The 142,934-nt window shown below is 47.8% G+C and overlaps 1 protein-coding gene across 13 annotated transcripts; it reads left to right on the forward strand.

Annotated features, from left to right (window-relative positions):
* Positions 1-45,690: 45,690 nt before the first annotated feature.
* On the forward strand, positions 45,691-90,760 carry AKAP1 (A-kinase anchoring protein 1). Of its 13 annotated transcripts, none has more exons than XM_049636485.1 (14): positions 58,362-58,549; positions 59,936-60,005; positions 60,335-60,457; positions 65,638-65,760; positions 66,287-67,925; positions 70,438-70,613; positions 72,200-72,326; positions 72,871-72,998; positions 75,090-75,267; positions 76,687-76,837; positions 77,292-77,359; positions 78,790-78,863; positions 79,079-79,141; positions 90,293-90,760. In XM_049636485.1, exons 5-14 carry the CDS (start codon positions 66,311-66,313, stop codon positions 90,743-90,745), a joined length of 3,033 nt encoding a protein of 1,010 aa, XP_049492442.1. In that variant the 5' UTR covers positions 58,362-58,549; positions 59,936-60,005; positions 60,335-60,457; positions 65,638-65,760; positions 66,287-66,310; the 3' UTR covers positions 90,746-90,760. The 13 variants fall into 13 exon arrangements, with proteins under 13 accessions (XP_049492447.1, XP_049492442.1, XP_049492444.1 ...); XM_049636487.1 differs by having other exon boundaries at positions 59,939-60,005; XM_049636488.1 differs by lacking the exon at positions 65,638-65,760.
* Positions 90,761-142,934: the final 52,174 nt, after the last annotated feature.

Here is a 142,934-nt window from a genome sequence, read left to right on the forward strand (position 1 = left end):
AGCCAGGCGCCCCCTGATGCTATCCTTTTATCTTTCTGATCCACAGAAAGAATTCAGGTTCTGGAGTCAAACAGATTTGGTTCGAATCCCAGCTCTGCCCCTCCAGCCGGGTCACTCTGGTCACCTGACTTAACCTTCCGGCAAAAGAGGTGAAAAACACCTCCCCTGCCCTGCAGGGTTTTTGGGAGAATGAACTACCGTGGAAAGTGCCTGGCCGCGTCCTGTGCACATCTGGTCCGATGGCGGAATGGTCCAGCGGTTCCCCGGCCCCACGCTGCTTTACTACACACATATTCTGAACAGCTCCGGGGTCCCCTGGACTTTTCCGACTTTTCCCACGTTTGGTTAAGTTTGGCTGGAGTTACGCTCGCTTGGTGGTAATTGTTCCCTCTTCGTTGTCTGGGCACGCAGTTAGCCTCGGCTTGGCTCTCGCTGGGCAGGCCGGCTGAAACAGGACGGGGTGGGTTCAGCCACACGGGCTGTCTGTCTCGAGAACTGCCGGGAAACCACACGGACACAGATGGAAGACGCGGAGGCAAACACGTCTGTTGTGAGCCCTACGTTTCTCTCGTTGCTCCAGCTTTACCTTCGTGCCCATGTTGGCTGCTCCTGCCCTGCTTCCGGGGACCTCCCTGGGGGCTTCTGTCACTGTATGCTGCCGTCTGTAATGTTTACTCCTCACGGGGTGCCCAGCCCCATAACAGCCCCTCTAGAAGGCTTGATCTCCCTCGGGGTGTTCATGGGGACCATGACGTTCTGCTTGGCTGTGGGGAGAGGGAACCACAGAAAGCTGGAGGGCTTGGGCCCATATGTATCTCTCTATACATGGTCAGAGATGCATTAACGTTGCCCTAGAAGAATGTATCTAAAGGCTAATGGTGGCTTTCTCTCAATGTGGGATAACATGGTTTTATCCTTGTTAAAATCTGTACTTTATAATCTTTCTTACAATGAAAAGGTATGGCTTTTGCAAGAGGAGGAAAATGACTGCTCAAGGTGAGATTGATATCCTTAGCTAGAAAATTCATCTGGCAGATATTTACAACGTCTGGGTCATGGCCAGCACCAGGCGTGGCACTGGATGACCAAAGGGGACAAGAAAGACTCGTGTTCTCAAAGAAACTGCAACAGACTGGGGAAAGCCTTCAAGAAACAAATAAATATGTCATGACAAATTGAGATGCACGTGACAAAAGAAATGACCTGGCTGGGGCGCCTGGGTGGCTCAGTCAGTTAAGTGTCAGACTTTGTTTGGCGCAGGTCATGATCTCGTGGTTTGTGGGTTCGAGCTCCGCATCGAGCTCTGTGCTGACAGCTCAGAGCCTGGAACCTGCTTCGGATTCTGTGTCTCCCTCTCTCTCTGCCCCTCCCCCGCTCTCTCTCTGTCTCTGTCTCTCTCTCTCAAAAATAAAAAAAACATTAAAAAAAATTTTTTTTTAAATTAAAATAAAGAGATGACCTGGCTGCTATGGTTAACCTTAAAGGGAAGAGGCTATGTGCGATGGAACCTACTTTAGAAGGCGGCTAACAGGCGGCGTGTAGGCCCAGACTTGAAGGAGGAAAAGGAACTCGTGATACAAAGACCAGGTGGCAGGCAGTTCCAGATGCAGGAAGTGCCTGCGGGATGGGCCTGCGGCAAGAGCGAGCTTGGCACTCGAGGGCGTTTGGGGAGTGGGGGTGGTATCGTGGAGGGCCAGGGTCCGGCAGGCTCATTCCAGACGCTGAGTCTCAGCGAGGATTTTGGTCTTTATTCTAAGGGCAAGAGGAAGCCAGTTAGGAGGTTCTTGAAAGAGAAGAGGCCAGAGTGGCACCAATGGAGTTCAAGAGGTGTGTGGGTTTAGGGCATTTTGAAGGGAAAACAAGTAGACAAAACAGGCTGTTGGATCAGAGGTGGGACTAGCGGGAGGGAGGTGCCATGGGTGGCTTCCCATTTTCTGGCTTGGAATCATCTACCGGAGTGAGGCAGACCGTGGGAGGAACGGGTTTGGGCATGTGAATTTCAGACGCCTGGGTTTATTAAAAGGGTGGCATTCAGAGGTGACTCAGCCCTGTGATGTGATGAAGTCCAATGCAAACAAGAGAAACAATTCACCAAATTGCTTTGGCATAGCTTAACAGCTTTATAAAGGTTTCGTTCCCTATTTATAGAATGGTTAGGGATCTTAAAGAGTCATGTATAATTTTCAATTGTACTTTATTTCATTTTATGGGCGACAGTATGTGCTATGGGGGCATTTGGTAGTTTGGGGTTTCATAAGGATAATGGGTATAATCCTTGGTAGTTTGGGGTTTCATAAGGATAATGGGTATAATCCTCATGAATGCCAAAGGTCTTCTTAGCTCTACTAGACAATATACTGGACTGATTTCCAGGACAACTTTATAGACAAGGTGAAGTGGCTGATTAATGTGTAGTCTGTGGATAGACCAGAGTTCTCCTTTATCTAGCACTCGGTAGGTGCTACACATTCTGTTACACACTCTATAAATCTCCTGTGAGCCTTTCATTATTTATCATCCGTTTTACATACATGTGAGAAGAAAAAGCTCAGGTGAAGTAACTTGCCCAGGGTCACAGAGCAAGTAAGGGGCGGAGTCTGTATTGTACCCAGATCTGAACTGACCAGAAGGGTTGGCCTTCTCTGAAGCAGGTATCGTCCTTGGTTCCAGAATGGGTGGAAGTAGAGGCTGAGATGTGGTCGAGAATGAGAGAGGTTTACCGGGGAGGGAAGCCCAGAGATGGACGAGACCCAGGGCAGACCGGCGAAAGTCTCTGCCAGCCCAACGTGGAGTTCTGAAGGAGAGACAGTCCGTTCAGGAGGTCCTGCCTTGGGCAGAGGTGGGTGGGCCCTTGTACCACTACTTCAGCTCACCTGTTGCCTGGAAAAGAGCACTCCAGGAAGAGCATGATCCCAGCTTGAACACTGGGCTGGCCCCTCAAGGCTGTCGGTTAACTGCTCTCCTTGCCTCTGGGCGTTTAAGATCATGTAAGATGTCTGTCACCTGCTCTAAAAATTGCCAGCGCTCCTTTCATCCAAGAGAAGGCTGTGTGTTATCTATTGCCGTGTAACCAACCGTGTATGTGTGTTATCTACTGCTGTGTAACAAATTGCCCCCAAATGGAGCCACTTAAAACTGCAAGCATTTGTTATTTTATAGCTTCTCTGGGTCAGGAGTCCACACATGGCTCGGCTGGGAGCCTCTGGCTGACGGTCTTTTGTGAGGTTGCAGTTAAGCTGTGGCTGGGGTCACAGTCTCATCTGAAGGCTCAACTGGAAGGGGAATATGCTTCTGAGCTCACTTGCATGGTTGTTGGCAGGCCTTGGGTCCTCGTCGCCTGTTCCTAGGCCTTTCCACAGGACTACCTCATGACATGATGGCTGACTTCCCTCAAGGTAAGCAACCTACGAGGCAGTGAGAAATAGGAACCAAGGCAGATCTACTTTTTATGATCTACTCTTGGAAGTGACATCCCATCACCTCTACCACATTCTGTTTGTTAGAACTGAGTTAGTAAACCCAGGCCATACTCAAAGGACGTATCAGAAGGCAGGGATCACTAGTGACCATTTCAGAGGCTGCCTACCATAGGCAGGCGCATATTCAAATAAACAACACTAATGAAGGGTGTCTGGCTGGCTTAGCTGGTAGAGCATATGACTCTTGAGCTCAGGGTCATGAGTTCTAAGCCCCACATTGGGCACAGAGCTTACTTAAACAACAACAACAGGGGCGCCTGGGTGGCTCAGTCGGTTAAGCGTCCGACTTCGGCTCAGGTCATGATCTCGCGGTCCGTGAGTTCGAGCCCCGCGTCGGGCTCTGTGCTGACAGCTCAGAGCCTGGAGCCTGTTTCAGATTCTGTGTCTCCCTCTCTCTCTGACCCTCCCTCATTCATGCTCTGTCTCTCTCTGTCTCAAAAATAAATAAATGTTAAAAAAAGTTAAAAAACAACAACAACAACAACAACAACAACAATACACTAGGGGCACCTGGGTGGCTCAGTTAGTTAAGTGTCTAACTCAGTTTCTGCCCAGGTCATGGTCTCACAGTTTGTGGGATCGAAACCCGCATTGGGCTCCGTGCCAACAGCAGGAGGCCTGCGTGGGATTCTCTATTCTTTCTCTCCCTCTCTCTCTGCCCCTCCCCCATTTCCTCTGTGTCTCTCAAAATAAATAACCATTTTTAAAAAACCACCGATGACAATATAATGATTTCACCCGCCATGTGTTGAACATTTGCTATGAATCAGAGGTGGAATGAAGGCTTCACGCATATCACCTCATCCTTACTCCTTCATTCACTCTGGGTCCATCAGCTAGCAGGCACTGAGCTGCTGAGAACAGAAAGACAAATGAAGTATACTTCCTGCTGTTAAGGTGCTCATGTCCAGAGGTACAATTTGATTCAATTTTACAAAGGAGGAAAAGAGGGGTCACACAGTAAGTGGCTGAGCTAGGAGGCCAATGCTGGTCAGCGTGACATCAAGGCCATTAACTTCTGTGAAGGTGCCACACCCCTGAATCCACAATCTTGGAAACATGGCTAGTCTCGGAACAATCGTGAGGAAGAAATAAGCCCCCAGAATACATACAGTATTATTCCACTTGTATGAAGTTCAAAAACAGGAACTTGCTTCAGGGAGTGCAATAGCAGCCACACTGAATAGAATAGCAAACACTGATTTCCACAAATCAGGACAGTGGCCATCCCTGAAGGGAGGAGGGGAATGTGATGAGGGCTGGGTACCCAAGGGGTTTCTGGGGCACTGAGTACTCTTCTGGACCTGGTGGTGGTAACCTGGCTCTCCAATTTATGACACGTGAAACTATACATGTGTTCTGTCTACTCCTCTGTGTGTATGACGTGTGTCACAATAAGTAAAATTACAGTGAAAACATTTGCGTCCCGAGGGATGTTATCGGCCAGGAGGGGGCACCTGTGAGGGCAGGTAAAGAGCTCTCTCTTTCAGAGGCGCAAGCTCTTTTTTGCTTTCCACAAATGTCCCGCACAGGTGCACCTGCAGGCTGGCGCACCGTTATGGTAACGTGCATGATACCCGGAATAAATTCTGAGGAGGACAGCGCTTGGTGAGATCATCCAGCCATTTGATGGAACGTGCCTGAGCATTCCTAGAAGAACGAGACCCCGTTCACGTTGTAACAATGGCCACTTGGAGCTTTCCACAGCAAAGAGCAACTCTGTACAAAGTGTGAGGGAAAACTCACTCCCAGAGTACCTCAGAATAATTAGGCTTTAGTTTATTCTCTGTCTCAGCCAGTCAGAAAAGCAGAGGGGGTTGCCTGGCCAGCTAAGTCAGAAGAGCATACAACTCTTGATCTCGGGGTTGTGAGTTCAAGTCGCATGTTGGGTGTAGAGATGGGTAAGTAGATAGATAGATGATAGATAGATAGACAGATAGATACTTAAAAAAACAGAGGGGACTTTTGGGTCGGGTTTTGCTTGAGACTCTGGAGCCAGACCAGTTGGAAATACGTGAGAGGAATTTGGAGGTCAGTCTGTGTCCACAAGGAGGATGGAGGGGAGGGGAAGGGGAGGGAGACTAGGAGAAGATGTCCTAGCTCCTTTGAGGACTTTGAGTTGATTCTCTCCGGTCCCACTTTGGTCAAGACAGAGCTTTGCTTTCTGAATTACCAGCCTTCCGGGTGCCCCTGGGCTCATGACAGTGCTATCCCTGTAGAATCGGAAGTGGTTACCGGTAAGGGAGGCAGGGTCCCACGGGGCCGAGGTGCGTTTAGAGCCTAGAAGAGCAACTTTTCGGTGTCCGTGTGTGCGCGTGTGGTGAGGGGAGGCGTACGATTGCCAGAGAAAGTACTGGACACCTGTTAAATTTAAATTTCAGATAAACAATAAGATAACTTTTTAGTATAAGTATGCCCCAAGTGGTACACGGGACATACTTAAAAAATGATGCGTGACTTACCTGAAATTCAAATTCAACTCAGGATCCTGTGTTTCTATTTCCTAAGTTGGGCGACCTAGGGGGAGGGCGCTCAGCACCGACACCTGGGAACAGGCGGGCTTCTCCCGAGCTCCGTGCGGCTCGCAGTGGACACTGCCGCGATCTCCACCTGAACCGCCCCTGACTCCACTTCTGTCCCCTTCCCCAGCCTTTGCAGTTCACCTGTGTGCAGGCTGTGCACCTGCTCCGCATTGGGTGTTTCCTAATGTTTTTTTAAAATTTTTTAATGTTTTTATTTATATTTCAGAGAGACAGAGAGACAGAGTGCGAGCGGGGGAGGGGCAGAGAGGGAGGGAGACACAGAATCTGAAGCAGGCTCCAGGCGCTGAGCTGTCAGCTCAGAGCTCAATGCAGGACTTGAACTCACGGACTGGGAGATCATGGCCTGAGCTGAAATGGGATGCTTTAACTGATTGAGCCTCCCAGATGCCCCAGATGTTTAATAATATTAAGGAGTTATTTCTAATTATGTTGTGTGATAATGGTACTGTTGTTGTATTGTATTTTTTCAATTAACTAATTAATTTGAGAGAGAGAGAGAGAGAGAGAGAGAGAACATGAAGGGGGAGGGGCAGAGGGAGAGAGAATCCTAAGCAAACTCCATACCAGAACGGAGCCTGACATGGGGCTTGATCTCGTAACCATGAGATCGTGACCTGAGCCAAAGTCAAGAGTCGGATGCTTAGCTGACTGAGCCACCCAGGCGCCCCTGGTTTTTTTTTGTTCAATTTTTTTTTAATGTTTATTTTTGAGAGAGAGAGAGAGAAAGAGAGAATGTGCAGGCAGGGGAGGAGCAGAGAGAGGGAGACACAGGATCTGAAGCAGGCTCCAGTCTCTGAGCTGTCAGCACAGAGCCTGATGTGGGGCTCAAACCCACGAACCATGAGATCATGACCTGAGCTGAAGTCGCATGCTTAACTGACTGAGTCACCCAGGTGCCCCCTTTCCCTGTGGTTTTTTTTAAAGGGCACCTTACCTCTTAGAGTTATATACTAAAATATTTCTAAGCAAAGTGATAAGATTTCTGACATTCGCTTCAAAATAATATGAGGGGGGATATGCATACTGAATAAAGGCAGGTCAGGGTGGTCTGGGACTAGCAGCAGAAGGAAGGAAGAGACTGCAAAGAGGGCCTGGGGAATTTGGGGGATGTTAGAAATGTTCTGTATTTTCATGATGACAGTGGTTTCAAGAGTGTGTGTGTGTATATATATATATATATATATATATAAGATCTTATCCAATTGTACACTGAAATGGGTGTAATTTATGGTCAGTGAATTGTATCTCCATAAAGAAATAACCTCAATAAAGGGATACCTCAATAAAAGTACTAGTTGGAAAACTGAAATATGGGAGGGGAAGTGGACTGGGTTACGGATGACACAGGGTCGGCCACAGGTTCCTAGTTGGTGGGACAGAGTGGTGCTTACACGTGGGATTGGTTACACTGATTATGGGCTCTTTGAACTGTCTACGTACAAAATTTTCCATAATAAAAAGGTTTTCAAAAGGTAATAAGGAAAAAAGCAGAACATTCTAAATTAGATGTTTCAGAATTTCGCCGTAAGGTCAAAAAAAAATCATTGGAATTAGATTCGGTTGATTGAATCTAATTTGCTGAGATTGATAACTGTGAATGCCTGATATAAAATTTTTATTATCTGGAAGGAGCTTTTGTTCAGATTTCCTCTAAGTGACTTTTACTTCTCACTGCATATTAAGAAAAAAAAAAGAGAATCCAAAAAAGCTAGAATGCATGGCGGCACAGCCACTTTGGAAGACAGTTTGGCAGTTTCTTAGAAGCTAAACATAGTCTTACCATACGATCCAGCAATCACACTTCTTGGTATTAACCCAAATGAGTTGGAAACTTATGTCCACACACAAACCTTCATGTGAATGTTTATAGCAGCTTTATTTATAATTGCCAAAACTTAGAACCAACCAAGATGTCCTTCAGTAGGTGAATGGATAAATAAACTGTGGTCCATGCAGACAGTGGAATAGTATTTGATGGTTTAAAAAAACAAAAAAACAAAAAAACGAGTCACTAGAGGTTTGGGGTGGGGGGAAATGAGGAGTCATTGGTCAAAGGGCACAAACTTCCTTTTATAAGATTAACAAGTTTGATGGTCTAATGTACAGTATGGCGACTAGAGCTAATAATACTGTGTCATATGAAGAGGGATAGAAGCAGAAAAATGTTCACCTTTAGCCCAGAAGGTTGACCTATGGCCTGCAGAGTTTTGATAAGGATCACATACCTGCTGGTTGCTGCGTTTTTTTTTTTTTTAATGTTTATTTGTTTATTTTGAGAGACAGAGAGTGCAAGTTGTGAGGGATGCAGAGAGAGAAGGAACGAGAGAATCCCAAGCAGGCTCCGTGCTGTCAGTGCAGAGCCTGACGCGGGGCTTGATCTCACGAACTGGGAGATCATGACCTGAGCCAAGATCAAGAGTCAGATGCTCAACCAGCTGAGCCACCCAGGCGCCCCCGGTTGCTGCATTCTTAAAGGGTCTAATGACTGCCCGTACGTCTTACTGATAGTTGATATCAAACTAAATAATAAGCACCGAAGAAATCTTGTGAAAGTAATTTTACACATAGACATCTGAAGAAACGTATATGATATGATACTTGGCACATTCCCTCCCCCTTGAGCACTAAGCATATAACCACCAGCTTCGTACAGCAAAAGTGCAGCTCCTTCTCCCCATGGGTCCTGTCTCTGTGCTACTTAAATAAACTTACTAAATTGCACCGTAAAATATCTCAAGAATCCGAAACATTTTGGGTGGCCCATATGGGGACAATGGAACGAGTCCAACAGCCTGGAGAGACTTGATGAGTCTTCTTTACCCCCAGTCTTTGTTTGTTTGTTACCTGAAAGGGACCGGTTGGAGCTGTTCTCCAGTTGAGGCACTCACCCAACAGGGGCTTCTCCCTCGGGACTAGATCATGGCTAAAGCTCATGAGAAAGTCGCTCAGATTAGATAGGAGTTCCATACTTTTTTCATGATTCTCATTTGTCCTTACCCACGGGCTGTAGAGCATTCTCTATCCTGCTCTCAGATTGAAAGTATTTTTTTAAAATATTTATTTATTTTTGAGAGACAGAGTGCCAGTGGGGAAGGGGCAGAGAGAGAAGGAGACACAGAATCCGAAGCAGGCTCCAGGCTCCGAGGTGTCAGCACAGAGCCCAATGCGGGGTTCGAACTCACAGGCCGTGAGATCATGACCTGAGGTGAAGTCGACGCTCAACCAATTGAGCCACACAAGCTCCCCAATAACTGCCCCTTCTTAACAAAGGCCAGGGCCTCTTTCTCATCCATTAATACTAGATCCAGAGGCTTACAAAGGGTATTATTGGTTGCCAAATATATCAGCTCCCCCGAAATGGAAAGAGGCAGCCCCAATCTCTGGCATTTCAGTCCACTCACCAGCACCTACTGTAACCCGGACATGGTAGGGAAGTGAAGGGAGGTTGACAACCCTTCTCAAGTAGGTGTCAGAGCAGTTGAGGATAAGGGGCACCTCCCTCCACTCTGAACCCCAGGAACTTTCAGCAATATTCCTGATGGGATATTCGGATGATGGGATCGTTGGGAAGCTGAGGGTGATTTTGGTAATAGACTCCTAGTTAGTTAATGTACGATTTTTGTTTTATAGGAATTAACTATGGGATCTTCCGTGATCCCAGGGGATTCCACATTGGACTCTCTCCTAGCACGCTGGAGTCAATTTGGACAACAAGACTTAAAGAAGAAGCACCTCAGCGTGCCTCGGGGGCTCAGTCGGTTGAGCATCTGGCTCTTGATTTCAGTTCAGGTCATGATCTCATGGTCGTGAGATCAAGTCCCACAGCCTGCTTCAGATTCTCTCTCTCTCTGTCTCTGCCCCTCCCCACTCTCTTTCGCTCTCTCAAAATAAACATTAAAAAAAAAAAAGAAGAAGAAGAAGTGCCTCGTCTTCTTCTGTAATAATGCCTGGCCCCAGTATTTTCTGCAGGATGATGAAAAATGGCCCATTAACAGGTCCTTAACACTTCAGTACTATTTATCGATTAGAACGTTTCTGCAGGCATCAGGGAAAATGGACCAAAGTGCCCTAACAACCCAGGCCTTTATGCCACTAAGTCAGGATCCTAATCCAAGAGAGACTTGTAGGGTGTAACTGGTAAGATTCCAGGCCCCTCTACCTTTAGATATATATTTTTAAATTTTGTTTATTTATTTGAGAGAAAGAGAGAGAGAGAGAGCACATGCATGCATGAGCAGGGCAGAGGGACAGAGGGAGAGAGAATCCCAAGCAGGCTCCACGCTCAGCACAGAGCCTGATGTGGGACTCGATCCCACAATCCTAGGATCATGACCTGAGCCCAAATCAAGAGCTGGATGCTCAACCCACGGAGCCACCCAGGCGCCCCTACCTTTAGATATTTCAGTTGATGATTGTTTAAGTAGACCACCCCCATCAAAGAAACCAATTGAGTCAAACAAGAAAATCAATGAGCCTAAGAAAAAAATTGAAATAAACCTGCAAGCAAGCCCAGGTCCCTTTTTAACTCCACTGCTATATAAACCTATGGAGTCTTCCCCTCCTAGCCCAGCAGGACTAGAAGCTCCTAGAAGCTCCTAGAAGTGACACATCATACCTACCAAATACTCAGACTAAGGCAAGGCTGTTTCCACTTTGGAAAGTGGCAAACGAGGTCCACAATTAAGGTCCGTGTCCCATTTTCCAGGTCAGATCTGGCTCGAATAAAACAATTAGGACGATACTCAGAGGGTCCATCCAAGTTTATAGATGAATTTCACTAGGTGTCTCTAATGTTGGATTTAACCTGGCAGGATCCCTATATTATTCTAATGCATTGTTGTACCCCAGAAGAAAAGGCCCCAATTTGGGCTGGGGCACAAGAATTTGCACACGAGCAGGGAACTAGGGCTAGAAATCACTATCCAGAAGGAGGAGACTCTCTTCCTAATGCCAAGCCTCACTGGAACTGCTAAGAGCACGAACCTGGCAGGGAAAGACAAGACCATATGGTCACCTGTTTATTGGAGGGAATGAAAAGAGGAATTTCTAAACCTGTCAATTAAAAAAACATTTTTAATGTTTATATTTTGAGAGAAAGAGAGAGAGACAGAGCACGAGTGGGGGTGGGGCAGAGAGAGAGGAGATACAGAATCCGAAGCAGGCTCCAGGCTCTGAGCTGTCAGCACAGAGCCTGATGTGGGGCTCGAACTCACGAGCCATGAGAAGATGACCTGAGCCAACGTTGGACACTTAACCAGTCGGCTGAGCCACCCAGGCGCCCCTAAACTTGTCAATTTTAATAAAACTGGGGCAGTAACCCAGGCAAATGATGAAAATCCAGCCTTATCCCAGGGGCGTTTAATAGAAGCAATTCATAAATACGCAGATTTAGACCCAACCACACCAGAAGGGGTGGCTATCTTAAATATGCATTTTATGAGCCAGTCAGCAGCAGACAATGGCCACAACTTGGCGGAAAAAAATGGCCCTAGGCCCTCAAATTCCAACCCAGTGGCTGCTGGAAGCGGCCACTGGAATCTTTCATAACAGAGATACGGCTCAAAGAAAGGAAAAGGACCGCGGGGCTAAAGTACACGGCAGAATGCAGCCTCGAGTGTTGTCTGCCATTATTGCGGGACCCCCACAACCCCAGGCTAACCAGGAGCAACAGAACAAGCCGGTGTCGGCCGGAAGTCCAGGCAAGACCCCATGCTACAGGCGTGGCCAAACTGGACATTGAGGTAAAGGATGTCCCGATAAACGCTCTCCACCAGGGCCATGTCTTACTTGCAGGGCAGAGGGTGACTGGAAAAGAGACTGTCCTTGTCACCTGAGACAGAGGAAGACAGAAACTCATTTCCTACCCTGAGAACAACAACCTGAGGAGATGGCACGATGGGGCCCTGAGGCTGGTCTGGCTCCCCTGAGCATCTAGGTGGCTGAGCCCTGGGGTACCCTGGATGTGGGAGGTAAGTTCATTGTTTTTCTTTCCTTCTTTTTAAAAAAATTTTTAATGTTAATTTATTTTTGAGAGAGATACAGAAAATGAGCAGCGGGGAGGCAGAGAGAGAGAGGGAGACACAGAATCCAAAGCAGGCTCCAGGCTCTGAGCTGTCAGCACAGAGCCTGATGTGGGGCTTGAACTCACGAACTGTGAGAAAATGACCTGGGTCAAAGTCAGGCTGTGACCGACTGAGCCACCCAGGCGCCCATGTTCTTACTGATACAAAAGCAACTGACTCTGTCTTTGCTCAACATTCTGGGCCAACCTGTCTTTCTATATATGGAATTACTGGAATAGAAGGAGAAGCTAAATCATGCTTACAAACTTTTCCTTTAACCTGTAAATATATAGACCAATTAATTACCCGCTCTTTCCTGGTTCTCCCTTCCTGTTCCACTCCCCTACTGGGAAGGGACCTCATGTTAAGTTGGGGTGCCTGGGTGGCTCAGTCAGTTAAGGGTCCGACTCATGGTTTCGGGTCAGGTCATGATCCCACGGTTCATGAGTTTGAGCCCCACATTGAGCTCTGTGCTGACAGCTCAGAGCCTGGAGCCTGCTTCCGATTCTGTGTCTCCCCCTCTCTCTGCCCTTCCCCTGCTCGCACTCTGTCTGTCTCTATCTCTCAAAAATAAATAAACATTAAGTTGGGAAGCTAGTTCAAGCTAACTAAACAGGAGGATGGTCTCTTCTCCCTGATGGTTGAAGAAAAACTAGACATTCACCCCAGAATTGCCCCTAACGTTCGGGAACAAGTAGACGCACAAGTTTGGAATTGTGATATCCCAGGGAAGGCAATACAGGCCCATCCCATTAAAATAGCTCCAGGGGCACCTCGGTGGCTCAGTCGGTTGAACATCTGACTTCGGTTCTGGTCATGATCTCACGGTTTGTGGGTTCGAGCCCTGTGTGGGGCTCTGCACTGGCAGTGTGGACTGGGATTCTCTCTCGCTCCCTCTCTCTCTGCCTCTCCCCTGCTCGTGCTCTCTCTGTCTCTCGAAGTAAATAAATGAACTTTAAGACAACACAAGACAACATAGCTCTAAAAGATCTTCCCACTATTCCACATAATAAACAATATCCTCTTAAGACAGAAGCCAGGGCTGGCCTGCAACCACTCCGAGATAAATTTCTTAAATATGGAAGTCTTCCATGGTGCCAATTCCCTAGTAATATGCCAGTTTTGCCTGTGAAGAAGCCTAATGGAGAGTACAGAATGGTGTACAACCTCGGAGCAACAAGGCTGTAACCCCTACTCACCCTGCACCGCACTGACTCAGATTCTGGGCCACACAGAATGGTTGGCAGTGCTTAATGTGAAGGATGCTTTCTTTTGTAATCCCTTAAGGGAAGCGGCCCAGCCTCCGTCCACCTTTGAATGGACTCCATTAGGAGAACATCAAGCCTGCCAGCTTCCATGGACAGTCCCACCACTGGAGTGTAGACACAGTCCCCCGTTTGTTTGGTAATGTCCTCAGTAGGAAACCGAGAGACCTTACATTGCCTCAGGGAACAATGGCACAATATGTCGATATTTTTTTTAAGTTTATTTATTTATTTTGAGAGAGAGAGAGAGTGTGGGGGAGGGCAGAGAGAGAAGGGGAGAGAGAGAGAGAGAGAGAGAGAGAGAGAGAATCCAAAGCAGAGCGGGCTCCGTACTGTCCGTGCAGAGTCCCATGTGGGCCTCGAACTCGAGACCACCAGGAGATCATGACCTGAGCCAAAATCAAGAATCAGATGCTTAACCTGAGCCACCCAGGCACCTCTATGGAATATATATATATATATTTTTTTTTTTTTACATTTATTTTTTTTTTGAGAGAGAGAAAGAGAGAGAGAGAGAGAGAGACAATGAAAGTGGGAGAGTGGCAGAAACAGAAGGGGAGAATCCCAAGCAGGCTCTGCACTACCAGCACGGAGCCCCACATGGGGCTCAATCCACGAACCATGAGATCATGAGCTGAGCCAAAGTCGGACACTTAACCTATTATTCTGTTGTACTAAACTTTCTTGGGCAGAAAGGACACCGACGATCACCTACAAAAGCTCAAATTTCTAAACAGAAGGTACAATACTTAGGATACGGATTAACTCCTGGACATCACTTCCTGTCAACTGAGAGCAAAAGAACTAAAATAGAACTTGGATCTCCTACCGCAGAAAAACAACTCTGAACCATTTTAGGAATGGCGGGGTTTTGCAGCCTATGGATCCCAGGGTTTGGAGCCTTAGCCAAAACTCTGTATGAGTCCACTAGGGGGCGGATGAAGAGTCTTTAACGTGGGATAAAGAACAACTAAAAACTGAACTATCGTTGGCCCCAGCTCTAGCTCTACCAGACCTAGAAAAGCCATTTACCTCCTTCTTGCTGAAAAACAGGGCCAAGCCCTACAAGTACTAACACAAAAACTAGGGCATGAATTGAGACCCGTAGGATATTTTCCGAAGCCGTTGACCAGGCAGCTCCAGGATGGCCAGCATGCCTCCGAGCAGTAGCAGCTATTGGTGGAAGCATCTAAACTTTCAGTGGGACAGCCTTTGACAGGTTCAAGGAGTTTTAGAAACTGGAGGACATCAGGGGCGCCTGGGTGGCTCAGTCGACTGAGCATCTGACTCATGGTTTCGGCCCAGGTCCTGATCTCACAGTTTGTGGGTTTGAGCCCCATGTTGGGCTCTGCGCTGGCTTGGGATTCTCTCTCTCCCTCTCTCTCTGCCCCTTCCTTGCATTCTCTTTCCCTCTTGAAATAAATAAATAAACATTAAAAAAAAATGAGGGCAAAGATGTTACTTTAACGAAAACTATTGAGGCCAACCCATTACCGATCAATATTTCAGCTCAAAAGGCAGAACTGCTAACTTTCACTCAAGCTCTTTGGGTAGCTAAGAGCCTGAGAGTCGAGACATATACAGATTGAAAATATGCCTTCCTTGTACCTCATGCACATGGTGCCATCTAGAAAGGAAGGGGGTTGTCAACTTGTTATGATTCCCCTATTAGATCCAGACCGGAAATTGTGACTCTGCTAAAGGCCGTTCATCTCCCTAGAGAAGTTGCTGCAATATATTCTTAGAGGCCATCAAAAGGGAGAACATTTAGAACCTAAAGGAAATAGGGGCATCTGGGTGGCTCAGTCGGTTAAGCGACTGCCTTTGGCTCAGGTCATGATCTCGCAGTTCGTGGGTTCAAGCCCTGCGTCGGGCTCTGTGCTGACAAGCATGGAGCCTGGAGCCTGCTTCGGAGTCTGTGTCTCCCTCTCTCTCTGCCCCTCCCCCGCTCATGTCTGTCTTTCAAAAATGAATAAACATTAAACACACACACACACACACACACACACAAGAACCTAAAGGAAATAATTTAGCCAATCGGGCAGGCAAACTGGCAGCTCAAAGTCAACTAGTGATGAGTCTTCCATCAGACTCTAATCCCTGTTGTTCCCACTTCTGCTATAGAAAAGAACAACGTCTATAGAAGTTGTTGGGGAAAGATATACTAAACTGCCAGCAATGGTATAGGAAGGATTGTTGTGCCCTAAAGAAAAACAATGGAAATTAGCACCAGGCCTGCACCAGGCTCCTCATATGGGAAGAAAAACTTTATGGGATTTCACCAAATCCTTATTTGATGGAACAGGATCAGGAGCCCTTTCATAAAAGTCATGTAAATCTTTTCTTTTTTTTTTTTTTAAAGTAGGCGCCACACCCAATGTGGGGGTTGAACTCATGACCCTGACATCAAGAGTCACATGCTCTACTGACTGAGCTGGCCAGGTGCCCCTCTTTTTTTTTTTTTCCCAGTAGGCTTCATGCCCAGTATGGAGCCCAATGCAGGGCTTGAACTCACAACCTTGAGATCAAGACCCGAGCTGAGATCAAGAGTCAGACACTTAACTGACTGAGCCTCCCAGGTGCCCTTGACCACTCCCTCTTTTAACACTTGTACAAAGATGTGGAATGTATCCTGGGGGAGACTGGCAAATTGATTTCACACAAATGACACCTTGTAAGGGATGCAAATATTTATTAGTCTATAAATATACCTTTACCGGATGGATGGAAGCTTTCCCATGGAAGACAGACAAGGCTAGTGAAGTAACAAAGACTTTATTAAGGGAAATTATCCCCCGTTTGGGCTTCTTTGGTCTCTTCAAAGTGTCAAAGGCCCATCCTTTACAGCCCTAGTAACTCAACAGGTAGCCCAAGCCTTTAAAATTTAATATTTTCTTGCATACAATCTGGCATCCTCAGTCATCAGGCAAAGCTGAAAAGGCTAACCATAATGTAAAAAGATACCTCACTAAGATGAGCCTAGAAACACAAGAAAACTGGATAACTCTTTTACCAATAGTTCTCTTGAGAATAAAGCCCACTCCACAGGAAAGATTGGGGTTATGCCCTTTTGAATTAATGTATGGTAGACCTTTCCTTACCATTGACTTATCCGTGGACCTGGATTATATCATAATCGGTTACATTTTTCATTACAAACTGGGTTAATAAAAAAATAAAAAGGAGAAGCTGGATTAATCCATAAAACTCTTAATGAATATGCTAATAAGGTACTGCCAAAACCAGATCTGATGAGACCCAAAATTCTCTGCAAGTAAACCCCAGAAGACTAGTCTGTTTAAATGCTCGGAGGAGCACACGGATGGCTCAGTCGGTAGAGCATCCGACTTAGGTTCAGGTCACGATCTCGAGGTTCGTGAGTTTGAGCCCCACATCAGGCTCGCTGTTGTCAGCACAGAACCTGCTTTGGATCCTCTGTCTCCCTCTCTCTCTGCCCCTCCCCTGCTCATTCTCTCTCTCTCTGTCTCAAAAATAAATAAACATTAAAAATAAATAAATAAAAGATTGGAAGGCAAACAATTCTGGAGAACCAAGTCCTAAATGGAAAGGGCCTTACAGGGTCATGTTAAGCACTCCCTCTGTGGCAAAACCAGAAGGCCACTCAACATGGACTCATGTTTCCAGAATGAAACTTATACTCCCTTCAACACAGGATGACAAGGAACGGGACCACGTGCTCTCATATTCCTGTGAACCAGTGGCAGATCTCAAACTCCTCTTCAAACAATGAGATTAAAAAAAAAAAAGGTCTTTGTTTTTATGCCTGCCATCTGCACATCATACCTGATAACTCTTTTCTACAATGACCACAGCATTATGCCGAGCTACAAAATCAGTTGTTGTGCTGGATTTGTGGCTTACTGCCCATATCAAGCACTTCAGGCTTCCCTTGGTGGGTTTCTCCATTACAAGGTACAGATTGGCATTATTTGCATCAATATATAGCCGATATAATACATTACCCGAAGACCAGCACATTTAGGGATATTTCTTTTTTTATCTTAAAAAAATTTTTTTAATGTTTATTTATTTTTGACAGAGAGAGAGACAGAGCATGAGCGGGGGAGGGGCAGAGAGAGAGGGGGACACAATCTGAAGCAGGCTCCAGGCTCTGAGCTGTCAGCACAGAGCCCGACGTGGGGCTTGAACTCACGGACCGCGAGATCATGACCTGAGCCAAAGTCGGACACTCAACCGACTGAGCCACCCAGGTGCCCCTTTTTTATCTTTTTTTTTTTTTTAACTTTTATTTATTTTTGAGAGACAGAGAGAGACAGAGCACAAGTGGGGGAGGGTCAGAGAGAGAGGCAGATACAGAATCCAAAGCAGGCTCCAGGCTCTGAGCTGTCAGCACAGAGCCCAATGCAGGGCTGGAACTCATGAACCCTGAGATCATGACCTGAGCCGAAGTCAGACGCTCAACCGACTGAGCCAGGGATATTTCTATTACTAAAAAGAATGTTTCTTGCTGGCCTATGGTAAATGTTACATGGGACTCTCCAGGCCATGATAGGCCTTTCTCTTATCTTCAAATGATCAACATTTTAACTGAATATACCAACCCACAGGTAGACCCATGACAACAGACTCCCTGCCTACGTAGTCCTTCCTATCGATACACCCAGGAAGGATTATATCGAATATAGGATGGATAAGTACGACTTACTCCCACAATAGGACAACTAAGCCAAAAGGCTCTTTTCTGCTGGGAACAGAAAAACCATACCCTTGATTCATGGCCCAATAGTACTCATCAAATGGGATGGTTCGCCCTAGAAGCCTGTGACCATACCATTATTTTACAGGCAACCGACTGGTTTGCTACTGACTAGACAAGGGGGCAAGACATCAGATGGCCAGCACCTCATGGAACACAATGGTTATGTGGGCCAAATTTATGGCCACGGCTTCTACCAAGCTGGATTGGAAGATGTACTATAGGTTATGCCTGGACGCACGGCCATAGCAGTAAGATGATCACAAGCCCAGCGAATCTTCCATACCTAACACAATGATGGGTGAGGTCCATGTTCCATTGGCATGACCTTCTGACATCTATTTTTCTTTCATCATTAGGTCTAGAAGATGTTATCTGGCACACGGAGGCCCTTGATAAATATGCAGTTAAGGCCTTAAATAACTCTCAAAATAGCATTACATTATTGAACACGAAAATGACCTAAGTGGGCAAAGCAGTTCTACAAAACACAACGGCATTACATGTCTTAACAGCACAAGAAGGGGCTGGTGCCATTATTAGAGCAGAATGCTGTGTCTACATTCCAGATTAAGATGAAAATATAACAGGGTTATTTACTGATAGGAATAATCAAGTTGGTGTTCTCACTGCTTTTCTTATTTTCATTATAATAATCCTAATATGTTGTTTCTTTGGCTGTGTTCTCTCCTATTGTCTAGATACACGCAAGAAGTTCTTGACTCCTTTGCCCAGACAACAGATGGTCCTAACTACTCGAAGCAAATTCACCCCGATGTCCACTCTGGACTCCACAGCAATGGCTTTCCATTATAGTTACTTGTAAGGACAGATAGTGACCAATTGCCATCCATAAGTAGAGACATCTCTCCCACCTCTGTCAGCTTGAAGAAATTCTAGAAGATGAACCCTTTGCCCTTCAACAATCTTAAAGATTTAAGGACTGAAAATTGGTCAGAGGGGAAATGATGAGTAATAGGAGCAGAAAAGTGTTCACCTTTAGCCCAGAAGGCTGACCTAAAGCCTGCATAGTTTTGATAAAGATCACATACGTGCCGGTTGCTGCATTCTTAAAGGGTCTCATGACTGCCTGTACTTCTTACTGATAGTTAATATCGAACTGAATAATAAGCACCAGAGAAATCTTGCAAAAGTATTTTAATGTGTAGAAATTTGAAGACATTTATGATCTAATACTCCCTGCATGTCCTTGGAACTAAGCATATAACCATGAGCTTCATACAGCAAAAGTGTAGCTCTTTCTGCCCACGGATCCGGTCCCCGGGCTACATAAACCAAGCGGCACTTTCTTGACAGTCACTCTCAACAATATCGCAACACATATTCTTGAATGTTGCTAAGAAAGTGGATCTTAAATGTTCTCACTACAAAAAAAAAAAAAAGGTAATTAAGTGATAGGATCGAGGTGGTTGTTAACACTACCGTGTAATCATTTTGCAATTTATAAATGCACACAATCAATACATTGTATACCTTAAATTTACACAATGTTATGTGTCGATTATTTCTTTTTTTTTTTCATTTTTTAAAATGTTTATTTTTGAGACAGAGAGAGAGACAGAAGAAGACAGAGACAGAGCACTAGTGGGGGAGGGGCAGAGCGAAAGGTAGACAGAATCCGAAGCAGGCTCCAGGCTCTGAGCTGACAGTATAGAGCCCGATGCGGGGCTCGAACTCACTGGCCACGAGATCATGCCCTGAGCCAAAGCTGGACGCTTAACCAACTGAACCGCCCAGGTGCACCATATGTGTCGATTGTTTCTTAATAAAGCTGGGTGGGTAATGGGGGTGAGAAATGAGCCACCAAGCCAGGAAAAGACATGCAGGAAATTTAAATGCATATTACTACTTAAATGAAAGAAGCCAGTCTGAAAAGGCTACACCCTCTATGATTTTAACTGTATCACATTCTGGAAAAGGCAAAACTACACAGACAGTGAAAATATCAGTGGTTGCCAGTAGTTAAAGAGGAGGAATGGAAGACAGGAATGAATAGTTGAAACAGAGGATTTTAGAGCAATGAAACTGTTCTGATACTATACGTGACATTATGCATTTGTCAGAACCTATAGAACTATAGAACACAAAGAAGGAGGCTTGATGTAAACTAGTTCATAACAATGTATCGATATTGATTCCTTAATTGTAACAAATGTACCATACCCATGCAAGATGTTAATAACAGGGAAACGTGTAATTGGGAGAAGGGGGGGTATATGGGAACTCTCTGTACATTCTGCCCAAGTTTTCTATAAACCTAAAACTGCTCTAAAAAAGTCAAGTCTGCTAATTTTTTTTTCTTTTTTCTTTTTTTTTCTTTTTTTAAAGCATTTTTTTTTAACGTTTTATTTATTTTTGAGACAGAGCATGAACGGGGGAGGGGCAGAGAGAGAGGGAGACACAGAATCAGAAGCAGGCTCCAGGCTCCGAGCCATCAGCCCAGAGCCCGACGCGGGGCTCGAACTCACGGACCTCGAGATAGTGACCTGAGCCGAAGTCGGCCGCTCAACCGACTGAGCCACCCAGGCGCCCCTGCTAATTTTTTTTTTTAATTGAGAGAGAGAGAGATCATGAGCGGGGGAGAGGGGCACGGGGAGAGGGGCAGAGGGAGAGACGGAGAGAGAGAGAGCATGAATCTTAAGCAGGCTCCACGCTCAGCACAGAGCCCAATGTGGGGCTCAATCCTGCACCCCTGGGATCGTGACCTGAGCTGAAATACCAACCAACTGAGGCACCCAGATACCTGAGTCTGCTAATTTTTAACAAAATAAGTGAAGTAGAAGTAAAAATCCAAAGTATATGTTTTAGAATTTCTCAAGGGAGGGTTGCTTAAAAAAAAATCTTTTGGGGCACCTGGGTGGCTCAGTCAGTTGAGCGTCTGACTTCGGCTCAGGTCATGATCTCACGGTCTGTGAGTTCGAGCCCCACGTCGGGCTCTGTGCTGACAGCTCAGAGCCTGGAGCCTGCTACAGATTCTGTGTCTCCCTCTCTCTCTGACCCTCCCCCATTCATGCTCTGTCTCTTTCTGTCTCAAAAATAAATAAACGTTAAAAAAAAATCTTTGAACTTAGATTTGGTTGAGATAACTAAGAATGATGGGAAGAAAATTATTACCACCTAGAAGGACTTTACATTCAGGTTTCCTCTAAGTGACTCCAAGTTCTTGTTGTACATTAATAAGAAAAATGGAAATCCTAAAAAAAATTAAAAGACCAAAATATGCACTCTTTTTTTAAATTTCTTTTTTTTAAAAATTTTTTTAAACATTTACTTATTTTTGAGACAGAGAGAGACAGAGCATGAACGGGGGAAGGTCAGAGAGAGGGAGACACAGAATCTGAAACAGGATCCAGGCTCTGAGTTGTCAGCACAGAGCCCGACGCAGGGCTCGAACTCACGGACCGCGAGATCGTGACCTGAGCCGAAGTCGGACGTTTAACCGACTGAGCCACCCAGGTGCCCCTAAATTTCTTTTTTTTTTTAATGTTTATTTATTTTTGAGAGACAGAGATAGAGCATGGGGGGGGGGAGAGAGAGAGAGAGAGAGAGAGAGAGAGAATCTGAAGCAGGCTCCAGGCTCTGAGCTGTCACCACAGAGACCGGCATGGGGCTCGAACCCATGAGCCATGAGATCAGGACCCCACAAGCCACAAGATCATGACCTGAGCCAAAGTCGGATCCTTAACCAATTGAGCCACCCAGGTGCCCCCAGAAATATGCATTCTTCTCTCTGCAAATGTATCCTCCAATCTCTCTCTTTGTTTTAGCCCAGCAGTGTTATTTCATGTAACCATCCTGTATTTGCTGCCTTTGTTTTCTGGTCCCGGGGGAGGGTGACTCATATTCACAAAGGGTGAGGTGTGCAGGGAGGCCTTCCAGAAATTTGAGGAGAGTGAGGGAGAACTTTGAAATATTAATTCCAGCCAGTTTTGCAAACACTGCTGAGATGGCTGGGAATTGCCTCCAGAGGTTGGGATACTGTGCTGTTAAAAGCCTTCCCCAGCAGAAGTGGCCTTGGTTTTAAGCCTTTTTTTTTTTTTTTAAAGTAGGCTCCATGCCCAACATGGGGCTTGAACTCATGACCCTGAGATCAAGCATCGCAGGCTCTACCCACTGAGCCAGCCAGACGCCCCCGGTTTCATTGCTTCTTAACTGTCGGAAGCCAGCTTCCCGCCAGGTGTCTGGGAGGGCACACCCAGTTCCCCAGCTCCGGCTAGAGGTGAAAGTGAAAGGTTTACACTGAACTCGGTGGCTGGGAACTGAGCCACCTGTCAGGAGGGAAACCGGGTTGCACTTAACTCGAGGGTGCTCCCAAGTGGTTGTGGACCAGCAACAATCGCCTGCAGAGAGAGGCAAGATGTGGGAGCCAACCTATAAGCATAAAAGTACGAGTAGATGGGGAACCGGAGAAGCCCGGGGTGCAGAATCCCTGACTGTGACTCCCAATAGTGGGCTGGATATGCCAGCACCACAGGGTAAACCAGGAGCCTAGAACAACTAATCAATAACCAGTACTTATTCAGCACTTCATCTGGACCAGGCACTGGGCTAAATGCTTCTGTGAAACATCTCACGTAATCTTCACAACAGTCGTATGAGGCAGGCACTACTCGTAACTCCGCCTGATAGAGGAAGGGATGACGCACAGAGAAATTCAGTCCCTTGCCCAGGTCACCAAACTATGACGTGGTACGGCTGGGAATTGAGTCCAGTTCGCTGGCCCTGAGACCTCGTCCTTTTACACACGCTAGTGGAGAAGAGAGCAGAGAGATTAGGGAGAGAAAATGTTCCTTAAGTGGCTACTGAGGCCTTTAGCCGTTACTGCTCGATATCAGGTACAGTTGGGCCTACTGAGAAAGCAAGAACCTAAGAGGGGGTGGGGGTGGGGGCGGGCTACAGCTGTGATGGTGATGAGGGCTCTGTTCCAGGCAGAAAGCTTTTCAAGGTCAGAAGTACAGTCTCAGTACCCCCAGTGCCTGGCATAGTGATGGGCACATCGTAGGTGCTCAGTCAAAATTTGCCAGCTGAGTGCGGGAAAGATCTGGTGTTTTTTTGGCCACCACAGCCATTTACATGGATGGCATCACCCCCAGGGCCCAGTTAATACCCAACTGCCTGCTGATGACACCTTTTTTCTTTATTATTGTGGTAAAATGTAGATAGCATGAAATTGACCATTTTACTAATCAAACATTTTTAGTGTTTATTTATTTTTGAGAGAGAGAAAGAGAGAGAGCCCAAGTCGGGGAGGGGCAGAGAGAGAGACACACAGAATCCGAAGCAGGCTCCAAGCTCTGAGCTGTCAGAGCCCAGTGTGGGGCTCAAACTCATGAACCACAAGATCATGACCTGAACCAAAGTCAGATGCTTAACTGAATGAGCCACCCAGGCACCCCTATCGTGGATACATAGGGGAACAGTTCGGATAAGGATACAGTTCAGTGGCATTAAGGACGTATGCATGCTGATAATTTTTAAATGATACACAAGTTAAGAAAGCAGCAATGCCTTTCCTCCTTAAACTAGCCAGCATTCGTATTGGTTCAGGATGTCCCAGTTATGCTGTGGTAGCAAAAAACTCCAAAATCTCAGTAGCTTGAAAAAGTAAAGGTTTAGGGGATGCCTGGCTGACTCAGTTGGTAGAGCATGTGACTTTTTTTTTTTTTAATCATGGACCCAAGTCAACAATGGATCCAGATATCTACCACCTGTAAAAAAAAAAAAAATAAATGTTTATTTTTGAGGGGGGTGAGGGGCAGAGAGAGAGGGAGAGAGAGAATCCTAAGCAGGCTCAGCACTGAGTACAGAGCCCAACGTGGGGCTCTATCTCACCAACCTGGGCCAAAACCAAGAGTCAGACACTTAACCGTCTGAGCCATCCAAGTTCCCCGAGCATGTGACTCTTGCTATCAGGGTTATGAGGTCAAGCCCCACATTGAGCATATAGCTTACTTAAAAAAATAAAAAGTAAAGGCTTGTTTCCTTTTTAAAAGATATATATTTTTAATGTTTATTCATTTCTGAGGGGGAGGGGCAGAGAGAGGGAGACCCAGAATCCGAAGCAGGCTCCAGGTTCCAGCTGTCGGCACAGAGCCTGACATGGGGCTTGAACCCACCAACTGTGAGATCATGACCTGAGCTGACATCGGACACTTAACCGACTGAGCCACCCAGGCACCCCATGAAGGTATGTTTCTTGCTCATGCTACGTGTCCATTGTGGGTCGCTGGGGGCTCCGTCTCACATTATCCTCGTTTTGGGAGCCAGGCTGATGGGAGAAATATCATCCGCGGTGTGGCCGGTTGCTATGGCAGAAAGAAAGCAGCGGCACATCTCGCGCTGGCTCTTAAAATGTCTGCACACGTGCAATTGGTCAAAGCAGGTGCCATAAGCACACCGAACTTCAAAGAGGCTGGGACGTGTACTCCCATCACGTGTCTGGAAAGAGGGAAACAGAAAATTTGTGGAGAGCCCTGGGAATGAGCACTACAAGTCTCTTTCGGTTGCAAATGACGGAAATTAAATTTGGGAGTGCATGGGTGGCTCGGTCGGTTAAGCGTCTGACCTTGGCTCAGGTCATGATCTCATGGTTTGTGAGTTCCGACCCCACGTCCAGCGCTCTGCTCTGAGCACAGGGACCGCTTCGGGTCCTCTGTCCCCCCACCTCTCTGCCTCTCTCCCTCTCTCTCTCTCTCTCTCTCAAAAATAAATAAATATTTAAAAAAAGAAGTTAAATTCAAACTGACTAATGCACTTGATCCCGACACCTGTTGGTATGTCCCCAACTGGCTACGCAGGTTGAGGAAGAAAGTGGGAATTGGAGTGACCATGACTTGGCAACTGAAACGGCTTCCGAGTGGGCTCCTGGAGACTCCGGGGCCCCTTATCTGAGAAAGTCAGGTTGGTGGGTAACAACTGGGCCTCCTCCCAGCGTTTGGTGGGCCTAGGTAAGAATGCAAAGAGAGACACTGTTCGCATGTCTTAAATATGTAAAATTTCAAAATCAAACAAACACATGGTTAAATAAAACATATCCTAACTTTCCACTTTAACAAGTACAGCTTCCTCAAAACAAAACATACTTTCATGGCAAGAGAATCAAAAAGCATCCGTAAGGGGCACCTGGCTTCCTTTGAGCCTGCAACTCTTGATCTTGGGGTTGGAAGTTCGAGGCCCATGTTGGGTGTAGGGATTACTTAAAAGTAAATCTTAACAAGAAAAAATCCAGGGCTCCTGGGTGTCGCAGTCTTGATTTTGGCTCAGGTCATGATCTCACAGTTGTGAGAATGATCCCCACATGGGGCTTGGCGGTAGGTGTGGAGTCTAAGATTCTCTCTCCCTCTCCCCTTTGTCCCTCCCCAAAGTGCTCTCTCTCTCTGTCTCTCTCTAAAAAAAAAAAAAAAAAGTGTTTATGTGACTGAAACTTGGCAAAATAAAACCACTGAATATTAATTTCCTTGGTTTTTTTTTCCTTTTGGTGATTCAGCAATATATATGACATACATAAATTGTTTCCCATGGCTTTTGAAATATATTACTTTTATAATAATAAAGAAAAAGAAATATAATAGTTTTAATCTATTTCGTCATATAATCTAGGTAAATTGAGTAACAAATATCTACCTCTTAAAAAAGTTTTTCTTTATTTTGAGAGCGAGAGAGCATGAGCACAAGAGCAGGGAGGGGCAGAGAGAGAATCCCAAGCAGGCTCTGCACTGTCAGCATAGAGCTCGAACCCATGAACCGAAATATCATGACCTGAGCCAAAACCAGGAGTCAGAGGCTTAACCGACTGAGCCACCCAGGTGCACCTTAATAATCTCATTTCTAGTTCTCCATGCACGTAATTTTATAAGAACATCATACATCACATTAGAACACCATCTATGTTGAATGCTTTTGTTTTGCTGTTTATTCAGTCTCTTAAAAATTAATTCTAGTAGTTGCAATATGTATTTTGTGTGTTTACATTATGTTTCACTTAAAAAATTTGTTTTAACATATATTTATTTTTGAGAGACAGAGTAAGTAGGGGAGGGTCAGAAAGAGAAGGAGACACAGAATCCAAAGCAGGCTCTGTACTCTGGGCTGCAAGCTGTCAGCCCAGAGCCCACCACAGGGCTGGAACTCATGGACCACCCGGCAAGATCATGACCCGAGCTGAAGTCAGACGCTTAACCGACTGAGCCACCCAGGTGCCCCTGTTTCACATTAGCCAAGAACCTGTGTGTTTCCAGACAGAAACACCTGAACTGATGGCGGTCAGGCCAGCTGGGAGGAAGGGTTTGACAAGTTAACTGATTTGTCTTTTTTTTTTCTTTTTCTTTTTCCTTAAGTGCTTTCCCCTCCTTGTGATCTTCAGGATCAGTGGTAAAACTGTCACAGCAGTAGAAAACCATTTTGGGACCTAGGATATAGAAACATATAAAGCTACTTCTACAATTTCTTTCTCCATCTACAATAACTCCGGTGTAAAGTTAAATACTAACATTTCTGCCATGCTCATGCAATAAAAAATTGTAATCATTAATTTGAATTGCATTGCACTTTGCTAGGGACGCATTTGCACCGTCAGAAGGATGTGACAGGCATTTTTTGGGATCGCTATCCAAAAAGCATAGTAAAGCTCCAGAGATTTCTGGTTTTCCCGTTCAATTGCAGATTTGCAAATGTGGTTCTCTTCACGTGCAAACGGGTGCCCAGAACTGCATTTGGCTTTCTGAATCATCACTTTGTTACAAATAATTTTTTTTCCTCACTGTTTTAATCGATAATTAAGTCTTCTGTTTAGGGCAGAATGAGAAGTTGAGGGATTTCATCTGATCTTTTCAGATTGTGGGTTGGGAGATTTTTTTGTTTGTTTTCATTTGGTTAGTAAGGAAATCCTTATTAAATAAAAGATTTGTGGGGCACCTGGATGGCTCAGTCGGTTAAGCGTCCGACTTCGGCTCAGGGCACGATCTCGCGGTTGGTTCATGAGTTCAAGCCCTGAGTCAGGCTCCCTGCTCTAGGCAGAGCCTGCTTCAGATCCTTTGTCTTCCTCTCAGTTCTTTGTCTCTCTCTCTCTCTCTCTCTCTCTCTCTGCCCCTCCCCTGCTCGCTCTCTGTCTTGCAAAAATAAGCAAACACCATAGGGATCTCTTAATCTCGATGACATTAAAATGGACTAAAAAAAAGAGGTATAAAGTCCTGTCTGCAATTCTTATATGGGTCATGCTTGGCAGAGGTCTGTTTTACTTTCATTGTGTCCAGTTTTTAAAAATTTAAACAGACGCCTTTCTAGTTCCACTTCCTTCAGCCTTTTTCTTCTCTGAGCTCCACGTCTGAGCTTTCTGTGTTTAAGATGGTCTTCATGTGAAGTCACTTTCAAAATTATTTCCATAAAGCTGAAATTCATATCCAAATTTTTGAAAATTTTACATTCTTGTTAAATTTTTTAAATAAAAACTCATAGTTCCAGCATTCAGTGTGCATTTAGTTGCCACCGTATTTGTCTATCTAGTTGCCAGTTCATATAGCGTTTCATGAATGTTGCATCTAGACCTGCCTAGACACAAATTCAAGAGTAATAGGGAGGATTTAATGTTACAAAATATTCCTTAGCTGTCACTGGCAACTGTTGCAAATGGCAGAATCACACGCCCCTGGGAAATGATACCTTGTTATGTAAGAACTGATGGCGGTCAGGCCAGCTGGGAGGAAGGGTTTGACAAGTTCATCGATTTGTCTTTTTTTTTCTTTTTCTTTTTCCTTAAGTGCTTTCCCCTCCTTGTACTCTGGAGCCCTGTCTAGCTCCATGTTACCAGCAGCACGACTGACAAATCTTCGTGGCATTTGGTCTTAGTCCCTTCTTGTTTCGGGGGCTGGAAATGTAATGAAGCAATTTCTGGGGACCCGAATAGCGTTAGTCATGAGAACAAATGTTTAGGGTTTATGGATTGTGCTGTGCCAGCACTGAGTGCCAAATCCCAACAGGTAGGCACCCTTATGTTCCTTAACACGCGCATCTGTTGTGTTCCTGGTATATGGGGTCCTCCAAAGCTCAAGGCCTGGGTTAAAGGCAGCAGTGGCCACTTTGGATGTTGTCTTAGGAACAAGTGAGAGATCTATGGAAAATGGGATCCCTGGCAGACTAGAAGCTAGGAGAGGGGCACTGGCTGGCTCAGTCAGAGGAGCATGTGACTCTTTGATCTCGGGGGCATGAGTTCGACCCCCCTGTTGGGCATAGAGATTAGGGATTACCAAAAAAAATAAATAAACTTTAAAAAAAGGAAACTGGGGCGCCTGGGTGGCTCAGTCGGTTAAGCGTCCGACTTCGGCTCAGGTCACGATCTCGCGGTATGTGAGTTCGAGCCCCGCGTCGGGCTCTGTGCTGACTGCTCAGAGCCTGGAGCCTGTTTCAGATTCTGTGTCTCCCTCTCTCTCTGACCCTCCCCCGTTCGTGCTCTGTCTCTCTCTGTCTCAAAAATAAATAAACATTAAAAAAAAAAAAATTTTAAAAAAAGGAAACTAGGAGGGGTACCTGGGTGGCTCAGTCGGATGAGCGTCCGACTTCAGCTCAGGTCATGATCTCACAGCTCACGGGTTCGAGCCCCGCGTCAGGCTCTGTGCTGACAGCTCAGAGCCTGGAGCCTGCTTCGGATTCTGGGTCTCCTTCTCTCTCTGCCCCTCCCCCACTCGTGTGTGTGTGTGCGTGCGCACGTGCATGCACACACTCTCTCTCAAAAATAAACATTAAAAAAACAAGTGAAAATATTTCTTTTTTTTATTTTTTTCAATGTTTATTTATTTATATTTTTTGAGACAGGGAGAGACAGCATGAACGGGGGAGGGTCAGAGAGAGAGGGAGACACAGAATCCGAAGCAGGCTCCAGGCTCTGAGTGGTCAGCACAGAGCCCTACGCGGGGCTCGAACTCACGGACCGTGAGATCATGACCTGAGCCAAAGTTGGACGCTTAACCGACTGAGCCACCCAGGCGCCCCAAGTGAAAATATTTCTAATGATACGTTTGATTTAACCTGATGGATTCAAAATATTAATGAAGTCCTTAAGATATGGTATATTATCTTGCAGTCCTTTTCAATTCAGACCTGCCATGTTTAGTGACATATGGCTAGGGGCTGCCACACCGAGTAGTAGGAAAGCTCTCAATAACCCCTCCGTGTCTGCCTTCCAGTCCATGCTGGCTGGGACACTGTATTAGTTTCCTGCTGATGCTGTAGCACATCACCCCAAATTTCACGGAATAAGACAATACAGGTTTATTTTCTTACAGTTCTGGAGGTCAGAAGTCCAAAATGGGTCTTACTGGGCCAAGATAGTTGTCAGGCCGCCTGCTCTCTGGAGAAACTGTTACCTTGCCTTTTTGAGCTTCTGGAAGGCTGTCTATATTCCTTGACTCATGGCCCCATCACTCCGACCTCTGCTTCCATAGCCGCATCTTCTCTGACTCTAACCCTCCCACATTCCTCTCATAAGGACCCTTGTGATTGTGCCGAGCCCACACAGATTATCCAGGATAATCTCCCTATCTCAAGATCTGTAACTTAATGACATCTGTGAAGTCTCCTTTACCATGTAAGGTAGCGTATTCACACGTTCTGGAGATTAAGATAGGACATCTTCTTGAGGCAGTCTCTGCCTACCACAGGTGCTTGAGAGGCTGAGGCTTCAGGGGAAAGGTGCCAGGGTCTTCAGTCAAAGTAGGGTCAGGGAAAGAAATAATGGCTCCATTTTGTCCAGAGCAAGAGCAAGAATAGGCTGAAATTCCATAGGAGAAAAATAGAGGAAGATGATGATGTTGAGTCTTTGGGGTAAAACCTGGCTCAGGTTGTCCTAACCAGCAAGCTCATTTTCTTTTCTCCCTTCCCTCCTTCCTTCCACTCTTTCTTCCTTCTTTCCTTCCTTTCATCCTTCCTTCCTTCCATCCTCCCTCTCTTCCTTCCTTCCTTCCTTCCTTCCTTCCTTCCTTGTCTTCTCTATTTCTTTCTTCCTTCCTTTTCTTTCCTTTCCTTTCCTTTCCTTTCCTTCCTCTCTTCCTTCCTTCCCTTTTCTCCTCCTTCCTTCCTTCCTTCCATCCTCCCTTTCTCCCTTCCTTCCTTGCCTTCTCTATTTCTTCCTTCCTTCCTTCCTTCCCTCCTTCCCTTCTCTATTTCTTTCTCTTTCTTCCTTCCTTTTCCTTCCTTCCTTCCTTCCTTCCTTCCTTCCTTCCCTTTCCTATTTCTTCCTTCCTTCCTTCCTTCCTTCCTTCCTTCCCTTCTCTATTTCTTCCTCCCTTCCTTTCCTATTTAGAAATTTGCCACAGTTATCAGTACTAGAACAGAGCTTGTCCTTCAAGGATCATATCTATTACACACTGCTCCTTTCCTCCTTGTCTGCTATACACACACACACACACACACACACACACACACACTCAGTGCACAAATCAGGCAAAACTCTCATCATATGCTCAGTGGCAGAATGGATCATTCAAAAATTAAAATATTTGGTGCGCTTGGCTGGCTCAGTTGCTGGAGCATGTGACTCCTGGTCTCAGGGTTGTGAGTTCAAGCCCCACATTAGGCAAGGAATCTACTTTAAAAAAATTAAAATATCCATTGAGTATAAAAATGAATATATGTATTTCATGTTCTCGTAGGAATACTATTACAATGGGACAGTGGGTTTCACCAAGGACCTGGCACTGAACGAGTCAGAGATATGGCCAAAAATACACCTGAAGAGAACAGATTATAAAATGTGTAATCACCTAGAACAATAAAAGTGTGTGACTTCACTATTTCCATAAAACGGACTTAAATGTACTCTATGCAATGATTATACGGGAGTCCAATGAGCTGTGAAGTGCATAAAAGTCACATTGGATCATATATTTGAACTGGAGCCTAATTTGAAGGCCATAATATGATCAGTGAAAATCTTGCTCAACTTGTTAGAGTTTAGGATGGCTCATATGAGATGATTTAATGATCCAGAATATCTCATAGATGCCTTTATTTTTTCTTGGTATGTTTCCCTGGAGCCAGCAGAGATATTTTAAACTATTCCCAGGAGTCAGTACATCCAGTGCTCAAGTGCCCAATGCATTATGGGTAATGGTGGTCATCCTAGCCAACCTGCACCAGAGCACTGAAGAAGGAAGGCACACGGGAAGGGGTGGGGGCCTGGCACTTCATGTACCTGCTCAGCGGTGCCTGGCTCAGTCAGTAGAGCATGTGACTCTTGGCCTCAAGGTCACAAGTTTGACCTATACCCACAATGGGTATAGAGATTACTTTATTTTTTTTTTAATTTATTTATTTTTTTTTTATTTTTATTTTTTAGAGATTACTTTAAACACACACACACACACACACACACACACACACACACGGGGTACCTGGATGGCTCAGTTGGTTAAGCATCTGACTCTTGATTTCAGCTCAGGTCATGATCTCACAGTTGTGAGATCGAACCCCGTGTTGGGCTACACACTGGGTGTGGAACCTGCTTGGGATTCTCTCTCTCCCTCTGCTTCTCCCCTGTGCTCTCTCTCTCTCTCTCTCTCTCTCTCTCTCAGAAACAAACAAACAAACAAACAAACAGACAAACAAAAACCAACCACTCAGGATATACCCAGGGAAGGCAGTCCACAGGTGTGGGTTCTGGGAAGCTGTCCAGTTTGCAGGCAGAACATGGAATCTGGAGACCAGGACAATCGATGATAAGCAATTGTTTAATAAGGCAGAAGGTGTCTGGGTCATCTGACAGGAAAAGAGGTTGGTAGAAGGTAGTGACAGAACAGGTAATAAATTAACACCCTTGGCTTGGTACTCTTGGATGCCACAGTCGCCCCATAAAATGCTTTTGAGTGACCCCAAAGGTCTGTGGCATGCAGCCATTTGTCACTTTGCCAGGACAAACATCGTAAACACATGACACCTGGAAACTAGTTGAATGAATGACCGGTGTCCCACCTCACCATAACTCTGGTTCTTTGCTCGTGATTTGGCACGCGGAAACTTTCCTTAGGTGATAACAATAACCCCAATTTTTTTCCTTTGGGAAAGAAAGTCAGCTGCTGATGCCGGTACGGAAGTAAAGAGAAATTTGGTCAGAAAATGAAATATACGTGAACGTCGAACTCAGTTGCGCTAGGCTTGAAGGGATGAACAGTCCAATTGGATGCGATGCAAAACAAAACAAAACAAAACAAAACAAAACAAAACCAACAACGAAGAAGTTGTTCGAATATGCCACGAAAGCTGGTCATCAAGGGAAAGTTACATTCTAGAGAAAGTTGGAAAGGAGATGGAAAGGTAAACCAGGCTCTGTACAACAAGCAGGTGGCTCTTTGCATCTGGAGAACACGAGACCAGTGTACAAACAATGTAACGGTTCGAAATGGCTGGGAGGAGCATCGCTCGAGCATGTCATGGGTTCGCTGCGATCAGAAATCAAACTCGAAGGAGCTGCTACCAGGAAAGCACGTTTGCCGGCAGTGACCTCTGCTCCCGCTGGCGTTCAGAGAGGACTGGGGTGGGGTTGGTGGGGCAAAAGCGACTCAGGGACTTAGTCCTGGGAGGCCTGGAGAGAACGCTCAGCAGATCATCAAAAGGGCATTTTTGGCTCCGGGAGCCAGGCAGAAGCCAGCCGACAGAGATCAGGACAGGAGCAGGAAGCCAGAGGTGCTCTCAGAGCAAATTTAACTTTGTGTTGTGTCCCCGGGCAGCGGACGTCACAACCATCATCTTCCTCTTCCCAAGTTAGGATGGGTCCTAAAAATTGTGACGGGGCTGAGCCTGCAGATTCGAAAGGAGGATCGAGGGCTCTCAGGTATAGAAGAGAGGGCCGCCGAGCTGGAACCTGGAAGGGTGTGAGAAAAATCGCCCGGCGAGAAGAGCAGCTGGTGTCTCAGGGGCCGACTGCTGCAGAACCCCTCAACAAATCAAGCACGGTAGCGTCTGATTCTCTTTCTTTACTGGAGGACCTTTACACGGAGTTCTCCATGTGCGGCTGCCTGGAGAAAGGTTAGGGCAATGTGTGCTGTGTCGGTTTGAAGAAGGCGGGATCTCCGTTTCCCAGAATCCTCTTCTCTGTGGGGTTCCAGGTAGGCGCTGGCCCTAAGAGGAAGTTGCATAAGATTTGGAAGGTGGGAGCGAAGCAGCAGCCGTTGTCCTCTGAAGGCTGTCATGGTTGGGAATAGTTGCAGATAGATGCTTGTTCTCACTCTCCTCTGCTCCCGATCTGCCTCTTCTTACCACCCCTGACCCTACAGACTGATAGTGTGGCCTCAGACTCACTGCCAGATGCTTGACAGCGACCCACAAAGTAACTAGCCACACGGCTTCCCGCTGATCTCCAGCGAGCTTGCATTTGCCATCCCATGTCGGTGCTGGATGTGTTTAGCTTCCTGGGTGGACCAAACAGTGACCTCTTCTCTGAGCCCTGACCTTTCTACTGGTCCTGTACGTCCCCAGGGTATTACTTGGGCATCTTTAGATGGAGCTCTAAAACATGTCTCATGAAAGGGTGGAAGACATTCTGACAACGAAAGAGTGGAGACCTTCTTCGTTCTTCCATATTACAAGAAAAAGAATGAAGGGTAGAAGAGAAATAGAAGTTTTAAGTAGGAATCAAAGGAAGTGAAAGCTGGAGTCTCGCCAACCACAAACGTGGTGTATAATCTCGCCATTTGTTTAGGAATTCGTTTATGTCTTTGAATAAAGACTTTTAAGTTTTCTCCATAGTAGTTTTGATCCTATTTTGTTACACCTATTCCTAGATAGTGTATAGAGTTTGGTCCTATTATAAATGGCATTAAAATTTTTTTTTAATGTTTATTCATTTTTTTAAGAGACAGAGAAAGACAGTGTGAGAGAGAGGGGGAGACACAGATCCGAAGCAGGCTCCAGGCTCTGAGCTGTCAGCACAGAGCCTGATGCGGGGCTCGTACTATGAACCATGAGATCGTGACCTGAGCAGAAGTCGGATGCTCAACCCACCGAGCCACCCAGGCGCCCCTATAAGTGGTATTTTTAAAGTTAAATGTTCTAATTATTTGCTACTGGTATATAGGAAAGCAATTTTGGGGTGGGTGTAAAGATCTTACGTCTGGAAACTTTAGTGAACTTTCTCATCAGTTCTAAGAGTTTATCTGGAGAGGCTCTTCAATTTCCTGTATTTTTTTTCTCCAAATTTTTATTTAAATTCTAGTTAGTTAACAGATAGTGTAATATTGGTTTCAGGAGTAGAATTTAGTGGTTTATTACTTACACACAACAGCCAGTGCTCATCACAAGTGCCCTCCTCAATACCCATCACCTATCTAGCCCATCCCCCTGCCCACCTCGCTTCCAGCAACCCTCAATTTGTTCTTGAATTTTCTATGTATTATCTCCTAATTTTCACATGAAAGTTAATTTTCTTTAGGTGAAAAATCCAGATGAAATAATATAAACCTAGGACCAAAATACCCTGTATTAATTTTCTTTGCTTTAACAACTAACGTTTATTTAACTCTTACTGGAAATCTGGTCTATGGAAGCGTTTTGCAAAGTGTGCTCATCCACCAGTATAAGGTTTTTCTATTTCATACTACATTCTTGTCTTGGAAATTCACAAAGGCTCTGAGAAGTCCTGCAAAGAAATCTTTCTAACTTGGTTAAATCATGTATTTCAAATTTATTTCATCATGAAACACCCTTTCAAGCAATATCTTCCGGTCTCCTGAGGAATTACTTTTTACAGACTACACTTTGGGAAATAATGGTCTTAGGAAACCCAGTCATCATGAAAATTGCTTAATTCCAGGATTTTCTCAAATAATCTACTGTCATTTTTCACTATATTTTCTGGAAGTTAAGCTGGGGAGAACAGGCTCTATTTGGCTTTTTCGGTTTCTACTTTTCAGTCTTTAACAATCACTCAATATAGGCTAATGCCAGCATTATAAAAGAAAAACATGCTTATTAAATCTCATGAGACTACCCACTACTTCTATTCCTCGAGAAAGGTCCACAGCTGGTCACAGTGGGAGGTTGTCCTAAATCCTGTCAATATGTTTTGACTGATGTGGAGATGAGCTCTTTTTCTGCTTCTATTACTCTTCCTGCTGAACCCCAGGTCGTCAGCTCTTATGCCATGTTTTTTTCCCTTACATTGAACAGAACCCTGTGTGTTTTTCAAAAGCTGTCTTTTCTGTGTTCTGGATTATGTACAAAGACTACAAATTTATCAGAGTACAACTAAATAAATGGGAATAGAAAAGGCCCACAAGTAGGAACATATTTTATTAGGGGGGAAAAGTTTTAATTATGTAAATCTTCCTTGTGTTACTATTTTTTAAGTAAACTTTACGCCTAATGTGGGGCTCAAACTCATGATCCCAAGGTCAAGAGTCACGTGCTCTAGTGCTGAGCCAGCCAGGAGCCCCTTGTATTACTATTTCTGATCAGAGTGTTTATTAGATCATTTGAAAGGATAATGTAAGTCTCTATCTCAGTGGATCTCACCCTGGTGTGCATCAAAATCATGTGTGGAGCTCTGAAAAAATATAAATAGCTGAGCCCTACCTGAGCCCCTCTGAATTAGGATCTGCAGGGAGAAGATTAAGGACTTGTTCTTTTAAAGTCACTACAATTTATTCTCTAGCATCTAAGAGAGAGACACACAGAATCTGAAGCAGGCTCCGAGCTGTCAGCACAGAGCCCAACACAGGGCTTGGACTCACGGATCACAAGATCACCATCTGAGCCAAAGTCAAACGCTTAACCGATGGAGCCACCCAGGTGCCCCTAATAAAAAATATTTTTAAAGAAAATAAATTAATTCCAAACTCACTTCCCAAACATATGAAAAAAAATCTTTCCACGTCTGGCTCTAGTCCTTGTTCACATAGAGACATTTTTGAATTCTGAATTTGTCACTGAGCATTTTATTTCTAAAATTTTCCATGCTATCATATAGTGATACAAATTGTTATTTTGGGGACTTCTATAATATTCCAGAAGGTATTTGTTTGTATCATAATGTAACTAACCATTCCCTTACTATTGGACACTTAAGCGGATTCTCTATTTTTTTAACGTGATCTCTACACCCAATGTGGGGCTCGAGCTCACCACCTCAAGATCAAGAGCTGGCCACTCCGCTGACTGAGCCATCCAGGCACCCCTGTTTCTCTATTTATAGTCCTCCAGAGAAAATGGCAATGAAGAACTTGATGGGTATGTTGCTTTTCTTTTAAATGAATTCCCTTGAGATAATTTTCTGAAAATCTAGTTATTGGGTCAAAGTATATGAACGTTTTTTTTTTTTTATGTGAGTCTGTTAATGATTACTAAATTGCTTCCCAAAAGGTTGAACGAATTCGCAAAGCCATTCCCCAACTCCCTGGCATAATTGCTGAGGTTTTCAGGGAGGGGCAGGCAATACTAGAGGTCTGTTGTTGGGTGTTCCCATAACAGGTGGAAGAAATATCTCCAAATCTACTAGTGACATTACCTTACCTTACAAGAACACTAGTAACGACAGTATTCTGCCCCTGCTCAACTATCTTATCTACCATGTTCAAGAAGAATGAAACTCACTGACATTTACCACCTTTCATCCCACCTCTGTACTTACCTCTGTCACAGCACCGACCCCACTGCCCATGGCCTTTACCTCCTCTACCAGATTGGGGAGATTCACCTTGGTGAACCACAACACCTCACACGTGGCCTGGCACAGAATAATCGCTAATACATGTTTATTGACTGAATCTTGACTTGCTCTTGATCTCTCAATAAAAGCACTTGAAATGGAATACTAGCTTTTATTTCTTGGGCTCTGCACTATGCAAAGTATTTTATATGGATTATCTCGATCTTCACGTAAATCACATGAAGTAGGTCCTGTTATTACCCTCATTTCACAGATGGGGAAACTGAGAGGCTAGGTCGTTACTTGAGGTTACAAGTGTTTTTTATTTTATTTGTCAATTTATGTATTTATTTAAAAGGAGATAGAAGTTTATAGAATACACAGCAAAGGGGCAATAGGCAGGACAGCAAAGGAGAGACTGTCTGCCAGGAGGTTGGGGGGGTGGTGCTATAGTGATGGGGGTGAGTGAGAAGGTACAGGAACATATGGAAATTCTCTTTTTTGGTACCTGTGCCCAGTTAAGTAGCCCATTGGCCAGCCAGGGCCTGTGGCTATTTTGAGGCAGGTAGCCTAATGATCCTGTTTGCACTCAGCCCCGTGGTCATGCAGGCCCTTCTGCCTTCCTTGGGTTTCCGCTGCTCAGGCCTGTTGCCTAAAAGTGGCCTCTGCGTTCTCTACATCTGTCGAGCATGGCAGATCCTTGACATGTGGGTGGAGGTCTCGTCTTCAGTAGATGCTTCATGCTGGCCCTGAGCAGGGTGGGGTGGGAGGTGGGCCTGTCCCCACCCAAACTTGTGGGTCGATCAGGGGTTCTGGGGAGTTAGAGACCAGAGCACGGTATGAGATTAACATGCTGATGGGCGATTTGAGGGAAATTCCCTGGTGGCCAGGTCCATGGGGATCAGGGGGAGGGGACCTCTGATGGCATGGGCTAGAACCCCTGTGGAGTCATCGTTTGTATACAGACATGTTGGGTTCACTCGGGCCCGCAGCAACGTATTTTGCCTGTAGATCAAGATGGCAGCCAGACCCGCGGGAGCAAAGGATAAAAGTGGGGGCTGAAAGAAGCGAGGTGGCCCGGAGTCAGTGGTTTCAGGGAAGTGTCCCATCCGAGTCTGTAACATGTGCGGATGCACTCTGGACCAGCTGCCGCTGCAGATCGCACGGCACACCGGCAACGGAGGCCTCAGGGGGACGGAGTGGGAGAGGAGAGGACAGCCTTACTTGTTCAGCCGCAGACTTTCAGTTGTCTGAGGAGTACTCGGGTTAGGCTGCCGAAGGGCTGGAAAGAGAAAAGAGAGGGAGGGAAGGATCCCTTGGAAGGGCAAGAGGGGACAGGGTGGTGCGGCTGGTTCCCCTGGGTCTTCGGATCCTCACTGAGGAGTAAATTCAGCCAGAGGTTGTCAGTTCCCCCAAGGAGGGCTAGAGTCGGTTCACCGAGAAAAAGTCCTGAGTAATTCACGGAGAATCCAGGGAGAGTCCCGGCAGGGGTCCCCACGAGGGCCACTGACTGTGGGACGACCTGATTGGGTGGAGGCCCGCGGTATGGCAGCGAAAGCATCCACCCAGGGCAGAACCAAGGACGTAGAAGTTTACTGAGTACACTGCAGGCGAGCAGCAGGCAGGACAGCAAAGGAGATGTCTGCCACTGGTTTTTAAATACCTGTCCTGAGGGGCGCCTGGATGCCTCAGTCAGTGGAGCATGTGACTCTTGATCTCAAGGATGTAAATTGGAGCCCCATGTTGGGTGTAGAGATTACTTAAAAATAAAATCTTAAATAGAAACCCCAAAACAAAACCAAAACACCAAACATGCCCCCCCCCAACAAAAAATCCCAAAGAAAAATAAACAAGCAGAAAACCCCTGTGCTGAACAAGGCAATAGCTTAGGCTTTGGCAGTGGTTAAATGAATAAAGCCATTACAGTGTGGTGCACAAAACCCCCGGAGGTCTGATTGGCTGATTGTGACCTAGTAGACAGCACTAGTTCTGTTAGGAGTCACCCCCAACTGCAAGGGTGTCATGGAAGGTTATGCAGGTTGTGTCCTGCACAAGGGTATCTAGCCCAAGGGCAAGTGGAGCCTGAAATCCAGTCTGTGCTAGTGCATTCTGCTCACCATGGAGCCTGGCACAGAGCTGTGCCTGTCTGGGGGGAAAGGACACTCGTTACCTAATCTGCACAGTGCCACTGTGGGGCTAGTGACAGTCCTGGGTAGAGCGTGTCACTTTGTAGGAAACTGGAGTGCCTGATTGCACAGAAGACAGAAACTTGCCAGGCTTCAGTATCGATAGAGCAAGAAAATGGTTCCAGAGAAGTTGCAGAGGGTGTGTAGAGGTTAGGTGCAATGGAAAATTTGGGCGCAGTGTCTGAGCTCGCATATTGTTAGGTGCTCTACCCTGTCGCTCCTAGAGGTGGGTCCCCTTGGCAACAGCTCTCATTCCCACTGAAGTTCCTACCCCCCGCAGTTATTTGAGACTTCTAGATCTTGCTGTTTTCAGACAATCCCAGCTGCAATGGTGTACAAAAAGGTATGCAAATTAACAAAAGAAACACCGCACAACAGATTATAAACCTTACCAGAGAGGGCTCACTGCAGTTTTCTTATAGGGTCCAAGCAATTCAAACATCCCTACGCAGGCATGCAGCATGGCCAGGGGGGCTCCTGGGAGGATCCCAGAGGGAAAGAAATACCCAGAAGGAAATATTTCCCACGGAATAAAATGAAGTAGGTAACAGTCTCTGATAGTTAATTGCTTCTCTATATGCATGAGCTTGGCTACAGTCGGAGGACCTAAATTGGTGTTGGGTACAACTTCCCTCTGTTCGAAGCGGTTTACAGAGTTTCTTGGGCTCTATCTCCAAATGGAACTGCCATTGGAAGAAGCTGGGAAGAGTGGAGGGGGCTCTGAATAATGGCCAACCATACCCCAGCAGGGGGCCCACCGAACAGAGCCAGAATCAAGATCTTAACAAAAGAAATTTTTTAATGTTTGTTTTTGAGAGAGACAGAGCACGAGCAGGGGAGGGGCAGAGGGAGAGGGAGACCCAGAATCCGAAGCAGGCTCCAGGCTCCGAGCTGTCAGCACAGAGTCCAATGCGGGGCTCGAACCCACGAACCGTGAGATCATGACCTGAGCGGAAGTCAGATGCTTAACTGACTGAGCCACCCAGGCGTCCCCAGAATCAAGATCTTAAATATGTAGCTGAAAAATCCCCAAGAAATATGTGGTGGCAATGGTGCCAGAGCCTGGGCACTTCATGATAGCCACTTGAATGGAGCCTGTGCCCCGGGAAGCCAGGACACCTTGGGTCCAGAGGGGAGTAAGGGGACAGCCCCCTTTCGTCACCTGCTGAGTGACTTCACATTCCCTTTTACCATCTGTGCTTCCAAGGGGTGAAGGGAGAAAGCTACTGTATCAGTTTCTTAGGGCTGCTGGGACAAAGTACCACAGACTGCGTGGCTCAAAACAACAGAAATTTGTTGTCTCACAGTTCCGGAGGGAAGAAGCAAAAAAATCCAGGTGTTGGAGAAGTGTTGTCTCTTCTTCACTTCTGGTGGTGCGCTGGCAATCTTTGGCGTTCCTTGGCTTCCAGATGGATTAACTCCAATCCTCTGCTGTCACATGGGGTTCTCCCTGCCTTTTCCATTTTCCCATGGCTGTCTTCTTTGAGGACACTAGTCATATTGCAATTAGGGGTCGAATCTACTCCTGCATGACCTCAATGTAACTTAAATCCCCAGCAGCCCTATTTCCAAATAAAGGCACATTCTGAGGTGCTGGGGTTGGGACTTCAGCACATCTTTTTTTTTTTTTTTTTTTAATTTTTTTTTTAACGTTTTATTTATTTTTGAGACAGAGAGAGACAGAACATGAACGGGGGAGGGGCAGAGAGAGAGGGAGACACAGAATCGGAAGCAGGCTCCAGGCTCTGAGCCATCAGCCTAGAGCCCGACGCGGGCTCAAACTCACGGACCGCGAGATCGTGACCCGAGCTGAAGTCGGACGTTTAACCGACTGAGCCACCCAGGCGCCCCTCAGCACATCTTTTTTTAAGGGGGCACAATTCAAACATGAAGTAGACATGTTCTTATATAAAACTGCTGGCTGGTTCTGTTCGTCTGCCTCTGGCAGCACTGAAGTGAGTTGGTTAATCCACGGGCTCCGAGTCAGATTTCTGGGGTTAAAACCTTGCCAGTGGGGCTTTTATGGGTAATGGCTGTAGAATGGGAATGCGATAACAAGAGCATCTAGTATTTGGGGCTGTGCGAAGGAGAAAGTACTTTACACGGTGCTGGGCATTGAAATGCTCATTAAGTATCAGCTATGAGTACTATGATTCCCTAACTCTTTCTATTGACTTCTATAGGAGTAGATCATTTACTCTTCTCTGTAGACACACCTGGGCTTGGGGCAAAACGGGTGGAGAATGGGAGGGGTTTAGTTGCACTCGTTTATCCAGTGAAAGTGAAGGTGTGAGGACACTCCTTCACTGGACCGCCCATGAAGGAGACAGTTCATACATGTTGGCCCTGAAAAAGTTCCTTCTGCAGATGCTTCCTGTAGGAAAGGCAGGGCATTCCTGAAACATGTGCCCCCTGAAGGTGGTGGATGTGCTGCCAGGACAAGACAACTGCTTGACTTTTTAAGAGCCCCACAGGGGCCCCTGGCTGGCTCAGTCAGTAGAGCACATGACTCTTGATTTCAGGGTTGTGGGTTCAAGTCCCACGTTGGGTGTGGAGCCTACTTAAAAAAAAAAAAAAAGCCTCACAAGATGACGTATTGATGATGTTTTGATGAAAGTTGTCATGGCCCTTACTCAGCCTTATGACAGACTCAGAAACTCCACTGTGTTCGCATCCCAGAACTGAAAGCTAACTCAAACAACAAACCTTCACAAAGGCATATGAGAGGTAAAAAACACGACAGCCACTTGTGTAATTTGCAATGACCAAAAGCTACCGGTAAGGTGGACGAGTACCTGCCACAGGTCCAGCCATGTCTCCTTGGGAGAGAATTATCAGAAGGTTGCTTGGCGGGTTTGGATTCAGAATTAGGATTAGAGTTACAGGATTTAAATGAATAATAGCATTGGGCTCTGATCTGACCATTTCCATTTCCCAGAGAGGGCAGTGTTGATTATATTGGATTGGGTACTTTTTCTCTTCAGTGGATACTACCTACTCCCTGCTTTTTTTTTTTTTTTTTTTTTTTTTTTTGGCCTCCTTGGGGTGTTTTGTCTCTTCCTCCTTCTGACTGACATATTCCTTTTTTTTTTTTTTAAAGATACAGTGTTACCTTCTGTCTTGTTCCATTACCAGATTCTTATCCTTATCATCATCATTATTATTTTAACATTTTATTTATTTTTGAGAGACAGAGCATGAGCAAGGGAGGGGCAGAGAGAGAGGGAGGTACAGAATCCGAAGCAGGCTCCAGGCTCCGAGCTGCCAGCAGAGAGCCCGACGCGGGGCTCGAACCCACGAACTGCAAGATCATGACCTGAGCTAAGGTTGGATGCTCAACTGACTGAACCACGCAGATGCCCCTCTATGATTATTTTTTAACATCAGGATTAGAGAATCTGGTAGAAGCTATCCATAACTATTTCCACAGAAAAAAACCTCATCCTTACAAAACCATGTGAGCAATTTCAGGGAGTTCACAGACATCCTTGAAGCTGTTTTGTGCATCCTAGCTTTAAATCCCTGCCTAAAGCAGACTGTCCATTTTGAGCTGAGGCTAAAATTTCAGCCTGATCAAGTCATCCTCTTCTCCTCAGGGCTAAGTTTTTAGGATTACCTCCCTTCTCATTCCTCCCACCTTCTAATTTCATACTAGGGCCACCTTGTGACCCGTGCACTGCCCTGACCTTGTGGCTGCCTCCTTCTCAGCCCCAGCTGCTGGGTTGATCTGTGGCTGTGATTATAGTTAATCCTGTGTTTTCAGCTTTCTCGCTGTGGCTTGTATCTTGCACTTTCCCTAGTATTCCAGTTACTCTCCATTTCTTCCTTCATTCCTCCTGTTCTGGAAGGCTTTGCTCATGTGCCCACACACAGGATAGGACTAACACGTTGATCTCATTCAACGCTGCTTTTCTGTCCCTCCTCATAGACACATTCACAGTCTCATCTCCCTCTTCCCCTTTTATTCCTACCAACGCTTTCAGGACATAACTGCCTGGACACCATTCTCTTAGTTTCTTTCCTGTACACATTCCATCCCTCCACCACCACCAGGGCATTCATTGTCTTTCTTTAGAATATCCACTTTTGACGTGATTTTCAATACATATTGGTTTTCCCACCTGGACCACTTCTCTGAGCTCCAGGTTTGCACATACAACTTAACTACTTATTTCCACTTGAATGTCGCAAAAGCAGTATAAACTCAGCGGGTCCAAAGTGAAACCAGTGATTCACTGCCCCCATCTTCCTCGTCTCAGTAAGCTGTACCCCATTTAACATGGTGACTCAAGCCCGAGGAAGCATCATCCATCATTCCCTTTTCCTTACCCCCAACAACATGAGTGAAGTAATCCTCTTGCTACTACTTCCAGAAGATACACCGCATCCAACGCAGCCTCTATATACCCACTGCCATGATTCTTAGCTCAGGCCAGTACCATTTCTCAACTGGCCCACTGAGACTGACACCAGCCTCCCTACTGGTGTCCCTGAGTCTGTACTGGTCTTCCACTCCCTTAACAGCAGTATGTATGTATGTATTTAAATATTATTTTGAGAGAGGGCGCTAAAGCGCAAGGGGGGGAGGGGCAGAGAGAGAATCCCAGCAGGCTCCACATTGTCAGCGGAGGGCCAGTGGAGGGGCTTCAACCCACGGAACCATGAGAACGCTCAACTGAGTCACCCCAGTGCCCCTTTAGCTCCCATAAAAAAAATTTTTTTTTAATGTTTATGTATGTTTGAGAGAGAGAGAGAGAGAGAGAGAGAGAGAGAGAGAGGAGGCGCACGTGCGACCATGAGTGGGGGAGGGGTAGAGAGAGAGAGGGAGACAGAATCCGGGGCAGGCTCCGGGCTGTCAGCACAGAGCCCGACGCTTGAACTCATGAACCGTGAGATCATGACCTGAGCTCAATTTTGACTCTTAACCAACCGAGCTACCCAGGCGCCCCTTCAGTTCCTTTTTAAAAACAGAAATGACATTATATCGCTCTCTACTTAACCTTTTTTAATGGCTTCCCCATCCATTCACTAAATGCCTTTTTATTGAATGCCCTCCATGTGCCATGCTCTCAGTAATGTCTCCTCTTGTGAATAAATGAAGTATATAGTATGTAGACAGTGATAAGTGCTATGAAGAAAAATAAGGGGTGAGGGACAGAGGTGTGTGTGTGTGTGTGTGTGTGTGTGTGTGTGATTACAATTTTAAATAGGGAGACCAGGAAGGTTTCACTGAGACTGAGTAGATGACCATGGAGCAAAGGACTTGTAAGAGGTGAGGGAGTGAGCTCTGCAGAGTGCTGCAGAATATTCAGTTGCAAGGAACAGCAAGTGCAAAGACGCTGAGGTGGCAGCATGCTTGGCTTTGGGGCTGAGCACAGTAGAAGAGAACCCATGCTTTACTATAATTTATAAGCTGATCTAGCTTTCTTATCCTCTCCCCACAAAAAACCCTCCTCCATGTCTGCACTGACCCCAGCCCCCACTATATTCCATCCATACTGATCTTCTCCGTTCACCAAAAGCTGTTTCCTACTTTTGCCTGTGTAGTTGCCTCTGCTGGGAACACTTCCCAATTCTTATTCCCAAATACTATTTGCAAGGCTGGCTCCTTCTTATCTGGTAGGTTTCAGTTTAAATGTTACCTTAGGCCTTCTGGAACCATAAAACTTTGCTGTTTCTTTCCTATTTCAACTTCCTCTTTGTTTCCTTCACAATACTGATGGCAGCATTCAATTGGGATTCATATATGTGTATATATATATCTCTCTATATATGTATATACTTAAAATATATATATATGTATATACTTAAAACTCAATAGGTAAGCGGTATCTCATTGTTATTTAAATTTACATTTTGATCACCAATGAAGATGAAACCTTTCCCAAGTAATTTCACTGGTTGGTTCTTAATATGATCTCCTTTCTAAATTTTGCCCAAATGTTTACTTAAAGTCCCCATGTCTTAAGACTGAGAGCAGGCCTGGCCAGCTGCGACCCCATGCTGTCCACTTGCCTGGTGGCAATTTGTTTTCCCAAGTTTCCTGGCAGTTAGTGACTCATAGTGACCACCGCTTCGTAGTAATTCTTCCAAAAACCAAACCCATTTAGAGGAAAGTGTTTCAGTGCAACATCACCAAGTTGTGAAAAATGGGCAAAAAAGTTGCATTTGAGTAGTGCCAGGTACTCCCCGTTATGCAGTTATTCCTGAGCCATTATTAATGGCCACCTGATTATGTATTACAAAGTACTGACGGTTACGGGAACAAGGGGAGCCCTGCCCCGCTTTGCCAGCGGGCTCTCCAAGACCCGGCAGGCAGATGGTCTAACCGACGCCTCGAGACGGCCCAGAGCCGACGCAGGGGACCCCGCGCTGCCCTCGCAGGGTAGACCGCGGAGGCTCCGCGGCGCCGCCCGAGAGCCAGCCAGGGCTCTTTTCCCAGCCCCGCCGAGATTACAGCTCCTCTCGCGAGAGCCCGAGCGAGGCCGGGCTGCGGGCGGCGGCTGCGGGATGTTGGTGGAGCGCTTTAGACCGCGCCCTCTCTGGCGCAGCTGGGAGACGCGCGGGCGGGAGCGCCAGGCGGCGCGCACGCGCAGGTGAGTGAGGCGGCGCGGGGGCACGAGGGCGGGGGGCGGGGCCTGCGTCGCGCAGCGGGCACGTAGCTGCGCGTTCTCAGTATTTAATGTCTCTGTGTTCCTCCGGCCTGGGCAAGCACGTGGGGGAGCGGCCGCGGCGCAGCGGGGCTGGGCGTCTGGGCCCGGGGGTGGGGGGGCGGCGGCGGCGGCGGGCGAGGACTCTGCCTCCCGACTGTCGCGGAGGACTTGGTGAGTTGGGGCCGCCGGGGCGGCTGGACAGGGGACCACCTGCCAGGGCCCCGAGGGCGGCGCCGTCGGGTGAAGGAGAGTCTAGGGTGCAGGTGCGGTGTGCGACGCGCGCTCCAGGTGTCCCGGAGGCCCGGGGCTGCGGACGCCGAGCGTGTGCGGAGGGGCTCCGGCCCGCCGCCTGCTGTCAAGCAGGCCCTTCTTTCCCTGCCGTCGCCTGCGCGTCCCCTCGCCCTCCCCCGCCACGGTTGTCTGCCCGCGGGCTCCTGCTGACAGATCGCGTGTGCGCGGCTGGGGCCGTGCTCTGCGGCCGCGTGGTGCCCCCCACACGCGTCACCGTCCTCTGGGTCGGTGGTCTCGGACCCGGCGCTCGGGGCACCCCTCTGCGGCTTAACTTTCCCGGAGCGCGCACACCCTCCCGTGAGACAGACCCGAGTGCGTCCCACCCAAGGTCGCCCAGCCCCACACGCGTTTACTTTTCAAAGGTCGTGTGTACCCAAGTCAGCCGGGAGAGGCGGCGGCGGGGCGGGTCGTGGGCAGGGCCAGGTGCTCATAAGGGCGAGGAGGTGCCCCGAGGCCCGCGGGCACCCCTTTCTTCCTCCTGAAGGGCTGGAGTCACTTCGGGAACCTTCCCCAACTTCTGGGCCCCTTTAGCTCGCGCTGGGGTGCTCCCCACGTAGGCCGGGAGGCAGCAAACCCGTGCTGGTAATCTAGCCCCTGAGAGTTCAGTGCGGGGAACCTGGGGAAGAGGCTTGGTTTGTGGAACCGGGAGGATGGGCTAGGACACCGGTGGTGATTGGAACCTTGTTTCGGGGGGAGGGACCGTTCAAACCGAGTTAGGGCCCCCGAAGTCAAAGGCTTGGCGTCTCGAGAGGATTAGCGTTTGCTGCCCCTTCAAAGGGTGTCCGGAGAGGGGGAGGCTGTCCGGCGCTGTGTGCCCGCTGACTTCATGCCCGGGGGCGCGTGGGTCACGTGTCCCACTCCGCCGGCACCCCTCCCCGCTAGGCCCGAGGTTTGGAGGGACCAGGCTAGTTTCGGGGTTACGGGTCAGAATGTGCTAGGGGAGACTGGTCTGAACGCCTCCGGGGCGGGCTCTCACCAGTTCCACAGTTCTGTGCCCGAGGGTACAGTCCGTCCCTATGCCCCTCCTAGTGAGGCTTATGGAAGGAAAGGCGCTGTTGGTAGTGGGCGGTGCCGAACCGAACCGGGAGTGCTGGAAGCTCTGGGCGTTTCGAGATGTTCCTCTCCGGCAGAGATGCCCAGGTTGGCGGGCGCCTTTCTGCCGCACGGCCGCCGCTAACACAAACCCGGTGCTCTTCTCTCCAGGTGTGAGTGGAGGCCGCTGGAGCCGGGTAGAGGGTACGGGCAGAGCAATTAGGTTAAACTGGCTGTCCTCCTCCTACTGAAGGGCAGGGTACTTGGTGTTTAAATTTATCTCTTGCGGGGAAATCTGGGCTGCTGGACACCTAGTATTGTCATATCTGTTGGCTTGCTATCCACTTCCCCACCCCCAACCCCTTTGTGGCAATTACTGATCAAGGAATATCATTCACAAAAAGCTATTAATTCTGGCAACTAGTAACCTTACTGTGCTCTTGTAACCCAGTCCTTCCCAAATTAGTTTTTCTTTTTTTAAACTCTATTCAGAAAGCAAATCTTGGACTCTTAGTAAGCACCACCCATCCCCTTTGCTCTTAAAGGCACAGAGCAGCTTTGAGTTGAGTAGAGGGTATAGCATGAGTAAGACCTGTTATTTGCCCAATTTCTCTGTTCCTGGCATTCAGTGGTTCACCTGCTGATTATTTAAAACTTTCTGAGGGGTGTCTGGCTGGTTCAGTCCACAGAGCATGCGACTCTTGATCTCGGGGTATTGAGTTCCAGCCCCACATTGGGTATTGAGATTACAAAAATAAAAATAAAAAAAGACTTTCTGGGCACTGGAAACAAGTGAAGTTATCTTGGTGGAGGCTTTTGACTTGTGTTGAACTTTAACCTCTTCCACCTCTTAACTAGTTTTGTGGGTTCCTAGGTATATTCTCAGAAGTATGGGTCTAGGTAGTGCAGGTCTTTTGATCCTACAGATGTACAAATCTCTGAAGCTTCAGTGCCTACCTGAATGAAATTGGCTCAATTGTCATGCACATTGCTAGGTGATGGCCCAAAATTTGCTTCGAACTGATTCCCATCTAAGCCCTTGAGTGAGCCATCTCCGAGTCTCTGGAGCCTTTTGTATGAATATCAGTTCCTCCTCCCAACTATTTCTAGGAAGTACTTTCACACTTGGCCACTGCAGGGTGACTGTGTAGGTGTCTGCCTTCAAAGTGGCCTGCTCAGGTGCCAAGTGGATAGATCTCCAGTGTAAGGTTGCTGATCATCAGTATTTTAAAGCAGTTTGTTTTGCTTTATCTGGTGATCCAAATTATTCTTGGGCATCGGACCCAGGCCTTGGCCATGGCCATGGCCATCGTTTGTGGGTGAAGGCTAGTTTTAGTCCTTACAGTGTTCCCTCTCCTCCTAAAGACAGATTGAGATACTATTTGAGACTGGGCACTGTGCCTGGTTCATGATGGCTGTTCGAGCGTTGTTTTTTCCCCTCCAAAAGAATCTGTGAGATTAATGTTAAATTTCTTTTGAATCACTTGGGTGATTTGGATTTTATTAAAAGTACCAACCCCCCCCCCCCCCCCCCCAGCCTCTGACCTAAAAAGTTGGTTGGAAGGAAAACAAATTGGTTTTCCGATACTGTGCTGCCCGCCTCCTGGCTCTAGCCTGCCACATCATGACTTGGTCGAGTGCAGGTTTCAGGGTTTTGAAGAGCAGGCACTCCTTGTGCCTGGCCAGCTGGTGCCTTCTAGCCCATTCTCCCCAGGCCACTCCTTCCTAATCTTCTCTGTGAGTCTAGAAGAGAGGACCTCTCTGTAGCTTGGTCTGTTGTGCTGTTGTGAGGAAGTCAACAGTTTAGCGTATGAGTTAATACCTTCTGCTTGCCATTCTGTTTTCCTCTGCTCTGGGGAGGCAGGGTGCCTCTGAGCCCCTTGTCCCACTGAAATCATGTCCTGCTACTGGAGTTGCCGATCTGCGTGGGATGTATTTTAATCTTTAACTTTGCTTTCTGAAGCAAGTTCTTTTCTCCACAGCCCTTTCTGGTGTAATGCCTCATGCAGGTTTCACCTTTATGATCATTTAACATTAAGTACCCATTGTATGTGGCACTCCACAGAGCCAACCTGCTGGCTCCAATACTGATTTCAAACTTGGGCTGTGGAAAACATGATCAATGACAATATTTTGAGTAGTGACAGAATCTGGCTGGAGAGGTAACTAGTGGGGATGTGGGAACTAAAATTGAGAGGATGCCTTTTCCTTGACAGTTACTGTCTGTGCTGGTAGAGTTACAGGAAAACACTTCCCTAATCCTTTAATCCTCACACCTCTGAGTACAATTGAGGAGGGTGAAGCTGGAGGTCAGTCGGGATTGTTTCAATGGCTAATCAAAATACAAATTGAGGGGTAGAGAAACTGACAAGTGTGGGTTTGCACTTAAATTAGGTTCTCTGGAGGACTTTTGTGAGAAGAACCAAGGAATAGTCAAATCCGTGGGCTTTTCTCCTAATCTTTCTGTTGCTTTCTAAGCAGGTTGTTGCAGTGTGAAGGAGTGTGTGTTATCATGTAGCATTTTGAAGACTGGCTTTCAGTGATAAGTAGCTTTCAAGGAGTTCTTTTCCTTAACTTTCTTTTCCTCCTACTAAATGGTTCTGTCCGAGTCCTGGCCATTTGGCTATTTCTACAGCTTGGTTTGGTAGTTTGCACAAGTTGATAGTAAACATTCTGTACCCATCTGGTAATACTGGCTGGCTGCCTTCACTTAGCTGGGACTTACTGAAGCCCGTGCATTTAGGAACAGAGCAGAGCCCCAGGTGAGTTCTGGAAGTAAAAATGTCTAGTGCTGAGGGCTCACAAGGCTTGTTTCACCACTGGTTTTAGCTGACAAGAGCCCTGGATTGGGGGGTGAGGACTGGGTGCAGCTTTCAGGGCTGAAACCCAGCAGTGGTTCTAGACCTTTCTGGGGTCTCTGTTTCTTCCGCTGGTAAAAGGAGGGTTGGTCAACATCAATAAGAGGTGTTCAGATTCTGCTCCTGGGAGCCCTGGAGTTAGTCTAGAGTGCCTCTGGGCTGCTGCAAGGTGGAGGTGTCTGCAGGATTGTGTATGGGGAGGGCTGTGTTTGGGGTAGGATGCATGGCTCCATGGATAGTATGAGTCAAAGACTAAAAAAAATGCCACAGTCCATTGTTTAAGTGCATCTCGAGTACTTTTTAGATCTAAGGTGCTACTGTGCTAAATATTTTTTTTAAGTTTTTGTTTATTAAGTAATTGCTGCACCCTGCTCGAATTCACGACCCCAACATCTGGAGTCACTGGCATCTGAGCCAGCCAGGTGCCCCTTATTTTTTATTATATCTCTATTCTTATCTCCTAAACTTATCCTTAGGAGAGAGGGTCTAGAGCTGCCTTGTTCTGTGCAGCAGCTACTAGTCATGTGTGCCTGGCTCAATGTAAACTTTTAAGCATTAAATAAAATTAAAAAATCTAAATTATTAAAAATGTGATGTTAGTCTCATTTCAAGTCCTCAGTAGCCTCATGTGGCCAATACTGGACAATAGTGTAGGTCTAGAACATTTTCACCATCACAGAAGTTTCTGTTGGACAGCACTGGTCTTAGTGCTTAATTGCCTCACCTTATAAAGCATCATGTGTTTGGGCTTAGTCCTCTGTAGTCCACAAATCCAACAGCTTTGGTGACAAATTATTTGTCAGTTCTCTCCACGGCATGTTACAAAGCAAGTCCTGGGGGCGCCTGGGTGGCTCAGTCGGTTAAGTGTCCGACTTCGGCTCAGGTCATGATCTCATAGTCCATGAGTTCGAGCCCTATGTCTGGCTCTGTGCTGACAGCTCGGAGCCTGGAGCCTGCTTCAGATTCTGTGTCTCCCTCTCTCTCTCTCCCTCTCCAGCTCATGCTGTGTCTCCGTCTGTCTGTCTGTCTCTCGAAAATGAATAAAAAAGAAGCAAGTCTTGTCTGCCAGTTTGGAGGGCAGTGATCAATTATGAAACAGCTCTAGAGAGGAGCTTAGGAGTCTGGGGATGGAAGCATGAAGCAGGAGGGGCAGAAAGCCCTTTTGGTTTGAGAACTTGTTTATATTATTATCATGAAGGTCCCTGCTGGTTGTCTAAGGCCTGTGCTCACTGTCCTTGTTCTTCAGATGTCAGCAGATTTGCTACTTAGTCCTTCACCCACCTGATGACCTGAGGATTCTGCTGTGTGACCAGTGCTGAACCAGATTTGCAGGCACAAACAAACATCCTTTTCATTCTGCCCCTCCAATCTGTCTGGGGGTTAGGAGACCTGTTTTTACAGAGGGCATTGGGGAGAGTTGGGACACTGGGGGGGTGTTCTGAAGTGTTGGCCTGGGGCTAGCTCTGGGGATTCAGTTTTATTTCCAGATACCCTCTCATCTAATTCTGGGCATGCTTAGTTTGAACCCTGCTAGACTGACCTTTGGCATATGATGTGAGAGCTCTCTTTTCTTGGAGCCAGCCAGAAAGCATAGGGTGCATAACAGGTACTTACTGAGCCCCTACTGTATACCTGGCATCTTAGGAGGGTTTTTTTCAAACTATAGTTGGCCCTTGAACAACATGGGGATTAGGGGGACCAATGGGCAGTGAAAAAATCCATGTATGGGTGGCCTGGGTGGCTCAGTCAGTTAAGTGTCCGACTTTGGTTCAGGTCATGATCTCCCGGCTGGTGAGTTCGAGCCCCATGTCAGGCTCTGTGCTGACAGCTCAGAGCCTGGAACCTGCTTCAGATTCTGTGTCTCCTTCTCTCTCTGACCCTCCCCTGCTCACGCTCTCTCTCTTATAAAAATAAATAAACATTAAAAATTTTTTTAAAAAACTCCATGTATAATTTCTGGCTCCCCAGAAACGGAACTACTAAGAACCTACTGTGTACTGGAACCCTTATGGGAACATAGGTAGTCAGTGAACACATATTTTGTAATATGTATTGTATACTGTATTTTTACAATAAAGTAAGCCAGAAAAGAGCAAATGTTATTAAGAAAATAATAAGAGAGAAAACACAGGGCTGTACTATATCCACAAATCTGCATACAAGTGGATGCATGCTGTTTAAAGCTGTGTTGTTCAAGATCAGGTGTATTCCCTTCTTATTTTATCTCAACCCTATGAGGTTAAGTACTTCTAGTTTGTGTGGGAGGAAACTGAGGCCCTGAGAAAGCTAAGCTGATCCCTGGACCCAGGCTGGTTTGGACTCAGATCAGGGTTCTCTCTCCAGCTCCATGCTTAGAGGCCATTTCTTATTTACTGCCCTGTGATATCCTTCCATCCTCATCCGGAAAATGAAGCTGAGTTTTTAGGAGATTAAAATACTTCATCTCACAAATGGAGTCAGGCTGTTCGGTGTTTTGAGTCCTGTCTGCCTCATTACAGCCCTATGAGGGAGGTATCTGTAATCCATTTCACAGGATATTTTTGTTTTACGGGAAACAAGTTCAGGATCCTACTTTGTCTTTCCAAAATCATGTTTTAGCTCCGAATTATGCAACCGTCCAGTGCCTTAGAGCTGCACGAATAATGACTAAGACAGCCTCGTAGGATAGGCTGCTGTGCCTGAGGGCCTGGAAAGCTGCTCTGAAGGCCACGGTGTAGCTCAGTCACCTGCTTGAAAAGACAACCTTGAAGTCACTCATTCCTTGGCTAATAATAATGTGGCCTGTCAGACCTCACATGGAGGTCATGAGACCCATTCCCTGGCCCTCAACAGGCTGTTGCCTGGGTGTAGCCTGGTCTGTCTCTGTTGGAGGAGGCCACATATCTGCTGGAGCCCAGTCCTCAGCATGCCCACCCCTTTTCCTCCAGCCTCGGCCTGGGACAGTGGATCTGAAGGCCAGTTCAGTCTTCCACGGACCTCCTTCTCATCCCTTCCTCATGTCCCTCCCAAGGGGAAGGAGGTGGAGTGACTTTTGCCACACCCTGATGTGCCTTGGGCTCCGGTGAGAAAAGGCTGTGCTGAGAATAACCTCTTTGCTTTGTCCTTTGACTTTGGTGAGGCCCACCCAGCCAAGCTTGTGCTGTCATGCTATTTTTAGCAGGTGGCATCCTTTGGGAGGGCCAAGTGCATGTGGCTTTGGCTTCAGCAAACAGGCAGGTCCTGTTGCGGACGCTGCTGCTGTCTCCCAGTCAGGGGAGGAAGGAGAATAAAGTCACCGTAGAAACTGTCATGGGTGTGCTTGGGGCAGTGGCTGCCTAAGGGGTCTCTGGGGCTGCCTTTTCTGTTCTGGATCTGTGGCCGATCCTGGGCCAGGCGGGCCTATGACACAGACAGCTCGGGAGCCAAAGAACTCCCTAGTTTTAGGACCCCTTGTTGCCCCAGTGGCCAATATCTCTGGAAATGACATTATGCCATTTTCATGGGAAGTCACCGGACGCAAGAACAGACCTCCACGCAGACACTAAAACTTTGTAAAACTGTGGCTCTGCTGGCAGCCTGATTACTGGTATCCTCTGGCTTAAAAACCAAACCAAAACAAAACATGAGAGGCAGCAGAGCTATGGCCCTCACTAGGAACTCTCACTGGGGAGCCACTGACATCGAAGAGATAGGAAAGAGTTTGATGAAGTTCTGCTCCCCACCACCATCCTGTCTTTCTCCCTATTTTTCTGTTTCTCTTTTCCTCTAACTTGGAGCTGCCAACTCCAGCCCATCTATCTTTTTCTGATTAAGAAAGCTTCGAGCCGTATAAGGCCCTCTGTTGCCTATGGTTTATGTTGGCTGGAGACCGAGGTTGTTTTTGCAGAGTCTGATTCACAGAAGTGGCAAGGGTGTGCGCACGCATCCATTCCCATCCGCTCCCCAGGGGCCGGACTGACTTCTTGGAACAGATTCATCTGAGGGGGGTGGGGGGGGGGGAGAGTCAGGGCCTAGCAGTGGCTCTCAGGCTAATGAGTGGTGTGACCTCAGGGTTTCCTGGCAAATGCGTTAGTCGAGAACTCCAAGTAGAAAGCGGGCCCCTGTTGGACTCACGCGGTGTATACCTGCTGTGCTACGAGCCACAGAGGCACCCTGTTTCCGAAACGATTCTAGGATTCGCTTCTATTGAGAAACTACAGGGGCACCTGGATGGCTCAGTTGGAAGAGAGTGCGACTCTGGATCTTGAGGTTGTGAGTTTGAGTCCCATGTCGGGTGTAGAGAGTATTCAGTAAGTAAACCTTTAAAAATAAAATTCAAAACTGCATCAGTCAAAAAGAAAAAAAAGAAAGAAAGAAATTACTGCCCCTTGGCTCCTTGGGCAAGCCGGTTCCCCTCTCTGCAGAAAGTTCAGTGAGCCTGTTCCCTCCAGGTTTGTGACCTTCGGCACGGCTTCTGCTCAGCGATGGCAGAGAGCGATTTCTCTGGCAGCAGCCCTCCGACCTCATCTTTACCTCCCCTTCTTGCCGTCGCTCGAGTCAGCCAAGTTTGTTCCTGCCTTAGTACTCTGGCACGTGTTCTCCCTGCCTGGAACTTTCTCCCCCTCTCCCTTTTGTCCTCCCAGATCTCAGCACGGCTGCCCCTCACTGTTCCAGCACCCCTGCCATCTCTTTGGAGAGGCATGCCCTGACCGTTCTTGTAGAGATCCCTCTCTTTCGGGCACATTTCACCCAGCGTTTCTCAACCTGGGTCCCTTATCTAAACTATAGAACGCAGAACATGACTTTCTTAACTGTGTCCCAGCTAGTCCCCTTCCAGATGCATAGGAGTAAAGTTAATTCATTACATACAGGGGTGCTTGGGGTTCCCTTCTCCGAACGCCCTTGGGAGAGGCCGCGCAGTTTTATCCCATTGGGTGGCTGCATCTTTGCGGTGTCTTATCTGAAATGTGACTCCTTACCTCTCCTTCCACCACTGCTGCCACCACCTCCCCCACACCCCTCTCCTGTGGAACCTGGCTCATGGGGGGAATTAAAGTCTGTTTTTAAATGGCTAGCCCTGGGGCACCTGGGTGGCTCCATTGGTTAAGCATCAGACTCTTGATTTCAGCTCAGGTCATGATCTCAGGGTTGGTGAGATCAAGACTTGTGTTGGGCTCTGCGCTGACAGCACAAGCCTGCTTGTGATTCACTCTCTCCCTGCCCCTCTGCTTGTGCATTCCCTCCTCCCTCCCTCCCTCCCTCTCTCTCTCCCTCCCTCCCTCCCTCCCTCTCTCTCAAAAATGAATGAATGCATAGCCCCGAGGGGTGCTGCTACCTGATGCTGGCTAGACCTCAGTTGGGTGGGGGAACCAGATACCTTGGTTCGGAAGAGTCTTACCATCAGTAGGCCCCTGCTCTTTGTGCTTACTGCTGTTATGTCATCAGGGTGGTGGGGGTCTCTGAAGCGGAACTGGCATCAATTATGGGAAAATCAAAGCATTACAAGTTTGTACATAGATGAGTTGACACTACGCATTTGTTCTGCTTCACAAGAATCCTAAAGCCCCAGGGGCGCCTGGGTGGCTCAGTCGGTTAAGCCTCCGACTTCGGCTCAGGTCATGATCTCGTGGTCCGTGAGTTCGAGCCCCGCATCGGGCTCTGTGCTGACAGCTCAGAGCCTGGAGCCTGTTTCAGATTCTGTGTCTCCCTCTCTCTGACCCTCCCCTGTTCATGCTGTGTCTCTCTCTGTCTCAAAAATAAATAAAACGTTTAAAAAAAAATTTTTTTTAAAAGAATCCTAAAGCCCTGTGGTAATAGAGCATTCCTTGCTATCTAACAGCTAATAATGTATTTTTTGTTTGTTTTATCAAAGCATTACTTATAGAAAGATTTGACTTTTAACTATACACAGGGTTTGAAAGAACAGTCCTTTGCCCTGAGTGCTTCCTGACCTGCCCTCTTGTCTAGAGACAGCTGCCCTCGATTCTTCTAGGTGTCTTTCCTGCCATTTACACCTGTATTTCTAAATAGTGTGCTTTTCCGGGGCGCCTGGGTGGCGCAGTCGGTTAAGCGTCCGACTTCAGCCAGGTCACGATCTCGCGGTCCGTGAGTTCGAGCCCCGCGTCGGGCTCTGGGCTGATGGCTCGGAGCCTGGAGCCTGTTTCCAATTCTGTGTCTCCCTCTCTCTCTCTCTGCCCCTCCCCCGTTCATGCTCTGTCTCTCTCTGTCCCAAAAATAAATAAAAAACGTTGAAAAAAAAATTTAAATAGTGTGCTTTTCCTTTCTTTCCTTCCTTCCTTTTTAAAAATATTATTTGACTTGTTTTTCTACTCTGGAAGGCAAGGACTTGGCTCATTCCTGCACTTTCTTTCTCCTCTTCTTGGTACAGAGGTAGCACAACTTCTAGTCAAGTGTCTATTAAGAGTGCACGTTGTGATATAAATATTGCTTACGGCTGCCCAGTTCTTGGTGTTCCATATTTCCTTTCTTGTGTCCTCCCCGCCCCTCATTAATTTCCCATGTTTCTTGAGCCTCGTTTTTTGTGTCTCCCCAGTTCTCCGACTCCCCTGGGCCTTGGCCCTTGCTGTCGGAGCGCCTCTTTGTGCTTCAGCATGCCAGGTTCTCAGCTTGTGTTGCTCCCGGGAAGCACCTCTGTGCCCGGCTCTGCTTCCCCTTCATCCTGGGAATCCATTCTTTCCTTTGGTTGTGTTGCTTTGTGGGTGGGTGCCCCCTCCTTTCTTGATTTACTCCCTTGTCTTCCAGTAGCTTGCTGAGGAAGAGTGGGGGAAGGTAGGCAGGCAGCAAGAAGGAAGCTGATTCATGCACACGTCCCTTTGAAGGCATGGATGTGGGGTGTGGCTGAAGATGGGACAGTTGGTAGAGAGTCAGCAGAGACAACGAGGCGCCCAGACCCCTTCCACCATGCCAGCAGAAGCTCTGGCTTCACTTTGTGGAATAGTTTAAGCGAGAGGGGATCTGGATTTGAGCATCACGTAATGATGAAAATGGGTATTGAATGAAAGTTTGCACATTGAATGGGACAAGCCAGGCCCCCTTGGCTCTCACAGTGCTGGCATTCAGGCTCCTAACCTCTCCTCTCCCACCCCAGGACATGAGAACATTCCAATCTGTGGAAACTGGCAGCCTAATTCCTGTTTGCTGTCCAACCAGGATACTTGCTTGACCCTTGGACCAAGGTCGTCAGTTGGTCAGTGGCAGAGGGTAGCAGCAACAGACCCATTGAAGAAGAAGGTTATTGGTTTTTTTTTCTTTCCTCAAGAGAAACTGTGAAAGACTTGAAAATGCCTCAAAAGTGCGTTTGATTCATTTCTGTATCCCACTATGGTGTGTACCCTGTAGCTGCCCATAAATACTTGTTGAATAGAAGTGACTTTAGGCCTTTATATGATTTCTGAGTTGGTCATATTCTACTGTCTGCTGTTTGGAAAATCCTTGTCTTTCCATTGCTCTGCCTACCTGAGGTGGTGGTGTGAAGGACTTTTTCTTTTTAAAAAAATTTTTTTTAACATTTATTCATTTTTGAGAGTGAGAGAGACAGAGCACGAGCAGGGGAGGGCAGAGAGAGAGAGGGAGACACTGAATCCGAAGCACGCCCCAGGCTCCCAGCTGTCAGTGCAGAGCCCGACACGGGGCTTGAACTCACCGTGAGATCGTGACCTGAGACGAAGTCGGACACTCAACTGACTGAGCCTTCTAGGTACCCCTTTTCTGATTCCTTTTGAAGGAATCTTTATTAGCTTTTTTGAGTAAGCTTGTTGTCGGAGCACAACTTCATACCTTTTGGGCAGTCTCGGGTAGTGTTCTGTGGTCATGGGTGGGAATTCTGCGTACCTGGGAACACTTCCCTGCACCTGTTTTATCACTGTCCTCAGAAATGTCAGAATTTACTGGTAAAGCGTGCTGGTTGCCAAGAGCTGGGGAGGAGGGGCAGGATGGAGGTAGCATAGTCGTTATTAAGGTTTTTGAAAACCACATTCTTGCCTCCCAGATGAAGCAATGTGAAGACCTTTGTAGAAAATACTGACTTTTCCCCTCCCCTTTTTCAGTTGAAGCCTAATGAGACTGGACCTGTCAGGAGTGTTTGGTCAGCAGAGGGAGGGAGACTGGGCATTTCACTTTTGTGTGGAGTTCTCGCTCTCTCGCTCTCTCCCCTCCCTCCCTCCCTCCCCCCCCCCTTTTTTTTCTTTTTTCCACCAAGTTTTCCAAATTGAGAGTTCCTTTAATTTGTAACTGAACTGGAGGAGGACCAGCTCTTAATCGGAGATCATGTCCGGAGATAGGATTTTTCACTTCTGGCTCTTACCTGGAGCTGGTGGGACTTGGCTCTGGGTCTCCACAACTGGAGACCCAGCTGGAGAAGGCTTCACTGAGCAGGTACTCCCACCCAGACGGTACTGGGTTAAGGTCAAGCCTCCAGTCTCCTGGAGAGCAGCTGGGGAAGTGTCCTGTGACTTTTTGGCCAATTGGTCTGTCTAGAACAGGGAGTAGGGCTGGTCTGGCCACAGTGGCCCACCTGGCTGCTCTGTGGGGCCATCACAATGAAGGGTGTGGGGGACAGTACGGGGCAGGACCTCATAGCCCCACTGTGAGCTAATTGGGAATCTTTAGGGTGCCAACATGAGTCACAGCTCACACGGGCCCCCTACGGATGAAGGCAACAACCCCTTGAACATCAGGACTGGGCTGAGATCAACATCCCTGAGGCATGGCTCTGACACTCTGATTCCTGGGCCCCAGCCATGCTGCTAAGTGCGAGTGGCCCAGCCTACCACCATCCCCCATCCTCAGTAGCAGCCCCAGACACTGCCCATCAAGGTAGGCATTGGCTGTCACAGTATTTCTCTAGCTCTCATGTTTGCTTTGGGGCTTCTGGGAGTACCCTCTAGGACTACGCGTCCAGTAGGTAGCTACCAGCTTGCTGTATGTGGCTATTTAAATTTAATATTAAATAAAATTTAGAGTTCAGTTTGTTATGTTGATCGCATTTCGAGTGCTCAGCCCCCTGTGACAAAGTAGCTGCCAATATTGGACTGTAGTTGTCACTTGGGGAACACCCAGGCCTTTGCCTTTTGTGACCTGTTCTGCTTTGGCCATGTTGCAGCTGCTGCAACTTGTTCCCATTGCCTTGACAGTAAAGGTCAGACTCCTTTTGTCTGGCCTCTACCAGCTCTTCAGCTTTGGCTTCCAGGACTTCTGCTCTCTCTGGGACTTGCTGTTCCCTTCCACCCCCAAAGGCATCTTGGGTTTAGAATCTTAATTTATGTCATTAATGCAGTGTTGCAACCTTAGAAAATTCCGGCCACCTTTGGGACGGCCTTCTCGGGGTTCTGTTTGCCCACTTCTGAAATTGGGCTCAGCGTGTGCAGGTGTGTGTGTGTGTGTGTGTGTGTGTGTGTGTGTGTGTGTGTGAGAGAGAGAGAGAGAGAGAGAGAGAGAGAGAGAGAGAGAGAGAGAAATTCTTCAGTATGCACTGTGAGCTTCTGGTGGACAGAAGCTTTTTCTTGCAACTTAAACATATTTATGTGTGAATTATTACGTGAATGTAAGTATATAACTTCAACCTTGTAAGGAATTAGGTAAACACATGCTGTAGAAATCAAGAGGCCCTCTTGGTGGTCTTGCAAAGACCTCTGTGTGTGTGTGGTCTTCCTCTAGCAAACTGGGGGGAGGGGTGAGGGGGGTGGCCCTGACCTTGACCGTGCCCACAACCTGCTGTTGTGCTCTGAATGCAGTGGCAGCAGGTGCTGGGCTTCAGGTTCAGGGTCACGTAACTACTCCCTGTCCTTTGAAGACTCCCTCCCCCTCACCCCCGCCCCCCTCCTTCAAGGGGAAAAGCCCCTCAGCAACAACTTGATGTGCTGGGCATTCTTCTAGGGATGGAGTGTCTTGAACACCTGGGGGACCGTCTTTGATAATGTGAACATATAACCTTGGAATAATGGAAATGTTCAGATTTCAACCTAGGGGGTATATAAAAGTCTGCTCAGAATGCCGAGTGGATGTGGCTTCACTGACCAGGTCCAGGTCCAGGTCCACTCTGGCTTGATAGCCACTTGGCTCCTAAGTGATTGTTTTGTGATCAACTTTCCCATCAATTAATTACACACAACTCCTTTTTCCACAATAACTGTAGCCAAATGGGCTTAGTCACTGGGACCAACACTGTTTGTACTCTTCCCAGAAGTTTGTTTTCTTGTTTAGCAGAAGGCTCTAGACTGCAGTAACCGAGTTGGTCATCGGTGCTGGGAGTGAGGCCATTACTTCTCCAGAGGTAAGCTTTTCTGAGAAGCTGCAGTTTCCTCTGGGAGAAAGGAATCATTTTAAGGATTTTATTTTTTATTTTATTATTTTTAATGTTTGTTTATTTTTAATTTTTTGTCATGTTTTTATTTTATTTTTGAGAGAGAGAATGCAAATGGGTTAGGGGCAGAGAGAGAGGGAGACAGAATCGGAAGCAGGCTCCAGGCTCTGAGCTGTCAGCACAGAGCCCGACGCGGGGCTCGAACTCAAATACGGTGAGATCATGACCTGAGCCAAAGTTGGATGCTTAACTGCCTGTGCCACCCAGGCACCCCGATTTTTATTTTATTTTTTTTTAAGTGATCTCCACAACCCAGTATGGGGCTTAAACTTACAACCCTGGGACTGAGAGTTGCATCCTCCACCAACTGAGCCAGCTAGACGCCCCAGGAAAGGAAGCCATTTAGAACCTGGACTGAGCAGGTGAATGCTAAGGCCTTGTAGGGCCGAGACACGTGCGCCTTCAGCTCTGTGTGACCACTGGGCAAGCAGCCAGCGTGCATCTATTCCCGGGCAAATGGACCTGCTAAAAATAAGCAGGCAGCTATTTAATTCCAACAGATTCAAAATAGCCAATTCTCCTCCCCACCACCCCTCAGGCAGGGCTCTGCATCTTTCTGCAAGGCTTTCCTTTGGCTTGCCTGAGTGTCTGGGGCCTCTGGAGGGGGAGACCATGGGGGAGAAGGCTGCTTTCAGTTAGTTTGTGCGTGTGAAGGCTTTTAGACCTGCAGTGTTAAATGCCACTTATGTCTTGAGAAGTTCAGCTTTTTTACAGAAAACAACAAAAACAAAACAAAACCAGGGCAAGGAGAGCAACTCGAGAGTGTGTTCCCAGAAAAGGAAGGTAGCAGAGAGCCTCGTAAGGCTGAAGTGTGCACACTTGTGCGTGTGGGCATATGTGTGTATGCACATGTGAGGGCGGCCCTGTCTGAGAATTCGGGAAAGGCTGCCGCGTCTTCCGGCACCCGTCTAGGCCTCTCCAACGGTGTAAAGCAGGGAAAATGGCATCCTACCGATTCACAAGAAGTCTGTTTGGGGTGAGAGTGGCTCACAGAGGACTCTTGGAAGTGAAGGGCTGAGGAAATGAGGAACTCCTCTTGACTGGTGGGAAGTGGGGCTTTGGTCACCCGGTGATCCCTGTGAGTCCCCTCCCGGTAGCGGTGCCTTCAGTGAGTCCCAGCTAGGCTCCTCTGGGTGGGGTGGCTGCTGATCCCCCGGGCCCTTGGCTCTGTTCTTGGTGGAGATGATTAATATCTCTAATCACAGTCCCCAGGTGGCAAGGGAAAAATAAACCAGGCGTGCCTTCTCCTGTCTGGGGATATCACACCTCTTTTCTCAAGTTGCTGCAGCATTTCAGTTGGGCAGTTCCTGTGTCCTGGAGATTTCATGGAGACAAGGGCTTTTCCTGGGTACTGGGTTAGACATGGGGGGGGGGTGGTGGTGGGCAGTAACTGGTGGGCGCTGGGGATCCAGGTGGGGCATTCAGTATTCATGGGTTGGGTGACATAGCCTCAGGGGACCAGTGTTAAACACCTTCTAGGGAGTCCTACTGACACAATAGCAGGAGGCATCTGGCTTGGAAATGGTGCAGAAACTTCTGAGCTGTGATTAGGTGAGTAGCTATAGTTGACTGTCTGGGGGGAGCTGTGGATGATAGGTTTGGGGTCTCAGCCCCAGTCGGTGGGGAACAAGCAGGACGGGGAAGGTTAGGTGTACAAGCGTTAGAGGTGTTCTGGCAAGCTGCAGAGCAGTGTTGTGTTCCCAGGTGCAGGTCTCTGTGTTTAGCGTAAGCTAGGCTGGGAACAGAAGGGACGAAATGGGGACTAGGGGATAGTGACATGGGGGAGCCAGAGTCTGAGTTGTGGTGTGGATCAACTAGGGTGCCTGGCCAAAGCAGGCTGAGAGTGTATGCTTGAGTGTGGGCCTCTGCTTCTAGCCAGTTCCTGGGATCTCTGGAGGCGGGGCAGGGGTCAACTGCTGGACCCTTGAGATCAACTTCTAGTACCAAAGGGTTGGAGGCATCTCCCAGAGAGGGTGCGTACAAGCAGGAGGAGGGCCAAAGAGAGGAGAGAGAATCCCAAGGAGGCCCTGTGCTGACTCGGGCTCAATCCCATGAACTGTGAGACCGTGACCTGAGCTGAAATCAAGAGTTAGACGTCTAATTGAGCCACCCAGCTGTTTTTAGAGACGGTTTGTATCTTGGTTAGCAACTCCCTCCTTACACACACACACCCCATACTGAGTTTGGCTTTGGGCCCTTGATCTGTAAAACAGGGAAACTGCCCTCTGTGGGTTAATTTTTAGGATTCTTCATCTTCCTCTCTACCCCATTCCATGTAATCTTGTTCCTGAGATCAGAGAATTGGTAGAAGACTGTGGGAATCACAACTATAAAACCCTGTAGAAATGGGATTGCCTAGTTAATAAGGAATCAGAACCTAAATTGACTGCCAAGAAGAGAACTTGGGTTCAGACCCCAGCCACACTTTCCATTGCGTGTGACCTGGTGGGTGGGACTGACAGTAGGCCATGTGGTAGGCATATTCCCTTATCCTGAGAGCATCCTTCCCCCATGACCTCTATTCCTTCTCAGATTTTATTTATTTTTATGTGGAAGACATTGAATACAAAGCAAATAGCCTGTATGTAATTTGCCACTTTTTCAGGGGCGAGCACATTGTTCCAGAACAGTGGTTCTCTGACTTGAGTGTACATTGGAATCATCTGGGTTAAAAGAAAAAGAAACACCTGGTGCCCTGATCTGACCCTCAGAGATACGGATTTAATTGATTTGGGTGCCACCTTGGCCTTGGGAATTTAAAAGCTTCCCAAGTGATGCTAATGTGCCACTAAGTTGGAGAACTGCTGAGAGAGAAATTTCAAAATCTCTCTCCCTGGAAGGAAGACTATATTGGCAGATAAGAAAAAAACCTAAAAAACCGAAAAGCTATCAGAACTAATAAAAGATTTCAGTAAGGTTGTAGGATGCAGGGTCAATGTACAAAACCTTCGCCACCCTTCCAGCCTAGAGGCTTGGTGTGTGTCTTTCCTGGTTTGCCTATAGGGTTGTCTGGGCACAGACGGCACACACAAGTGGTGTCCGGGTTTGACCTTGTGTCTCACAGCAGTGTTTCCATGTCCGTACATGAGATCCCCTTCTCTATGACTGGCATGTCCACGAATTCTGCAGTGTGTTTAGCAGTGATTCCCCAAGAATTGTTTCAAATGATGCCCCAGTGACCATTATATAGACCTCTGTGCAGAGCTGTTTTTATTCTTTTTTTTTTTTTTTTTTTTTTAAGAGAAGATTGCAGGGGATGCCTGGGTGTCTCGGTTAAGCACCCAACTCTTGATTTTGGCTCAGGTTATGATTTCACGGTTTGTGAGATTGAGCCCCATGTCAGGCTCCATGCTGATAGCACAGAGCCTGCTTGGGATTCTCTCTCCCCCTCTCTCTGCCTGCATGCTCACACACTGTCTCTGTCTCCCTCTTTCTCTCTCTTTCTCTCCAAAATAAATAAGCTTTAAAAAAAAAGATTTCAGGTGTGGTGTTTTTAGGTCATAGGAGGTATGGTCATAACTTTTTTTTTTATGTTTATTTATATTTGAGAGAGGGAGACAGAGACAGAATCTGAAGCAGGCTCAAGGCTCTGAACCGTCAGTATAGAGCCTGATGTGGGGCTTGAACTCATGAGAGATAGTGAGGTCATAACCTGAGCCAAAGTTAGACACTCAACGGACTGAGCCACCTAGGCACCCCTTAACCTTTTAAGAGCAGTATGAACTTCCCCTCCTTGGCCCATACATTGCCTCATTCTCTTAAGACATGAGTGGGTTTCCAGACTTAATGTGGAGTAGAACCTGAGTTCCAGTCCTTGGTTATATGATTTTGAACCTTTAAGTTTTTTTTTTTTTAACTTTAAGTTTATTTATTTATTTTGAGAGGGGGAGAGAGAATACCAAGCAGGCTTCGCACTGTCAGCACAGAGCCTGTGGTAGGGCTCAAACTCGGGAACCGTGAGATCATGACCTGAGCTGAAAACCAGAGTTGGATGCTTAACTGACTGAGCCACCAGGTTCCCCTAAGTTTTTATTTAATCTCTACACCCATCGTGGGGCTCAAACTCCCAACCCTGAGATCAAGAGTACCGTGCTCCGCCAGTTGAACTAGCCAGGTGACCCTGCATGGAGCTATTTATTTTTTAATTTTTTAAATTAAAAAAAATTTTTTTAATGTTTATTTTTGAGGGAGAGAGACAGAGCGCGAGTGGGGGAGGAGCAGAGAGAAGGAGACACAGAATCCGAAACAGTCCTGAGGCTCCAAGCTGTCAGCACAGGGCTTGAACTCACAAGCTGTGTGATTATGACCTGAGCCAAAGTCAGAAGCTTAACTGACTGAGCCACCCAGGTGGCTTTATTTTTTAATTTTTAACGTTTATTTATTTTTGAGTGAGAGAGGGAGACACAGAATCAGAAGCATGCTCCAAGCTCTGAGCTGTCAGCACAGAGCCTGACATGGGGCTCGAACTCACAAATGGTGAGATCATGACCTGAGCCGAGGTCGGATGCTCAACCGCCTGAGCCACCCAGGTACCCCTACATTGAGCTATTTTAACCTTGATGATGGCAATACCTTCCAAACCAGGTGGTTGAAGATTGAGTGATGCAAGGGAGAGTATCTAGTGAGGTTCTGTGTTTGAATGTGAAGCTGTAAGGAACATCACTGAAGCTTCTGCCTGGAGGGATTCATGGGGTCTTCCGAGTGTGGCCACTGCTTAGCTTCTGCTTTGTGTTTTCTAATCCCATGGATTTACTTCAGATATTAGCAAGAAGGTTTATGGCTTTCCCCACCCTCTCACTTTGGGGCTGAAGATGTTTCCCAGTGTTCCTTCACAAACTGTAATGTGGTTGTGAATCCCCCGGGGGTCTTGTTAAAATGCAGCTAGTCATTCAGGTCTGGGCTGGGGTTGCCTTTGTAGCAGGTTCCCAGGTGATGCTCGGTGTTTCTGGCCCATAGACTGCACTTGAAGAAGTAAGGTCCTACAGCAGTGGCCCCCAGCCTCCACTGAACTTTAGAACCACCTGGGAACCGTGTGCTCTGGTTTTGCCAGAGACCATTAACATAATTAAACCAGGAAGAGTTGTTAAAGCCTTTACACTTGTCTCTGCAACAAAGCTCAAACCCAAATTAAGGTATAATTCACCGTATCAGTGGAGGAGTTTTGGTTTTAAGACGTCTTGTGATTTTTGCAGACAGAATAAAATTTACTGGCATGGGAGGTACTGAGTCATAAGCATTCTGGAATAAGTCTGTCACATACCTCTAAAGAGAGCTAACCCTGCTTTGCATAGCACTTAATACATAGCTAATCTTCATATCAACCATCGTTTATGAGATGTGTCCCCGTCTTATGATGAAGAAAACGAAGAAAACTGAGGTTCCTATCTCCTTTACACGTCTACCACCTTCTTCTGTCTAGGCCCTTATCATCTCTCCTGGCCTGGATCCAACTGACTTAGGTCTCCAGGTTCCTGTCACTTGATATGCTGTTTATCCTACTCCCAGAATCACCTGGTAACAGTTTGGTGTATGTGCCTTGCAGACCTCTGCTGGTTCTCTGTTGCCTACAGGATAAAATCCAGACTCCACAGTGAGGCCCCAGAACCCTCATCGAGTCCACTAAGCAACTTGATTCTTCAAGCATGACCTGTATCTCCATGCCACTGTATGTTTTGCTGGTCTCTTACCCTGGAGCAACCCCCTCATCCTTTTGAAATCTTCTTCATCCTTTGCTCCAGCTCCCTCTTGCTACATAACGGTTTCATTGACTCATGATTTTGTGGGTGCATGTGCGGGACATACATACATGTGAATTTCAACAGGCATTTAAAAATACTCCAACGTCATCTGAATGGATAAGTGTTCCGGGAGTTTAGGGAACTAAAACACTAGACACACTATCCCCTTGGGGGAGCATAGAATTTGGCATTGAGGAGTGATGCAGGAAGGGATTTGGGCCCAAGAGAAGGCTTGTCTTGTTTCAAGGGAGCGTGCTCAGGAGGAGGGAGCAGAAGGGGGCATCTCTCCCTGCCCACCTGCCTCCAGTGGATCACACATAGGGTGTGAGCAGGAGGAGGGATGTCACTTACAGAGGCAGGGAGAGGGAGAGAGAGTAGCTGGTTGTCTTTCCTGTGCAGTGGTATCAGGATCCCCCTACCTGGCTCTCATCGCATCTCTCTCCTCCTCTCCAGGTATCATTTCTTCAGGCCTCCAGGATGGCCATCCAGTTCCGTTCACTTTTCCCCTTGGCATTGCCTGGAATGTTAGCACTCCTCGGCTGGTGGTGGTTTTTCTCTCGTAAAAAGCATGTCAGCAGCCAGGACAGACAGGTGGAGGCCAGCGCTGTGGAGCTGAGGGCTGGCCATGCCATCAAAGAGCCACTCCCCATGGAGGACCCCCATCCTGGAGTAGCATCCATGCCCCCCAGCATTGCGCTGCCCGCGGAAAAAGAGCTGTCCACCTTGAGCAAGCCTCCCGCCGAGCCCCCAGCCTTGCTGCGGGCACATCCAGCCTGTCGCAGGTCAGAGTCCTCAGGCAGCCTTCCTAACAGCACAGAAGTGAGATTTCGACCGGGAACACGCAGAGATGACAGTACAAAGGTGGAACTAGCCCTGACGGGTGATGAAGAAGCCAAGTCCATTCCTCCTGAGTGTCCCCTTCTGACCCCAAAAGGTGTTCCTTTCCCCCGCGAAGCGGCTGAGGTGTGCAAGCAAGAGTCCCCGTTCAGTGGGCCGGCGGGGCGGGGTGGGCAGGGCCAGGCTGCGGCCCCCCAAGAGAAGCCAAGAGAGACGGGTGGGGCGGAAGGCACTGGCGACGCGGTGTCAGCAGAAAATGTGCCGGAAGAGAGTGTGTTGTGCCGGGAGCGTGGCTCTGAATTGCAGACCAGCAAGTTGCCCACCCTGGCTCCCTTGGGAGGTGCGGGGGAGAAGGGGATTGGCCGCCCGCCACAGGCCGAGGAGGACGCAGCGGGGCAGCTGCTGAGCAGCCTCGTGGGGTCGGCTCACGTGGAGCTGACGGAGGACGGCGAGCCGCCGGTGCCTCGGGCCAGTGGCAGAGCCTGTGACGCACACCGCACAGGAGAGCCGGGCACAGGGGGTGCCGCGGAGCAGAATGAGAAGATTGAGCAGGCTGCCTACCAGATCATCTCCAAAGTGATCTTGGAGGCGACCGAAGAGGTGCTGGCCACCACCATGGGCAGGATCGCAGGTCGGGTGTATCAGGCTTCGGCCGGGCAGCTGCACGGGCAGAAGGAGGAGAGCCGCGCCCCAGCCTGCCAGAAAACCACCCCAGGGCAAGAGGCCGAGGAGCCAGCTCCGGCCGCCGTTGAGGCAGAGGCGGCCTCGCGCGTGTCCGTGTCAGAGTCAGACGCCGCCCTCCTGTTGCCAGGCCCGCCCGCGGAGGACCTGCCACCACCAAAGACCTACGCGAGCTGCCTGAGCAGCCCTCTGTCCAGCCCCAGCAAGGACAAGAAGCCAAAGAACTCTGCACACCACATCTCCCTGGCCCCCTGCCCACTGCCTGCCGTCCCCCAGGGGGAGTTGCTAGATGGGGCACGTGTCCTGGTGGAAGATACCGGATGTGTCACCTGCACCTCTGACAGCAGCCAGAATGTCCCTTCAGTGGTCTCTGAGCAGTGCTCAGATTCCATCAGCGCTTCAGGGCTTGAAGACTTGTGCACGGACACCAACTCAAGCCCCAGGGACAAGGCCATCACCCCGCTGCTGCCAGAAAGTACTGTGCCCTTCAGCAATGGGGTGCTGAAGGGGGAGCTATCTGACTTGGGGAATGAGGATGGATGGACCGCGGATGCGGAAGCAGATCATTCGGGAGGTAGGAGGGTCTTGGGCGTCCCTCACCTAGAGGATGGGGTGGCCGGGTGTCTGTTTGGTGGCCAAAGGCTGCTGGTCTGCCTCCCTCTGCTGCTTCTGCAGTAAGAATGCTCTTCGACTCTGTGTCCCGGCTGGCCTGCAGAAGGTTGGGGTGCAGCGCAGCAGTGGTGGGTAACTGAGAAGTTGGGCTGCCCTGAGCCCCCCAAAGCCCCAGGAGCTGTAACTTGGTTCGGCAGCCAGGGACCCTCCCTAGTCCTCCTGAAGGAGCCAGCTCAAAGTTGGTTTCGCTGATTAACCTCAGCGTGCCTCTTTTCTCTCTTTTAAACCAACCTCTTAAAGGTTTTTGTAATGGAGAGGCCTCCTTAGCTTAATTCCAAAGTACCAAGAGTGGGTGTGAGCTTTTTTTTTTTTTTTTTGAATGGTTGATTTCCTTTTAATCATGTGCTTGTTCCCATGTCTTCACCTGCCTTCCTTCTCCAGAAGCTCTTACCGGGTAAGTGCCCAGGGAGCGGCCACGGCTTTGACATTGCGGGAGGCTCTCGCTTTCCTGCCTTGTCTCCACTGTTCCTCGGCACAGAGCCCTCCACCATTTCCTTTCCGTGCGGCCGCAGCTCCACCCCGGGAAGGAGGGGCACTTTGGTAACCAAGTATCCACTGGGTTTTTCAAGTGCTGACCCCAGCGTAGACAGTTCAGACCGCTAACTTACAGGTCAGCAGCTCCTGACCCTGGTTTTGCAGCCACCCTGGGGTATTTTCATTTATCTCCCGGAAAGAGGCCATGAAGATCCCCTCCCCCGTGGGGGTCTCTGATCTGCTTGCCCTGGAGCCAGTCCCTACCCTCTCTGCTCCAGGCAGGTTGGGGGTCTTTGCTGGGAGTTTTACTACTTGCAGCAGGACTTTCATCATAGCACATTTTTGTCACCTTTGACACTGCTGATTTATGTACCTCTAAAGGAAAAAACTCCTCATTGTGATCATGAGTGTACAAGGCCAGAGACTGTAAGATGCATCCTAACATCAGGGATGTTAAAATCGTTTGTTTGTTTGCTTGTTTGTTTAATAAGAAAGATCTTAAAGTGGGTAAACAATTTTTTTTTTTTTTTTTAAGAATAAAGGAATTTCCCTTTGTCTGCTGGCCCTCGGCCAAATTAACAGGCCTGCCAGCCGTGTCATGCCACCTCTAGATTGACTGGCGGCTACTCTGCTGCGGTGAAGGCCTCATGTTTAGGCCTTTTGGAAGAGAAGGCGGTGATGGGGCGTGGTGATGGTGGGGAAGTGTGGGGACAACAGATTCGAACTTGGCGGTACCATTTGCCCAGCACTCCATTGTGCGCAGCACAGGCTCCCGCCTCCCCCACATCTGCACCTTGGTGCACGGCCCTCCCTGTGCGTGAGGAAGTTGAGGCTGAGCGGGGCTGGGACCACCAGCTAAGGAAGCTGGCCTGTGAGCACAGCCTGCTGGAGTCCTGTGTGGTCTGAGCCACCTCTGGGTGTCCTTGGGGTGGCCGGTATCAGCCAGTCCTGTTTTGTTCGGGAGAGGCTGGAGCCCCTGATGTTGAAGGATGAAGTCCCTTTCAAGGTGATTCTTCCTTAGCTGGGAATGGAATCTCTTTTAAGCCTTGCTCTGCATCCAGACAGTACATGCATTGCTTGGCAAAGGATTATGTCCAGAGTTTGGAAAAACCATGTGGATAATAACCTAATTAGTAGACTCTCAGGAGCGATCTATTTCTGGCAGTTGAGTCGTCCATATTTAAGCTAGAGTCCTCTTAAGCTGGTCTGGACCCGTTTTTCTGAGATGGCCTCCTGGCACATTCTTGAGCAAGAGTGGAGCAGACCACATTGATCTCAGGGTCCTGCTTCCTGCTCTGTTGTCTGGAGCATGAACTTCAGTTCAGTCTTTTGACCGGGGGTTAAAGACCCACCATGAGCCCAAAGGGCATTCAGAGTTGTACAGGTCAGGCCTAAGAGAGGGAAAGGAGAGCCGCCTTCCTCCGTCTACTTCCAGTAGGCCCCAGGTGGCATAGGATGAGAATGGCGCCTTCAAGGGTGGACTCTTTCTAGCTCTGCCTGGCTGAAGGTCATGGCCCTTGAGCCCAGGCCTGGGGCCTTGGGGGCCTTAGAGTCTCTTGGTTTGAGGGGCTGGCATAGTCAGAAGGGTGTGGGCCAGTTGTGACTGGTTGGTCTCCGTGGAAGCCAGCACCTGATACCCGGCTCCTGGGACCGTGTGGACCTGCTGGCCCGCTCCCCCGCCCCGTGGGCTCCCCTTCCCAGCTCACCACTTGTCTCTGCTCAGGCAGCTGTGGCTGGGCGTGGCTGCCAGTTCAGCAAGTGGGGCTGTGAGCGACAGGCTAAAATTAGGTGTATCTACACCCCCAGTTCTCCTTTCATTGGGGTCGTTCCGAGCCTTTTAGACTGCGGGTTGACAGCCGCCAAGCTTGAGGAGGGGGTGTGGGGCGGGGGGCCTCCTGGGAATGTGAGTTGGGAAGTTCTGCATTATTGACTTCTCTTAGCTGGTGTCTGTGTGTCTGTGTATGCCGCTTCCTCCCCTGCAGGATCGGACAGGAACAGCATGGATTCAGTGGATGGTTGCTGTGGCCCCAGGAAGACTGACGGTTTCCAGAACGCCCAAGCGGGCTCCAGTCCTAAGAAGGTCGACCTCATCATCTGGGAGATCGAGGTGCCAAAGGTAAGGGCTGCAGGGTCATGGGGCTTAGGGGGAGGGACAGTAAACCCAAAGCAGTCCCTGAGTGAGCCAGAGGCTGAAGGGAAAAGGGAGTGCCACACTCTGCCACGGTTCGGAGAGCTTGCTGTGAGGTGGAATCCCCTCAGCCGCCCTCAGGAGGGGCCTGTTCTTGTCCGCTTCAGACTCACAGGCCGCTCGCTCCCCCCTGGGGCTGTCCTGTGTGTGTGTTCTGGGGCTCAGGTCATCTGAGATGCCCACAAAAGCCAGACTGAGGATGTGGGCCAGGCAGGAGTCCCTTCACTGCGCTCTGCCCGAGCTCTCCAGCGCAAAGTAGACTTGGTAATTGAGCACAGCATAAGTCTGTATTTCGGAGAGCTTGAAAAGTATAGAAATATATGAAGAAAATAACAAGCTGCTCTAGTCTCACCCCCGAGAGTGACTGTGAAGACTTTTATTTCCTTCTCGTCTTGCACCCTGTGGTTTTTAAACAAAACTGAGATTATGTTGCTTTAATTAATGCTTTTAAATATTTAACAATTTAATTTTCCTGTGTTATTCTCTGAAAATATAATTTTAACTGCGTTATTCGTTGTGTGAACGTCAGTTTACTTCACCAGTCCCCAAATCCAGGGTGCTTAAGTGGTTTCTAGCTTCTTGCTGTTCTAACTTACAATTTATTAGCTTGATCTTGATGTTTATTTCTGGGGCTCAGAAATAATTGGCCAGCTGAATTCTCCTGGGCGCTTAGCTCCCTGCTGCCGTGGAGACTTGGCTTGGTTTGAACTCTGGGTCAGGCGGGCTGCTTTGACCCCAGGGTGCTGGCTCCCTTGGTGTTTTCTCCTGCCGTGACCCTGATAGCAATCCTGCCCTCTTCTTCAGTGGTTGCAAAGGGTGCGCCCAGGCAGCTCTGGGTGCAGAGCGACTGTGTCCTTTGTGGCTCTGCTGGGGTGGGGTCGTTTGGGATCATCTCCGAGCTTGTCTTACATCATGGCTAAGTTTGGCTTCTTCTGTCTGCCTTGAACTCTTGGCATGCTGGGCACTTTTGCAAGCCTCGTGCTCTGAAGGCTCCAGCCCGCTATCAATTGGCAGCAGAAGCCCAAGGGTTCTTTTGACTTTTACTTTCAAACGGAGCCTCTATCTTTGAAACCAGATAGACTTGAAGAGGTCAGAAACCAGATAGACTTGAAGAGGTCAGAGAAGTCCTAAATCGTGCTTGTGCTGGTGAAACATCTAGTGTAGATTTGGGAGGAGAATATGCTGCTTTGCAGCTTTCTGGATGTAGGCCAGGTTGTCGGAGGAAGAAATGGGAACTGCTGAGTCCTGGGGGCCAGACTGTGTCGTTCAGCCACTTAGTAGCTTTGTGATATTGCGTGAGTTACTTAGCCTCTCTGAGCTTGTTAATTTGTAAAACAGTGATAAAGGTATCTGTTTCATGGTAAGTGCTTACAGCAGTGCCTGGCAAATGAGTGCTGGCATGTTAACCGTTAATATGTTTGAGCTTGACCTTGTGTAAAACAAAGGTAGGTCTTGGGGAACGCAGGGAGTTGGTTTCCCATTAACACCCCCAATTGTCTCTCTGTCTCTCTCAGCACTTAGTTGGTCGGCTAATTGGCAAGCAGGGGCGGTATGTGAGTTTTTTGAAGCAAACGTCTGGTGCCAAGATCTACATCTCAACCCTGCCTTATACCCAGAACATCCAGATCTGCCACATAGAAGGTCAGTGGCACCTGCCACCCTTTGTTTAGGTTTCTTGCCTGAAAGCATTTGAGTCCCAGTTCTTCCCCTTTTGGGATCTCAGTCTCCAAATAGAGAACGCTGATCATCCCAGGTGATCTTCAGCCCTCCTCTCCAGTTCAGGTACTTGAAGGGGCCTCTGCTCCCTCCCCCAGATCTTCTGGCCAGGAGAGGCATGGGCACTCAGGCAGGCTGGGGGTCCTGGCCTTATAGTGCCCGCTGCCTCACATGCCTCCCTCGCAGAGCAGAACGGGATTCCCCTCCGGTCGGTGAGGGCTGGGCCTTTCCCATCTGCTAGCCTCCTATTGCATTCAAAGCATGGACACAGCGGCAGAGGTACCATTTGAAAGGTCAGTGGGTTTCAAGCCTCTGTAGATGCTTTTCTTCTTAAGGCAGAACTTAGCTGTTTGGCACTCTAAAGATTTACTTGAGCTCTGGGAAAAGTCTGGTGGAGTGGGGGTTGTGTGTGAGTTTGGTTTTGCAGTTTGTCCTACCCACTGGCTCTCCTGCTTTTACCCCTATCTAGGCTCTCAGCATCATGTGGACAAGGCGCTGAACCTGATTGGAAAGAAGTTCAAGGAACTGAACCTCACCAATATCTACGCTCCCCCACTGCCGTCACTGGCACTGCCTTCTCTTCCAATGACTTCCTGGGTGAGCATGCGCCTGGGGGACCAGATCCTCTTGCCTTCCTTTCACCCCAGCCTGCCCCAAATAAGAAACTCCCGACTGTGGGCCCACAAGGCCAAGAGCTCGTTGACATCTCTGACCTGTCACCTCTGGCCTCCTCTGGTCAGTTCAGTTATGCTTCTATTTTTTTATTTTTGAGAGAGACAGTGCAAGTGGGGAAGGAACAGAGAGAGAGGGGAAGGAGCGGAGAGAGAGGGGGACACAGAATCCGAAGCAGGCTCCAGGCTCTGAGCTGTCAGCACAGAGCCCATCGTGCGGCTCGAACCCACTAACTGTGAGATCATGACCTGAGTGGAAGTCGGACGCTTAACCGACTGAGCCACCCATGTGCCCCTCAGTTATGCTTCTAGTCTGTGTTTTCTGGGGCTGGGCTTTAGGGCTGAAGTGCTGGTACAAAGCCAGACGTGCCTCTGTCCCCACTTGGAGGGATGGTTCTCCTCAGGCCGGCACCTGTTGTGTTTTTAAGGCATTTGCCTAGGAAGGATTATGGTCTATCCAGGAGACCGGGTGCACTTGGTTGGCTTGGGTCTCCTTAAAGCTGGTGCTGTGTGCAGAGTCACAGCCTAACCCCTCTGAGGCCTGGGTGGGACCCACCATTGTGGGCTTGGATGGGCTCGTAATGGGTCCTTGTGTTCCTTACTCCTAGTTGAGCCGGGCCTAGTGATGGCCCTGGTGAAGGATTCCCTTTCCCTTTCCCTTCTCATGGGAAATACCTAGATTATTAAAGGAGAAGAAATTCTCCCCACCAGGCTGTGGAAACCCGGAGGCTCTTTGGAGGGAAAGCTGACCTCTTGGGGCCTCTGTGTGCTGGGGGGCCGTGGAGTTTCTGGGGCCTGTCACTCAGATCCTGCAACATGCCTCCAGCTCTATTTGAGCTTTATCTCACTAGTAGAAGAATTGTAGGGTTTTGTAGGCCAAAGACGACTGTTGCATTTCACACGTGGGCTGAACGTGCTTCTTCAAGAAAATTACCTCCCTAGCTTTTGTTTGGGATGGTTGACTTCTCGGTTCTGTATCTTGCCCCTCCAAAGATCTCTGTGCCGTGGGTGAAGGCAGGGGATGGAGGTCCTGTTGTCTTCTGTGGATGTTTGGGAGTGGGCTGAACCCCACTCTGTCCTTTACTTCTGAATCATAGCATTTTTCCCAGCAGGCTTGGACCAGACCCGCTCTTAAATTATACACAATTGAGCAGTTGTTAGGGCTTCCTCCCATTGTTCTCTGTGTGGAGACGAGATCCCAGATACCTTGCAACCAGCAGCACTCGGGGGAGGTGGGGAAGTCAGAACTCTCAGCCAGAGGTGTGGCCACCTGACTGGATGGTGAACTAGACATCTTTCTGTGTCCAGGCCCACCTAGATGTTGCCTGTAAGGGAAATTAGTGTCTAGGGACAAGTCTTTTTGAGACCAGGCTTAGCCTCTGCTAGGACCTCTAATGTGGGGCCTGGCTACTGAGCAAATCTACATTCCGAATAGCAGAGTGGGAAGGACTTGGGAGGGTGTCTGTGGAGTGTAGAGAGGAAGAGACAGTAGGACTCAAACAGTTGGGTCCTTGTTGGCAGGAAAGCGGAGGAGAGAGAGCCTGTCAAACTTGAAGCTCCTGGGATCAGCTGCAGGGCCACAGATGCTGGCTGGGGGGCCTGAGGGCCTGCCCACCTCTTATCCCCTGGTAGCTTGTTCTCAGTGGCCCCTCATTCCCTTGCCTTCCCTGGTGCTACAGTCTCAAGTAGCGGTGGGGGGAGCGGAGGCTCTGGTGCCTGGACCCTGCCCGGGGCCCCTCACTGTTTCCACAGCTGCCTCCTCCCTGCCCAGCCCTGAGGCGAGGCCGCCTCTGGAGGTTACTGTTGGCATTGCAGGACAGGGCCTCTGAGGTGTCACACTTTCCATGGCTGAAGTAGTTTTCCTTGAACTTCTGCCATTTGGGTGCCATGTTGTGTTGGGTTGTCATGCCCTTTTCAAAGAGGTGCCAGTTCAGAGACTTGCCCTGCGGCCTCAGGGCTTACCTCAAACCCGAGAAGGATTGTTGCAGCGCCTGCTGCCCCTTCTCGTCCTCTGCAGCTCATGCTCCCCGATGGTATCACTGTGGAGGTGATCGTGGTCAACCAGGTCAACGCTGGGCACTTGTTCGTGCAGCAGCACACGCACCCCACCTTCCATGCACTGCGGAGCCTGGACCAGCAGATGTACCTGTGCTATTCTCAGCCCGGGATCCCCACCTTGCCCACCCCGGTGGAAAGTAAGTGCTGCCCTGGGGTCAGCGGGGAGCCCTGGCCAGGCCATGGGGAGAGGTTTTGGGGGTGGCCTGTTCTGCCCTTGGTCTTGACCCAGGAGGAGGCTGTTCTGGGATCCTTCATGGGAACAGCATCCCTGAGTGCTTGCCAGCAGAATGGAGTTATTGTGGGCTGGGTTACCCAGCGAGCCCAATGGAAATGGTCTTCCCACTGGCTGACAGAGTCCCGTGGGGTTGGAGTAGAGTTTTAACACACGAATTCTAGCTCTGCCATGTATCTGTGGAATGGGGCTGATGCCAGCTTGCTCCAGGAATTAGGGTTGGATTATTCTATGTAAAGAGCCTGATCCAGATGGTGATTCTCGTAGAAGCTCCTGACGGGCAAGAGGCCTTTGTGGTGGGTTGGTTCATCTCCGTTTGACAGATGAGAAAACTGAGCCTCTGAAGTCGAGGGAGTTGCCTAGGTGACACTTGAGCAGGAACCAGGGTCCTGGGGTCTAAACTCACTTGTGGTCTTGAGTCTGTCCTTTGTCACTATTTTCTTTGTTGCCCATGTTGGCGAGAATCCAAGGTCAGAACATCTCTTCACCCATTGCTATCAGGGACTCCTAACCTGGAGCACCCTAGGGGGCTTCAAGGCATTTGAGAGATCTGTGAAGTTACTGAGATCACAGAAATAAGGATTTAATTTTCATCAGAGTCTCTGTTGTTGCCTCAATCCAGCAGTGAAGACCAAACTGGGGTCTGAGTGACTATGCCAGGGGTTCCCCTTAAGGGTCAAGGTCAGGACACAGTGTGGTCAACTGAGTGTGCAGGCCCTCAGCCTGTAGTTCCGTTTGTTCTGGCCCTGCTGCTACAGGCAGGGGTTGGTGACCGCTGGCTGCCAGGGACACGTGTGCTCTGAGCAACTTCCTGAAGCAAAGGCTAGAAGAAGCGGGCTTAAGCCTGCAAGTCCCCTTCTGATCAACTTCTGATCAACTTCTGAGTTGTCACGGGCTGGAACAGGCCCTAGACGCCAGGCCAGTGAGATCTGCCACATTTGGAGGTTTTTGATTCTTTCTGGGACTCTCCCTTAAGAATATAAATCCCCCTTCCCTGAGTTTTAGATTTTACTTGGTTTCTTCTGGCCAATCCTTATCTATCTCAGGCTCTAGTAGGTTTCAGAGTAGATGGATCTGGAAGAATGCTTTTTGGTCTGCAGAGCTTTTTGGGTGGCATGTGGGAGGCCAAATTTCCCACATCTAGGTCCTTCCCTTGGCCAGTCTCGGGCTCCAGGGAGGCTGTGGGGGCTCCTTGCTATTCCCCTGCCTGGTGGAGGCACAGGACTCTGAGAAGTAAGGTGGGGAGGTGGGTAGCACTGACTGGGGACCCTTGGTGCCCTGTCGTATGCCAGGACTGTCCACACGCTCTCTTCCTGCCCTGCAGTCACGGTCATCTGTGCTGCCCCCGGTGTGGACGGTGCCTGGTGGAGAGCCCAAGTGGTGGCCTCCTACGAGGAAAGCAATGAAGTGGAGATCCGCTACGTGGACTACGGTGGATATAAGAGAGTGAAAGTGGACGCGCTCCGGCAGATCCGGTGGGTCCACCCTCCTCCGACGAGCGCATGCCATGCGTGTTGGGGCTGTGTGATCTCTGCAGAGCTGGCACAGTTCTACCAAGCCTGGGACGTAGGTTGACCCTTTCTCCTGCTGCCTACTCTGGTTTGGCAGGGTCTGATAGGAACCTACTGCACTGCTCGCCTCAGTCAAACTGAGCTAGAAAGGCCTGTCTTGAGGAGGAGGTCCCCGGGTATTGTAGGACACAAGTGAAGCAGCTCCTCTGGGAGTTGGATGTGAGCAGTCCCTCTGAGGTCAGGCTGCAGCAGGGAGGTGGCCTGCATCCAGGGAGCCGCGGCCTCCTTGCCCATCGTAGACGCCTCTGCTTCGCTTCATCCTGGGTCGTGGGGGGCTCACAGCTCGAAGCAGAAGATCGGTATTGGAGTAGAGTCAGACTTCAGGTTCATAAACAGGGTTCCTTCCTTACCTTTCTAGGTCCGACTTTGTGACCCTGCCGTTCCAGGGAGCAGAGGTCCTTCTGGATAGCGTGATGCCCTTGTCAGGTAACGGTCGAGGCCTCTGGCTTTGTGGGAACAGTTGTTGAGAGTGGGTCTTTCTCTTTGAGCGCCTTCCTTTGCACCCAGAGGGCTTATGCTAAATGCAGATTGCTGCGTCTGACAGAGTTCTTGATTGAATAGGTCTGGGCCAAGGCCCAAGGATGTGCATCTCTCTAACAAGTACTCCGGTGATGCCAGTGCTGCTGGCCCTGGACCCACCTTTCAGGACCACCGTTGTGGACTTTACCTAGACCTCCGACCTTGAGAGGTTGCAAGCACAGACACCTTCCAGAACCTAGTTGAGACCCAGAGTCCTAGCATGTGTGGTTGAGGGCAGGCATTGAGGCCACAGCACTGCTCAGCTAGGCCCTGTGGGGACCATGCCAGCACCGAGCAGTGTGGTATCTTAGACTAACTGCATCCCCTGAGGGTAGGGGACTAACAGTGGTCCTGGGCAAGTTGGTTAGCCTTGCCATTGTTTTTTGTTTTTTTTAACCATCTGGAAAATGGGATAGTACCTGTCCTTCAGGGCAGCTGAGGAAATTACATAAACCTAGGAACTGATATGTGGATGCTGGTCAAGTTGCAGCTGTCGATGGCCAGGATGTTTTCTATTTGTAGGTAATAAATAGTCCGATCATCCCACACTCTTCTAATCTTGTTCTTGTCTAAAGCAGTGAAGTGCATTAGAGGCACTACAGTCTAGCCAGAGTCCTTCCTGTCAGCTAGAGCGCTGGGCAAGGCCTGTCTCCTTTCCTTATTGCTCTGTCCAGCATCCCTCTCCATTTCTGTCCCACCTCCACAGTCCCGCCCAGCTGACATGCTCCCTGTCATGGCATTCCCAGACCTTCCCAAACACAAAGGCATTCCCAGACCTTCACGAACTTGCCTCTCCCATCCTTACCACCTCTTGCCTTGGCTGTGTCCTTGTGCATAACTTTATAATCCGACAACGAGGGCTGCCTCCATGGCTTGCTGCTTAGATTCGAAACCCACCTTCACCACTCTGGGGGCTGGTCGACTTCAGCCACCACCTTAGTCTCTCTGTTCCCACCTGGAAAGTGGGGATAACATCGCATTCGTAGGGTGTTGCTGCTTCAGTGGAAGAAGATCTACGTGTTCAGCCCAGTCAGCACGCCAATAGGTGGTGGTCGTGGTGGCAGCGGTGTTCCCATTGAAGGCAGGGTTTCTGTCCCTTTGGGCCCCACCTGTGGTGGGTGGGTGACCTATAGCGGAGACCCTGTGAGTGTGTCCACTTGGAGCCCCGTGGAGGCTTGGCCTGTGTCCCTGTCACAGGCGGCTCTTCCAAAGGAAGTTGTCACGTGCCCGGCAGCACCTGAGGCATCTTCTTGGAAAAGCCCTGGAAGCTGTGTAAGTCATGACAATGCTTTGCCTTGGTGAAAGCCTACCTGCTGCTTTTCTTTTTCCTTCTAAAGATGATGACCACTTCTCACCTGAGGCCGATGCAGCTATGAGCGAGATGACGGGAAACACAGCACTGCTGGCTCAGGTGTGTGGGTGGGGGCGGCCAGGCCGCACGGGGGCTGTGTGAGGAGCTTCCTGCCTGGCGTGGGCACAGCCTCCTGGCCTCTCTTATCCAGGATCTTGGATTCCTGGGAACTGACCTTTGAATTCCTTTCTCCTTTGTGGCTTGGGCCCTGGGCTGAGGAGGGGTGCATGGGGTAGCTTTTAAACATGCTTGCTTTTTTTCTGTTGTTTTTCTAGGTGACAAGTTACAGTCCGACTGGCCTTCCTCTGATTCAGCTATGGAGTGTGGTTGGAAATGAAGTAAGTTCTGTTCTTTCCTTTAAGTTGCTGGCCGGCAGTCATGGGTTGATTTGGAGCTGGTTCTGCTCTTGTCTCCGCTTGAGACCATCAGAAAACTATAGGCCTGTAGCCTGCACCTGTAGCGATGGCGGGAGACGTCTTTGGTCGCCACAGCTGGGGGTGGTGATGCCAGTGTCGTCTAGCGGGTGGAGGCCAGCAAGCGGGTGCTGCCTGGTTTCCTGCCGTGCGCAGACAGGCCCCACGACAAAATGTCAGCGGTCCTTCCTGGATCTTATCTAGACCTCTTCCATTGGGTTTTCCATTGCGTTTCTTGGTATTAAAGCTCAGATTTCTTCAGTGTATTGAAAAGCCTGTCGTCCTGCCAATAGAACATTAAGTAAATGCCCCTTGTTGGCCTAGAGGGGTCCTGCCTCCGCCCCCTGTCTCTCTCGGACCTGTCGCGTGCAGTGGTTGTCTGGGACTGTGAGAGGGAGAACCCCGGGGCTGGCTTGAGAAATGGCCCCGGGGTGGAGTGGGCAGAGCTCTCAAGGGAACTTTGTTTTCTAGGCGGTGTTGATAAACCGGTCGCTGGTGGAGCGAGGACTTGCTCAGTGGGTAGACAGCTACTACGCAAGCCTCTGACCCCCGCCCCCCACGGCCTCGTCGGAGTCTCTTGCACTGGTGACGCTGGGCTTGGCGCTAAGGCAAAGACTTTACATCAGAATAACAAACGTTATCTTCCCCGGAAAGTTCTCTTTTTTTTGTACTGTAGTCACGTTGACAAGGAGGGAACCGTGGGTTCTTTCAAAGCCATAGGATGGTGTTGAATGAGCTAGTCGGCTTAACCTGGTTCCAAGCCTTTAAAAACAAAACAAGACAAAAAGCCGAATTAGAAAGGGTGGCAGCCGGGCTGTCCTCCACCACCTGCACTCCACCGTCCGCCCCCCCCCCCTCCGCAAGACCGAACCACCGCAGCCACTGGCTGAGGGCTGTGCTGCTTGCTTCAGAGGGTTTCTTTTACTTCATTCAGAATCTTTCTTCAGGGAGCAAGACATGAAATCACTAATCGGCATTGATTACTTGTACAGCTGTCGTAAATGAATTTATGATGTTCAACCAGTTTTTATAAACTTCATCTAGGTCTCTCAGAAGGCAGACTTTTTAATGCATATGTAAATACGAAGCAGTCATACCTCTGGCCTTGGTCCCTGGGGGAGGGAAGCTGTTATCTCGCCAAGCCTGGTTGTAATTTGTATCCATTTTCTATTTGTGCAAACTCTGTAAATATATGTTTAAAAAAATGTAATATTTTGTATAAGATACACTGGAGAACAAAGGGAACTCAAGATTTTTCCACACCCACATCATCTGTGAGCAGAAGTTCCTTCTGTGGACTACAGCCGCCTGCCTGGGCCAGCTCCTCAGGTGGCTTCCTGGGTGCTGGCTGGACAGGGTGACTGTGTGCTATAGATTGTGATTGGGGCTTTTTTTTTTTCTTTTTTTTTTTTTTTTCCCTTTAAAAATTTTTTAAAAAAAAAAAAAAAAGAAAAAAAAAACATTGAATTACCTTACAGTGGTGTGTTTTGATTCTTTTTTAGACTGGCTTTAGCATTGTGGGATTTAAGAAAGTAACTTAAACTTCTATAAACCTTGTATACACTGTAGCTTTGAGTCCATTTCTTCCATGCTGAGAAGGGTTGGCGTGGGGAGTGAGGAGGTGATTGTGTGCGGTGGCCTGGAGGGGCCCGTCTAAAGGACACCCAGGGCTTTTAGGACACCGGTTAGCCAGAGATTTCCATCCAGCTTTTTCCTCTCCTTGCCCCACAAGGTGGCAGCCAAGCTTCCTCTGGCTTCCCCTCAGGAGTGTCTCAGATAGCCAGGCCTGAGTTTAAAGCACCGGTTTCCAGACGTCTTTGGGTGTTCTCAGTAGATCTTTGCAGTTATTTAATGCGTTGCAGTGGTAGGAGCCATATCCCCCTACGTGGGGAGAGCTTTGATCTACCGGCCCCTCCTCTTAGGGCAAAGGCAGGCCCAGGCCAGGCCCAGGCCAGGCCCGTGGCTTGGGGCTTTCCCGCCCTTCAGGAGTCTCTGGAGAGCTGAGGCTGCCCAGAGCTCTTTCACACTGAAGCGATCCTCCCAGGGAGAGGCTGCGGCCCCTCTCCCCGGCCGGGGGTAGTGAGTGGTTGGCGGCCTGCGCCCCTCCTCTGTAGGATCAGCTCCTGGGACCCCACCTCAAGGCAGGGAAGTAAATGAAGTAAAATCATGGCAGTGTCCCCCGCTGGTACCGAGCTTGGCCCAAGGCCAGCTGTCATGCGGTCTCTGCTGCCGCTAGTCCAAAGTCCCAGCAGTAGTTGGCTATGACGTGGGCCAACTTGGGTCACGCCCAGTCTCCCTTTTTCTGTGCAGTTCTTCATCCCTGGAACAGAAACTGGTGTGGGGGAGCCTTCAAGCTAGTTTGGGGACAGTCACAAAGCCTGGTGTGCAGATGTGGCTTTCAGCTTTGACTGGAGGGAACCACACGGTTGTGGTGCCTGGAGGTGGGCAGAGGGTGGTGGATGAACAGAGACCAAAGCCAGGGTGGTCCAGACAAGATGGGGGCTCCCGGGGGGATGGGTTGGGGTGACGAGTGATGTGGCAGGATCCCCTGAGCAAGGCCTCCAGGACGGGGGTGGGGGGAGGTGGGGCAACGGGGATGAGGGGGTGGGCTGCTCAGGTCTTACAGCCTTAACCTTCAGGAATGGGTCCGTTTAAGGAAGTTTTGGTTTATTGGGAGGAGAAGTGCGTTTGGAAGGTGGGGAAGGGTATGTACTCTTCGAATAGACCCTTCTCAGATTAGAGTTCTGAGAAAGGTGACTTTGGCCATTTTGCTGGTAATCTTGTTGCTCTTACAGAGGAGAGGATTTAAGGAGGCCCTCGCTCCCTCATTCTGGGCATCGGCCCTCCGGACCAGTGTATTTTAGACCCATTCTTGGTCTTTAGACCCGTTTTTGTGTAAAGATTCATTTTTGAGAGAGTGAGTGCAAGCAGGGAAGGGGCAGAGAGAGAGGGAGACAGATAATCCAAAGCAGGCTCTGCACTGACAGCGAGCCTGATCCGGGACTCGAACTCACAAACCGTGAGATCGTGACCTGAGCCGAAGTCAGACGCTCAGCTGACTGAGCCACCCAGGGGCCCCTAGACATGTTCTTTGAGTTAACTGAGCCATCCAGGGGACAGCTTAAGTAGGAGTTTGAAAGCTCATGGTGCTGGAGGGAGACTGGATAGCCCGCCATGGGGTGTGGGGGAGGGAGGCTAGTTGTCACAAGGGGTGTTTATTCCAGCTGCTGGCCCTCTGGCCCTCGGGGCCCTGCTAGGTGTGGCTGGTCCCAGTGGGGGTCAGTATGGGTTCTGGGGTTACCGCTACACCTTGTGCGCCCTCACGCATCCTGCTTAGCTGCCACAGGAGTGATGGAGAGCTTACTGGCTCAGACGTCGTGCTGTTCAGCAGGGAATACTTGGTCCTCGTGACACCCCAGGGAAGCGGGGACGGAGCCCGGACATAGATGGTGACTTGAGAAAGTGGTTTGCAGTGGGAGACTCAAAGCCAGGCTGTTGCCCCAAGCCACAGCTCCTCCGAAGCAACGCGAGGGTGGCTCGCGCTTTGTTCCACATCCCCACCTAAAGGCTGCACTTGCTACATCTTTGGCCCGCAGAAGAGTTTTGCAAGTTAGCATGGGAAAACACCATGACAGGAGGTGCTCAATCATTTGGCTTATATGAGAAATTAAAATTTAAGAAACACAAAGTCAGGAATTACATGCCGTATCTAGGCCAGAGTGAACATTTTGAATCTTTGATGACCCAAGAAGGAAAGAACTCTGGAAAAGGTCATATATGGACCGAGAATAGGAAATTTGGATTGTTTGTAGACCAGCAGTGTCCAAAAGAAATACAAGAGCCACACGTGTAATTTAAAGTTTTCCAGGAGCTCGATAAAAGGGGTGGGGGGGGGTATAACCAGGTGAAATTAATTTTAAGTTTGTTTAACCCCACATTTCAACATGTAATGCACATTAGAAATATCATTGCAATTTTACAGTATTTTCATACTAAGTGTTTGGAATCCCATGTGTATATTTTACACCTCTGGCCTGTCTTTTCGGACTAACCACAACTCAGGTGCTCCATAGCCACAGGAGGCTGCCGCGTCAGGTCCTGGACCATCCCATCGATCACCATCACGCCACTATTAACAGCCTTATGTTCGTCCTTTGCAAAACGTTCTAGGTTCTTTTGCACATTTATTGTTCCAGATGAACTTCAGAATGATTTTTTGGGGGAGGCAATCATGGCGAACGTTTTACTGACATTTGGGAAAAAATGCATGTTGCCGGTTTGTTACAAAGTTTTATGTGATAATATATTAAATCAAGCTTGTAAATTATTCGTATCTGTTGTTTTTCTTACCCTCTCCTTCCAACGTTTTTTTTTTTGTTTTTTTTTTTTTTTTCGTCTGTACTTTCCATTTCCAAGAAAAAAAAGCACATTAAAGGCTTCTGGTATTGTCACGTTTTCCTGTTTTTCTTAACTGGAAACTTGTAAAAGGAGCTATTACGTTACTTAGTTTGGAAAAGCTCATGGGTGGTATTTTCTCATCAGTGTAAAATATCTTTGGTATTCTGTTTGGTGCTTTCTGTTTTAAATTTTGTATATTTTTCTGTCATTTAAGCAGGTGGGTGGATGGCTTGTAAACAGCACACTGCTGGAATTTTTTTTTTTTTAGCAAAATCTACGAAGTCACTAGGTGAATCTGACTTCTTCATTGTGGTCACTGTTGCATTATGACTTGCCATTTCGTTCATTTTTCTGTTATTTTTTCTAACTTTTATTTATATATGTTTTTGCTTTCTTCCCTTGCTTGACTCGAATTTTTCCATGTTGTAAAATTAGCATTTAACATCTTGTTCCTATGTTATCAGCAGATAGGAGTAATTCACCAGTAACATTGAACTTATATTTCTCTGACTCACACATGGTTAAGGCCTCCTTTCTCCTCAGACAGGAAGAAACTCAGCAGAGAGATTTCTGCCCTTCTTCCTACAAGTGTGCGTGTACACCCTTTCCCTGCCTCCTGGGTTTTGTTAGAATCCTCTAGAACCCAGGTCAGAATTTCACATAGGCCTCTGTCTCAAGAGTTTTAAATGGTGACCTTAAAGTTCAGTCATGTTATCAGGAAACGTTGGCCCAACTTTGTTTCACTAGCTTTACTACTCATTCTTATGCACCTGTTCCTGAGTTCTTGATTTCGATTCACTTTTGTCTGGAGTAGTACTTTGACTTTTTTTGTTCTGCTTTGTTTTCAGAACACCTTGTATATCTGAACATTTCTATCTTTTTGTCCTGACAACACCGGCTGTTGTTAGACTGAGCATCCCTGTTGGAGTGAATGTCTTCTTGCCAAAAATTCCACCCTCCATCCCTGGAGTAGGATTGTATGTCCTAGTGCTCCTGAGCTCGGGCGTGGTCAGGGAGAGGTGGGTAGAGGCAGTGTGTGTCCCAAGGCAGACTCACGTTTTCTCTCCCTCTGGCCTAGTCCATGTCCCTGGGTCCCGGCGTGAAGATGTGTAGAACAGACTTGCAGCCGACCTCCCAGTGCATGTTGGTGTGTGAAGCAAGTCTGGCATAAGTCACTGAGGTCAAGGTTGTATGTTATCTTCAGTCTGTTCCAGCCTGTCCTGATTGATGGTCCCTCGTTCTGGGTCCCTGACCTATCCTCTAAGGACTCAGAGCTCTGGCCCTGGGACTGGGGGCAAGCTCCTTGCCCTCTCTGCCCCCAAACCCCCCATCTGTGAAAAGAGGGGGTAAATTAGATGAACACAGAGGCACTTGCCAGCTTTGCCTTTAGACTGATCTCTGTAAATAAGAGCCTTCCTGAAGATTCCTGTTAATGAGGCTGGCTTACTTTGTATTTTTACAAAGCAAATCACCTAGGCAAGATCTTGGCTGTTGGTTGCTAGAAATAGGCCCAGGTGACATCTGGTGGGACAGATGCCATTTGAGAAGCCCTGGAAGGCACCGGAAGGCACCGGAAGGCAGACACCCCCTACCTCGGCCCAGGATGGATTTCTTGCTTTTCTCCAGCTTCCTTGGCTTCGTGACAGGCAAGAGCTCTGTCTGCTCTCACTGATCCCTCTGTCTCCACGGAGTGTCTGCTGTATACCCAGTATCCTGCCAGGGGCCTCCATTGAGTGCCTGCTGTATGCTGAGCTTCCTGCTAGGGGTCTCCATGGAGTGTCTGCTGTATACCCTGTATCCTGCTAGGGGCCTCCATTGAGTGCCTGCTGTATGCTGAGCTTCCTGCTAGGGGTCACAAGGGTGAGTCCCACACTGACCCGTTAGAAAGCGTCTCTGTGGGAAGGTAGGCTCAGCGACCTCTACACAGACGGTGCTTTCTTGTGGAGGTGCCTTCCCTCACCTCCTTATGGGACCCTGGCAGCCTCCAGGAAGGTGGGAAATGGGCTTAAAATCAGCAGAGCCAGGACTGGGACCCGGACCTTCCAGACTCTGCTCGGACCTGCATGCGATGCCTCTGCTTGTCTTCCTGGTGAAAGGAATGATGAGTGAGGCTGACATTCCCGTGTTTCTGGGAGGGCTCCTTGCAGGAGGTGGCATAGCGAGGCCATCCTCCCGCTGAGACGGGCTGTCCTGTAGGTCTGGCTCATGGACGCTTGGAGAAAGACGTGGTAAAAGAGAAAGCGTGTCTTCACAGGAGGCTGTCTGCAAATATGTCATGCGTAGAAGTCCTATCTTCTTGTGTTTTCATTTTTTTCTAAATAGGTGAGACACACAATACACGATTCCAGAGATTTCTAAGGATAACCAGTGAAAGGGTATCTTCTTGCCGTGTTCCCCAGGCACCCATGTTTCCTCTCCAGGGGAGATGATTCTTAATTTCTCATGTTTTCTACCAGCGGGTCTATCCCTCACACACACGAATGGTAGCATAGTGTCAGCTTCAGGTCACAGACCAGACCTGTGTTTATAAGTGCAGCTGTATTGGCACCTGCCACAGGCATTTGCTTACATATTGTCTATTGTGCTACAGCCACGAACTTGAGTACCTGCGTGGAGACTGTGTGCCCTATGAGGTCAAAAATGCCTAGTCCTTCGCAGAAAGAGTTTGCCAACCTCCCCACTGCAAACACTCCTCTCCCATTTACTCAAACTTAAATGCAGCCTTAGTATTTCCTGCCTCTTTTCCAACCATGAATTCTTTAGACTTGGAGAATTACAGAATCTTCAGATCCCTGAGGTCCTGTTTGGCAGCTCTGTGTCTTGTAGACTCTCTCCTGGTAGAAAGAAGCCCTGTTCCCCGTAGGGTGATCCAGCATAGGACCCAGGATAGATCAGGAAGACCCTGCCTGGGTAGCGATGTGCGGTCCACAGTCCCAGAGTGTGGCAGCCCCTGGGAGGTCCTGGGAGCAGAGCCTCAAGCCCCACCCTACTGAACCCACGTCTTCCTTGTAGTAAGACTCCCGGGTGGCTTCTGTGCCCACACGGGTTTGAGAAGCACTGCTCCAGGGCATACCCAGGGCACTACCCAGCCCTGGCTCCGTATTGGACTCGCTTCTAAAACTGCCAGTGCCCGGGACCCCATTCTCAGAGGTGCAGATTTAATTGGTTTGGACCGCAGCCTGGGCCTTGAGATACAGTTTGTTTTTTTAAATTACTACTTTGGGAGTATGACACGTACATTAAAGTACATAAAGTGCACAGTTCTCGAGCGCAGAACATGATGTGTTCTTATGTAGACACACCTGGGTAACTGTAGTCAGGTGAAGATAGGGGAACATTTCCAGGATTCTAGGAGGTTCCCTCATGCCCTTTTCTGGCCAGTGACCTCTCCCCAGGTAACCATTATTCTTTGACCACCGTAAGATTGGTTTTGTCTGTTCTGGAACTTAGTATGAATCTTGCATCATGCTTCCACTCGCTGAGTCCTGAGAGGGTGTCTCTTCTCCTGCATGAATATACCACGACTTTTTTTACCCAGTCTTTGATTAGTGTTCATGTAGGTTTCCCTTTGGGACTGTAATGAACAAAGCTGCTGTGATTCATTCTTAGGTTTTTGGTGGACGTATATATTCATTTCTCTTGGGCCTGACCAGCAGCGGGGTGAGGGTCGGAATATGTTTAGCTTCAGTCAGTAGTTATTTGCACATTGAGATTTTCAAAAGCTCACCAGGGGGCACCTGACCGGCTCATCAGTAGAGATGTGACTCTTCATCTCTGGGTCGTGAATTCGAGCCCCGTGTTGGGTGTAGAGATTACTTAAATAAGCAGTTAAAGGGGCGCCTGGGTGGCTTGGTAGGTTAAGCGTCCGACTTCGGCTCAGGTCATGATCTCACGGCCCCTGAGTTCGAGCCCCGCATCGGGCGCTGTGCTGACCGCTCAGAGCCTGCAGCCTGTTTCAGATTCTGTGTCTCCCTCTCTCTCTGCCCCTCCCCTGTTCATGCTCTGTCTCTCTCTGTCTCAAAAATAAATAAACGTTAAAAAAAATTAAAAAATAAATAAGCAATTAAAAAATATAAAATCTTTAAAAAAAAAAAAACCTCACCAGGCGACTCCAGTATGCTGCTGGGGCTGAGAACCCTGCTCCAGAGGGATAGCTCTGAGCTCTTACTGTGGAGCTGCCCTTCCAAGTGCTTCCTGTTGCTTTTCCCAGTGGCCTTCCTGGAAATCCCTAATCTGTTTCTGTTGCTTGAGCCCTATGTAACCAGATGTGTGGTTCCAGACCAATCTCACCCCACCCCAGAATCCGCTTCATTCCTGTCGATCGGATTCCAGCCTCGCCCTAGGGTCTCTCCCCAGACCCCTCATCTCACTCCTCCTTCTGCACCCTCTGGGACCGTGGCCGTGGTGGCGGTAGTGGACGATCCCCAGCATCCCCTCCGATCTCAAGAGCACTAACAGAGGGTTGGCATGGGACAACTGGCATAGAGCATGGGAAGCACTTAGCAAGGGCCTGGTGGAAAGTGTTCAAGTCGCTGATGCCTGAATGCAGAGAATAGAACGTCTCTGCTCACAGTTTCCTTGCGTCCAGAGCTGTGCTGTCCAACATGGTAGCCACGGCCACATGTGGCTCTTGAGCACTTGAAGCACAGAGATATGTTGTAAACGTTAGCTATACGCTCTGTGAGAAAAAGCATGATTAGAGGAAAAGAATGAAATATTGTGGTTACAGTGGGTTAAATAAGACATGATCGGTCACACATGTTTCTGCTTAAAAATTTTTTTTAATGTTTATTTTTGAGAGAGAGAGAGGCAGAGTGTGAGCAGGGGAGGGGCAGAGAGAGAGGGAGACACAGAATCCGAAGCAGGCTCCAAGCTCCGAGCTGTCAGCACAGAGCCCGACGGGGGGCTCGAACCCACCAGCCGTGATATCATGACCTGAGCTGAAGTCAGCCGCTTAACCCACTGAGCCACCAAGGTGCCCCAGTGTTTCCGCTTTATAAAGGGTGGCTGGTGGGCATGTGCACATCACTTGTGGCTCCTGTCATTTGTGGGGACAGCACGAGGTGGAGGAATGCTGTTAGAGGAAGTCTCACTCTTTCAGATAATGTTTCTCAAGTTGGGGCTCAGGCTATTTGCTTCAGAGTTTACCTGGAGTGCTTGTTAAAAACGCATATTGCAGGGCACCTGGGTGGCTCAGTCGGTTAAGCGTCTGACTTCAGCTCAGGTCATGATCTCACAGTTCATGGGTTCAAACCCTGCACTGGGCTCTGTCGTGTCAGAGCCTGGAGCCTGCTTTAGATTGTGTCTCCCTCTCTCTCTGCCCCTCCCCCACTCTCACTCGCTCTCTCAAAAATAAACATTAAAAATTTTTCTAAAATTTTTTTTTAAGTTTATTTATTTTAAGAGAGAGCAGGGGGAGGGGCAGAGAGAGGGAGAGAGAAAAAAATCCCAAGGAGGCTCTGTGCTGTCAGCACGAAGTCCAACGCAGGGCCTGCCTGAACTCAGGAAGCATGATCATGACCTGAGCCGAAATCGAGAGTCGGATGCTTAACCGACTGAGCCGCGGACGTCCCTGAATTTCCTCTTGAAAGTTATGCTGTTTTGTTTCAAATTGGGAAGAGCTGAAACTCTAATTTCCTACCTTCTTGACTTGGCTGCCAGGAGTGTTCAGGACCAAGTTTTGGGTTAAATTAGAGTTGAAGTGTTGTGTGACGTCAGTAGCTGTTGTGTCGCCTGCCACTGTGTTTAGAACTGTCATGCTTTGGTTAGCAGTATTTGGAGGACACCCACCAAGGTCTGTTTGCACCATGATGTTTCTGGTCTCAAAAGACTCCAGCCTCAGTGCTGCTCTGTGTTTGTTCAGAGGATGAAAAGAGATAATTTCATTTCAATAAAAAAAAGCTTACCAAAAATGCAGAGATAACACTCTACTCCAGCCGTGAAGCTGGGGGTGTGTGGGGAGGGGCGAATTTCGAGGTCTCCCAATGTGCCCTGCGCAGATTGCTGCCACTGTGGCCTTGGACCACTAGATGGCGGCACAGCACAAGTTTCTGGAAGGGTGCCTTCCACCGGTTGCCTTAGAACAGCCGTTATCTCACTCTGAGAACTTACCAGAAATGCAAATTCTCGGGCCCTACCTCAGACCCACTGAGTCAGAAACTGTTTTTTTTTTTTTTTTTTTAATGTTTATTTGTTTTTGAGAGAGAGACAGACTGCAAGTGTGGGAGGAGAAGAAAGAGAGAGGGAGATGCAGAATCCCAAGCAGGCTCCAGGTTCCGAGCTGTGCACACAGAGCCCAGCGTGGGGCTCAAACTTACAAACTGCGAGATCGTGACCTGAGCCAAAGTCAGACGCTCAGCTGACTGAGCCACCCACCTGCCCCCAGAAACTGTGTTAAAACATGCCATCCAGGTGGTTCTGATTGCAAACTTAGGTTTGAAATCAGTCCTAGAATCGACCTTGGGGTAGCTTGGGTAGATGCAAGTAGGAGGTGGGATTGGGGGCTTACGGAGAGGGGCTAGGAGTGAAATTGGGGAGGGGGGTTGCAGCAGGAGGGGGAGAGTGAAGGCGACCAACACAGAAACAACTCCAAATGGTCCAAATTCCGACAGGGCTTGTGCAAATTAGGGAGCAGTTAGGGGACAAGAGACTGGGTGGCAAATTTGTATTTCTTCTTAGGTACGACACGTCAAATGGTGTCACGTGGATGGAGGATATGGAAGTCATTGGGTAGCCCCCACTCTAGATGGAAGGCCGGGACCAAGAGCGGAAACCCAAAGCCCAGCCTATGTTGCCACTATGGCTCTTTACCTCTCCCATTCTGAAATTTCACCAAAGCACCACTGTGCTAATGGACTAAAGCCTTGCAACCCTCCCAAGACAATCCAGGAAATTGGACGCTCAGAAATCAAAAAGAAGCTTGAGACTTTGTGGAAAAAAATCACTAGTGAATTAAAATCTTATTTCTATCTTTTCAATCCTGTCTGTATCCTAAGGGGAGTTAAGTGCCAGAATGAATTTATGTCTTTTCTTTTTCTTTCTTTTCTTTTTTTTTTTTTTTTGGACACAGACAAAAATTTCTTTTGCAGGTGGCTACTGAGCCTTCAAAGGGGCAATGCATCATGCAAATAATTTTTTTCAGCTATGACGTGTACAGTTTAGTTTGATTTATTTTTGATGTCAGAAACAAAATGGAAAGTTAGCACTTTAAAAATGAGCGTGGCTGGCTGAATAAATAAATAATATGCTCTTGGCCAGAACCTGCCAGTGCCTCCTTAATTGTCCATTGATTCTTTAATTCTCTGCACTTTAACATCTACGGAAATTAAAAGGCCACAGAGCATGGAGATGTCTTTTGTTAAACAAATTAAGGAAGCTGGGTTTCAGAAGGTGTAGTCCTTCCTGGGCTTTGACCCGCCTTTAAAGGCAGGAGGACGAAAGCCAGGTGCCCTCCGGTGGTTTCTTCCGGAGCATGGAGGGACCGTCACCTTGGTGTTCCAGCATGAATATTTATGGCATGCACACGGACCTGAGGACATACAGAACACGGTGCAACTTGGCAACAGGGACATTGTGTGTCCCTCCTGTGGTTTTCGGGGGCGTCCGGAGGTGGCCTGGCACGGTCACCCACTGGAAGGTGCTGGGTTCCATGTTCAGATCCTGGTGGATGAACCTGGGTAGACCCAGTCAGAGGGCCTGGTTGGGGGGGGGGGGTCTCTTCCATTTCTCTCAGGGAAAGAAACACTCCTGGGAGGTTTCTTTAGCCCCATTTCTGGGCTGGATGGGGGCACCTGCCAATCTCAGCATCCTCAGGGCAAACTCCTGATGCCATCTAGAAAGGCTTCCGGAGCCCTGTGGGTCTGCAGAGACTGTGTCTCACTGCCCCCCTTGGCCTTCAGCTCCTGTCGTTCCAAGCTGTGGAAGGTTCTACCCGTCTCCCCTCTGAGCCTCTGCAAGGGCTGTGTCCCCTGCTGGGTCTCTCCTTCTCCTCCTAACATACTGAGGCTTCCTCCTCCAGGAAGCCTCTCCCAGCCCTCGCCCCCAGCCTCCCACTTGTGGGATGCAGGCCCCCTCGTCCCCAGAGCACCCCCCTCTCCTGCTGCGAGTCCCTTGAGAGCAGGGCATGTATCTTTTATTTCTGTAACTGTGGCGTGTGAAACAGGAACCAGAACATCAGAGGCCCTCAAAAATGTTTGGTTGAATGAGTAAGTGATTGAATGCGTTTGCCCTCAGGCAGATACCGCGGGAACTCAGTTAACAGGATGAAATGCCCAGAAAGGAATTCCGTGACTCTTGCCTTGTCTTGGGTTCTAGCCGCTCACGCCTCTGTCAGGAGCCCTTCCTTACGTCCCCTCTCTGCCAGGTGGAGTTGCGTGCAGGTGGAGGAGGAGGAGGCTGAACGAGAAAACGCATGCTGGTCCCTCTTGCCAGTGGCGGGGAGGTCCGGGACAGGTGGCGCCTGTCCTGCCTCTGTGGATCCAGGCTAGGCCCGGCGGTTCCCACGTGAGGTCACATGGCAAAAAAGACACATCCTGCTGGGTTTTAGGCCCTGGACCTGTGACCACAGGTCTGTGCCACTAAGACTGAAACCTCCCAGCTTCAAATGCAATCTACATGTATGGACACCTGTGGGTTGGCAGACCCACTAAGAGCTGTGTGATCTCAGGGAAGTTACTTAACCTCTCCGGGCCTCAGTTTGTTCACCTGCAAACCAGGGTCACCTCAAACAGTGTGGATTTCCTGGCATCTAGGATGCACTTGATAAATATTTTATTATTTGTGCCCTTCGGCTTGCCGCGTGGGGTAGGCATGAGGGTAAGATCTAGAGAAGTCTCTCAGGGGGGTCATCTTTGCTTCTGCGGGTTCTTGCAAGATGGGGGTCTACCTCCTCTTTCTGGGTCCAGGAGGCTCCTCACTTCCTCCACACTGAAGACGCCACTACCCACCTCCTCTCTGCTCATCGCTTGGAACCACCATGGGATGCCTCCTTAGCTGTAATTATGGCTACAGGGGGACACCTGCCACCCAGGCCCCTGTCCCCAAATGCCCTTTGCTTCGAGCTGGGCTGTGGGGAGAGGCACGTGTCCCCAGCTGGCCGCCTCTGGGACCCCTCGCCCAACTCTCCTCTTCAGTCCAAATTCCCCTTTCCATCGGTGTCGCCTTCATGCCCGTAGGATTCGTGCCCTCCTGCTCACCGAACCAGCAGCGTGCCTGCTGTCTCTGCCATTGTCAACATCCCACGGCTTGTGTCTCCTGCAGCCAGGCGCCTGGCTGTTCCGCTCCTCTCTCGCTGGCAGTTAGGAGTCTCTCCCCGGCTCACGTCGAAAGTCTTTGTTCTTCTCCCTGAACGTTCAAGCTGATTTCTACCTACTGTTCATTCAGCCTCCGGACTGGCTGGCTTGCTACTTAGGAAACACGGCCCCCAGAGGGGGAGATTGGGGATGCCACACCCCAGGTTAGGACAGGAAGGGAAGACACTTCAGAGCGTGAGGGGGCGAGGCAGGGATGCTGAGCCCCTGCCTCCTGGGAACAGGGACATGTGCGAGCTGGAGAGAGAGCGCCCTGGGAGCCTAGCTTCCAGTCTCAGGTGCTGCTTTTGGGGCTGGCACGTGGATACATTTGCACGGGGACTTACAAACCTGTCTGCATAGGCAGGACAGATGGTTGTCAGCGGCCACAACTACCTGTCTGTGGTCTTTTGTTCTGCCCTCCATTTGAGAGTCTGGGAGAGGTGCGGGGCAGGCAGGACCGGCCTGCTCTGAAGGGAAGGATCTGGGGAAACAGAAGAAGATGGTCCAACAGGGAGAGTGCAGAGTAGAGAGGGGACAGGCGGGAGGAGGGCTGGGTTGGTGTGGCCAAAGAGAACCCCCCCCCACCGCCCCCGGCCAGGACAGCCAGAAGAATACCCTGTCATTTTAAGCTATTTGCCATGAAGTGGGGGTGTCATTCCCTAGTCTTCAGGGAAGATTTGGTTTTGAGGCATCAGCCTTGTATACGAGCTGCTTAGAGCGTGGGGAAGGAGAAGAGACGTTGTGTCTCGTTTGTGATCTAATGCCAGGGTGCAGATAAAGCCACATCCAGGAGATAGGGCCAAGAGCAAGACCGGGGGCGGCTGGCAGTCCAGAACTTCAAGCTGCTGGGAATTTGGAGAAATCTTAGGGGATCTGTGGAATGGGGCAGTCAGATCAATGTTACCCCTTATGGAGCCAAGAGACCGCAACTGACATCTCGGATTCTCTATGTAAATACACACACACACACACACACACACACACACACACTCATAATATATAAAATGTATACATGCAAGATTATACATCACATGCAATGTGAATACATTATATATCGTAGGTATAAATATATTTATAAATATATAGAATCACATAAAAGAGATAAAATATAAAAGACATAAAAGCTAAATATTTTCACACGATACAAATACGGCACATAGAGAAGTACACATTATAGTATTATAATCATGTAATAATGATAATACACATAAAATATAGAACACGTAAGAATGTTTTAAATATGTATAATTTAAGTATATCCACGAAATATTGTAGAAATAAAATCTTGGGACACAAAACAAAGTCTTTTATTTTTCCCCTGTGACAATATCTAGCTCTTTTTTGGAGTGTTTTGAGTCCATTTACATCTTTCAACTTTATTGCCATAGAGTCGGCATAGGGTAAGTTGCACGTATATACAACTTGGTAAGATTTGACGTGGACGCACCGAGGGATGCTTTGCCGCAGACAGGACAGTGAACATCTCCGTCACCCCCACTCGTTTACTCGAGTCCCTCTGTCCTACCCCACCCCATCCCCAGGCAGCCCATAATCGGCCGTGTGTCTCTGGAGATTAGTTTGTGTTTCCTGGGGTTTATGTAACTGGAATTATGCAGGACGTACTCCTCCGCCTGCCTTTAGTGAGGCTCATCCAGGTTGGTGCATGCATCAGTGCCTCTTTCTTTTTTTGCTGCGTTCCACTGAATGGATGTACCACCCTTTGTCTATCCAGCCACCTGTGCAAGGACATTTGGCTTTAATCTTCAAATGAACATATCTCCAACCCTCCCCATGCCATGAATTGCAGGGAGTTTCTCTTCCCAGGGTTTTCCTCATTCCTTAAGGGCACCAAGGGCTGTGGGGGTCATTTCTCTGGGGGTTGGTAAGTTCAGGACCTGCCTCTGCCAGCACTAGGGGACATCCCCCTGCCCCCGGCCTCACTCTGCCCTCATCGCCTCATCCTCAGGGCAGCCTGGGCCCTGGGTGCGGGGGGCAGGCTAACACTTGGTCCCTGTATCCGTGGCTTCTCAGGGAGCTGGTTCAGGAGCGGTCCCGGAGGCCGCCGAGCAGTGTCCAGGCAAGCCCTGCTCTACCTGTTTGCTCCACGCCAGACGTAGTTGTGCCTCTCAGCGCTTTCAGGACATATTTTGGGCCTCTCCAGAGGTGCACAATGGTCAGACTCCTGTGAAAACTCATGCTACGAATGCCGAGCCCCTGCTGCTGAGCCAGAGCCTCACTGCTGCCCCACAGAGTCTCCAGCTATTTCTGGAAGGCTCTGGGCTTTCTTGGCTCTGGGCAGGTCTTCATGTTCCACCCAAGCCTCCTGACCGGTCTCTCCCTCTTACTCAGTCCCCTGCACTGTTCTTCAAACACACAGGTGTGTTTCTGCCTCAGGGCCTTTGCACTTGCTTTTCCCGTGGCCCTTCATTTCCCCCCTTCCCTGTCTTGTTTTTTCTCTAGGCACCACCATCTAACACACCGTATAGTTTAAATTAAAAAGAATTTTTTTTTTTTAGTCTTTATTGTTGAGAGAGAGACAGAGTGTGAGCAGGGGAGGAGCAGAGAGAGAGGGAGACACAGAATCCGAAGCAGACCTCAGGCCCTGAGCTGTCAGCACAGAGCCCGACACGGGGCTCGAACCCACGAACCATGAGATCATGACCTGAGCCGAAGTCAGAAGCTCAACCGACTGAGCCACCCAGGCGCCCCTAAATTTTTTTTTTTTTTAGGAGCACCTGGGTGGCTCAGTCAGTTAAGCGTCTGACTTTGGTTCTGGCCATGGTTTCGCGGTTCGTGAGTTCGAGCCTGCCACTCTCTCTTTCTCAAAAATAGGTAAACATTAAAAAAATAAATTAAAAAAAGTTAATTTTAATTTATTTTTGAGAGAGAGAGAGAGAGAGAGACAGAATGCAAGCAGGGGAGGGGCAGAGAGAGAGGGGAGATACAGAATCTGAAGCAGGCTCCAGGCTCCGAGCTGTCAGCACAGAGCCTGCTGCGGGGCTCGAACCCATGAACTGTGAGATGGTGACCTGAGCCGAAGTCGGATGCTTAACCAACTGAGCCACTCAGGCGCCCCTAACACACCATATAGTTTACTTCTCTCTCTTGTTTGTCATCGTCTTCTCTGCAAGAATATAAGCTCCCCAAAGGAAGGAATTTGTCTGCTTTATTCACTGGTATTCCCAGCTCCTAGCATATTGCTGGCACGTAGCAGGTGGAAAGAAAGAATGAAGAAATGAACACTTGGCTTACATTCATTTTCCTGAAGAAGAGCATCCCACCCCCACCCCCACCCCCACCCCCATCCCCATCCCCACCCCACCCCCAGGATGAATAGTCAGAGGCAATTTCAACCCAAGACGGTGTGAAACATCCACCCTGAGCGCTGAGGGCACCTGGCTGTCCTCAGCAAGTCCTAACAGACCTACTTCTGCGCAACAGACTCGACTCTCAGTCCTCGCAGAGTCTCTACGAGCCTTTTTTCCTTCCTTTCCCACCCCCCAAAGAAACCTTCCTAGAATTTCATTCAGGAAAATAGCTCCAATGGGCATTTTATCAGTTTAAAACCGCAGGTTTACATTTATAACATTTATTTGTAAAATGAGGACATCGGGACTGATGAAAATAGAAGTTTGACCAACTGCAGTGTGGTATCCTGGGTCGATTGGATCCTGGAACAGCAAAAGGACATTAGTAGAAAAACCAGTGACATCTTTTTGCTCAGTATGTGGGCGTCTCCGTTTCGACACACGTACGTCATGGATGATGGCAAATATTAGGAGAAACCGAAACTGGGGAAGGGGGCTCAGGAACCCGTGGGACTATCTTTACAACATTAGTGTGACTCTAAAATTGCCAGAAGAAAGAAGTTTATTTAAAAATACTTATTGCATCAGTAAATGACATTTAACAAACAAAGACGACACATTCGACATCATGGGCAACAACGATCGTCTTGCACAACATACAAATTACTGCTACGTTTTGCTTTGGTTGCACGATATTGAAAGAAATCTTGACTCTCTCAGCTAAGCGGTTGAAAATGGCAACAGATTTTGACAGCTGCTCGCCTTGCGGTCTCAGGATGTGCTCCAATTAAACTGAGAGGGCGGAGAGCTCGTTTTGAGTTCTGTAGAATACGGGGCGTTGGTGCGGTGCCAGTCTGCAACGGGTTAACACTTTGTACGAAGCACACTGGCGTGTGTGTGTCTTGCTCCTTACTGGTTTCTAAAAGTTAAAACTGTTTTTGAGAGATGACTTCGGAATCGAACATTTGGAGAACCCGTGAAGTATCTCTGTGGCTTTGCCAGGCAGTCTGAAAACAAACCACTGGTCGAATTACAAGTTCCCATTCTGCAGATGAAGAAACTGAGGTCTGGCCAGGAGAAGGGACTAAGGGTCCACAAGTCCAGAACCAGCCCGGGCTGTCATACTTCCAGCCATAAGGTTTACTTCTGTGAATGGATGTAACTGGATTATTCTTTCTAAAAACTGCTGCATGGGAAGTCATCGAATGCTTCAGCCTGTCCGTTCTCCTCGCCATGATCATTTATGCTATTTCCATTTTTTTAAAGCTCCGGTGAGGTATCTTGAACGTATCTCCTTGTTCACGCATCTAGAGCTTCCCTAGGGCATCATCCTGAAGGTGCTGGGTCACAGGGTGTCCATACCTCGACTTCACCAGGACATGCCAAATGGCTCTCCAAGTGCTTCTAAGAATGACACCCTTCTCTGTGGTCCCTCACCCTCACCAGTCCTTGGGATTGTCAGAACAGAAGGAGGCAGCGTCCCCTTCCATCCCTCGGGTGGGTGATAGCCTTGCCTGCTGGAAACCTTGATGGTCCTGGGACTGTATCCTAGTGCTGAACCCCTCCTAACTCACTGTGTGACCCTGGGTGAGTCACTTTCCTGCCACCCCCCCACCCCATCCCAGTCTGACTCTCCCATCTGCGACATGAGGAGGCAGGCTGAACTCAGAGGTTCCTAATCGGAGTGTTTGCCCTCCAAATTAAAATTTCAAAACCTTCCCCATAAAAACAGGTACCTGTAGTAGTCAGTGACTGAGAAAACACGACATAGATCCTAAGCTGCTATGAGTTCATCAACGATTTACGATGACTTTGTATTTCATTAGTCAACATGTAATACATTTTGAAGTGGCCATAAATGCATCTGTGATCAATGTAATGTATTCGTTTTTCCCACACTCCATATGCCAGATTATTCACACTTCCTTCAACTCTTGACCCGTGGCTGGACACTACTGGACCAGAGCACATCAGGGAAGGGGAAGGGAGCATAGCGGCTTCAGAATGCCATTTCCCAGCTGTGTGGCCTCTGGAAGGTAGTTTTTTCTTACGTGTGCACACGTGCACCAGGCACTATCCCAAGCTCACTTCGTATATGCAGTTATGTGCTTAGACCAGTTCCTGGCACATAAGTGCTCTCTAAATGTTAGCTCTTATTATTATCTCAATTAATCCTTCCAACAATCCTGCCAGGGAGTTATCATTCATTTATTTATTCGGTAAGTATTTACTGAACATGACCATGTTCCAGGCACAGATTAGGCACTGGAGATGCACCAGGGAACAAAACAGTCCCAGATCTCTGCCTTTATGGGGCACACCATTGTCCTGATTTTACACGTAAGGGTGCTGGGGCACAGGGAGGTCAAGTGCCTTTCTGCGCCCACTCAGTGAATGGACTAAATATGGTTGCTTTGTGTGCTGGCTTTCCCTCACAAAGTTCGCCCGCTTTCATCCAAGAACTGCTCCTTGCCACACCCAGTCCATCCATATGATGCCTGGAGCAGCTGCTCTGGGCTCTCAACACCCCGCTTATGACCCTGGGACCAAGCAGGGGACATGAGTTCCATTCCATGGGGTTTTGTACTTGGGACCAGAGAAAGTCCATCAGTGGAGGCCACAAGAGGGGAACGTGGGAGCTGTTGGCCGCCATGTTTTCTTCCATATGGAGGATGTCACTCTGGAGGGAGAGAGGAGAGGCAGAGATGGAGAGGGGAGAGGGAGAGAGGCACGCTGGTGTGCATCTCCCCAGCTCAGCCCGTCCTGACACCCAGCCATATTCCTCTCCGAGTTCCCAGAGACGCCTGGTCTCCTTATAACAAACTCCCCTTTTTTTGCTTAAACTCACCACCAAAGCAATCCTAGTCAACAGCCTGGTGCCTGGCGAGTGTCTGTGAGCAACTGCTCGAAGGTGCTTTGAGCTCCGGACACACCCTGGATTGCCTTTCAGCATGTGGAGCCGAGTGTCCTGTTCTCAGATAACTTTGCAATAGATTCTCTACCTTCAGAGCATGTGGCCACAACCTAACTCTTAATAAATCAGACGGGAGCTTTCTGCATGGAAAGGAGCCTCAGCCATACATCATTTTTGTTTTCCTCTTGGGGAGAACAACTATGCCACAGCAATAACCTGCCACGTATATGTCTCAAAGCCCTATTTATATAGCCATATGGATAAATATATATAAATAGGACTGTGGAATAATAGATTAAGGGATCTGCTCATCCATAGAAGACTTATGGGGCTTTCAGGACCTAATGGCGGCCTGATTCAGTAAGAAAAATGGGTCTTCGGCAGGATGTGGCCAAGAATGAGATGAGCCCATAGCCTGATAGAAAGCCCACCCGGGAGACGGAGGGGTGGGGAGGACTGTGTGAGGATAGCCAGAAGCGCTGGCTTAGTGAGCTGGAGGCGGGAACGAGCAGGGCAGGGCTGCAGCAAGTCATAAACCCTGAGTTGTCCTCCCAGCTCAGCCCCGATTCTGCTGTGTGACCTTGGGCAGGTCACTTGCTTTCTCTGGGCCTCATATATAGATGAGGGATGTGGACTTGCTGACTTCTAAGGTCTGCTTTTTCTGCTCTGGCATTAAAATATCTGTGAGCTCTATGGCCACTGCCCTCGAAAGGTTGAGAAGATCTCAGGTAGGTTGAGGTTTTCCCCAGGTCTTGAACAATCACTTGGGCTCCTCATGGGTCTCCTAACTGCTGGAGGCTTCCTCAGAAGGAACCTGCAGCCATTTGACCCAAGACCCTGGGGCAGTCCAAACCACAATAGCAACTGGCATTACTGCTACTTCTCCCGGTCTTCTGCCTGACCGTGGCTTGGACTTCACGCCCAAGACCGGCAGCTAACGTTTACGGAGCTCTTACTATGTGCCAGGCACCATTGTATATAATTTACATGTATTATCTTGCTTCATCGTCACAAGAACCCCACAGATGAGGTTCACGGATGAGGAGGCAGAAGCACCCAGAGGCTGGCGACTGGTCGCAGGCCACACAGCTGATGAGTGATGGTGTTTAGGGCGCCCCCTGGAGTCTGACTCCAACATCTGTGTTCCTAATCTGCGCTGTGTACTTCTGCAGAGCAGGGCAGAGAGGAGGATACAAGAGGTTAATTAACGCGTGAACAGCCAGGATCCTCGAGTTCTCAGACCTGTCAATTTTGTGGGGGAAGGATATAGAGAAAAAGTATTCTCGCGGCTCCTTGTGTTTCTTTCGGTTTTTCCAAGTCAGTCAATTTTTTTTTTTAACAAAAGTCTATTTACAGAAGCGACACATAGGACCCAAGATAACCACATGTCAGCCATGCTTCAGTGAACCCCCAAATCAAAGATGGACTGGATAGCGTGTACCTGATGCTATTGGCTTTTTCAGGATTTCAGACTATTTTTTGTTCTCTCTGCGGGTTGAAACCAGGCTTTTGTGACTTGATGAGGACACATTTCTCCTGGGGTGTAATAATGCAGCTGGTGTTAGACCTAATACCGAAGAGAGAACATTTGCTATTTTGGAAGAGTTAATCCCAAAGCTTCTTTCTTTGGCTCCTGCCTTTAGAAAAGGCATTTCTGAGGCAGGTCCAGGCAAGACCGCGGCCTCAATAATCGGCCCTCAATCATCTTAACGCCAATCACATCTCTTTACTGAGCACTTGTAATGTGCCAGCCTGCTGCTGCAGGCTGATTTAATTCCCCTAACACCTCCTGAATGAATCTTGCTGTTACCCCCACATGACAGACCAGGGACCAAGGTACAGATGTTAGACAGTGTGGCCTGGGTGCCCCAGCCAGCAAGGGGCAGGGTGGGGACTGGACCCTAAGTCTGGACGCTGGGTTGTTGGTACCAGACTCTGCTACTTCTAGGACTGGCCATTGAATCCGTGGGGAAAACAAAAATGTGGGGCCCCTTATGTGTCAATTACTAACAATTTCAAGGGGCACTCCGGTGGCTCAGTCGGTCGAGCATCCAACTCTCGATCTTGGCTCAGGTCATGATCTCATGGTCATGGGATCGAACTCTGTTGGGTTCCACACTGGGTATAGAGCCTGAGATTCTTTCCCTCTCTCTGCCCCTTTCCCTTTCCCTGGCTCATGCCCTCTCTCTCTCTCTCTCTCTCTTCTCTCAAATTAAAAAAACACACACAGAATTTCAGGACAGTGACAGCAGAGTGTTAACCAACTGTGGGCTCCTGAGTGACGGCACACAAGACGCACCCAGGAAGTCAGCCTGGACTACCGGCTCTGGGCAGTTTTCTGGCATCTTCTGGCTCCCGGGCCTCTTTTCCAGGCTGTGTTCTCACAGAGGTGTGGCTTAGGATGCCCTGAAAGCTGTAGAAAGGACCAGCCCAGACTGGGCTTTAGAAAGCATCCCAGAAAGTGCTCAGCGCCTAGACTGGACCCCTTGAGGCCTCCCTCCCGCCTCATCAGCGCCTCCAAGTGGGCACTTTGCCAAACCCCACTGCACCTCCAGGCTGTGCACTGGGGGCTCTGAAGCACTTTATTCGTCTTGTGGTTGTGTCCATGATGGGGCCTCCCAGAAGCTCAGAGAGGGTCAGACCATTGCTTCTTTCCTTTAAGCTTTGGTTTATTAAACAATGAAGCAATGTCAAAACAGGTTGCAAAAATTGTAGTGTATTTCAAATGTGTACATGTTTAAAATTAAGGCCATTCGCACAAAAAGTAATACAATGCAATATAAATGTGCTGGATTCATTCATTTGTAGCTCACACACACAGCATAATCTGGTAAAAGAATATAACCACTTTTTTTTTTCATTTTTATTGGGTTCTGACACACATGCAGTAAAGTATGTGTCAAGTGCACGAATCACAGGAACACAGCTTGATGGTTTTTTACACGTGTCCACAATCCTCTAACACCATCCAGCTCAGGATAGGTACAGCACCTGGAAGGTTCTCACATGCCCCTCTGAAGTCAGTACCCCAAGAGGTAACCCCCATTATGAATTCTACCACCAGGGGTTAGTTTTGTCTATTCTTTTTTTTTTTTTTTTTAATGTTTATTTATTTTTGAGGGAGAGAGAGAGAGAGCAGGGGAGGGGCAAAGAGAGAGGGAGACACAGAATCCGAAGCAGGTTCCAGGTTCTGAGCTGTCAGCACAGAACCCAGTGCGGGGCTAGAACTCCATGAACTGTGAGATCATGACCTGAGCCGAAGTCGGACGCTTAACTGACTGAGCCACCCAGGCGCCCCAGTGATTCTTAAATTTCATATAAGTGGGACAATACAGTGTATATTTTTTTGAGTCTGTCTTCTTTCACCGAATGTAATGTCCAAAATCATCCGTAGTTTTCCATGTAACAGTGGCTTACTCTTTTTTTTGTTGCGTAGAATTCCATTGTATGAATATGTACCGTTCCTTTACCCATTCTCTCTGATGAGCATCTGGGTTATTTCCAGTTTGGGGCCATTATGAACAAACTGTTATGAACATTGACGACAGACTGAATGTTTGTGTCCCTCCAGAATTCTATGTTCAAACCTAATCCCCTGTGTGATGATATTGGGGGGAGGGCTTTTGGGAGGTGGTTAGGTCATGACAGTGGAGCCCTCAGGAATGGGATTAGTACCCCGGTAAAAGAGACCCCAGAGAGCTCCCTTCTCCCCTCCATCACGTGAGGACACAGTGAGAAGATGGCCATCTATGAACCAGGAAACAGGTTCTCACCAGACACCGAATCTGCTGGCACCTTCATGTGGGGCTTCCCGGCCTCCAGAATGGTCAGAAATAAATTTCTATTGTTTATAAGCCACCCAATCTCTGGTGCTTCCGTTACAGCAGCTCGAACAGACCAAGACGAAATCCTTGTACACGCTTTTTTGTTGGCCGTATATACACACTTCCCTCGGATCGGGTGTGCGTACGTTCAGCTGTAGAAGACTCTGCCCTACAGTTTTCTAAAGTGACTGGACCGGTTCTCACCCTCACTGCAGCGCACAGGCGTATGGAATATACATTTGAAGATGTAGGATGCCTGTCGTCTCCCTTTGGTCCCGTTAGTGTTACCCTGCGAATGCGGTATTTGGAGAATCTGGAGGCCCAAGGACCGACGCCAATGTCTGGGGGCAGCGGACGGTGTCCTGGCTCAGGCGAAGAGAGCAAATCCACTCTTCCTCTGACTTGTTTTATTCAGGCCAGCGGCGGGTTGGGTGATCCTTACTCAGCCTGATGATTCAAATGCTACATCCCTTCCAGAAACACCCTCACGGGCACACCCAGAAATAGTGGGCTATCTGGGCATCCCTCAGCCCCATCGGGTTGACACATAACCTTAACCGTTACAGTGCCATACCTCAGCCTTCGGTCACCATCCTTCTGCCACAGAGCAATGGTGTGTGTGTGTGGGGGGGGTGGTGGGAAATGCCCCATTCCACCATTCTGTCAAAGAGGTAATGAAAAAGCCAAACAGACAAAGAGAGAGCCGGGTCGGAGAAAAGAGGGGGCAGGGGAGAGACCCTGAGTTACAACTTCTCACCATGGGGTCTCAGTGTCTGGCTCGGGGTCCTCGACTCCTTTCAGGAGACATTTCTGGGGCAGCTTCCGCACACTAGGTACGTTCGCTCTGGCCGTTCTAACAACCTTGCATATTTGCTATTATTAACTGTTACCCTATGTCAGGCACCTCGTTAATATTCATTATTGTTCATCTCCGCAACTCCGCGTACAAAAGAGTAAAAAGGCAGAGCAGAGAGACAAGGAACTCGTGCAGGGTCACCTAGCTTGTGAGTGCCATCACAGGACTTGAACCAGACTGCCCAGCATGGCGGGAAAAGCGAAAAGCGGAGCCTCTGTTACTGTAAGTTTGACACATGCACGTGTAGGCTGGTGTGCGTGCACACACGTGCACACGTGTGCACAGGAGCGCTACTCCCCAGGACAGGTGTTGCTCTTTCTAAAAGGCTAAGCACAGGCGGATGCCTTGTAAATGGAAGTACGTTATTTACCAGGAGACCCGACCTAAAAAAAAAAAAAAAAAAAAAAAAAAAAAAAGACCTAAAAGGAGATGTTTGGGGGAGGCTTTTGGAAAATGTGACCCTATCTTTTCTTGTGTGTAAATCTGTAAGGTTTTTTTTAAATTTTTTTAAACATTTTTATTTATTTTTGGGAGACAGAGCGTGAGCAGGGGAGGGGCAGAGAGAGAGGGAGACACAGAATCCGAGGTAGGCTCCAGGCTCCGAGCCGTCAGCACAGAGCCTGATGAGGGGCTCGAACCCATGAACTGTATTATCGTGACCTGAGCCGATGTTGGATGTGCAACCAACTGAGCCGCCCGGGTGCCCCTGTAAGTTTTCATAGTTGGAATGTGCTTAAAACAGGAGATGTCTGGCCCCAATCCCGGCCCCTGCCCCCTCCCGCCGGCCCCAGCTCCCGTGTGATCACATGCGCACTGTGAGAAGCTCAGTGTCTTGCTTTGGTTTGCAGGGACCTGATGTGGGCAAGGCCCTTGACTCTGGCTTTCAGCTAGTTGGGTAGCAGGGGTCTAGAGTCTTCAGGGTGGTGCGGGAGGGGTGGTGAGGGGTGGGCTCTTGTTCTCCCCCACCTCCCACTCTCACCCCCACCCCACCCCACACTCACAGAGCGGCTGGTCATTCCTGCCAGGTCTGATTATTTTAGAGTCAGTGAAAGGAGCTAACACGGTAAAGCGATAGAAACTGATGTTTTCCAGCTTCAAAGATAATTGCCCCTCTATTTGTCCCCTCAGGTGGGTGGGAGGAGCAAGCCAGCAGCCCTATATGGGGGTCACTCATGTGGGAGGTCAACAGCCCAGTGAAGGCCACCACCCCCCCGCAACATGCCTATGATCCCTCATCCATCTAAGGGGAACAGCTTCAGTGTCAGCACACAGCCATGGGCCCGGCGCTTTGCTCCCTCCCGCTGCCTAGCCTGCTCCTCCCAGAACTTTCCCCTTGGACTGCCCAGGCCACGAAGGATCCTAGACAGGGGGCCGTGGCCCCCACTTCCCAGGAACAGCCGAGCCAGCAGCCACAGTAGCCCAAGGCCAAGTAGCAGGTGGGGTTGGGCTTGGCTGTTATTTCCCAGCAGGACCAAGCTCAAGGGTGAGGACTGCAGCCGTGGGAGCCAACAAAGCTTATCCCGAGAGACAACAGACGGGTGGGAGAGGAAGGTAAGCTGAGAGGGGGAGAAATTCAGAATTATTTTCTTAGTGCCTATTACTTGCCAGGAACTGTATAACGTATTTCCACATACCTTATCCTATTCGGTATTCACAACAATCTAATGAAATAGATACTGGGCATTATTGCACCCAGGCCCAGCGTCCCCCGGGGGTTGCCACGAGTGTTGTCACACGGGGCCCTGTGCTCAGAAGGAGCCCTGCCCTCAGTTCACTGCTCTGCTGTCGACAGCTTGAAATTCCTAATAATTTTGTAACAAGTGCCATCGGACAGCGGACCCTGCAAATTTGGTAGCCGGTCCTAATTATACTCACTTCACAAACGAGGAAACTGAGGCTCTGAAAGCTTACACGGCCTGCCTAAGATCACCGCCGGGAAACGGGGGGCTCAGTCCCGGGGCTCCAGGCTGTCCGCCTCCCAAGACCGTACTCTCCAGGTCAGTCCCCTGCCCTCACGGGTTACATTCTAGCAGGGCGTGCGGTTTGTTAGCACAGTGGTCCTCAAAGTGAGGTCCCTGGACAGACGGCAGCAGGAGCACTTGAGAACTTGCTAGGAGGGGGCCCCGCAGGTCTGTGTTTTATTTAACAAGCTGTCCAGATGATTCTTTTTAAAAAAAAAAATTTTTTTTTTTAACGTTTATTTATTTTTGGGACAGAGAGAGACAGAGCATGAACGGGGGAGGGGCAGAGAGAGAGGGAGACACAGAATCGGAAGCAGGCTCCAGGCTCTGAGCCGTCAGCCCAGAGCCCAACGCGGGGCTCGAACTCACGAACCGCGAGATCGTGACCTGAACTGAAGTCAGATGCTTAACTGACTGAGCCACCCAGGCGCCCCTGTCCAGATGATTCTGACGCCACTCAGGTTGGAGGGGCCCTGAGCTGGAAGATGGTAGAAAGAGCACGGGGAGGGAGGGAGACAGACAGCGTGTGTGGTGGGGGCTGGTCTGCAGTTCTAAGTGGGATGGTCAAGCTGGGACTCAGTGAAAAGGTGACATTTGAGCAAGAACGTGAAGATGAGGAGGCACTCTCTGGGTTCCCGGGGGAAGCGTGAGCCAGGCAGCGACAGGGGCCAGCAGGGATGCCCGAGGGCAGGAGTGTGCCTGGTGAGCCTGAGGAGCAGTAATGAGCCCGCTGGGGTTGGGGACAAGCCACCTTCACCAAGCCTCTGGGTCCCAATCCCCTTCCCCTTCTCTTCCTTATTCCATCCCTGTGACCGTTGCCTGGGGAGACAATTTGGGAACAGTCACCCAAGCGGGACAAATGAGGCGGCGCTGCTTCTCTCTACGGGCAATCACACCCTTCAAGAAGGAGACGTGAGGACCGGGCTGAAGGTGCTGCTTCAGGGCACACTGATGGGGCCTCGTTAAGATACTGACGCTCCATGACCAAGTTCTTTGACGTGGTATTCTTGCTTCCTAGAGGGCAGCCCCCGAGGACAGATCAGGAGATATTTTTAAGAGGTCTCAAGGGTGCCTCGAGCGCCAACAAATGACACAGGAAGCCCCGGGACTCATTCTGTCGCAGGGACAGCAAGTCTGTAGTCTCAAGGGCTTACTCAAAATTTCCAGGCCAAACTTGTCACCCAGCATGACATCCTAGGAGGAAAAAAGACTGGCGTGGTTGACCAGCAGTGGCCCGCCGTGTTCCTCAGAGGCAGACTCACATCCGGGGTGGGGGGCTCTCCTTCGTCGTCTTCTCATTCCTCTTCTCAGCCCTTGTGCAGAATCTGTACCTCGCTCCACTGGGGGTGAAGAGAAGGTGGGCTCAGAGGCGGTGGTGAGCAGAAGGGAGGAGAAGGGGAGAGATGTGGAGGGTGCAGGATGGATAGACTTGGTCAAGGGTGGTACAAGGTGGCGTAGTGGGAAGGGAAGTGTGAGAGACATCCCAGGCTGGGCACCTGGGTAACATTAGCCAACATTTAACTGAGTGCGCATTCTGTGTTGCGTAGTATGTTAAGTGCGTTTGGTGCCTTGTCCAACGTAATTCCTTGTTACACGCATTTTGTGGATGTGAAAACTGAGCCTCATCTAGGCAAGCGCTTGCCTCAGATCACAGAGTTAGGAAGCGGCGGACTTGGGAGGGAAACCCAAGCCTGAGCGAATTCAGGACGCCAGGGGTCCTTAAACCTTAGCGTGTTAAAATCAGCTGGGAAGCTTGTTCAGCTACAGATTACTGGGCTCTACCTTCAGGGTTTCTGAGTCAGCAGGTTTGGGGTAGGACCCAAGAATCTGCATTTCTAACAAGTTCCTGAGTGATGCTCACACTGTTGACCGAGTCGCCCCACTTTGGGAACCGCTGCGTCCCCATAAACCAGTGGCTTTCAACCCTGGCTGTGCCCTGGAATCACCTGAGCACTTAAACATTCTGATGCCAGCTCGCTCCCCTCGCTGAAAGTCTGACTGAATTGGTCTGTAGTGGTGTCCAGACTTTGGCATTTTTTTTAAAAGAGCCCCCAGGGTGTTTCTAACGCGCGGCCAGGGACGAGAACCGTTGCTCTAAACTCCGTCGATAGGGACTATGGGAGGAATAGCAGGTTTCTGCGGGAAATAATGGCCCCTTTTCACTAAGATACCGAAACATAATGCCTTCTGCTTTCAAGCTCAAAATCCCCAGCATCACGAGCCAGTCTGCTCAGGCCCAGCTAGATGCTAATTGAGTTTCCTCTTTGGGCTGGGTGTTGTTCACCTTCCTGAGGACCGATTGAGGCCAGCAGGTTGGTGGGGAGTCACCAAATGGAAGGCCATTGAGAAGCTGATGACAGGTCCACCTTGCAACCGGGCGTTTTTCTTACAAATAAAAATCTGTGGTGATTTCACCTAAGTTGGCAGGAGCATGTTTTATGACCGGAGTCCTCGCATAATTAGAAAACGGAAATGTATTTGAAATTGCTTAAATGGTTATATATAGGCAGGATTTGCTCAAGCATTTGATGTACTTTTAAGAAGTCTGCATTTGGTTGGATTACCTTTGAAATGTGCTTTTGAAATTGGACTTGGCTATTCCCAGTTCAGTGCTGAGAAAGAGGACGGTGCTCTGTCTAACCTAAAAGCGATGGGGCTTTTCAGAAGGCTGGTGTTGTTTCTGAGGATGGCTAAATCGTATCTGGTGATTAACTGTTGAGCAGTTAACAGGGGAGGCTCATGGCCACTGTCTCAAAGTGCAAGAAAAGTAACAAAACAAAACAGGGAAAGTTAAAGCTGTCAATTCATTGACTCACACCAAGATTTAAAAAAAAAAAAAAAAGGTGACAGTGATGACAGGTTGGAAGAGGAAGGGGAATTGGAATGATGAAATGGTGGAGCCTTGGCCTTGGAGCGGGAGAAGGCATTGAGACCAGGAGACTCAAGTCCAATGCCTACTGAAGTGTGTGTGCCACCTAGACAGAGCAGCTGAGTGTTCCGTCCACAGAGATGGGCCCCATGCTGCCAGACCGCCTGGCTTTCTTAGACAAGACAGAAATCAAGATTTTAACATAAACGTTTCCAATTTTAAAATGCTTGCTTAAATACAGTCAATAGAGTGTGGGCCAAATAGGCGTGAGGGCTGGCTTCAGACAACATCAATGATTTTGTCCAACCCCATTCTTTTACAGAAGAGGAAACATGTTCTACATGATTTACTCAGTTATCCATTTATTAATTAATTTAAAAAATTTAATGTTTATTTACAAGACAGAGAAAGAGAGAGAGCGAGTGGGGGCAGGGGGGCAGAGAGAGAGGGAGACACAGAATCCAAAGCAGGCTCCAGGCTCTGAGCGGTCAGCACAGAGACCGACCTGGGGCTTGAACTCATGAACCCCGAGATCACGACCTGAGCCGAAGTCAGATGCTTAACTGACTGAGCCACCCAGGAGCCCCAACTTATTTATTTTTTAACGTTTATTTATTTTTGAAAGAGAAAGACAGACATGAGCAGAGGAGGGGCAGAGAGAGAGGGAGACACAGCATCCAAAGCAGGCTCCAGGATCCGTGCTGTCGGCAGAGAGCCCGACCTGGAGCTCGAACTCATGATGTGCGAGATCATGACCTGAGCCAAAGTCGGACGCTTAACCTACTGAGCCACCCGGGCGCCCCGCAGTTATCCATTTAAATAAAGGCAGTCAACTCTGAGCTCCTTTACCTTCAAGGTGCTCACAGTCTGGTGAGGAAAAGGCAGGGAGCAGGGGCAGGTTTTGATGGAGTTGGCCCCAGGAGGCTGTGAGGATGGAGGGGGTCTCACCCAGCCTGGGATCTGGAAGGACTTCCCCCTGAAGAGCAACTCTCAGCTGAGTCTTGACAGAAGAATAGGGGTCAGTCACTTGGGACCACTTGGAAGAGGACACAGCTTTGCCGAAGACCCAGGGACACCTGTGTTTGGTTAACGGCAAGAGGCGGTAAGACTGACTCCAGGTACAGAACAGAAAGGGTCACAGGCTGACAAGCAACTGGGAGATTTTGATATGGCTGAAACGCTCATCCATACCCCAAGATGTGTCTTCACTGTGGTGCAGGGAAAAAGATGAGCTAAGTGTCTGAGAATCCGCGAGCGGGGCTTGGCCAAGCCTGGAGGAAAGGGTGACAACGTCAGGTGATGAAATATAGTTTTGGCTTTTATTTTTTTCCTACTTGCTCTGAAATGAGCATTCCAAACTCTGTCATCATAACCCCTGAAAGGCTGCCTGATTCCTCCGTGGAAATGGCTCATTCTGCTTTTAACAGCTCCCAGTGCTTTGAGTGGATGGATCTTTGTATTTCAATAATCAACGTGATTTCCCTCTGGTAACCTTGGCATTCATTGCACCTGCCTGGGGATGCTTTCTTTTTCAGCCCCGAGGCCTTAGAATTTGGAGGAGGGGAGAAAGGAGAAGAAATTCAGATTGTTTTTCTGTGCTTTCCTGTGTTTTGGGGAAGTTCCTTTTTTCTGTTCACGTTGTTACTCTAAGAGGCACCACTAGATTTGGGTAAGAGTCAAGGTGGTCCCATTTTTTTCCCCGGGTCAGTTGTTGATAGGCTCTCTCTGTCACTTCTCTAAGTTTTAAGGTCCTACTGTTTCCAGAGTTTGTTTGTTTTTTTGGCACTTTGGCACTTTGTGTACTTTTTGGCACTGTGAGAGATTGATGGGATTCCCAGTCTGTCCCTGCCCTCATAAAACTTACAAACCTTGTGCAAACAGCTGTGTGTGATCAAAGTCATGATGGTGAAAAAGAGGGGCCTTAAGATGTTCATAGCCGGGAGTGAAGAGTTTGATTCCTTTTATTGTTGGCAAAACTGATGCTACCAGGAAACATCAGGACCCGCCTTTTTTTTTTTTTATTAAAAAGAGAAGAAATCACCCCTACATTTATTGCAGCATTACTTACAATAGCCAAGATATGGGAGCAACCTTAGTGTTCATCCATAGCGGAATGGATAAAGAAGATGTCGTGTATATACAACAATGGGATAACACTCAACCATAAAGAAGAACGAGATTCTGCCACTTACAACATGCTCGGACCCAGAAGGTATTATGCTAAGTGAAGTACGTCAGAGAAAGACAAAGGCCGTATGGTTTCACTTATACGCAGAATCTAAAAAACAGAACAAATGAACAAAGAAACAAACAAAAGTAGAAACTGACCCATAAATACAGAAAACAAACTGGTGGTTGCTGGAGGGGAGGAGGGTGCAAGGGTGGGTAAAGGGGTGAAGAGAAGTGGGAGGTATAGGCTTCCAGTTGTGGGCTGAGTAAGTCGTGAGGATAAAAGGTACAGAATACGGAAAACAGTCACTGGTACCGAATAGTGTTACGTGGTGACAAATGGTAGCTGTACTTGTGGTGAGCACATGTAAGCATCTAGAGTTGTTGCATTATGTTGTGCACCTGAAACTAATATAACGATGTGTGCTAACTACACTTCAATTTGAAACAAAGAGTCAAAAAACAAAAAGAGAAGGAACTAGATAAAATTCACATTACAGAAACTCACCATTTAAACTTACTTTTAAGTGTACATTGCCGTGATTTTATTTTTTTTTAAATTTTTTTAACGTTTTATTTATTTTTGAGACAGAGAGAGACAGAGCATGAACGGGGGAGGGGCAGAGAGAGAGGGAGACACAGAATCGGAAGCAGGCTCCAGTCTCTGAGCTGTCGGCACAGAGCCCGACGCAGGGCTCGAACTCACGGACCGCGAGATCGTGACCTGAGCTGAAGTCGGACGCCCAACCGACTGAGCCACCCAGGCGCCCCCATTTCTGTGATTTTAGTTCAATGTTGTGCAGCCATCACCTCCATCCAATTTCCGAACATAATCGTTACCCCCCAAAGAAACCCCATAATCCTTAAACAGTCATCCCTCATTTTCCCTTTCCCCAACCCCTGGCAACCAGTAATCTACTTTCTGTCTCTATGGGTTTACCTATTCTGGGAATTTCACATAAGTGGAATCATGTGATACATAGCCTTTACGTCTGGTTTCTTTCACTTAGCAATTTTCAAGGTTCATCCATGTCTCAGTATGTGTCAGCACTCCATTGCTTTTTTACGGCGGAGTAATATTCCATTCTTTAGATATACCACGTCTTGATTATCCGTTCATCGATCGGTTAACGGACATACGAGTTGTTTCCACGTTTTGGCCATTGTGACTAGTACTGCTATAAACATTCGTATGCAAATGTGGTGAACACCTATTTTCAATTATTTTGGGTATATACCAAGGAATGGAATTCCCAGCATATGTGGCAGCAATTCTGTATTTAACTTTTTGAGGAAGTGCCTAATTATTTTGTATAGTGGCTGAACCATTTTTCATTCCCACCAGCAATGTCCAAAGTTCCAATTTTTCCACGTCCTCACCAACACTTGTTACCGTTTGTCTTTTTTTTCTTTTAAAAATAATTTTTGTAATGTTTTATTTATTTTTGAGACCGAGAGAGACAAAGTGTGAGCAGGGGAGGGGCAGAGAGAGAGGGAGACACAGAATCTGAAGCAGGCTCCAGGCTCTGAGCTGTCAGCACAGAGCCCGACGCGGGGCTCGAACTCACAGACCGCGAGATCGTGACCGAGCCCAAGTTGGACTTAAGCGACTGAGCCACCCAGGCGCCTCTTGTTTGTCTTTTTGATTAATTATAGTGTGTGTAAAGGGGTATCTCATGGTTTTAATTTTCATTTCCCTAATGACTAATAATGGTGAGCATCTTTTCACATGCTTGTTGGCCATTTGTATACATTCTTTGGAGATATGTCTATTTAAGTCCTTTGTTCATATTTTAAGAATTGAATTGTCTTTTTGTTGTTGAGTTGTAAGAGTTCTTCATATATTCTGGGTACTAGACCCTTACAGACACATGATTTACAAATACTTCCTCCTACTCTGTGGATTCTCTTTCAATTTTTTGATAATATCTTTTGATGCACCAAAGTTTTCAATTTGGATGAAGTTGCATTTATCTAGGCTTTCTTTTGTTGCTTATGCCTTGGGTGTTATATTTAAAAACTGTTGCATAGGGGTGCCTGGCTGGCTCAGTCGGTTGAGTGTCTGACTCTTGGTTTTGGCTCAGGTCATGATTCCAGGGTCGTAGGATCCCCGTGTCAGGCTCAGCACTGAGTGTGGAGCCTGCTTGAGATTCTTTCTCTCCTTCTTCCTCTCTCCTCTGCACACTTTCTCTCTCTAAAATAAAAAAAAAGGGGGGGGGGCGCCTGGGTGGCCCAGTCAGTTAAGTATCTGACTTCGGCTCAGGTCATGATCTCATAGCTCACGAGTTCATGTGGAGCCCGCTTGGGATCCTCTGTCTCCCTCTCTCTGCCCCTCCCCCTGCTCCTGTGCTCTCTCTCTCTCAAAATATTTAAAATAACATACTTAAAAATAATTATAAAAAATAAATAATAATATAAATAAATATCTGCTGCCTAATCCAATGGCATGAAAATTTACACTTCTGTTTTCTTCTAAGAGTTCAGTAGTTTTAGTTCTTACATTTAGGTCTTTGATCTATTTAGAATTAATTTTTGTGTATGGTGTGAGGTAGGGATTCAACTTCATTCTTTTGCATGTGGATATCCAGTTGTCCCAGCAGCATTTGTCAAAAAGACTATTCTTCCACCATTGAGTGGTCTTGACCCCTTTGTCAAAAATCAATTGATCATAAATAGTTGTATGGATTTATTTCTGTATACTCAATTCTATTCGATCGATTGATCTATCTACACATGTCCTTATGCTGGTACCACAGTGTTTGGGTCATTGTAGGTTTGTAGTAAGTTTTAAAATAGAGAAGTATGAGATCCCTGACTTCATTCTTTTTCAAGATTGTTTAGGCTGTTTGGGGCCCCTTACACTTCCATATGAATTTTAGGATAAGCTTGTCCATTTCTGTAGAGAAAGCAGTTGGAATTTTGATAGAGATTGCACTGAAGGTCAATTTGGAGAGTATTTCTATCTTAGCAATAGTAAGTGTTCCAATTCACAAACACAAGATGTCTTTCCATTTATTCAAATTTTCTTGAATTTCTTTCAACAACATTTTGTAGTTTTCAGTATAGAAGTCTTGCATTTTTTTGGTTAAATTTATTCCTAAATATTTTATTCTTGTTGATGCTATTGTGAGTGGAATTGTCTTAATTTCCCTTTTTGGATTGTTCATTGCTGGTGTGTAGAAACACAGTTGATTGTGTATATTGATCCTGAAACTTTGCTGACCTTATTTATTAGCTGCAATTTTTTTTTTTGGTGTGTGTGAATTCTTCACCATTTTTCTATATGTAAGATCATATCACCTGTAAATAGAGATAGTTTTAATTCTTCCTTTCCAATCTGGATGCCTTTCCCCCACCATCCCCCCCCTTGCCTAATTGCAAGAACAGGCTAGAACTTCCTGGCTACAATATTGAATAGAAGTTGTAAGAATGAACTTCCTTGTCTACTTCCTGATCTTAGGGGGAAAACATCAGTCTAAGTGTGATGTTAGCCAAGAGTTTTTCATAGATGCCCTTATAAAGGTTGAGGAAAGTTTTCTTTTCGTTTAAGTGTTTTTATCATGAAAGAGTATTGGATTGTTTCTTCAGAGGGTTTTTCTGTATCTATTAAGATGGTCATGTAAGTTTCCTTTCTCTGTTAATATGGTACTGGCCACATGATAAAGATTTACTAACTATTTACTGAATTAATGATATAAATGCTATAGCCCTAACAACAGCAGAGCAATATTGCTGCATGTTTTGTGTGTTAATGTGTTGTTGGTTTGCTGTTGTTGTTTCTATCGCATCTAAGGTGGATTGTTCTTTCTTCCAGGGGTACTTTTGACCTACAACAACCTCTTGGAAGTGGCTGTCCAGGGGATCAGGGAGCTGAACTTCCCCCAGTCAAACCAGCACTGACAACATTACAGGAATCCAATGACCTTGACCTTTTTAACATTTCGGCTAGTGAAACCAGACAATAGATCTTTGCCTCCCTCATGTTCAGGTCTAAAATGTTAATGTCAAGTCCTAAGTGCATTGTGCCTTAGAAAGCTACAAAGAGTTAATTCCCAGAAGCCATTCCTATTAATCTTGGTGTCTGGATGAAAACTAAATTTGGGACCTCAATTACCTGATCGAGTCCCATGTAGACTCAGCCGGCAGTAATATTGATGAGGATGGCAATCATTTCTCCCACTTGGAGACCCGATTGCAATCCCATCCTAAGCAATCTGCCCTTCAAGTGCATGGAGAAGTGGGCATTATTTTTATCTTTTCTTCTGTTCTGGAAAGAATTTTTGGTTCCTGAATCCTTAACCCTTTGTGCACCATAACACAATCCTACTTGACTGAACAAGGTAAATAATAGCACTAACATATGAATTGTCTATCACAGTTTGGGAAGCACTTTATTGTTATCTTGTCTCAACCAGTCCTCATCACTGCTTGCTGAGTGTGGCCCCGCCCATTTGTCAGGGGAGGAAACCGGCTCAGAAACTCGACTTTCTGGCTCAGGTTCTTCTTGTTTCTCTAGGCTACAGAGGGCTTTATTAAACAGGTGCAGATGTTTTCAAAGAGCCACAGATAGAAAAGACCAAACCTTGTCCTTGGTTCAGTGGTTTGTGGGGGTGATGAAGGGTAAAGTCTGATTGAAAGGCTGCATGGGAGGAGAGAGAAGGCTCTGGAAGAGCGAGCTGGAATGGGCACTCGCGGTGGGTAGAACAGTACTGCCATGGGACACCAAACATCTCCACCCCTCAAGCAGACGCTTGGTGTCACGGACCTCCATTTATCTGTAGTTCCCTTATGCTGACCCTTGCTAGTTATCCCATTGGTGAATTATTGGTGGCATGTTTTTGATCCCAAGCCACCTGGCGCACATCTGGTCACCTACCTAGACAATGAGCATGTGGTCAGAGAGTGTGAATTCCTGAGTAGGTGTCTAAGCAAAATGAGTTGTGGAAGTAAATCTTCATCAAAAAATGGTCAAGCAGTGATGGCAAACGCTTGAAAACCTAAGAAAAGATTAAAAGGCTTCTTCAGGCTGTGTTCCAAGACCAGCTCTGTGCTTCCTTTTCTCCTTTTACCTTTTGTCATGGAACAGAGGGAAAGAGAATGAGACCTGATGAAATCTCTTGTTCATTTATTTCTTTGCATTAATCCTACATTCCTTCACTCAATAAATATGCATTAAGCATCTACTGTGTGTTGGGCCTGTGCTGGGCACACAACAGTGAGCAAACCAGACATGGTCTTTGGCTTCATGTTCCAAGAGTAACTTGGAGGCAAGTAGGGGGGAAAACCCAAAATAAAATAAATAAATAAGCAAACAAACAAATAAATAATCGCAAATCCAGGTATAGTACTAAGAGGAAAACAAACAATACCCTTTTTCTGGAGAGCAACACAGGGAGACTGAATTGGATTGGCCAGTCAGGAAAACATCTCTGAAGACAGGACATGTAAGTTCTATTTTAAATGTAAGAAGAAATTCAAACTGGGAACAGGGGAAGAGGTTAGGAGAGAAAGAGCTTTCCATGCAAAGTGCAAGAATTAGCACACGCAAAGGCCCTGAGGTGGCAAAGAGACAAGAGCCTTCAAGGAAATGAAAGAAACCCAGTCTGGCTAATGTGTGGACAGCAAGGAAGAGAATGATAGGAGATAAGGTCAGGGAGGCAGGCAGGGGCCAGATCATGCAAGGCTTGTGTCTCCTCCCAAGCCTCCGACTCCCCATCCCAGCGAGACCTTAGAAGAGTATGTTCAATGTGAATTGGTTGAGGCCAGCAGCAGAAAGGGGAGCAGGGGAGAGACGGAATTATTGTCTCAATTCTTCACCCCTGTGTATTCCATATCTACACCCTTGCCATGGCCTTTTGAGTTTGGGCTTGACCTTGGGACTTGCTTTGGATAATGGTATGTGAAGGCAGCACAGGCTAGAAATATGCTTATGCAATTGAGTATATCCCCTTACGCGTCTGCCCTTTGTCACGCTGAAAGAACAAGACTGGGGGAGTCCAAGGAAGATGAGAGACAGACACCTGGAGCAGATGTGAAGCATGGAGCAAGCCCCATTGGGCCCAGCTCAAAGCACTGGGCCATTGAGTTTTTGGTTTTTTCCCGTTGAGTTTTTTGAGAGATTTGTTACGTGGCATTATTGGGGCAGTGGCTGACCAATACAAGCAGGATGATGAGGACTTCTCTGAGGAACTATTGACAGAAAGAGGGTATTTAGTCTAGAGAATGGAAGATTGAAAAGGAACTGAGGTCTGTCATGGCAGAAAGAATGGGCTTGTTCCTTGTGATATGGAAGCCCATGTGTGAGATCAAGGGGTAGATATACAGGGAGGCAGTTTTAGCTACATTTAGGGAAGATCTTTTTTATCAACTAAAGTGCCATGAAAATGGAATGCATCATCTTGAGACTATTTCTCACCACCAGAGGGCATGGAGACAACAATATAGTGCCTACTATGTGCCAAAGGCTCTCTTATTTTTCTTTTTTTATTTTGTAATAATTTTCACAAGAAATATCTGTGAAATAAGCATTATTTTATTTTATTTTTTATTTTTTATTAAAAAAATTTTTTTTCAACGTTTATTTATTTTTAAGACAGAGAGAGACAGATCATGAACAGGGGAGGGGCAGAGAGAGAGGGAGACACAGAATCTGAAACAGCCTCCAGGCTCTGAGCGGTCAGCACAGAGCCCGACGCGGGGCTCGAACTCATGGGCAGTGAGATCATGACCTGAGCCGAAGTCGGACGCTTAACCAACCGAGCCACCCAGGAGCCCCTTGCATTATTTTAAATATAAGGGAATTGAGGCTCAGAGAAGGTAGGAAACTTGCACAAGTCTGTATAGAGCCAGTAAGCGGAAAGGGCAGGATTTGAACCCACAGCTCTGTGGTGCTAAAACCCTACCAATGAAGAAGGTCGTTTCCAGAGATGGTTGCAAGAAGATTCAAGTGCTGAATGGGGAGTGGTGCCCAAAGCGCAGGCCCCAAAGCCATCCCTGTTCCAAGATGAAATTTTCCCTAGTGTTTGGCAAGTTTTCACCAGTGAGGTGAGGGGAAAGGAGAAACGTAGTGAGTTTTGCACCAAGCTAAATTTATTCCATTTAAACAGCTTCTCTTTATTCTGACATCCTGTCTTCTCAACTCAAAAAAAAAAAAAAAAAAAAAAAAATCAGGGGCACCTGGGTGGCTCGGTAGGTTAAGCGTCTGACTTCGGGTCAGGTCATGATCTCGAAGCTCGTGGGTTTGAGCCCCACGTCAAGCTCTGTGCTGACCGTTCAGAGCCTGGAGCCTACTTCGGATTCTGTGTCTCCCTCTCTCTCTACCTCTCCCCCTCTCGACTCTGTGTGTATGTGTCTCTCTCTCTCAAAACTAAATAAACATTTAAAAAAATTTTTTTAATCAGATAAGGATATTCGTTTTAAAAATTGTCTTAATTTAGCAAAATAAGAAGCTGTCAACCTTGTCAGGCTCCCCAGGTATTTTGGAACGATAGGGGCTATGCAATCTAGAAGTCTCGAAGCCATTCTCTGGATGACCTCCAAGGTCTTTTTCAGCTCTGAACTTCTATAACTTTTTTTTTTTTTAAGTCTAAAGGTCAAGCCACGGGCTCCAGGACCTCAGGAAGCTGCCTTGGCCGGCAACTGCCTCCAGGCCGAGGCAGGGATGCCTTCTCCTAACTCAAAAAGGAGAGGGAGGACTCCTAAATCACAGCCCAGCTTTGTCTCCCGCTGGCCCATTTTGCTGTTTCAAGGGCAATAGGGCAGCCTTGTCCCAGCCATAATGGTCTCTATCACAGTGTCATGGCGAGGGTATGGCTTGTCTAGATGCCCACCCAAAGTGAAAATGCCTGGGAGACAGCTAAGCAGAGCCGTGTTGCTGCAGGGACCGGGCAGAAACATGCTCCCCATCCCTCATCACTCCAGACAAGGACTCAAATGTTTTCCTTTAGGGAAAGGCTTGGAGTAGGGGTGGGGGGGGGCAGCCTCTTAGCCACAGGTGAAGGGAATTAGAAGGGGCTCTGGGAGGCTGTGGTCCTATATGCTTTTTCTTTTTACTTTTTTTTAATGTTTATTTTTTATTTTTGAAGGAGAGAGAGAGCACGAGCAGGGGAGGGGCAGAGAGAGGGGAGACACAGAATCTGAAGCAGACTCCAGGCTCCGAGCTGTCAGCACAGAGCCCCATGCAGGGCTCGAACCTATGAGAGCCAAAATGAGAGCCAAAGGCAGACACTTAACCAACTGAACGTCCCAGGTGCTTCCTCTCCTCCTCCTCCTTCTAGTCTTTCTTCTTCTTCTTCTTCTTCTTCTTCTTCTTCTTCTTCTTTTCTTCTTCCTCTTCTCCTTCTCCTTCTTCTCCTTCTCCTTCTTCTCCTTCCTCTTCTTCTTCTTCCTCTTCTTCTCTTTCTCCTCCTTCTCCTTCTTCTCCTTCTCCCTCTTCTCCTTCTTCCCCCTTCTTTTTTTAAAGCTTTATAGAGATATAATTTCTATGCCATACAATTCATCCATTTAAAGTGTAGGATTCAATGATTTTTAGTATATTCACAGGTAGATACACTATCACTGCAGTCAATTTTTTCATGATCTCAAAAAGAAATCCCTGCTCCTACTCCCCCATCTGCACCCCTCCCCTGTGTCCCCAGCCCTAGACAACCACTAATCTACTTTCTGTCTCTGTAGACTTTCCTATTCTGGACTTTTTATATAAATGCAGTCCTAATGCATTTATATGAAATGAAAGAGGGAGACACAGAATCCGAAGCAGACTCCAGGCTCGGAGCTGTCAGCACAGAGCCCGATGTGGAGCTCAAACTCATGAACCGTGAGATCATGACCTGAGCCGAAGTCGGACGCTTAACCGACTGAGCCACCCAGGTGCCCCTCTTTTATTTTATTTTAAAGTTTATTTATTTATTTTGAGAGAGAGAGAGAGAGCATGCACGCATGCAGATGGGGGAGAAGGCAGAGAGAGAGGGAGAGAGAATCCCGAGCAGGCTCCTTACTGTGAGCACAGAGCCTGATGTGGGGGCTCCATCCCAGAAACCTCAAGATCATGACCTGAGCTGAAATCAAGAGTCAGACGCTTGACCAACTGAGCCACCCAGGTGCCCCTGTATGTTTAAAATTAGTTAAAACGGTAAGCTCTATGTTATGCTTGTTTTACCACACGTACAAAAAAAAAAAAAAATCAATGAACCATATGGAAGAAAAATAAACCAAAATCTCACCCACTGATGCTGCCCAAGAAGCATGCTTTTCCGGTATGTGGCTGCCTGGGGCCAGTGCAAGCGTTCCCCTAAGGTGACTGTGAGCAGCAGGGCACTAACCTGAGCACCAGCCCTTGCTAAGACATGAGAACAAACGAAACAGGGCAAGAACGTGGATGCCTCAGTCCGGGGCAGGGGGTAGGGTCTTGGGGAGGCTGTATACATTATTGGAAAGAGATCTGGCTTTGAGTCAGCTTGCCTGGGTTTGACTCCTGGCATTGCCATGTGACCTTGGGCAAGTTACCTTCCCTTTCTGGGCTCCAGCTTCCTCCCCTGCAAGATGAGGTGGTAATAATTCCTTCCTGTGGAAGAGTAAACATACCAAGTGATGCCCAACGTCAGAGCCGTGTGGTGGCAGGAAGTACTGAACTTGGAGACGAAAGATCCGAAGGAACTTTTCACTTGGCCCCGTCCTTGCTGCTGCTATGACCTCGGGCAGGACGCTGGCTTGATCTCTCTGGACCTCAGTTTCCCCATCTATAAAGTGGGGATAATAACACCCACTCCTATTACACGCTGAGACGTTGTGTGGTTGCTAAGAAAGTGTTCTGTAAATGGAACAGCCTTATATAGAAGTAAATTGGAGATTAAACAATACAGAAATACTTGGCATAACGATGAACTGTTAACCCAGGGTGCTGTTGTTCATTAAAAGTGATCCTGCGTTAAAAAAAAAAAAAAAAAAAAAAAGTGATCCTGCGTGGGGGCGCCTGGGTGGCTCAGTCGGTTGAGTGTCTGGCTTCAGCTCAGGTCATGATCCCACAGTTTGTGGGTTGGAGCCCCGCATCGGGCTCTATGCTGACAGCTCGGAGCCTGGAGCCTGCTTCCGATTCTGCGTCTCCCTCTCTCTCTGCCCCTCCCCCGCTCACACACTGTCTCTCTCTCTCTCTCTCTCAAAAATAAATAAACATAAAAAAAGTGATCCTGTATAATATGAAGCCATGAAAATGGACAATTATGCAGACTGTGCAGAAAACAGCAATACCACTTGTGAGAGGTAGAATGCTCACAAAATCATATGTACACAAAGATCAGAACTACGCAGAATGTAGGGGCGCCTGGGCAGCTCAGTCAGTCAAGCGTCCGGTTTCAGCTCAGGCCATGATCTCACCGCTCGTGGGCTCAAGCCCCGTGTCGGGCTCTGTGCTGACAGCTCAGAGCCTGGAGCCTGCTTTGGATTCTGTCTCCATCTCTCTGCCCCTCTCCTGTTGGCACTCTGTCTCTCTCTCTCTCTCAAATATAAAATAAAACATTAAAAAAAGAAAAGAACTATGCAGAGTGTTGTATACTGTAGACAAAGACTAGAAAGGATCACAGAAAAAAATGTAAGTAATTACAGCGCGCAGGCACGGAAGGAGTATGGGCAGACTGAAACTCCTTTAGAATCATCGTTATGTTGTGTTTACAGCAGGAATATGACTTTTCAAAAATAGGTGGGGCAGAGGGCTCTTTGGGGACAGCCTGCATTTGAATTCTGGCCTTCAGGCCCCCTGGCTTTGTTGGACACTGGGGACTGAAACCACAGCGAGCAAGGTTGCTTCCCTGCAGAGGCCCTGTGTGTCTGTCCAGCTCCAAGGCCCACCCGCACTTACAGACCTTCGTCTCCAGATGGATCAAGGACCCCTGCTGGCCCCACCATCGCCCGCGTTACTCACCCAATCGAGCCTGGGTTTCTGTCTGGGCCGTAGTCACCCGCATCCTTCTCATTCGACCGCTAGCTGTGTTAGAGAAACCTCAAACTTACAGCGCACTCCCGTGCCTTCAAAAGTAAAACCAATGGAATATAACCGTGTTTTATTTAAAACGCTTAAGACAAAGCCATAGGGTCCACTCCTCTTCCCCTCCATTCCCCGGAGCAACCACCTCTCTCCTTTTTAGCTGTTTTTTTCTGAAAGTTATCCGCACCTCCCTCCATAGACACTGCTATTTCGTTATTTTGCGTTTTAATGCTATATTCATTGACTTCCTGCTACGTTCCCGAAGGGCTTAGCTCACGTACCCCCACCTCAATCCCCTTCCTCTTGTCCTCCCAACATAATGACATCGCTGTTTTGGCTACGACTGTCGCTTTAAGAAATACCTGGCACTCTTCTTGCTCAGTCTCCCCTGGTCCTGCCGTCCCGCCTTATGCTGCAGGCGGCCCCCTTCCGTCCTTCTCCGCATCTCCCCATCTCCCGCACACGCACTTTTACTTTTACACCGTCTCATAGATGGCATCCTCATTCTGTTCCAGAAGTGGAACCAACGTTTGGCTTAAAGATTGATTCGAAAGCCAGTAGAACAGCATCGACATATTGACACATACCTACGCGTGTGATTCTTTGCCCGGCTCCCTGTACTCCTGCTTACACTTGCTTCCTGGTGATACTTTTCTTTGAGCTGCAATTTCAAATAGCTTTTCTTTCTTTCTTGCACTTGTTTAACTTCAGCATGTTCCCCATTTCCCCCTGACTTTTTTTTTTAATAGTTTATTATTTTCAAAAATTTACATCCAAATTAGTTAGCATATAGTGCAACCATGATTTCAGGAGTAGATTCCTTAGTGCCCCTCACCCATTTAGCCCATCCCCCCTCCCACAACCCCTCCGTAACCCTCTGTTTGCCCTCCATATTTATGAGTCTCTTCTGTTTTGTCCCTCTCCTTGTTTTTATATTATTTTCATTTCCCTTCCCTTGTGTTCATCTGTTTTATGTCTTAAAGTCCTCATGTGAGTGAAGTCATATGATTTTTGTCTTTCCCTGACTGACTAATTTCACTTAGCATAATACCTTCCGGTTCCATCCATGTAGTTGCAAATGGCAAGATTTCATTCTTTCTGACTGCCGAGTAATACTCCATTGTATATATATACCACATTTTCTCTATCCACTCATCCGTCGATGGACATTTGGGCTCTTTCCATACTTTGCCTATTGTTGATAGTGCCACTATAAACATGGGGGTGCATGTGCCCCTTTGAAACAGCACACCTGTATCCCTTGGATAAATGCCTAGTGCAATTTCTAGGTCATAGGGTATTCCCCCTGACTTTCTGTCCTACTAGGCATTCTATGGAGTTCCCTGCCCGCCTCAAGATCTTCCTTCTAGAACCTTTTGTCACCTTGCTTCATTCTGGACAGTAACCATCTGGGAGCTTCCTTTCACTGATTTCCTGAACTCAACCCATAGTTCCTGAGATTTGGGTGGTGATTCTTGATTTTTCCCTCCTTATTTTGCCAGAGCATACCAGTCAGTAACATCCTAGGCAGAGGTGTGCAGTGGGTAAAATTTCCAAACCTTTTATGTTTGGAAATTTTTTTAGGGGAACCTGGCTGGCTCAGTTGGAAGAGTATGCGACCCTTGATCTTGAGGTTGTGAGTTTGGGCCCCGCACTGGGTGTAGACATTACTTAAAAATTAAATCTTAAAAAAAGGAAATTTATTTATTCTGCTTTTATACTTGATTGATAATTGCATTGGGCATATCTTAGTTTGTAAATCAAATTCCCTCATAGCTTGCTCATGCTCTGTTGCCCTCTGTATTGATTTTCCCATTGAAAATCTTGACCTATTCTCACTGTTATCACTTTATAAAGACCCTGACCCTCAGTGGAAGCTTTTAGGGTTCTCTCCTTGTCCTTGGTGACCTATTATTTCAGTGTTGTTCCCAGGTGTGGGTCTTGTTTCATTCATTGTTCTGATCTCGTGTCCATCACCTCTGAGAAATTTTCCTGTATTAGTTCTTTGATAATTTCCTCTCCTCTGTTTCTTCTGTCCTATTTTTCCAGAAACTTCTATTGGTTGAATACTTACTTATTCCTCTATGCCTCTTATCTGTTGGCTCCTTTTTTCCATCTCTTTGTCTTGATATTTTCAAAGCATGCAAGTATATTTAAGCTCAAGAGCAATTTGTCTTTTCAGTGTAAAGTCTTATATGAAAATATTTCTTGTTATATTGTGTCTGTAATAACAGAGTGACAGACATTTCAAACAAGTTTCACTTTATGAGTTTAAGGATCACCATAAAACATAAATCAAACCTGCCTTAAATGAGCGAGGCTCTGAAAGTTTAACTGCAAAATGAGAGCTAGGGATATTAGAGGCATAAAATGAAGATGAGGGTAACTAGGCAAGATAGGAGTCAGGTAGGAAAAAAACTGTCATCTGAACCAGAGTTTTGGGTGCTCCCTCAGTTCACTAGGCTCTTGGGGCACACTGCCCTCTCCTCCCTGCCTGTGCTAAGAAGAGGGTATGGTCAGCACGTAGGGAGGGGGGCTGAAAGAGTCAAATCTCATCTGTGATGGGATCTTCTCTGAACATGGCGGCTGGACTGAGAATGGCCGCGGGGTGGGGGCGGGTCTTCCTGTCAAAGGCAGAAACCTATCAAGGTGCCAGGCAGGGGGAAGCAGAAGCCAGGTAAACAAATGGAGAACCAGGCTCAGATAAGGGCTCAGCGCTACGCTTGAGTGGATTTGGTTGCTGGCTAAGAAACTGACAGAGGCTCTGAGTGCAGGTGGGGCAGGACACACAGCCGTGTGAGTCAAGAAGAGCAGCATGAGCACACACACACACACACACAGCACTACCCACTACATCACCTCCACCACTGCATCAACGGATTCTTTCCTTCATGCACAAATGTGTTGAGAGTCCGCCCCTCACTGTGCCTGCACAGACCAGGGCTGAAGTCCAACATTGAATCGGGGGCCCTCCCTCTTTCTGTGTCCCATGGGGGAGCAGGCAAGTGCCCGGGAGGGGGCTGGCCATTGCTTCATGGTTCAGTTGCCTCCAGATGAGCTGCTTGGCAGGAGAGGAGGCTTGCAACCTGTTGTCTCTGTGTTCATGGTTTATCTGCTAAAAGAATAGATAATTAACCATTCATGCAAATGTTTACTTACTCGACAAACAAATATGGAGTTCTAAGAATGATAATAACTGGCACTCCCTGAGTGCTTACTACGTGTGAGGCACCGTGCTAAGCCCTTTGAACTCCACTGTGAGCCAGATGTCAGGAAGATAGAGACAAAAACGCATGAACTGCCTTGGAGCTGTTGAGAGGCCAGTAATCAACACTGCAACCATTTCGAGTAACCTTCTCAGCAACATCCCCGTGAAACGTTGTTCTTTAGAGGGAGTGTGGTATGATGGTTAAGAGTAAGGCCTTTTATGTCAGTGACCTGAGTTTGAAACCTGTTTATACCACGTTTTAGCTGGGTAACCTTGGGCCAGTTACTTAACCTATTTAAGCCTCGGTTTTCCCATTGATACAATGGTGGTGGAATTCATGATAGCTGCACTTCATGGAGTTGTGAGGATCAAATGAGACAATGCATAGAAAGTATTAGCAGGTAGTGAGTTATTGTTAAGCCCAGGGTACTCTGGGATCCCGGGAATTCACTTTGGATAAAGTTCAGTTAAGGCAGCCTGAAGGCGTCAACACACAGGATGGCTGGAAAGCAAGGAAGGAATTAGTGTAAATGGTTCATATTATTCTGGTCGGAAGCCCAGCATTGGCCTCCACCCCCCCATCAGTACTTCTGTGTAATAACACAAACCTCTTCGGTTCCGGGTTCTGCAACCATAATGCAGTGTGTAATTACAGTAGGTCTTGGAGAAGTCTCTTCTTGCTTTTGGGACTCACACTCCCTCTCTCTTTTTAGTTGAAGTATAGCTGACCCGAAATGATACATTAGTTTCAGGTGTACAACATAGAGATTCGACAAGTCTAATGTCACGCTGTGTCACCCTAAGTGTAGCCACTGTCACCACACAATGCTATTACAATACCGTTGACTATATTCCTTCTGCTGTAGCTTTTATCCCCACGACTTATTCATTGCATTCAGATTCTTCATCTTCACAAAGCAAAGGCTGTAACAATCCCACTTAGGTATTTATCCTTCGAGTACGTTCACTTCAGCATTACTTACAATGGCAAAAACTTAGAAGTCTATCTATAAATGTCTATCAATGGAAAATTTAATGAATTATGACATTCATAAGTGGAAGGCTATGTAGCTGTTAAAAAGATAGAGGTAAATCCATATGAGCTGATACAGAGAAATGTACTCTATTGAGCTGTAAATTACATGCAATAAACGTGCCCCTTCTGAGATGTGCCCTTCTGTGCATTTTGGCAAATGTATTACCTGTTACCATCACCCCATCAAGATAAGAAATAATTTCTGTCACTCTAAAAATTTTCCTGTGCCACGTTTCCATCAATCCCTCCCCACCCACACAGAAGTAATCATTCTTCTGATTTCTAACACCATTGATTCGTTTTGTCTCTTCTTAAACTTTATGTTTTTGGAATCATAGTTTACAAAAAATATTCAGCCCAGTTGTCGCAAGTAACAGGAGTTTCCTTTTTGTTGCTACTGTGCCCAGAATATTTGTGTCCCACTCACCCCTCAACCCACCCTCTGCCCCAGATTCGTATGTTGAAGTTTTAACCCCTAACTCCTGAATGTGGCTGTATTTGGAGATGGGGACTTTAAGGAAATAATAAAGTTTAAATGAGTGTCTAGGGGTAGGGCCCTGACCCACAGGATTAGTGTTTTGTTTTGTTTTTTTTTTAAGGAGAGACACCTGAGGGCTTGCTCTCTGGCTCCCTGTGCAGGCACGAAGAAAATATCACGTGAACACAGGGCAGGATGGTGACTGCCTGTAAGCCAAGAGAAGAGGCCTCAGAAACCTACTTTACCAGCATCTTGGTCTTGAATTTCCCAGGCTCCAGAGCCGTGAAATATGAATTTCTGTTATTTAAGTCTGTGTTATTTCATAGCAGCAGAGGTAGACTTGCTGTGTAGGAATTTGTTGTTTGTTTGTATACCATGGTTTATTTATTGTCTAGAGAAGGACCTTTGGATTTCTCCGGTGTGGGACGTATGTATAAAGTGTGTGTGTGGGGTGCGTGTGTGTGTGTGTGTGTGTGTGTGTGTGATTTCTATTGGATATATACCTAGGAATTCAATTTCTGTATCATATGATACGTGTATATCATATGATATTTTAACTTTATTAAAACTTTATAAAAACTTTATTAAAGTTAAAAAGTTTTAACTTTATTAAAACCTGTCAGTTTTCCAAGGTGATAGTACCATTTCACACTCCAACCAGAAATAAACGAGAATCCCAGATGCTCTTGCCAACACTGAGTATCATCAGTCTTTTAAATTTTAGCCATTTAAGAGTGTGGTATTGCCTATCTCCTTGTGGTTTTAATTCATATGCTCCTGATGACAAATGGTGTGGAACAGGTGTTCTCATGATTACTGAGAAATATTTTTCTTGTCTTTTGTCCTTTCTTATTGCATTATCTTTCTGTTTTTAATTTGTAGGAGTTTATTTTATTTGAGAGAGAGAAAAAAAAAGCATGCCCATGGGGAAGAGGGGCAAAGGGAGATAGAGAATCCCAAGCAGGCTCCATGCTCAGTGCCGAGCCCCACGAGGGGCTTGATCCCATGACCCTGGGATTGTGACCTGAGCCGAAATCAAGAGTCAGATGCTCAACTGACTGAGCCACCCAGGCACCACTTTGTAGGAGTCTTTTTGTATTCTGAATATAAGTCCTTTATCAGATATATGTATTGCGAGTATTTTCTTCTAGTCTATGGTTTGTCTATTGACTTTCTTAATTGTGTACTCTGAAGAACAGAGTGGCATACAATTTATTTAGGTTTCTTTTACGGTTAGTGTCTTTTGTGCCCTAAGAAACTACCCCAAGGTAGTTTCTTACCCCAAGGTCATGAAGATATTTCCTGATTTAGAAGCTTTTTCTATAAACTTTAGAGCTTCCACTTTCATACTTGGGTCTCTAATCCATTTGAGTTCATTTTTTGTGCATGGTGCAAAGTATAGGTCAAGGCTCATAATTTTCTATGAATGTCCAGTCGTTCCAGCAACCTGTGTTGAAAAGACTATCTTTTTCCCATTAAATTATCCTTGAAACTGTAAAAATTCAACTGATCCTGTTTGTGTGTATTGGTCTATTTCTGGGCTCTCTATTCTGTTCCCATTGATTTTTATGTCAATACCATAGTAAGTCTTGAAAGCAGGTAATATGTTTTTTAACTTTGTTGTTTTTCGGAACTGTCTGGACTCTTCTAGGAATACTCTCACTTCCATATAAACTTTAGAATAAGCATGCCAATTAAAAAAAAAAAAAAGAAGCCAGCTGAGATTTTAGTTAGAATCTATAGACCAACCCATTGAATCTATAGATCAGTTTACGTGAGAATTGACCTCTCAACTATGAGTCTTTCAATCAATGAACATGGTATATACCTTTCCATTTATTTAGATCTTTACAATTCTTCTCAGCAATGTTTTGTAGTTTTCAGTGTACATGTTATATTTTGTCAAAAGTTTCCTCAAGTATTTAATCATTTTGGTATTTTTTTAAATTTTATTTTCTAATTATTCATTGCTAGTATATAGAAATACAGTTGATTTTTGTACCTTGTCTCTGTGTCATGTAAATCCTCTTATTAGTTATAGTAGTGGTTTTATAGATTCCTTTGGATTTTCTATGTATTAAATCATAAATACTGAAGAGTTATCTTCAGATAGATAGTTTTATTCTTCATTTTCAATCTTTATATGTTTTATTTCTTTTTCTTGCCTTATTACACTGGTTAGGACCTCCAGAACTATCTGAGTGGTTGTGGTAAGAATGTACATCTTTGTTTTGTTCCCAATCTTAACGTAAAGTGTTCAGTCTTTCACCACTAAGTAGATATTAGCTGTAGGTTTTCATAAGTGTCTTTTAATTAGGTTATGGAATTTGCATGTTATTCTTGTTTGTTGAGTTTTCTTCCTTTCTTCTTTCCTTCCTTCCTTCCTTCCCTCCTTCCTTCCTCCCTTGCTTCTTTTCTTTCTTTCTTTCTTTCTTCCATCTTGAATCACTTTGAATTTTGTTGCATGTTTTTCCTGTATTGAGATGTTCATATGTTTGTTTTCCTTTATTCTGTTAATAATGTGAATTATACTGATTGATTTTTGAATATTAAACCAGTCTTCCATTCCTGGGATAAGTCACATTTAGCCATGATGCATTTTTTAATGTATTAGTGGATTTAATTTGCTAATATTTTGTTTGGAGTGTTTATGTCTATGTCTATGATTTTGGTATAAATTTTCTTTTTTTATAATGTCTTTGTCAGATGTTGATATCAGGGTAACGCTGAGTTGGAAATTGTTTTCTCTTCCTCTGTTTTCTAAAAAATGTTTATGAAATTGATTTTATTTCTTCCTTAAAATTTTAATAGAATTCACCAGGTAAGCCATATGGGGCTAGAGTTTTCTTTGTGACAAGGTTTTAAATTCTGAATTCCATTTATTTAGCAGATATAGGGTGACTCAGATTTTTTTACTCCTTCTTGGGTCAGTTTTGGAAAGTTTTGTTTTTCAGGGAATTCTTCTATTTCCCTTAAGTCATTGAACTTACTGCTATAAATTAAAGTCAAGATGGAATAGCAGGGACGAGATTTCTCCTTCTGCCTGAAACAACCAACCAACTATACAAACAAAAATGGCTGCCATTCGGTAAGACAGGAGGCGACAATAGCTTTGAGAGTAAGGAAACAAATAAGGTGAGCCTCTTACAATCACCCCAACTTCTTGCCTGGAGAAAGATTCAAGGCCTACGTGCAGAAAGGAAGAACTCAGGCGGAGCCCAGTCATTTCCCTGTGTCGGGATGGAGTTGGGAGTCCGGGAAGGCAGGGGTGGGTGGAGTTTGCAGGGCAGAACACTAGAGAAGACAGAGCTGTGTGTGTGCACATGTGTGTGCACGTGTGCACACACACACGCACGCACAAATCTTCAGCTAAGTACTGAAGAGTGCACACCTTTGAGGAACTATCTAAGGCTGAGGAAGGAACTACCCCAAAGCATTAGGGAGACCATCCCTGAAGTTTGTACAGGGCTGGGTATTCCCTCTTCCCACCAGAGTGGAAAGCCTCGCATTCCAGGTGGTGTCCTCAGAAAGGTCTTTCCTCAATAGAGGGGCAAAATTAGCTCTAGACTAAATGCTACTCAGCTCCTACCTGACAACGTTGAAAAACAAAACCTGAATCAAACTGTGTCTAAGTAGCTTCATCACATCACAGAACACAGGTCAAACATACTTATAGGAATAGAAAAATGGGTAGTAATTTTTCATTACATTGTTGGTATTATGATTGATGTAAGATAGAGACTCTGGGTTTTTGGAGATCTTTTTCTGCAGAGTGGTGAATTTTATTTTGGCAGGCAGTTCAATTTTTGATGGGTCACCTTGCCCTTCCTCAGGCTTGGTTTCGCTCTTTGTTAAGGTGAGTCTATTTTGGTGCTTGCTTTTCTTCCTAGGGCACCGTGCCTACTCCCAGGGCACGGGCCTTACGCCTGAGACCGGCCTTTCCGGGGTCTCCACCGAGTGCCTTGTATTTGTCCAGTCTGGCTGGGTCAGACGTCCAAGTTCTCTCTTCAGTATTCTAGTCTCTGAAGTCTCTGTGCATCTCGCAGCTCGTCAGAGGCTCTTCTCTGCTCGACCTTGTGAACGATTGCCGGGCAGAGGCAGCCCTCCCGGATTGCTGGGGCCCTTTGTGCAGATCCCTCCCATCCACACCCCGTGTACTCTGGCCACCCTATAGCAGCCCTCACTCTCCTGTTTCCTCCACCTGGCCCCGGCTCTTCTCCCAGGGCAACCGCTGCTCTGGACTTGGGCCCCCTCAGGTCCCTGAAGCTTGGAACCACCTCGCATGGAAGAAAGCAGGGGTGACTGGGATTTTTTTCTTCCGCACTACCCTTCTCTCAAGGTAGCAGCTCAGCACTTCCTCAACGCCTGAAACCAGTTGCTTCATTCTTTTGTTCACTTTTATAGTTATTTCTTTTAATTTTATTTTTTATTTTTTAAAATCTACATCCAAATTGTTAGCATATGGTGCAACAATGATTTCAGGAGTAGATTACTTAATGCCCCTTCCCCATTTAGCCCATCCGCCCTCCCATACCCCCTCCCGTAACCCTCAGTTTGTTCTCCATATTTATGAGTCTCTTCTGTTTTGTCCCCCTCCCTGTTTTTATATTAGTTTTGTTTCCCTTCCCTTGTGTTCACCTGTCTTGTCTCTTAAAGTCCTCATGAGTGAAGTCATATGATTTTTGTCTTTCTCTGACTGACTAATTTCACTTAGCATAATACCCTCCAGTTCCAGCCACGTAGTTGCAAATGGCAAGATTTCATTCTTTTTGATTGCTCAGTAATACTCCATTGTATATATATACCACACCTTCTTTATCCATCATCCATCGGTGGACATTTGGGCTCTTTCTATACTTTGGCTATTGTCAATAGTGCTGCTATAAACATGGGGGTGCGTGTGTCCCTTCGAAACAGCACACCTGTATCCCTTGGATAGATGCCTAGTAGTGCAATTGCTGGGTCATAGGGTATTGCTATTTTTAATTTCTTGAGGAACCTCCATACTGTTTTCCAGAGTGGCTGCACCAGCTTGCAATCCCAACTTTTATAGTTATTTATAATCAGAAGTTAAGGCTGATGCCAGCTACTAAGTCATGGCTAGAACTAGAAAATGCAGAGAGAGATTTTAAAGTTTATGTATTTATTTTGAGAGACAGAATGTAAGTAGGGGAGAGGAAGCGGGGAGAGAGGAAGAGAGACAGAGAGAGAATCCCATGAGGGGCAGAGAGAGAGGGAGAGGGAGAGAGAGAGAATCCCAAGCAGGCTCTGCACTGTCAATGCAGAGCCCGATGTGGGGCTCGAACTCACAAACTGCGAGATCATGACCTGAGCCGAAGTTGGACGCTTAACTGACTAAGCCACCTAGGGGCCCCTCCATGATATACTTTTATTCATTTATTTTTATGGAGGTAAAATTCACATAAAATTAATCATTTAAAAACATTTAAAGTTTATTTATTTATTTTGAGAGAGAGACAGAGAGAGTGAGCAGGGAAGGGGCAGAGAGAGGGAGAGAGAGAATCCCAAGCAGGCTCTGTGCTGTCAGTGTGGAGCCTGATGCGGAGCTCGAACTTATGGACAGTGAGATCATGACGTGAGCCGAAACCAAGAGTTGGCTTAACCAACTGAGCCACCCACGGGCCCCCCAAAATAAATCATTTTCAAGTGAACCATCCAGTGGCATTCAGTACAATCACAACGTTGTAGAGCCCCCACCTCTATCTAGTCCCCAAACATTTTCATTACACCAGAATGAAACCCTGTGCCTGTTCAAAAGCTGCTGGCAACCACCGGTCTTCTTTCTGTTTCTGTGGGTTTACTTGTTCTGGATAATTTGTATAAATGGAGTGAGGCAGTACATGGTCTTTTATGTCTGGCTTTGGTACCTAGCGTGTTTTCAAGTTTCACCCACCTTGTGGCATCATATAAGTACTCCATTCCTTCTTGTAACTCGGTGATATTCTATTGCATAGATACTCCACAACTTGTTTATCCATTTATTGGTTGACGGACATTTGGGTTGTTTCTTCCTTTTGGCTATTGTGACCAGCACTGCTGTGGACATATGTGTCCTTGTGTTTGTCTGAGTAGCTCTTTGCAGTTCTTCTGGGCACATACCAGGGGGTTGATTTGCAGGGTCGAATGGGAATTCTATATTTCACTTTTTGAGGCACCACCAAATTATTCTCCACAGCGGCTGAACCAGTTTACATTCCTATCGGCAGCACACAAGTGTTGCGATTGTTCCATTTCCTTGCCAGCGCCTGTTATTTTCCCATGAAGAACATTATAGCCATCCGGTAGGTAAGAAGTACTATCTATGTCCTTGTGTTTTTCCGATGACCAGTGACTTTGAGCATATTTTCATGGGCTTACTGGACATTTGTGTATCTTCGAGGAAATGTGTATTCAGACCTTTGCCCATTTTTAAATTATGATTTTTTAAAAGTTTGTTTATTTTGGGAATAGAGCGAGAGAGAGAAAGAGAGAGAGAGAGAGAAAGCGTGTGTGCACATGTGAGTAGGGGGGAGGGTTAGAGAGGTAGAGAGAGATCCCCAAGCAGGCTCTGTGCTGACAACACGGAGCCCAATGTGGGGGCTCAAACTCATGAACTGTGAGATCATGACCTGAGCCAAGATCAAGACTTGGATGCTTAACCGACCGAGCCACTCAGGTGCCCCTAAATTATGATGTATTTTAAGTGAAAATAATTAATATGCATGCTCTGATCCCAGTTTGGAAAAATAACAAACATTGTGAGTTGTGTGTGCATGCCCATGTGTGTGTATACACAAATACACACATAGAGAGAGCGTAGTGGTTAGATGCACGACTAGAATAACACTTCCTGGTTTGTATCCTGGTCCTGATGTCCCATGTACAACCATGGCAAGTTACCTAACCTCTCCGTGTCTCAGTTCCCTTACCTTTGAGCTGGGGATAAATGACCTGTTCCTATTGCAGTCAGGGTGGAGTGAGGGCACATGCGAAGGGCTTGGAACGGTGCTCAGGAGCACTGTAACTACTTGTTACAAATTTGTTGTTTATGTAAAATAATAACAGTGGTATGCAGATATACATTGGCATATGCACAGATGAAAAGTCGTTAAGGAAAGACAAGCAAATGATAACAGGAATTTCTGCTGGAGGATAGGACTGGAGGGGGATGGGCACTTCCTTTTTTTTTTACTTATTTTGAGGGAAGGGAAGGACAGAGAGAGAGGGAAACAGAGAATCCCAAGCAGGCTTAGCAGTGTCAACGTAGAGCCCCATGTGAGGCTCAAACTCTTGAACCAGGAGATCACGACCTGAGCCAAAATCAAGAGTCCGATGCTTGACTGACTGAGGCCATCCAGGTGGCCTTTTAATTCATGTAGTTTTGTACTGTTTGAATTTGTCAAACAAGCATGTATTAAAACATAAAGATTATTTTTAAAGCTTAATGATGTAGAGATAGGGGAACTTTCTGCTTTAAAATTTAACTTCAACCATAATCCTCTATCCAGGCTCTACAACGACCGGAGGGCCTTATTTTCTCTTATGGATTTTCTGAGGCAGCAGTTTGAAGGAGCATTCCAAGGAAAGGCTATGAGGTGGCCCCTGTGTGCCTCTCCAGAGACTCCTCTCCACTCCCCATCTCTGTTCTCCAGCTTCTCAGAACTTCCTCCAGCCCCTGGCACACCTTACTTTCTAATGCTTAAGAGACTTTTCACTCTTTGTTCCCTCTGCCAGGAATACTGCCTCAGACTCCACCCTACACCCTCATTATCCTCCTTGAACTTACTTGCTCTGGGAAGCCTTTCTTTATCCCTCTTCCAAACTGGGTTGGGTGTCCCTCCCTTCCCTGTGCTTGTCTAGTGCTCTGTGTGATCCCAGATTTATCTTTTGTTATGCCATATTGGGAATCATCTCTGATAGTGAACTTGGTAGAATAGGAGCTATATTTATTTCCATCATGGCTTCGTGGATCTATCTTCAAAGGCTACCTGTGGCTGGCAACATGGGAAGTGCCCACAGCATTTGTTTAATGAAAGAATGAAGGAGGGTGAGATATGGTTACCCAGTCAAAAACCCAAGGCTCAGCCCTCCACGGAGTGTCCTTGGTATTTGGTATAACCCTAGAGCTTTAGGATCTGAAGACAACACCCTAGAGGAAATTTCCCCACGTGGAAAGCTAAGTAGCTTGTAGACCTTTGTCTCTTCACACAGTTGAGCTGCCTACAGATTCCAAAGAACTGATGATGATCACCCATCCAATTCTCCTGGATATTGTTGAAGGGTCATTTCCTTCTTTGAAATAAAGCAAGATGGGTGTTTTTCTTCCCAAGCCTATGAGTCCCCAAACAGCCACCCCCTCAATTCCAGTGGTGGTGCAGCTGTTCTTTCAAAAAATAAAAATAATTAGAAAAATATTTTTACCTCCCTGTGAAATAAATAACTTGAAGTTTCCAAAATTTCCAAATGAAGACCAAAATTAAGATGTCCTGAGCGTCTGATACATGTTCCTGGCACGGGGACACCATAGGGTTGAGAAGCTGACACTGAGTTAGGCCTCCACACATCCTTCAGGACAATGTCGCACAAATGAGACACCACAGAAATGCATCAGCAGAAGGGCCACGCCCCCATGATGTGTTCCTCGGAAGGGACCAGGCCAGGAGAGTACATCTTTCTTTGAGCTGATGTCCAGATCAGTGTATTTTCACCAAACATGGAAAACTCGTTGTAGGTTACTGTTATTATTATTGATGTGAGCTATCCTTTGGGGATCTTTGGCTTGTGAGCTTGATGGTGTGTGTATTAAGTTGTTGCAGTGATGGTGGGGCTGACTGTGTCTTCTACTTGTCATTTTTTAATTCTCCTCATGGGACCTATGGGGATTCTGGTAAATAATAAACACTGGCCCTTGTTCTTCTGCATGAACAGATCGTAGAGTTATAGGTGCAGGAATGATTAGGATGTAGAAGGACTTCTATGTCCTAATATAGGTGGGGTGCTGATCATGGCCAACTTGGGAGAGACGCTCAACTTGTCTTCCCCAATGGGGTCTGGTGAGGCTCTCCTCTTAAGCCCGGCTGCCCCGGAGCTCACGAGTGATGAGCAAATCCCCTTGCTGAAGTACCCTTGCATCTTCTGATGCACACTTGTCACCTGACGGGTAGTGGTGGCTGGGAGGCCAGCCTTGCTACCTGGTGTCCCATGATGCCCCAGCTTCTGGCTGAGACTGGGGCTGATCTCTCTTGAGATTTCTGGAGCAGTCAGAGATGCAGATCTGGCTTTCACAGAGGGTTCGGTAGCCAGTGTGGAGGTAGCTGTAGTCTGAGTTACATTTCTGCTTCTTAGTATCCAAGACAGATCCGAGAGTCTCACCACGCTGATAATATTAATATTAATCACCACCACCACCATCACGGCTAACACTTGAGTGTTTACTATGTGCCAGGCATTCTGCAAAACACTTGAGATGGAATACTTTATTTGATCTTCCCAAGGATCCTGTGGGGTTTACCCCCATCTTACAAATGAGGAAGATTATTTGTAAATAAGGCTGAGTAACTTGCTCAAGGTCACCTAACTCAGACGTGTGGCAGAGGTAAGATACAAGCCCAGGCAGCGGTTTGCGGGCGGGGTGGGCACACCCTATGGTGACCTCCAGTGAGTTGCATCTTTGCATAGACCTGTCCCCTTGAGGGTGGGCAGAACCTATGACTTGCCTGTAATACACAGAGAATGTGAAAGTGATGGGTATCACTCCCAGGTTTACCCCATTTTATATAAGACTCAGTCTTAGCCAACTGGAGCGAGAAAAGAGTCTCCTGCTGGCCTTATAGATGTGAGCACCTGTTGTGAACTGCCTACGGAGAGGGCCATGTGGCAGGAAACTGTGGGTGGCCTTCGGTCCCTGAGGGCCACCTCTTGCCGACAGCCAGGAAGAAGCAAGGGGCCTCACTCGCACAGCCTCCAGGAGATGAATTCTGCCTCCAGAAGAGAATCCATACTCCCACCGGGATGAGTTGGGAGCGAATGATTTCCTAGCTGAGCCCCCAGATGAGAACACAGCTTGGTAGCAACACCTCGACTGCAGCTTCTGGAGTCCCTGAGCCGAGAACCCGGCTTAGCTGTGCCCGCTGGACTCCTGACCCCTGGGCACCATGAACTGACAGCACACTGTTGGAAACCACTCAGCTTGTGGTGATTAGTTCCGCAGCTTAGAGACACCCCCCTGCCCCCTGCAGCCCGCTTCACCTGCCACACCCACCTTGCAGCAGGTGTCTGTGTGCTGGTGTGTGCATCCCCCCTGCAGGGTTCATCTTTTCCTTTCCAGGGGGTTCCAGCCTCATTGTCTGGAAAAGGCTCAGAGTGAGGGAATCCTGGGCTTCTTGCTGACACGAGGCAGAGAAGCAGGAGACTCAGGGACCATCAACTGTTTATCTGAAAGAAGATTAGCAGGAAGCAGGAGGAGCCCTCCTGCCTTGTGATGTTTCCAGGCAGGCAGAGGCTTTGGGTTAGGATGAAGGCATAATAGCCGAGGAGGGTCCTAAGCAGACCTGTGCTCTAATGATATTATATGGGTGGAAGGGGCATGCACGAGATTTGAACCTACAGCTCCATAACGGTGTTTGATTTGCTGCTGGGCTTCTGTGGCACACCTCACTGTGACTTTCAGAGCTGTCATTTCACTTGTGGCCCGTGGTCCACCCGTAGTAGGAGAGGCATCGCAGCTTTTGGATACTATCCATTTTCCTGTGTCCTGGAGCATGGCACTGAAAGTCAACACCGTGGGACAGAGCTGCCTGCATGGTCCTTCTGAAAATAAAATGCAGCCCTAGGTATGGGGACTGAAACCAGAACGTTCTTCCTCCTTGTTGGCCACGCGTGTGCCCCGTCAGGCCTGTGTAGGACTACGTTCACCAGGGCTGCTGCGTCAAGGCCAATACAAAGTGTTTCCAGTGTCTGCCCTAATCCCCCCCGGACATTAAACTCCTTTGGGTGTTGCCCCTGGAGGCTGAGGGCCCGCGTGGGGCAGGCCTGCTCTCCAGGCTGAGCTGGCACTGTCCCGGTGGGCCATGAAGTCACCTTTACTAATCACACTTTCCAAAGAAGGAGAAGGAACACCCACAGCCTGGACTTGGAGGCACGGGTTTGGGGCCCGTGTCGAGAGCGTTGGCCTGGGCCACCCTGGAGAGGCAAGCTGCCTCAAGAAGTAAGAACAGCTCCCGACTGATTCATCACTTCCTCGGGGACATCCGGGCCCTGCCTCTGCGTGCACCTTGAAGGGACGAACGCTTGCTTGTTCAAAACCATCTCTTGCGGACGTGGCCACCGAACGAGGCTGTCGCCCCTGTCCTGCCCAACCCCCGTCCATCTGGATTCCTAAACCAGGACTGCCTGGGGAGGTCGTGGCCCTCAGGGGTCAGAGGACTCCTGGGCTGCCGTCTCCACATGGTGGCCAAGAGGCCGGGCTAGGGCTGGATGGGTGGTCTGGGTCCTCGGGTCCTCCTGGGAAGGTCGAGCAGAACCAGTGGAATCTGTGCCAAGCGAAATAGAGACGGGCATCAACATTAGCCAAAAATTGATACGCACGCTTGAGGAGGCACAGGAGAAGCACAAGACGAAAGATACACGCAGGTGTGCAAAGTCCAGAGTGCCTCACTCCCCACCCCATCTGTGAAAAATACTTGAGAGAGGATGACAGAACGACAGACGAACGTGCACAGACCTCGGGAAGCACGGAGGTGAAGTGACTCCTAGCTCTCGTTGGCTGGGATGACGAAGGTGCGATGGAGCCGGTGATACAGGTGCCCTCTGAGCACGTCCTCTCCACTGTGGACCCGGTCAGTGTCAAGGTCATGTGAGTGCTTTTACTGTTTCCATTTTATGTCAGTCATATTTTCACACTGTTGTTTCCTCTTTTTCTATCTCCTGACTTTGACCGGTTGGGTCAGGTTCCTATTTATTCTGTTTCCCACTTGCTCAGCCAAGGAGCCCCTGTTGCACTTTCCCAAATGCAATGAAATGGGGGGCCCCTCCCTTTCCTTCCATTTCCAAAAGAGCACACATTTCTCTACCATTATTTGAAAATAACATGTCAACTAAGGATGACAGGGCACATATATAGACGGTATGGTTCCCAAGGACTGGGGAGTTTCCACATGCACCCACGAACACCTATTTGGGGGCTTATTTTACAAAGGAACAGCCTCCATATCTGCCTCTGGGATTGGGGATTTTCTGTTACATGCAGCAATGATGAATTATACTGTTCAAACATTTCCCGCCTATCCCTGTGGGAGGATTACATATTCCCATTTTATTGAGGACAGGCTTAGCCACATGGCTAGCTTTGGCCAATGAAGACTTGTCAGAAGTGACCTGGGCTACTCCTAAGAGAAGCTTTGAGAGCCACTCTGTTCCACCGTATTTTTTCCTCCGCCATGAGCCCAGCAATGCCCGGGATGGGAGACACTCTCATAGTCCAGATCCCAAGGTGAAGGGCGCGTGAGCAGAGCCTTAGCCGCCCCACAGTGGACCAGCTGTTTAAGCAAGAACTAAATCTTGTAAGCCCCTGAGATTTTGGGGTCACTTGTCAATACACATAACCCAGTCTATTCAGATGACTACCATCCTCAAACATAATCCGAGCTGATGGTGTTTGTGCCTGAAATGGATCTCATACTTAACAAAGCATCATGCCATCTAATATGTAATCACCACCCCGGACTTCTAATTAACCCCGTTTTCAGAGAAAGTGATGGGGACGTACAGAGAGGAGGTCACCTTCCCAGGACTGCACAGCCAATCAGGGGAGCAGAGCCAGATTTCAAAACCCAGGACTCAATCCTTTGCTCATTTTACTGCAGGAATCCTCTATGGTGTCACAAGTGAAATAGTGCACGAGCCACCATGGGTCGCCTGGGGTTTTCTCATCCAGTTGCATTTTTTTGCTGGAATGACACATCGTTCTAGGTTTCTGATGGTTACCCTTGGAGTCTGACTGACTTATCACAAGATAAGGATCCTTCACCCCCCAAAACCGTCCATCCCTAAAAAGAAAAAAAAAGATGAAAAACTGAACTGTTGATGCTCAACTCCCACTGCCAAATTGGGCATAAAAATTAATGTTTAGTTCAAACACCCCATACTCTCTGAATTAGAGGCCTGAATAACCAGTTTCCTGAGTTGAGGGGGAGGTTATCTTCAGGCTCACCTTTGTGCAGTAATTCTAGGCTTCTTGCTAGACTCAGATCTCAGGGCTGTGTAGTCAGCAGAACAGGGTCCCCATTATCTGGGAGCCGGGGGTTCGCTGACCCTCCCGCTTCACACTTCTGAGTTTGGCAGAATGGCCACCTCCTTCAGGAAACTCAGGCGGTCCCCAGCCGTCTCCCTGGGAGAGAGTGAAACTTTGTCAAGGGCGCCTTTCACGAGGGGAAAAAAAAATCATCCCAAAACCTCACGGTGGCATAAACCTAACCATTCAGGGCCCCCTCGCAGATTTTTACACAGGACATTGGGGGGGCGGGTGCGGGAAACAGGAGGTGGGAACCAACTGCAGAGGAGAGAAGAAAGGAGCTCCTTGAGCTCGATTCTGAACATGAGCAAGAACACGGTGCAAGTTTCAGTTTGATGGGGGCAGGAGGGAAACGGGGGAAAAGCATCAACATTTCCACAGACAAGACCGTTTGTTTTATCTTGACATTTTCCTTACCTGAGTTTTCACGTAAGTGGATTTCTGGATCTCTGGGCTATAATTTGGGGCACATTTAATGATGAAAAATTTGGTTTGGACCAAAGCACACTCAAAAGTTCTTCTCCTCCAAAGCTGATTTATTGCGTCCTGCCCCTCTTCAGGGATTGTGTAGTCTTCTGATCAAGGCTCTTTCCAAATTCGTGCCCGTTCTGAGCTGTACAAGTTAGGGAGCACCCTCCCCCAGCCTGGGCAAAGGCCCAGTGTAGGGAATAGGGAGAAAAACTTGGTGGGCTGGAAAGGGGAAGATAAGGGTGTGCCAAGAACAGTGCTGGAGCACCAGACGTGCTGAATCTGTTGGAGTGTGGGGACTGCCATCTGCGTGGTGGAGAAGGGGACTGTTACTAGCTCACCCGTGACAGAGGTGGGTGCCCCAGACAGGGTGGGGCGTCATATCGTGGTTTGGGCTTGGATCATGATTTCTGAGATGGCTTCAAAAGTCAGATGCTAGGAGGTATTTAGAATCTTGACACTAGGATGGATCACAGAACCCTAGAAGAGTGAAACTGGTTTCATCGAACTCAAAGATTAATCTCTTCGTGTTTCAGCCTTTGACCCTATCAGGTAGCCATGAACACATTTAATAGGATGGTGTTCACCGGCCCTGAGAAGTTAATCCAGGTGGATGGCATGGATTTCTTTAGAGCTGGTGGGTTTCTTAAAGACACAAGACACCACAGCATTGCCGGCAAAACTGTTAGCAGGACTCCTCGCCGCATGCTGTCCTGAAACAAAGGAGGTGATATACCCCCCTCCCCGGTGATTAAGGCACTTTCTCCCCAAGTGAGGGTGGGTGAGGGAGAGGCCCAAGTCACCTCTGTAGCTGATGGGGTATCAGTGAACTATCGTCGTGTAACCACCCCCAAACAATAGCATCAATTATTCCTCACAAGTCATGGAAAAACTATGGTTCTCTGGTGTGGCCCTGAGGTGCGGATCATGGCTTGGCTTGCTTATGCTCTTTGGCTCTTTTCTCAGCTGGTGCGATGGCTAGACACTGGCTGGTCCAGGACGGCTTCACTCCTATGTTAGGCGATTGGCTGGTTTTTGGCCATAGCAATAGGAGTGACTGAGTCATGAGTCTCAAAATCCAGCAGGCTAGTCCAGGCCTGTTCTCTTGGTGGTGGCAGGGTCCCCAGAGAACGAGAAGTGTGAAAGGCTTTGAAGAACTGGCTCAGAGTCACCTCTACTATGTTCTATCAGCCAAAGCAAGTCATGTGGTCAGCCTGGATTCAAGGATTGGGGAAATCAACCCCATCTCTCGATCGGGGGAGCTGCAAAGCCACAATCTCAGTGGCGTAGGTGCAGGCGGATGGACAATTAGGGACATATTTGTAATCAGCCTACATGAAGGGATTGTCTGTATTTGTGAGACAGCTGACCCAGGCCAGGGTATGATGTGTGACCTGGAACCCAAGGCGTCTCTGTGTGAAGTGAGCAGACCCACAGAGGAATCAGGCCACAGCCCTGACCTCAATGGGGATATCTCCCTAAACAAGCAATAGTAAGGCCAAAGGTTGTCCCACATTCAAAATATCGCCTACGGTTTCTTCTCTCAGTCCCTTGGTGAGTGATTCCTGCACTTTACAGAAAGGGAGACGATAGGGGCGCCTGGGTGGCACAGTCCGTTGAGCGTCCGACTTCAGCTCAGGTCACGATCTCGCGGTCCGTGAGTTCGAGCCCCGCGTCGGGCTCTGGGCTGATGGCTCAGAGCCTGGAGCCTGCTTCCGATTCTGTGTCTCCCTCTCTCTCTGCCCCTCCCCTGTTCATGCTCTGTCTCTCTCTGTCTCAAAAATAAATAAACGTTAAAAAAAATTTAAAAAAAGAAAGGGAAACGATAACATCAGGGCACTGTTTTGTCACGAATATTTCTTTTTGAAACAAGGTTTGAACTCACTAAGCATTGTGAGGTTTTTGGAAAGACCTGATCACAGTATGTATGTCTGCTCTGTAGTTTCATAGGTTTTCTTGCTGACTTCCTAAGACATTATACACATGGAAGAGGTAGGAGAAGTAACCTAAGCTTTGTGGCTATAAATCAAGCTTCATAAATCTGGGCCACAGATGTGACCTACCAAGGACAGTAGTGAACCATGGTGCCCTGTCCACAGTTACTGAGATCAGAGCTCTCAATCACTTCCCTTGTATGTATGTGTTGGCCGTGAATTATGACCGTGAAGATCTCTAGGGCCACCTGCACAGGCTGATGGTAACTCCACCTCTAAGAGAAAAGGAGCAGCACTGGAAGGATGGCCAGATTCCTTGATCACCCCACCTCCACCCCATGGGGATCCTCCTGGAAAAATGAAAAGTTGCTTCTCACCAAAAGGGCAAAGGAGTTGCCCTGCTGGTTTGCCTGCTTAAAAACTATCCCTTACTGCCCCCCACACTGTGCTTTCTTCTATGCCAATGGAGCCTTACTTTGGTTCTAGTACAGGTAGCGATAGCAACATGTTTGGGCGAGGTGGTACCCTCTCCCCAGCCCCAGAGAATGAAGGATGATGGGTCCAGGCCAACCTGCACTAGGGATTGTTTAACGATGGCCATGTGACCCAGTTTCCCGCCAATAGTACTTAAGAGGAAGACTGTGGATGACTTCTGAGAGAGACCTTCCCCTCATAAAAAGAGAGATGCACCAAGAGAAAACTTCACTTCTTCCTTCCTGCTTTCAAACTTTGCTGT

The sequence above is a fragment of the Panthera uncia genome, chromosome E1 (assembly GCF_023721935.1).
Source record: "Panthera uncia isolate 11264 chromosome E1, Puncia_PCG_1.0, whole genome shotgun sequence".
Lineage (NCBI taxonomy): Eukaryota > Metazoa > Chordata > Mammalia > Carnivora > Felidae > Panthera > Panthera uncia.

Excerpts from the sequence above, each read along its gene's own strand:
- AKAP1 (XM_049636490.1), top strand. The coding sequence starts at position 66,311 with ATGGCCATCCAGTTCCGTTCACTTTTCCCCTTGGCATTGCCTGGAATG. Across the intron at positions 75,268-76,686 it reads CTTGCCCACCCCGGTGGAAA|TCACGGTCATCTGTGCTGCC; the intron begins GTAAGTGCTGCC and ends CCTGCCCTGCAG. Across the intron at positions 79,142-90,292 it reads GGAGTGTGGTTGGAAATGAA|GTACGACACGTCAAATGGTG; the intron begins GTAAGTTCTGTT and ends ATTTCTTCTTAG.